We start from the raw sequence: 130,999 nt of genomic DNA, 5'->3' as shown, positions 1-130,999 counted from the left end.
AAAAGGGGGAAAGAGAGAGATATCAATGTGAGAGCAACATCTATCTATCCGTGGCCTCCCATACACTCCCCGACTGGAGATGGAACCCAAGTGTTTTCCTCTTGTAGCAAAACCTCGCTCATCCTAACTGATATACCCCACTGTGGGGTCAGAATAAAGAAACTGGATAGGAGGCTCTTACCAAGTGGGCTGACCTACTTACTACGGACTTTGAGGTCCAGATTCTTACACAGCTCAGCCACTTCCCACCTGTGGAACACACCCCTCTTTCTGTGCCCTTCTGGGGCTTCACAATCCCACCTGACCCAGAACCCACTTCCCAATCTCTGTGACAGGCTTCCTGTCCCTTTGACACCCAAGCCGCAACACTGAGATGTGGTTTTCTGAAGAACTGGCTAAGTCCAATCCATCTCAATAAATAGATCCTCTCAGCTACTGTTTTGAGGTCACTGTGGGCAAATGCTGATTTTCATAAATGCTACTGGCCTTCTAAGAAAAGGCTTATGGTGTTAACAACAACAAACACACGCTTCGTTGGAAAATGTTGCACACTGGACACTGTGAGAGTACCCTTGTGAAATGAACCAGAAGTTCTATTGGAAAATGGTGATGCAGAGCAGAGGGCACTGGGTTGGCAGTGCTCCTAGAACAACATTTATCGAGCACCTACTGTGCCTGGCCGTCAGGACTCTGTGGTCCCTGTGTCAGGGAAATCAGGTGGTTGTGGAGGCAGATGACTGAGTGAGCAGTGGGTGAGAGTACAGTGTGATAAATGAGGTTGGTTAATTCAGTCATTCATTCAGCTGATGCATATTTGTTGAGCTCTCCTGATAAGCTAGGGACTGGAAGTAGAGTGTCACAAGGCAGGAACACAAGATGCTATGCAGGCATTTAGCAGGGGCACATCACTTAATCTGGGGTGGAGGGGCATGGGGTTTTGGGTTACCTTTATAAAGACGTGACTCCAGAACTGAGTCCTGGAAGGGTGAGCAGGAGGGAAACAGCAAAGAAGAAGGGGGAGGGGGTATTCCAGGCAGAGGAAATAGTTTAAGCGACCGTCTGGAAGCATGATGAGCTGGGTGCATTTGGTAAGTGCAAGCAGTTTGGTAGGACTAAAGCATGGAGTTTAAATGACAGAGGGACAAGAGACCAGGTTGACAGGGCTAAATCTTAAAGAGTCTTAGGTACTGAGTTTAGGTGCTTTGACTTAATTGAAGACAGTAGGAGCCATTGAAAGAGTTTGGAGTTATAGTATTTATTAGTTAGAAAACACGTTCAACTACTGTAACAAAGACTCCAAAATAACAATGGCTTAAACATGATAGAAGTCTCCATCTCCAAGCTGGAGTGGGCGTGGCAGCTCCACATTCATCAGGAACCCTGGGTCCTTCTGGCATGTTGCTGTGACATCCTCAATATATCACTTCCTTCTTGTGGTCCAGGAGGGCGGCTGCAGCTTCTTTCATCACTTCTGCATTCCAGCCAGCAAGGAGGAGGAAAGGGGTCATGGAAAACACACCTCTACCCTTTAAAGGCATAACCTAGAACTTGCACGCATCACTTTCATTAACATTGCACTGTCCAGAATTTAGTCACATGGCCATCACTAGCAGCCAGGCTGCTGGAAAGGGTAATTTTTATTCTGGACAGACATATGCTTAAGTGTAGAGGCTCTATTACTAAAGGAAAGATGGATGCTGGGGGACAACTAGTCATCTTCAGCAGGAAGTGACCATACTGCTTGCATTTCGGAAAGCTCCTTCTTGGAAAGGTTGGAGAATGGACTGGTAAGAGATCAGAGCCAAGGAAATCATTCAAATGAGAGATACCGAGGCCTGAACCAAGGCAGAGACGTTTGGAATGGGGGAAGTGGGCAAAGGCTTAGGACATATTTGGAAGGTGAATGGCCAGGACATGATGACTAATTGACTGTTCTTCTAATTACTGTACTTATCAAAATACTGTGCTTAGCAGAGTGCCTGGCATACAGGAAGTGCTTATGAGTAAGTGAGTGCGTGATTTGAAAGAGGAATGAATGAGTGGGTGAATGAATGAGGTGAAAGAGGAGTCCAGGATAATACTAATAATGGCTCCTGGAACTAGTTTGATTGAGAAATATCAACGCTCAAAGGTAGATCAAATATTCTTTAAAAACATAACTTCTACCGACTGTAATCTGTCATTCTCCCTCTGGTCCCCTTGATGACACCTCCACCTTGTTCCAAAACTGAGTCACTTTTAGTTATTAATGAAGTCTCTTGTTTTGGGCATTTACTTGGCCTTTCCCTTTTTATATTTTAAAAGATTTTATGTATTAATTTTTAGAGGGGAAGGGAGGGGGAAAGAAAGGGAGAGAAAAATTAATGTGTGGTTGCCTCTCCTGCGCCCCCTACTGGCAACCTGGCCTGCAACCCAGGCATTTGCCCTGACTGGGAATCGAACTGGCGACTCTTTGGTTTGCAGGCCACACTTGGTCCACTGAACCACACCAGCCAGGGCTTCCCTTTTCAAAGGTCAGTTGCTATTGGATTCAAAGTCCCAGCAGGCGGACTTGTGGCAGAGAAAATGGACGTGGTCTGCTTTCCTCTCGCTAGTGGGGAGGAACAAAGAGGAAAAAAAGGACTTGCTTCCTTAGGAAGCCCCTGCTGGCCCTTGGCTGACCCCCTTTTTACTGCTTATAATGTGGCCATGCTCCTGTCCTCTTGTCATGGAGGCTGTTCGGCTCATTATCTATAGACGTGGTGTGTGTGGGCAACGGGTCCTACAGGCCATGCTGATGAAGGGCTTTGTGGTGAAGAGCTCTCCTCTGTTGGCGGCGGTGGGCTCACCTTTCACGGCTCATATCTGTGCCCCCAGCAGGCCTGCTGCCTTCATCACTTCTACCCTCTGCAGCCCCATTCCCAGGGCCTGTGGACATGGGCAGGCTCTGTCTTTCTTCTTCTTCTTTCTCCCTCGTCACCTGGTCACATCCTTGGCCTTCTCTCTCCAGTGCCCTTCCCCTTATATCAGTAGCACCTGGGTGGGCCGGCAGGTGCAGTCAGTGGCTCAGCTGACATCCACCAGGAATGAGAGGTCAGACGGCCTCTGGTGGCAAACTGGGTGAACTATTCCCTTGGCTCTGTTGCAGTTATCCATGTCTGTGAAGCAGATCACCCCAAATTAAACCACCTAAAACAACCACCATTTTATCATGCTCACGGACTCCGTGGATCAGGAATTTGACAGGGCACAGGGGGCATGGCTGGGCTCTGCTTGCGGTGGGCAGCCTCCAAGACAGTGTCCAATGACCCGAGCCTCCCACCACTCATGCCCTTGTGCAGTCCCTTCCTGCTTTGTATCAGGGTTGGTCTGAGTGGCCAATAGAATATGGTAGAAGCGATAGTATGTAATTCCAAGTAGGTTAGAAAAGATGTGCTTTTGCCTTGATGTTTTTGGACCTCCCACTCTGGGGAAAGCCAGCTGCCCTGTCTTGAGGATACTCACGTATGGGGCAGCCCATCTTGAAAGGCACTGAGGCCTCCTTCCAGCAGCCACATGAATGAGCTTTTAAGCTCATTCATGAGCTTCCTCTAGCCCCAGAGTCTTAGATCGCTGCAGCCCTGGCCGACAGCGTGACTACAATTTCATAAGAGACGGACCCTGCGTCAGAATCACCCAGATATGCTGCCCTCGGGTTCCTGACCTTCAGAAGTGGTGTGAGATGATAAACGTTTGTTGATTTAAGTGGTTCTATTTGTTGATTTAAGGAGTAATGTGTTATGCAGCAACAGATAACTAATACACTGCTCCATGACGTCTGCGTGCTTAGCTGGAAAGACTCGAGTGGCTGGGGCTAGAATCACCTGGGAGGCTGCTTCGTTCACATGGCTGGTCCCTGAGCCGGCGCTGTCACCGGCAGCACCTGCACGTGGCCTGTCCGCGTGTGGCTTGGCTTCTCGCAGCAGCTGGGCTCTGAGACGGAGCGCCTCGAGGGACAGTGTCTGTAAAGTGAATTTTTCCGAAGTCACATGGGGTATCTGTTGTTAGACATGAGTCACCAAGACTGGCCCAGGTTCAAGGGGAAGGGATTTGATTGGTCCTCTTTTTTTTTATATTGAGTAGTAATGATATTTTTATTTTTCAAAAGATTTTATTTATTTTTAGAGAAAGGAGAAGGGAGGGAGAAGGAGAGGGAGAGAAACATCAACGTATGGCTGCCTCTCACATGCCCCCCACTGGGGACCTGGCCTGCAACCCAGGCTTATGCCCTGACTGGGAATCAAACCAGCGACCCTGTAGTCTGAAGGCTAGTACTCAATCCACTGAGGCACAGCAGCAAGGGCTGATTGGTCCTCTTGCTGAGGGAGTGATAGGGTCGCACTGGAGAGGAGCAAGTTGGGGGAGGGTGGCTATCTTTGCAAAATACAGTTGGATTCACCTGCCCTGCCTCAGGGAGAGGAAACCATCCATTGCTCCCTGCTCTGCCCCTCAGGGAGAGAGGGACAGGTGGCTCCTTTTCAGCCTCCGGCTCAGGGAGTGACTCTGGTTCTACCGCAATGTCACATCTTGCCCTGAGGGGAGACAGCTGTCCTCTGAGCTCAGAAGGTGAAGCACTTCATGCTTTTTGTCCTCAGCTCCAGATTCTGGTGCTAATTCTGCTTTTCTGGGTAAAAAGGAAAGGCCCAACACCTTGTCCTACCAAGGCACATCACTCTTTCTCTGCCAGCCACTGTACTAAGCACTTGACCTCAGTCAGTCCTGCATTCACCCCAGTAGCTAAAAATTATGATCCCTTTTTACAGGGGAGGAAGTCACCTGACCAAGGTCACACAGCCAGAGGTGGCAGAACAGGGACTCAGCACTCTGACCTCTCAGGTTATGCTCTAGGGGCCCTGGGATTCCAGAAAGCCTCTAGAGGATGCTGGAGCCTAAGCCCTGGTCTTCTCAGAGCCTGCCAAGGCTCTGTGTGAGTGGCAGGGGCTGGGGGGAGGTGCTCACATGAGGCCTGGGCTGCCAACCCCTGCCTGAGGGTCAGGTTAGTTGTCAGGGGTATGGGTGAAAGGGGAGGAGAAACGAGAGAGGGAGAATCCATTTTTACTTTCTTTTCAGCTTGTCCCCAGTCAATGAGTTTTCCAGTGGTGGGGGGTGACCTTCAGGGTAACAGCGCTGGACTCACTGTCCTCGGCGTTTGTCAGAACAAAACCCTGTCTCTGTCCTAGAATGTCTGATTGGAGAGCCCTCTGAGCTCTGAGGACTGTGGACGCTGAGTCTTGGAGTGATTTCCAGCCCCGGTGAACAGGTCCAGCCTGCCCTGCCCAGCCCCCACCTTCCTACCCACCTCTGCTTCCCATCGTGCTGCACTTCCAAGGATCAGATGCGACAGCTCCCAGCACCTGTTGCCTGCCAGGCACCGAGTTCATGTTGGAGACCCAGAAATAAATGAGATACAGCCTCTGTCCTGAAGCAGGTCACAGTCCCGCAGAAGGGGAAACAGGAGGCATTAACCTGGAGATGGCGGGTTAAGGGCACATTGAATGAGGGTCAGAGTTGCATAGAAGTGGGAGGGCCTAACTCAGCAATAACAAGGAATGAACCACTGATACCAGTAACAGCATGGATGGATCTCAGAATCACCATGCAGAGCAAAGAAGCCAGACATAAAAGAACACAGACTGTGCGAACCCATTTTTATGGAGTTATAGACCGGGCTAGACTGTAGATCATGTGTAGATAGAAATAAGCTATGTAGTTGCTTGGGATGAGGGGGATGACCTGGGAAGGGACATGAAGTGATGGGTATTCTGAGGATGAGGAATATTCTGCGGTGATGAAGATGTTCTGAATGCAGGTGGGGGTGTGAGTTATAGGAGAGTATTTGATAGTTAAAACTGACCAGACCGTATATGGAAGATCTGTGACTTTGACCATATGTAAATCACATCTGTGATGGGCAGTATTCAAAATAGCCCTCCGTGCCCTGGCTGGTGTGACTCGGATGGGTGTCGTTCTGTGGAACAAGAGCTTGCAGGTTAGATTCCCGGTCAGGGCACGTGCCTGGGTGGCTGGTTTGGGCCCTGGTTGGGCTGCATGTGAGAGGCAGCTGATCAATATCTCTCTCTCTCTAAAAAAATAAAAATGAAATTAGTCCCCACCTACCTCTGACCCCTGGTGTGCTCACCCTGGTGCAGCACCCCCGCCCCAACCCCCCACATACAGTGTGTCAGGTTGGTCTGCGTGGTAGAAGAATGTGGCAGCAGTGATGGTATGTCACTGCCGAGATTAGGTAGAAAGGGTACTGTTCTGTCTTGGTCTTGCTTTCTCTCCTTCTGTCGGATGGCTTGTTCCGGAAGAGGCCACGTGTTGAACTTCCCTATGGAGAACGGCACACGGCAAGGAACTGGGGCCTCCTGCCAACAGCGACCTGAGTGAGCTTACGGTAAGTGGAGCCTTCAGTTCCAGCGAACGCCTTCAGCGGTCTGCAGCCTTGGCACACTGCTTGACTGCAAACTCACGAGAGACCTTGAGCCAGGCCACCCAGCTGAGCTGCTTCCTGATTCCTGATCTTCAGACACTATGTGAGATGATACATTTGTTGTTTGAAGCCATTAACTCATGGGAGTTATTTCTTTGGCAATTATAAATGAAAAATGCAATATTTCAATAAACTAAAGTTGCGGGGAAAACATCTTCTAAGTGCCCCTGGCCCAGATGGCTTTCCCAGGAACCTTCAAGTGCTTTCTGTGACTCAGACTTCTGGGCTCCATCTCCACGGTGGGAAAAAGAGGGGCCTGGAGCTCTGTCTAAAAGTCAGGAGCTGGGGTCTCCTAAATAGCCACAGCCCCACAACAGCCACACACAGCGCCCAGGCCCATACCTACTGTGCAGAGGGGACTCCAGAAATGCCCCCCTCCCCACCCCTGTGTACCTGCAAGCACCCACCCAGGGCTCAGAACTTAATGACTGCTACTATTTTGAGAACACTTTCTGTGTGTCGGGTGATATGCAGAGTGATTTAATTCTTTCCAACAAGCTTCTGAAGAAGATATTACTATACCTATTTTCCAGGGCAGAAAACTGAGACTCAGAACACTGGGGCAAACTGCCAAGATCATAGAGCTGCCAGGGTGTGGCAGCTTCAGATTCAAATCCAGATTTGTCTGACCCCCAAAGGAAGAGGCAGGCAAGCGGCAATCCCAGACCTGAGAATACTTTTCCCTGTGAGAACAAGCCACACCTTCTGCCATTAGAGAAAAGCCACAGTCTCAACCCGGATTCCCTAGGGTGATGATATGAAGGGACTGGAGGATGATATCCAAGCTACCAAGAGTCTCAGAAATCATGGGAGTCACAGAAGGGGGAACAGACCCAGGAGGGGAAGTGACTTTTCCAAGGACTCCCATCCGGGGGCGACTTTGGCATAAGGCAAGGAGAGAAAAAGGGAATTCGAAGGCAGCAATAATGAACTTGAGATCTCATAATTTGGGTCAACTCCTCAACGGGAGGGTCTCCATAAACCAGTGTCACACAGATGGTCCCGGTGAGAGCCTAGGCAGCCCCAGGGCCATCACAGAAAGGCTCTGAGGGCAGTGCCTGGCCTATGGGAGGGTCTGATGAAAAGCACTGTGCCATTCATTTGCCATGACCTTGGGTTGTCTCATCCATTCATTCATTCATTCTTATTGACCATCTGCTATGTGCTGTTTTAGAAACTTGGGCTATTTCCATGAACACAAGATCCTTATCTTTACAAAGCTTAAAATACACAGATTTCACATATGTAAGTTCTAAAGTATCTTAGAAAGTCAAAGGTACTATAAGATAAGAAAGAGTAAAGTGGGATAGGAGGACCAAGAGTGACAGCAATGAGTGTGAAGGGCGGGGGGTTGAGAATGTTTCCTCTGAAGAAGGCGAGAGGCCCGTGCCCAGAGTGAGCCACACGGATATCCAGAGAAAGACATTCCGGGGCAGATCGCACGCTGATGTATGTTTTAGGAGTGAGGGGGAATTATGTCTGCAACTTACTCTAACAGTTCAAGAAAAATAAATTATATGGACAGATAGAGATAGGGAGATATTATGTATGTGTATATAGACATATGTAAATCCATTGATGAAATCCATATAGACATATGTATAGAGAGAAAATGAGTGATAAAGCAAGTAGTATTTAAATGTTAACATTTGGGGAATCTGGGTGAAGGGCATGTACTATTTTTAAAACTTTTCTGTATGAAATTTCAAAATAAGGTTTTTGAGAGTATTATTATTATTATTATTATTATTATTATTATTGAAGCATTCCAGGCAAATACAGCAGCCTGTGCAAAGATTCTTAGGCAAGAGAGTGCCCGGTGTGTGAGGAAATGTTCAGGGTGCTGGCAAAGAGAATAGAGGACTGCTTTGGTGTTGTTTACCTGCCTACAATGCACGTTCCCCCACTCTTGTTCCATACTGATCCCATTTGGCAGGTAGGGAGTGAGTGGCCAGAGACCCAGGCCTGGCCAATCACAGACATTCACGTCAAGCAACAAGGCCAGGAAGACAACCCCAAGGCTGTCTGAGGAGAAAGCCAACCCCGTGGAATGTAGAGCTAAGACTTGAAGCAAAGTCTGTGTCTGGAGTTTGACTCCTCAGTGACTTCTTTACATGGGGCAATAAATTCCCTTTGCTCTAGAGCCAGTTTGACTGGAATTTTCTCTTACTTTCAGCAAAAAAAGAAAAAAAGAAAAAAAAAAGGAAATGTGTTGACTGATTCAAAGCATCAGGTCAGCCTCTCTGAAAAAAGTACATAAGCAGAGACCTGAAAGATGAACAGAAGTCAGGTCAGGTGAAGAAACCAAGGGACCAGTAAATGGGAAGCTCCCAGGGAAGGAAAGAGTATGGCAGGTTCCAGGAGCTGCTGGGAGGCCTGATGGTGGTGGCAGGGTGAATGTGGAGCCCACAGAGATAAAGCTGGACTGGGGTCCCTGATGGAGGGCCTCACAGGCTTTTTAAAAATCTGGGACTTCTGGTCAAGATGGGGGGCATAGGTAAACATGGCTCACCTCACACAACCACATCAAAACTGCAACTAAAATAGAGAACAACCATCACTTAGAACCATCAGAAATCAAGTTGAATGGAAGTCTGACAAGTCCAGAATTAAAGAAACCACAGCCATTCAGACTGTTAGGAGAGGTGCAGATGCAAAACAGACTGGTCCCTCACCCAGGTGTGATGGATAAAAATTTGAGAGGGATATCTCGGGAGTGAGGAGTCTCAACCCCACACCACAACCCCCAGCCCAAGATTCCAGTGCCAGGAAGATAAGTTCCCACAAATTCTGGCTGCAAAAGCCAGTAGGTATTGAGTCAGTGGAAGAAACTTCTAGAGTCACAAGCAGTTCCTCTTAGAAAACCCTTACACAGACTTACTCAGACTTATTCCCTCTGAGCTCCAGCACTGGGGTAGTAGCTTGAAAGGCACCAGTGTCATACAGCAAGGAACTGAAGTGTCTGGCATCAAGGTGAAAGGTGGGGGACAGCTTTCTCCCAAACACAAAGGTGGGCAAAAGTCGCTGTCCCTTTTCTCAGACCTTCCCCACAGAACCACAGAGCCAGCAGGTGGGTGCCATATCTGAGACTCCATCAACCTGGCTAACATTGCTTACTTTGCCCTGGAGATCCCCAGAGACTCTGTCTCATCCAGCTTACAGGCCCACACAACCTGCTTTTCCATATGAATGACTGGCCTTGGCTCATGCTTCACAACTTCCTAAACTCTCTCAAACAAGCAACAGCCAGCCTCGGTGAGTCCCCAGCCCCTGTACCCCTTGCTAGATTGTCCCAGACCTGACACTAAAAGCAGCTAGCCTAGATTTACAGCTTGGCTTCACCTGAGAATCTCCCAAACCAGCACAAGAAGCAGCCATCTCAGATTGCTTGGTAACTCAGGAGGGCGACCCTTGGTAAAACACAGGTGGGTGCTGATCTTGTTCTGCACCACCTGGGAACCCCAGAGCCTATGCATCCAGTGGATAGCTATAGAGCACATCAGAACACCATCACCCTGCTCCTGAATAGCTGATCCTCCATGGAGGGTGGAGGGTGGTAGTAGTGTTCACAGTTAGACTTTGCAGCTGACTGGCCTGGGTAAATCCCTCCCATTGACCTGCCAGCAGCAATCAAGGATCAGCTACAAGAGGAAGGTGTACTCAGCCCACATGAAGGGTGGGCACCTCATGTACCCAGCTCGGGTGATGGGGAGGCTGTGCCACTGGAACCTATGGGACACCTACTACATTAGGCCATGCTACCAAGACAGGGAATCATAGAAGCTCTCCCTAATACATAGAAACAAACACAGGGAGGCCGCCAAATTGAGAAGACAAAGAAACATGGCCCTAATAAAAGAACATATCAAAACTTGAGAAAAAGAACTAAACAAAATAGAAATAAGCAATCTATCAGATATAGAGTTCAAAATACTGGTTATAAGGATGATCAAGAAACTTAGTGAGACCTTGACAGCATAAAAAGGATTCAGTCAGAAATGAAAGCTAAGTCATTAAAATAAAGAACAATTTACAGGGAAAAAAACAGTGGAGTGAATGAAGTTCAAATCAATGATACGGAACATAAGGAAGCGAAAAACAACCAATCAGAACACAAGAAGAAAAAAGAATTAAAAAAATGAGGATAGTGTAAGCAGCCTCTGGGACAACTTCAAGTGTTCCAATGTTTGCATCGTAGGGGTGACAGAAGGAAAAGAGAAAGAGAACAAAACTGGAAATCTATTTGAAGAAATAATGAAGGAAAACTTTCCCAAATTGGTGAAGAAAATAGACATGCAAGTTTAGGAAGCACAGAGTCCCAAATAAGATGGATGCAGAGAGGCTCACTCCAAGATACAACATAAATAAAATGCCAAAGGTTAAAGATAAAGAGAGACTCTTAAAAGTAGAAAGAGAAAAGCAGTTAGTTAGCTACAGGGGAATTCCTATAAAACTGTCAGCTGATTTCTCAAAAAAAATTTTCAGAGTAGAAGGGATTGGCAAGAAATATTCAAAGTCATGAAAAACAGGGACCCACAGCCAAGATTGCTCTACCCAGCAGAGATATCATTAAGAATCAAAGGGCAGATAAAGAACTTCCTAGACGAGAAAAAGCTAAAGGAGTTCATCATCACCAAACCATTATGATATGAAATGTTAAAGGGATTATTTAAGAAAAAGATCAAAACTATGAACAATGAAATGGCAAAAAATACATATCTATCAACAATTAAATCTAAAAAACAAACTAAGCAAACAAAAACAGGGACAGAATCATGGATACAGAGAATGTTTTGATGGTTGCTAGATGGGAGGGGAGTGTGGGGGATGGATGAAGAGATGAGGAGATTAAGAAGTACAAACAGGTAGTTGCAGAATAGCCATGGGATGTAAAACACAGTACAGGTGACCTAGGGACACGAGCAATGGTGTGGGGAATGCCTGAGGGAGTGGGGGTTGCTGAGGGGCAAAGGGGGAAAAACTGAAATAACTGTAATAGAATAATCAATAAAATATAATTAAACAAAACAAAAGACTCTGGACTTCATCCCAAGGACAATGCGAAGTCATTGCAGGATTTTTAATAGGGATCAACTTAATTTGCATTTAAAAATTATTTACATTTTAATAAGAACAGTGGTGATAGTGCGGGAACTAGATCTTCTAGGAGTAAGGATAGTGGATGGAGACTACTTAGAAGATTATTTCAGACTTCTGGGTTAGAGATAATAATGGTGATTTAGACAGAGTGGGCACAGCGGATGTGTGGAGACTGAATGGATTTTGTGGCAGCTAGTTTCCAATGATGGCCTCCAATGAGCCATGGCTCCCAACGTTCATGCCTTGTGTGGTCACATCTCACATTGAATCTGGGACCGCTCTGTGACTGCTTTAACCAATAGAATTCGGAGGAAGTGATGCTGTGCCTTCCAAAGGCAGGAGGTCTGGTGTCCATGTTATTGAGGATTCTGCTATATGACGATGTGTGAAGGGGTTACCCAAAGGACTTGGGTCTTGCAGACATCAGGAATGGCCAGGAACCTCAGACACAGAGGCAGACACTCTTTGGCTTCCTCTGAGGTGGGTTCCACTCACCCTGGCTCTGACTTATCACCCAAACACAGTCTCTGTGTCTCTGATTGGTCAGCTAACTGGAGGCACATGGTTCAGTCAGCAGTTGGGGACGGGGGTGGGGGAAGGGAGAGGAGAACCCAGAGGTGCAGACATGGCTGTCTGGCTCCGCTTTACCTTGGGGTGAGTGAGCAGTTTTCAACAGGAGAACATGACTACTATAGCAGTCTGGAAACAGGTCCAGCTTAAGTCAGGCTTGAATGACTCTGCTCAGCACACTGGCCTCTGCCCCTGTGAAATCCCACGGGGAAAGGAATGGTATTGCATCACCCAGAGTGTCATGTGTCACTGACCCTCTTTCTGAGCCTCTGACCCCTGCTGGGTGTTCCTCAGCTCCGGTTCCCAAACCTTGTGGGCCTGCTTCTCCCATCCTTCTTCAGCAGTATCCCTGACCTGTTGTTGGGTTTTTCCCACTGGGTCCCTGTACCTCTGGCTTCGGGTAATAATACCAAGAGCTATTACTTAGAATGCATTTATTAGGCACTAGGCAAGAGTTTTTACATGCTCATGAACTCCTTACACCAGTTCTAGAAAGCAGACACTCTTTTATGCCCATCGTACAGATGCATAAAACAAGGCTCACACAAGATAAGTAACTCTGCCAAAGTCACACAGCCAGTGATGGCTGCCCCAGGAGATGACTTGAAGTTCATATAACCCTGAAGTCTGTTCTCTCTTCTTATCCAGAGACAGTACAGCCATCCAGCCCAGGTTGGTTTTTGCCCCACCTTTCCTCCCTGCCAGAGAGGGGCTGGGTGAGAGCCAGATGCTTTCTTTCAAGGGTACATGGCTTTGACCTCTTTGTCTGCTGTGCTTCAAGTTCATTGAGGTTAGGGGTTCTCAAAGTATGGTTCCTGAGCCAGGAACATCTGCATTATCAGGGCATTTGTCAGAAATGTATGTTCTTAGGCTTGCTGAGTCAGAAGCTCTGGGGTGGGGCCCAGAAATCTGTTTTAACTAGCCTTCCTGGTGATTCTGATGCCCACCCAACTGAGAACCATTGGAGAATACAGAAGAGTCAACAGCCTTTTCCATTCTACTCCCAGGTGGCTCTGGAGACAGCAGCTGGAGAAAGTGAGAGTTTCCAGCTGAGGATTTTTTTAATTTGCTGTTGGGGGTCGTAGTCTCATCACATTTGTCAGAAATGACTCAGGTCTGGCTTGAGAAAAAATGTGTGGAATGCTTAATTGTTGCACACCATTATTTTTTCACATTTGCATTCAGCCTAAAAGAGAGTGAAAATAAACATAAAGAAATCCAAACTACCCAATTCAGCAACTTAGCATCTTGTCTGTTTAGGGAAGGGTTGTGACTAAAATTCCACATTCAGTCAACACACTTGAGCTTAGAAAGAGGTCCAGCTTGGGGCCAGGTCCTGGGCTGGGTTTGGAGGCACAGACCAGGCCTCTGACCTGCCTGCCTGTGTGTCAGGGGACAGACAATTCTGGGTTCAAGGGTTGGAGTCTAGAATCTACTCAACATAATCCTGGGCTGCAGCATTTCAAGTTTCTCACCAGTGCACAGCCCTGAGTTTGAGGCCTGGCTCTGTCACTTGCCAGCTGTGTGATCTTGGGCAAATAATTTGGCCTTTCTGGGCCTCAGATTCTTGAATTGTGAAATGAGAGTAATAATTCTGACCTTTCAGGCTAGTTGTGAGGATGGAGGAAATGCGTGCAGCTTAGAGGTGCCATTTACTAGCTGTGTGACCTTGAGCAGGTCGGTTAGCCTCTATAGCTTATTTCCTCCCTTGTAATATTAATAGCACAAACCTTGTAGGATTGTTGTGAGATTAAAGGTTATACAAGTCTTATAAGGTTGCATGACAGTAAGTACTATAAGTACTGTGGTAATGTAACCTATTATTAATGTTAACCATATAATTCAGTGCCTGAGTGTAGTAGATGCTCAATAAATAGCCGCTATTGTTGTTATCAGTTTCCATACTTGAAGACAGCCCTGACCTTACAATGCCTAAGGCCGCTTTCAGCTTCTGGCATTGCTCACTTCAGGGTCTCCATCCCACTCATGCCTTCAGGCAGTTTACTGTACTGACTTCAGGTTGATGCCCTTTCTGCCAGCTCATCTAGTGTCTCCCTCTGAGTATCAGTCTCTCTCAGGTCTCCCACTATTTGCTGTTGGCCTGACCTCAGCATTCTTTGTTCTGGCTCTATGCCCCATTCCCAGGGCCCATCTCACAGGCATAAAGTTTCGGACTACAGTTAAATTCTAGTTCTGTTGCTTACTAGCTGTGTCATCTTGGACAAAAGATTTAACACCACCTTTCTCATCTGTGAAATTGGGCTAATAATGCTTATCTTGCAGGGTTGTATAAAGATTAAATGCAATCATGTATTTGTTAATAATCATTGTGGGGCCTGTCATATGATAGGTGCTTAATGAATGTTTATTTACTTTTCCGTCTACCTCTCCCTATGGCATAAATCCTACAATTATCCTAACTGGTATGCTGATCTGTAAAAAGGGGAAATAACCTTTCCTACTTGTGGCAGAGACTGCCAGTCTTCACACAATATCCAGTCTCCATTTCTTTTTATTATTTGGACTTTATTGGGGGTGCAAGAAAGCATCAGTGTATCCAACTATTGACTACATCTTCCTGCCTCCCTTGCAGCTAGGTGGCACCATGTATCTATGTTTTGGCCAACTATATGAAAGGAAGTTTTGGATGTTGTTAGGGGTTGAATTGTGCCCCCCCAAAGATATGGTAAATTTCTAACTCTAGTACCACAGCATGTGACCTTATTTGAAAACAGGGTTTTTACACAATGAAGTTAAAATTGATCCAAATGGTCTCTACCCAAGGGATCTCTAAGGTCATTTGGGTAGGTTCTAATTCAGAATGACTGGAGTCCTTATTTGAGGGGAAAATTGGACACAGAGACTGACATGTACACAGGGAAGATAATGTGAAGACACAAAGGGAGAAGATACCCCTTTCTTCATGTACTGGAGTGATGCTCCTCCAACCCTGAGCATGCCAAGGAACACCAGGGATTATCAGCAAACACCAGAAGCCAGAAGTGGCAAAGATTTCCCCTAGAACCATCAGAAAGAGCATGGCACTGCTGATACATTGATTTTGGACTTCTAGCTTCCATAACTGTGAGACAATAAATATCTGTTTTGGGGCAACCCAGTTTTTGGTACTTTTTTTTTTTTACAGCTACTGTAGGAAATTAACACAGGTAGAATTTGAGGTTGGCTGCTTAAAGGGAGGCTTCCTAATGCTTGGAATGTATAGGGTTGGTGTTTAAAATATTTAACAATCAGTATGGAGATGGGCACTCATCAATCAAATAGGACATGGACCATGAACAATTTGTCTGGTCATGCTTGTGTATACTGGTTAAATATTAGCCCTGGGAATGTGGCTGGAGCTCCAGCAGCCATTTTGGACCAGGAGGCTAGAAAGGAGGAGCTGAAGATGGCAGAGGTGAGAGGAGGTCCCCTGGTTTTTCTGATGGCTTTGTGGAGCTGACACACCGACTTGGACTGCTTACCTCCAGTGTTATATACTACATACTTCACAGAATAAACCAACATGTGTTTACAGCTTGGTTATTTTTGCCTTTTCTATTTTCCTCCGCCAAAACTAAATTTAGCTGACAGCCAACCCCATGAAGTATTGGGAATCCCAAAATGATCAACAGAAAAGTATTTTGCAAACTTTCTAGCTCTAGGCACACACATAAGACATTTTTCTTTTTGCAGTGTTTATGACTTTCATTATGATTGGTTTAGGGAGAATAGCTTAAAATTGATGGACATGATCCTGGCCAGAGATCAGAGCCTCCTTGTCCCGCTTCAACGACTTATTACAGAGAGCTCTGCACAGCATCCATGGGTAACAGTGGCATGAGAAGCTGGCAGGAGAGGGGCCGCCAACCTTTGGGCTGGCGGCCAGCAGGATGACTGGGTGATTTTTGTTGAGCTGGGGCCAGAACGTTCAGCCACTGGTTGACAGTGAATCATAAAGATTAAGAGTCAGAGACACAAGTTTAAATCTAGTTCCATCCTTACTTGCTGTGTGACCCTTGGCAAGTTACTGAACTCCAGGTCTCAGACTTTTGATTTGTAAAATGGGAACAATGATAGCTCCTGTGACATAGGGTTGTCATGGAGATTTAGTGATATAACACCCAGTAGGGAACAAGATAAATCCAGTTTGTCTGTGTCCTGTCCACTAACTCTTGACAGATAACAAATGAACAGACTAGATTCTGGTTTGTTTCTTCTTACCTTCATTGATTAATTCAGTCGACCTACTGAATGTGCCTACTGTGCGCCTCCTCAGTACCAGGGGATGAAAAGAACTAGCGAGGGGAACTTAGATCATGGCATCCAAATACAGCCAGGTTTAAAAAATGGTTAAAAAAAAAAAACTAGAACCCTGGACAGTGTGGCTCAGTTGGTTGAAGGGTCATCCTATAAACTGAAAGGTCATGGGTTTGTTCCCGGTTGGGGCACATGCCTAGATTGCAGGTTTGGTCCGTAGTTGGGGGTGTATGGAAAGCAGCTGATCAATGTTTCTCTCCCTCCCTTCCCTTCTCTCTGAAATCAATGAACATATCCTCAGGTGAGGATTAAAAAAAATTGATCCAAACTTTGTTTGGGTGCCCCTCCCCTCCTATTACTGTTATCTTTTCTTGAGGGCTCCATTGGACAATGCATTCATGGCTGTTCTGGTCTACCTACTCCCAGTAAGTAGTTCCTTGTTCTCGGGAGGACCACAGTACTAATTCATACTATGGTACACATGATTACAAATCTCTCAGAGAATGGGCCTGAAAATTACCCTTTTCCTGTAAAGCTGACTGCATTCTGAACACTGTTCCTATGCATAGAAAGCAAGAAGGTTCCAGGTAGAAGGGCCCGGAGATATCATTCAGTCTGAGCTCAAGCCAGGGAGAAATGACTCTAAGCAAAATGACTTACCCAAAGACACCAGCAGTCAGACCGAGAGGGGAGCAGAAAATAGCTCTTCCAGAGTCAATGGTGACTGCTCTACATTATCTGATTAGGTTGTGCAGGGTGCCCTAGGCAGATACTAAGGTAGGACTAGAAGTGCCTATGCCTTTCAAGAAGCCTGCAGCCTGACCAGGGACATGAACAAGTATGTTAGACTGAATGCCTTTTCGCCCCACTGATTTGAAGTACTGCCTTTATTATGTACCACATTCTCCAATACGCACGAGACTATTCTAGCCCTGGTGTGGCTCAGTGGGTTTGGCGCCATTCTTCAAATCGAAAGGGCGCTGGTTCAATTCCCAGTCAGGGCATATGCCTGTGTTGAGGGCCAGGTTGATGGCTTCAGGTTGATGGTGTGTGAGAGGCAACTGATGGATGTTTCTTTCTTTCTTTTTAAGATTTTTATCTTTAGAGGGGAAGGAAAGGAGAGAGGGATAGAAACATCAATGTGTGGTTGCCCCTCGAGCGTCCCCTGCTGGGAACTGGCCTGCAACCCAGGTATGTGCCCTGACTGGGAATCGAACCACGGTTGTTTGGTTCACTGGCCCGCACTCAGTCCACTGAGCTACACACCAGCCAGGGCAGGATGTTTCTTTCTCACATTGATGTTTCTCTCTTTCTTTCTCTCTCCCATCCCCCTCTCTCTAAAATAAATAAATCTTAAAAAAAAAAACTATTCTAGTCTGTTCTGTTCTACCACTGTCTCTTCCTGCACCACCACTATGCTGTTTCAAAGATTATAGCTTTATAAAAGCCTTTGCTATCTGGTGGAGAAAGTTCTCTTTCTTCTTTTTTCAGAATGTCTTAGTTGTTCTCATATAATTACTATTCCAGATGAACTTTTAAATGAGCCTTTGAGTAACACAGGTATTGAATCTTCTTCTGGACTCTTGTGTATGCCAGGCACTCAGTTCCTGATCTTGGGAGCTCACAAACTCGCTGAGCAGTGCAACTAAATGAGAAGTGTAAAACAACATCAGGAGTCTCACCTTGTGGGTAACCAGAGCTGAAGGAGCGAGGAGTCGGCATGGCATAGACATGCGTTGAGTTCCATTGCTCCTCCAGACTAGGATAGTCCTTCCCCTGACAGGACTTAGAAGGATGAGCAGGAGTTTCTCAGGTATAGAAAAGAAGAAATGCTGTGAATAGGGAAGTCAGACACATTTCATTTGATAGGTGATAGGTGTTTGTCAGATTCAGAGGATGGAATGAAAGGAGGGATTGCCTGGGGCTGGGAAAATAACAAGAAGGCTCCCTGAAGACATTCCGGCTGGGTTTGAGTTGGAGGAATCAGAGAAGATGTTGGAAGAGGCAATTAGGTGAAAAGGATTTTATTAGGAAATTAATACAAGGTAACTTTTGACCTGGACTTCGAGGGAGGAGCGACACAGGAAAGGAGGTAGTCACAGAAAAGGCAAATAGGAAATCTGGCTTCCTGCCCACTCTTTAAAATTCCAAATCCAGGATCTAAGCGTCTCACCGCGTAGAAGCCGGAGATGCCGAAGTGGCGACTCTGCAGTTCCGATTTCCAAGCGTGGGCAGGGACCAGCCTGGGGAACTAAGGATCAGGTTTGCGGAGCCGGCTGGCAGAGTTGAATGCTTTTTGTCAGAATTGGCCAATGGGGTGGCAGCACCCGGTTGCCGGGGCTACCGGAGGCGGGGCCTGAGCGACATGGGCGGAGTCTGGGCGGGGTTTATATAAGTGGGTGGCGGGAGGAAGGCGGGGCTTGGAGTCCGTGGCTGCTGAGCGGGCGGTCGCTGGCCGCGGGGTCGGATCCCGGGGGAGCGAGCTAGCGGAGGCGCGGTGGATCCAGTTCACTTGCTGGGAAGATCTATGGGAAAAAGCCGTGTAAATGCGTTTTAAGGCGAGTGTGGGAGTGCCTCTCAGAGCCTCGGGATGCCGGAGCCCTTTGCTCCGGTGCTGATATGCCCCTGGCCCCTCTTGCCTCTTTTCAGCAGGGGCCTCGGCTCCTCAACTGCCACTCCTTCTCGGGGTGTTGCACAAGTTTCGAGGTCACCGGCGATCCCCCCTAGCAGCGCGCCTGGCTCTGGCCCCCGCGAAGGAGGACGGGGCTTGGTAAGGGTGTGTGAGTGTGTGTGTGTGTGTGTGTTGTGTAGAGCGGGACCTTGGCCCTGCTTTCCGGAGGGCTCCCCAGGACAGAACCGCTGCTTTTGGTTCTCGCCCTGGAGACCGCCTGGCGCCCCCATGCACGCTTAGAATCCTAGCACTCCTGGATCAGCCAGCCCTCGTTTACAAACGGTGAAACTGAAGCTCTGAGAGGGGGTGGGGTGCACACAGGGTCACTCAACAGAGAGTGGACCCGAACTTAAGCTCTGGCTCTGGCGCGGAGAATCCCGGGGCTGGGGGCGGGGCGGGGAGACACCCAAGGCTTGTGTAGGTGGGCGTGGTCAGGACCAGGGGCACGCCGGAAACTTGGCCACCCGCGGTTCTGGGCTTCCCTGCTCCTTTGCTCTTTCTTTTCTTTTCTTTTCTTTCTTTCTTTCTTTTTTTTTTTTTTACTAAAATCCGAATTCCAGAATTGGAAAGGATCTTCAAAACAACCAATCAATTTAGAGATGGGAATACTGAGGCTCGGGAGGCAGTTACATCTAGGCGTCTAATGCCTTGTCCCAGTCCAGGATTCTCCGTGGAATCCTATCCCAGTGAACCTCAGCTCCCCAGACCTGTGCTAGGGCTGCGGCGCAGTGTGGCAGGACTGGGCTCCCGGGCCTGGGGAAGTGAGGGGACCGGCGGAGGGGGGCCCCCTCCCCCATCCACGCCCGCCCAGCAGCCTCCTCACTCTCCCCCTGGCAGTGTGTTGCATACTTTCTAAGGCGGCGGCGACAGCGGCAGTGCGGCAGCGGCGGCTCCATCCAGCCCGTCGGCCTCTCCTCCTCGGCATGGCTGGCTACCTGAGTGAAACGGACTTTGTGATGGTGGAGGAGGGCTTCAGCACCCGAGACCTACTGGAGGAACTCACTCTGGGGGCCTCACAGGCCACCACGGTGAGGGGCTGCGAGTGGGGGTGGGTCCCCTGTCCCTATGCAGGCCCAGCTGCCTCCTCTGATGGGGTTCTCCTCTTACTCTTTCACTTATTTGGTATTCGGGCCTTGCTATTTTCAAGAGACAGGTTCATTTATCCCAAGTTCCTGGTCCCGGCTCCCAAACCTGCCCCTCCTGTTCCCTGCCTTGATGAGAGCACCACTATCATCTACCTAGCCCTAGATCTAGGTCAGAAACCTGGCAGCCCCTTCTTCCCCCCTCCTCACACCCCTCCCCCCAATCGAGGCATCACCAAGCTCTGTGAATTCAGCCTCCTTAAAATGCCCCTAGTGTGCTTCTCCAGAACCTCTCTATGTAGTCCTGGCCTCATCTCTCAAAAGGCCCCCCAACCTCTTCCCTGCCTCATCCCCCACCCCAACTTGAGCACAGCCCTGCTCAAAATTAGAATTCTTTTCCTGGGTCCCAACTGCTTACAGGGTTAAATCAGAACCCCTCCGCCTTCCTAGCCTAATTTCCAGCTTCTCCCCCGTATATGTCATAGTCTCAATGATGCCATGCGCTCTATTATCACCCCTTTGCTTAGAACACCCTTCTCCTGGCCTTTCTCCCTCTTACCTATTGCTACTCTTTCCTTATTACTCCTCGGAATCCCCTTTCCCTGATTGCCCAGGAAGCTTTTGTATTTTCTTTCTCCATGGCCCCCACTGCATTGCATAAAAACTCCCATGTGGTAATTTCTGTCCCCTAGCATAACGTCCAACATCAAGTGGGCATCAGTTTAAAAAAAAAAGTGTTGCATAAAGGAAAACTGAGTCCCAGGGAAGGTTTCAGTTACGTGGACTCACCCATAGCCTCGTGTTCCATGCTCAGCAAATCCTTTAAGGCCCCTTGTTCACAGGCATGGGTTGCAGTGGCAGTGGAACTACCTCAAGGCTTCACTGGGCACCGATATGTAAAAAGCAGTGGGTTGTAGGCCACCACAGCTTTGACCTTCAAGGAATTGATCTTTTTCTGGAGAAGATAGATGCATACAGAGTTCTGATACTTTGGGAGCAAGAGCAAAATGCAGTGGGAACCTTAAAAGCAGGGTTGCTTTCTTGGTCTGGGGGAGGTGGCGTTGGAGATGAAACCCGAAGGTAGACTAGGAATTTGCCAAACACAAGTTGGGGAAGGGTATTCTCTGTGGAGGGCATGCTGGGAACAGAGACTTGGAGGTGGGAAAATAAAGACTCCAGCCTGCAGCTGGAGTTTGAGCTGCAGCGAGGGGAGGGACAAGGGCTGGATTACAGATCCTCAGATGCCAGGCTGGGGAGTTTGCCTTTTGTCCTGTAGACTTGGAAAGCCCTAGAGAATTTAGAGCAAGGTGCTTTGTGGCCACAGCCAAGCTTGGGGCAGATGCTTGTGAGGATGAGGGATGGCATGCAGGAGGGAGCTGCATAGGGTCTTACATTCACCCGTCTTGTTGTGCAGGGGGAGGTCACTGCCTTCTTCGTGGCTGACCTGGGTGCGGTAGTGAGGAAGCACTTCCGCTTTCTGAAGTGCCTGCCTAGAGTCCGGCCCTTTTACACTGTCAAGTGCAACAGCAGCCTGGGCGTGCTGAAGGTCCTGGCTGAGCTGGGGCTGGGCTTCAGCTGTGCCAACAAGGTGAGCCGCTGCCCCCACCAGCACACTGACCCTCGCTGCCTGCTCAGCACACGCATGGCTGCTGGGCTGCTGTGGGTGGGCCCTGGGGAGGCAGGAGTGACCTGCAGTTGGCCTCTGCCCTCTGGAATGGCCATTGGCTTGGAAGGGGGTTTAAGGGATGAGGGAGGGAGAAAGAAGCATGGCATTTGCCAGCCTTGAAGGTGCAAATCGGAACCATGTGTGTCCCTGGGGTCGCGGGGTCATTTTTTAATTTTTATTTTTGGGTCATCTTTTTAAATAGAGGTTTTCAAACTTCTCAGCATAGAGCTATAAATGACACTATACATATGGCTTTTAACTAAAAGCAAAAACACCCTTCTACTGTTGGTTTTGTTTTCTTTTATAATCTTAATAATAGGTGACTGCATTTTCTTGACCAATCCTTTTAGAGTTTTGTCGTTCGGTGCCAATTCTTCCACCTTTCTAATGTTATTAATGCTGTTGTCTCAATTCTCTACTGCTCAGTTTAGACTTACTTTATTTATTTACTATCATTCTTTATTCATTGAGCTCCTGTGATGCGCTGGTCACAGTGCTGGTCACTATGATAGGCAGGGCTGGCCACAGAGGAAGACAGACTCTGCTGTCCTTTAGTTGAAAGCTGAGCTCACCTATTTTTCATCACCACACTAGCTTATCTATTTTAATTCTGTTCTTACTTGAAAAAAGCCCTTTCAGCTATAAGGCTTCCTCAGAGCCCAGCTTTGGATACATTTGTGAATTCAGCAGACATTTGCCGAGAAGCTAACTGTCTGGATGGGGACTTAGCAAGTGCACAAAACAGCAAAGAAGCCCTTTCTTCCTGGAGCTTCCTTTCTAAAATAAGTTAAATAATTTAAACAGTGAAAATGCATAGTATTGCCCTGGCCGGTGTGGCTCAGTGGGTGGGAGCATCGTCCTATGCACCAGAAGGCTGTGGAGGCTGCAGGTTCAATTCCTGGTCAGGGCATATGCCTAGGTTGGAGGTTCAGTCCAGCCAGGGAGCACAGGAAGGCAACTGATCAATGCTTCTCTCCTGCATCAATGTTTCTCTCTCTCTCCCTTTCTCTCTAACCAATAAACATATATTTTTTTTAAAAAGAAAGTGTATAGTATTTTAGATGGAGAAAATTAAAGTGGGAAAGGGAAGTAAGGCATGTTTGGAGAGAAGATGGCACTTTTAGATAGTTTGGCTAAGGAAGGCTTTGCTGAAATTTGAATACAGACCTGAAGGAAGCAAAGGATCACGGTGGGTGGATAACGAGGGGAAGGACATTCTAGGCAGAGGGAACAACACGTACAAAGGCCCTGAGGTGCCTGGTGGGCACTGGTTTGTGTTATTGTCATTACTGTTATTTTTTGTAATGGCTAGTAATGATTATTTTGAGGGGAATCCTTTAAAAAACCCCTCTTAAAGGCAGCAGTGTGACTGGGTGTTGTGAGGAGGGCTTTAGAAGGGGGTCCTGGGGGGGGAGGGAGAAGGGCTAGCCTGGCCAGGACGACAGGGCTGGTGGGATTCCAGTGGGAGACAGGTGTGCACCAGGGTGGGACTGTCGGGAGTAGCTTGATCTTTTTCAGGGAATAATGGAAATGCTGCTTCTGATAGATGAGTCTCTCTCACCCACAAAGCCCCATTGCATTAGCTCTTGCTTTGCACGCCCAGTTGTGCGTCTGTCACATAAAGCCCTGTGAGGGGCGTGGGAAGAGAGATTGCCATTTTACAGTTGAGCAAACTGGGGGCCAACCAGTAGCAGAGCCAGGACTCTGCCCTGCATACACTGGGCCTCTGCTCTGGGCAAAGAGGAGGGAGATCCATTTCTGGGCCCCTTGGTCTAGGGGTGAAGAACAGGACCGAACCCCACCGACTCAAGTCGTCTGCTTCTGGAAACCCAGAGTGGGCGCTCTTGGCCTGCCAGGCTCAGGGGCTGCCTCCAAAGGGTGTGTTGGGCTTAGAAAGGCCTTGAAGTCAGTGGGGGCTTTAAAAGCATCTACCATTTGCTGAGTGCTTCTGAAGTGCCAGGGGCTTTGCCAGGCATTTTCTGTACATGATCTCATCTTATTCTCGAAACAACCCCATGAGGTAATTACTATTACCATGGCTCTGACAACAGTCCTCTGAGGACACATTTAATGTATAAAGAAAGCGGCAGAGGCTGAGTGACTTGCTGGGAAGCGGCTGCTGGTGTATGGCAATGGGCTCCGATGCTAGAGCGGCTCTTTTCCAGGATCCTAGAGAGGGGAGGGCTGAGCTGGGATGAGGCTGGTGACAGATGCTACTAGGCCTGGGAGAGGCCAAGTACCCCTCCTGGTGGGTGGGATCACGCAGACCTTTGGTTGCATTTGCTAAGAATTGGCTGTGGGACACCCAGGTTTTTTTGGAAGTCCGAGGCTGCCCTCTTCTGGTCAGCCATAGCCGGTGTCTGTGCTTAGCACAGTGATGGAGGGCTTGGCAGTGAGCTGGGGCTGGGTGTAGCAATTGGTGTCAGAGGGCCTGGGGGTCAAGGGCACAGACCACACCCTGCACAGAGCTCTGGTCTACCCACCTTCCCAAAGAGCTCATGTCATCTCCCCTGACCCCATCGCTTGCCGTCTCCTGCTGTCTCCCCTAGTGTGCTTTTATCTTCAAAAGCGTTTCCCCGAACACACCATCGTTTCTCACCCTGATCCCTTGCTCTTTCTTCATAGCCAAAATGAGTTGTCTGCACTCGCGTGTCTGCACTCACTTGTCACTCTCCCTTAGCACCCAATCCTTACACCATTGCTTCCTGGCCTCCACTCTCACTGCTCCAAGGTACCTCCTCTTACAGATGTCCCCAGTGATCTGGATTCAGTGAACACTTTATTTTAAATCTTCATTTTGAGTCATTCAATTAATATATGTGTTTATTCATTCACACACACACGCGTAGGACATCAGCTTTGTGTCTCTGGAGATGATTGCCACTATGAATTTGAGTTTGGTGGGTATACTCATATTTTAAAAATACTTGCAAATGTGATTTATAGAAAACGTATCTTGTGATTTTGTAATAAAATAGAAGAGGTGGTCACGTGGCATGCGTTGTTCGGCGGTAGCCTGCCATTTGGCAGGTGTTGGCGAGCCGCCTATGTTGGTGCTTTTGACCTTGTTGGGGACACTCCTTGATTCTCTTACTGTTTGGCCTCAACAATATTCAACACAGGGGGCTTTTTTTTTTGAAGTCCAGTAGGCACAATGTGGGACAGCAGATCTCTAGAACTACTCATCTTACAGAACTGAGACCTGATGCCCGTTGAGTAGCAACTCCCCCATTAACCACGTAGTCTCTTAAAAAAACACACTCAAGCCTGGCTGGTATAGCTCAGTGGATTGAGCGCAGGCCTGCAAACCAGAGGGTTGCAGGTTCGATTCCCAGTCAGGGCACATGCCTGGGCTGCAGGCCAGGTCCCCAGTGGGGGCCATGTGAGAGGCAACCGCACATTGATGTTTCTCTCCCTCTCTTTCTCCCTCCCTTCCCCTCTCTAAAATAAAAATGAAAAAAAACCCCACACTCAACAATAACAGATGCTCCTACTTTTAAAGACCTCTGACGTGTGTCAGATGAAATCGAATGCTGCTCTGGCCCTGCCCCACCCTCACTGGTGCCTCGATAATGGAGACACCACCTTCCATACGGACGCAACTTGTAGGACAGGCTTTGCTTGGACAGAAATGGCACTGGAATCTCTGTAGCGTTCTGCCTCTTGTGGAGGCGTTCTCTCTCCTTTCATTTCTATGCAGGTCCTGGGAGCCAGCTTTCCTCATTCTCTTCTGCTCTGTCAGTGGGAGGGTTCCTGTGGATTCTGGCTCAGGCTCCCTTCTCTTGTAAACTCCCTCTCTGCTTAGGGAATTTCATCTCTTCCTGTGGCTTTAAATGCCATTGATATGCCGCTTCCCATGTTTTGATTCTACTCCCCAGACCTATATAACAAGCTGCTGGCTCGATAATGTACCAGGGTGCCTGGCATCCAGTGTTTTCAAATGTACTCATGATCCTCCCATCCGGAAGCCTCGCTTGGTCTGCTGTGCATGGAGTCCACTGAGACGTCCTCACCCTGCTTCCCCACACGTACTCCACCACCAGGCTCACCAGCCCTGCCTTCCTAGTGCAGACTCTGTTATCTCTGCCATGGTGACTGTGATAGTCTCCCCACAGTGCCCTCGGGACCTTCTGGGTGGCCAGAGTGACATGCATTTAAGGTTATTTTTACATTTTACTTATTTATTTTCAGAGGGAGGGAAGGGAGGGAGAAAGAGAAAGAGTGAGACATTGATGTGAGACAGAAACATCAATCAACTGCCTCTCGTGCACGCCCTGACCAGGGACTGAACCAGCAACCCAGGCATGTACTTTGATTGGGAATCAAACCAGTGACATTTTGCTTTGCAGGATAATGCCCAACCGACTAAGCCACACCAGTCAAGGCCACACAGATGTGCATTTAGACTTGCATTTAAAATGCAGACCTGAGCATGTAATTTCCCTTCCTGAAACCCTTGAAACCGTTTTCATCACTGGCAGGATGGAAATATTATGCTGGTTCAGGTCTATCATACTGTGATTAGACATCAGTGCACCTCTCTCAGTGATGGCCACCACCCAGCAGTCACCACAGAGAGTTACAGTGGTGTTGACTGTATTCTCTGTGCTGGACACTACATTCCCATACTAATGTGTTATATAACTGGAAATTTCATCTCTTACTCCCCTTCACCATTTTTTTCCTCCCTCTACTCCCTTTCTCTCTGGTAATTATCAGTTTGTTCTCCATATCCATGAAGCTGTTTGTATTTTATTTTGTTTGTCTTTTAGATTCCACATATAAGTGAAACGATATGGTATTTGTCTTTCTCAGAATAATTTTATTTAGCATAAATTGCTCTAGGTCCATCCATTGTGTCACAAATGGCAAGATTTCATTCTTTTTGATGGCTGTGTAATATTCCACTGTGTCTGTATGCTGCATCTTTTGCATCCATTCGTCTACCGATGGACCACTAGGTTGCTTCCATATTTTGGCTGTTGCAAATATGCTGCAGTGAACACAGGGGTGCATATATCTTTTTGAATTAATGTTTTTGGTTTCTTCTGATAAACATCCAGAAGAGGGACTCCTGGGTCATATGGCAGTTCTATTTTTAATTTTGTTGGGAAATCTTCGTATTGTTTTCCATAGTGGCCGCGCCAGTTTGCATTCCCTCCAACAGTGTGTGAGGAGTCCCTTTCTGCCACATCCTTGCCTGTGCCTGGTATTTCCAGCGATAGCCATTCTGACACGTGTGCAATCTCATTGTGGTTTTGACTTGCATTTCTCCATGATTGCAGTGATTATTATTTAAATATTTATAAGCAAAGCTAAACGTCAGGCCCCCAAGGTGCTAGCACTGCTTCTCGCCTCACATGCTGAAGCTGGGAGGGGAACCGCTTCGTATCCACCCAGACTCAGGGCGGCTACTCCGGCTCTGCAGCCGGACCTTTGTGTCCTGCCTCACTGACTTCCTGGCTGTGCTGCCACAGGCAGGGGGACCTCTCTGTCCTCAGTAAATATTTCATAGGACAGTTATAGGCATCACCAGAGATAATGCACATAAATACCTTGTGCTGAAAAGTGACTAAATTAAAATTAGAGTCTTATTACAAACTCGGGATGGCCCTGTGCCTCCTTTCCTGTTTCTAAACTGACCTCCCACCCTCAGTCACAGAGAGTCAGGCCTGAGTTTGAAAGCTGGTTCTGCTGCCCACTTGCTGCATGGCCTCTCTGAGCCTCAGCTTCCTGCTCTGTAGAAGGGAGCGAATACCCGTTTGGTGGGGTTATCGTAAGGAGCACGTGACAGAGTTAATGCACAGTAAGGGGTGCCAAACCGCACGGTGAGCCAAATCCAGCCAGTTGCTGCTTTTGTAAAGTTTTATTGGATCCCCATCCAGCTCATCACTTTACAGTGTCTATGGCTAGTTGGGTGCTGCAGTGGCAGCGGAGTAGTTGTGACAGAAGCTGTGTGGCCTACAGAGCCTCCACTATTTACTCTCTGGTCCTGTGTAGAAAGAGTTTGCCGTCACCGGATGTAGGAGGTGTCGCACTGGGTGCCTGCTCGAGGTAGGCGCTCCATGCCCATGGTGGCTGTCATTGTAATCACCAGCAGTGTTCTGTAGGGGTGAGGGGGAGGCAGCCCTGTGGGGGTGGAGCTCACAGGAGTCACCTGCACAGCGCCATGCAGGCAAGCAGGCCTGTGTCATAAAGACTCCTGGTCTTGTGAACTTTCTAACACGTCAGCTAATATCCTCTAAGCATTTACATCTGCCAGGAAAATGTATCAGAAGTCTGTAGTTAGGGCCACCATGAGTCCTTACAATGCCTTTGTGTGGATTAGAAAATGCACCCTTCCCTGGCTGGTTAGCTCAGTGGGTTAGTGTCATCCCTGTATGCCAAGCTTGCAGGTTAGATCTCTGGTCAGGGCACATAAGCAGAATCAACTACATGAATGACTAAATAAGTGGAACAATAAATCAGTGTCTTTCTCTCTAAAGCCATTAAAAAAAATGTACCCCTTCCTTGAAACACTCAACTGTTACAATAAATATACTGATTTTGTAAGAAGGGGGTGCTATATTGTCAGGAGGCTGCACTAAGTACACAAACTTACCACATGTCCTCCGTGAATGGACACCCTGGGCCCGCGCGGTGCCTTGCCTGCGCAGCTGGGCGTGGCAGCCCTGCCTGGCCACGAATGGTGAAGCAACATGACCCTGACTTTTGCATGTGTGTCTGTTGTTTAACAGTGAGGCCCACTTCTTATGGACCTCTGCGTGCATAGCTATGACTTTGCCTCTCATCTGTGTTTCCTTGGCTTCTGCGGGCCCAGCAGGCCCTGCTGCCTCCTCACCTCCACCTTTGGGACCCCACAGACAGAGATGGAGCTGGTCCAGCGTATTGGCATCCCTGCCAGTAAGATCATCTACGCCCATCCCTGTAAGCAAATTGCGCAGATCAAGTATGCTGCCAAGCACGGGGTCCGGCTGCTGAGCTTCGACAATGAGATGGAGCTGGCAAAGGTGGTGAAGAGCCACGCCACTGCCAAGTAAGCTGAGAGCCACTCGTGTGGGGAGGCAGAGAGGGTGGGAGGGGTGGAGCTGGAGCCAGGGACCCTGCCTTGGACCCAGCCAGGGTCACAGGAGGTTGGGGCAAGCACCCTTGGACTGGACCCAGGGTGCCAGGGCCTGACTCTGTCAGAGGCATGGCTGAGAGAACTGGAGAGGGTGGTTGGGAAAGCTTCATGAAAGAGCTTGTGTTGGAGGTGGGCCTTGAGTACTGAACCCAGTTTGGGGAGGGCACAAACAGTGTGTCAGAGAGAGCTGCATAAGCAAATGCATGGAGGTTGACATAGCATGGGCCGTCTGTGGGATAAGCAGAAATCTGGTGAGACTGGAAGACATCATGGGTGAGGGGTGAGAGGTGACGGGGACAGTGAATGATGCTGGTCATGGGGCAGAGACCTGATGCAAATGGGCCTTGCTGGGTGTTTTGCTCAGGCTGAGGCCCTCACACGGTCACTTAGCACCCTGGAGATTCCAGGGAGGGACCTGGGGGCGAAGAGGAGGCCAGGTGGTGGGCGCTCTGCTTCACCCACCGCAGCTTCTGTTTTGTCTGTTACACATGATCTTGGGGTTCTAGATAAGACTGTGTTTGAAAAATAAAATAGTTCTCCTCTTACAAAGAAAGCTGGGAAAGCCTAGCTGGTGTGGTGGCTGGTTTAGAGGAAGTGGAGCTGCCAGGGAGAACAGGTGGTGTCTGACCAGGGCAGGGACTGCAGGAAGGACCCGGGGACATTTACGGACTGGATGGAATGGGGCTCAGAGGCTGATGGGCTGCGTAGGAAGAGAAGGGGGCCCAGGACTCGTGGGGTTGGGCGGCTCTGAGCTGCTGGCTTCACATCTCTTGACTCAGAAAAGTGGTTGGGGTGGGGGAGGTGGGGTCTACCTGGCGGAGGTACGCTGCGTGTCTCCCCAGAATGGTTCTGTGCATCGCCACTGATGACTCCCAGTCCCTGAGCCACCTCAGCCTCAAGTTTGGAGCATTGCTAAAATCCTGCAGACACCTGCTTCAAAAGGCTAAGGAGAGCCATGTGGAGGTGGTAGGTGTGAGGTGAGTGCCTGGAAGCCCCACCCCCTCCACCCACACCAGGCTCATTGCCTCTTTCCTGGGAGTTAATCAACTCTATGAGCACTCCCTGAGGTCCTCCAGGGAGGGCCTGCCCCTGGGCATGGGATTCTGCCATGTGAGAGTTTCCTCTCTCTGGAAAGGTTTGGTGAATCCTGCTGCCCCAACCCCACAGTCCCCAGGTGTCCCAGGAGGTCCCAGGAGGGACCTGGCTTTGCAGGAGTTTTACCAGCCTGTAGGCCACACCTTTGCTCTGCTTCTCTCCTTGGAGGGGCATGGAATAAGTAGTGGCAATGACCTAACAACATAGCTCTCATTTATCTGTACTTACGACATGCCAGGCCCTGTGCTAAACGTTCCATATACATTATCTCACAGCCTTGTGGGGTCTTCTCCCCACTTTACAGATGGGGAAACCGAAGCCCAGGCAGGCCACACTGCTGATGGAGGGGACCCCAGCCTGGGGTCCTGGCCCTCATCCCAGAATTCCCTGCCTTAGTGGCAGAATGCCCATTCCTCACTTGCCACATGGCCCACGGCAACCCATTTAACCTTTTAGGCCCTCAGTCATCACATCTGCCACGTGGGCACTGAGCCTAGTGTGCCTTTCCTGGCTGGGGCTGAGGTGGTGGCACCTGCGGCTCTGCTTGTAAGCCGAGGCTTTTCCTCCTTTCCCAGCTTTCACCTCGGCAGTGGCTGTGCTGACCCTCAGGCCTATGCTCAGTCCATCGCAGACGCCCGAGTTGTGTTTGAAATGGGCGCCCAGCTGGGCCACAGGATGCATATCCTGGACCTTGGTGGTGGCTTTCCTGGAGTGGAGGGGGCCAAAGTGAGATTCGAAGAGGTAACGCTGGGGCTGCAAGCACGTGTTGAGCTCCGTGGGGATGGGGGTGGGGGCGGGGCGGGAAGGTTATAATGAAGATAGGAAGCCTCTGCGAGAGTCCTATGTGCTAAGTGCTGCGCTTGGTGCTTTGCCTGGATCTTATTAACCTTGTGTTACTGCTGAGCAAAGGAGGCTCGTAGGTGTCATGTCACTGCCTGAGTCCACGGTAGAGCTGGCTGCACACGCAGCTCTGCCTGACTCCAGCTCACGCACATATTTGAGGCTCAACCAGGCCATATTTCCATAAGTCATAAAGCTCTCTGAAGGTCTGGGCTGATAAGAAATCAAATGGGAAGAAGGCAGGAAAAGGAAAGCAAACCTGTCCACCTCCCCCATCTACGAGATGAAATGCAGAAAAATGTGTCATCGCAATCTCCACTCCAACCACTAGGGGACGCTTCTCCTTAGTAGTAAGAGCTTCATCTTGGAATATCTACATCAAAGTGCTGTCCCTGAGAAAATAATTCACTATAGACACAAAGAACTAGCCTCACAGATGAGCACTGCAGCCTTGTACGTCACAGAATTCCACTGCACTTCCTTGGTCCATCTAACTCTCGGGGACCGGTGAAATGATGAAACATTCTTATGGTGGAGACATTTACTTACATGTAAAGGCCATTCACAGTCTCCTGAGTAAAACAGGTTATAAAAAACATATGTGTATAGCTCTAGCTTTTTTACTATAAAAAACAGTGTTTGCATGAAAAAAGAATTAAAGGAGCTACTCCAAAAAGTTAACAATGATTAGGTTTATCTGGATAATAGAAGGAGGAGTGATTTTTTTTCTTCTCATCCAAGGACATGCTCATTGATTTTAGAGAGAAGGGAAGGGAGGGAGAGAGAGAGGGAGAGAAACATCCATCAGTTGCCTTTCACACATGCTCTGCCTGGGACCAAACCCACAACCTAGGCATGTGCCCCCAGCTGGGAATTGAACCTGCACTCAACCTTCCCGTTTACAGGACAATGCTCCAGCCAACGGAGCCACACCAGCCAGGGAAGGAGTGATTTTTTTTTTTGAAAAAACTTTAAAGTTTTTTTTCAATTACAGTTTACATTCAACATTATTTTGTATTAGTTTCAGAGTAGTATAAAGTACATGATTATACTTTGCAATGTGTTACCACAATATCATTGACCATATTCTCTGTGCTGTACTTTACATCCTGTGACTGGTTTGTAACTGCCCATCTGTCCTTCTTAATCCCTTTCCCTCCTTCCCAGTCCCCCAGCCCCTTCCCCTCTGGCGACCATCAGTCCGTTTTCTGTGTTTATGAGTCTGTTTCAAGTTTGTTCGTTTGTTTATTTTGTTCTTTAGATTCCACATCTAAGTGAAACCATGCGGTATTTGTCTTTCTCTGATTTATTGCACTTAGCATAATACCCTCTAGGTCCGTCCATGCTGAAATTAGGGGTGGTTTGATCTTCTTTTTTCTTGTCAGTGTTTTCTGTAAAAAATATGGCATTTAACAGATTAGTTTTTTATGAAAGAAAAATCCACACCAGGGCTTCTGGAATCTTAGCACCAAGAGTTATTTGAGAGTACCTCTTCTCACTGGGGGGCATTGAGAAGGGGGAGGGACACAGGGGGAGGGGCCTGAACCCACTCTGCCTCCCACCCACCTTCTTGGCCAGCCGTCCCTGGTTACCAGCTGGGGCCTTAGCGCCTAGCTGCCAAGTCCTTCTTTCTGAAATTCAAGCAGCTCTCAAAAAATAGACTTGGAGTTGTAGTAGGTCTTCGGCATAAACCCCACACTTCAAACATGTAACTGTCCACCCCCTGCCCTCCTACCACCAGATCGCTTCTGTGATCAACTCAGCCTTGGACCTGTACTTCCCGGAGGGCTGTGGTGTGGATATCCTGGCCCAGCTGGGTCGTTACTACGTGAGCTCGGCCTTCACCTTGGCAGTCAGCATCATCGCCAAGAAGGAGGTTCTCCTGGAGCAGCCTGGCAGGGAGGGTAGGTGCCAGGTGGGCAGCGCAGAGCCCCATTCTCCCCTGAAGGTAGGGACTGGCTGGCTGAGCAGGGTCTGGCTTTAGGGAGTAGGGAGTCTAGAAACTGTGTCCTTGCTGTAGGGAAACTTACAATCAAGTTGCCGCACCCTGAGACACTTATTTAACATCATTTTTCCTCTGCATGCTCATATTTTATGAAGATTAAAATAAAAACAACCTTAGGTAGAATGGATACTTTATTAACTGTATTATATGGATGAGGAAACTGAGAACCAAAGCAAATACAAGTGAATTACTTAAAAGCTAGTAGGAAGCAAAGCCTGCACTTGATCCCATGTTTGTCTCTTCTCCTGTGCACCGCCTTGTGCTCACCCCACTGCATCTCATGACATAGGGAAAATAATGAATGACAACGTCTGTTTGTCTAAGCCTACTTTACAGATGACAGATGTAGGCATGGAGAGGTTGAGTCACTTGCCCAAGGTTACACAGCTGATGAGGGGCAGTGCTAGGATGCAAGTTCAGGCTGGTCTGACTCTGATGTCTGTGCCCACACTGCTAAAATCATCACTCTTCCCTGCCCTTCTGGCTAGATCAGTCCTCTCAGCAGTCCCACAAGAGAATCCGTGTGGAGGGGTGGCGGGCTTAAGGTAGAATGTGTGTGTGTGTGTGTGTGTGTGTGTGTGTGTGTGTGTGTGTGTGAATGGCGTTCTTCTGGCCTCCTTTATGGATCTGGGGAATTGTCCTCTCTAGTCCCAGCAGCAGACCTGGCTCCTCATTCATGCTCTGCCCCAGTGTTGGCCTCTGAGTACGTGGCTTAACCTCTGGGGGGAGCCTGAGTTTGGGTGGACTGCTCTTCTGCCTTTACTGGGGTCTCAAGAGGCTCAGTTGCAGGCGAGGCATGTGTCTTGGGCAGGGTTGCTTGGCTACAAGCGTGATTGTCTCCAAGAAGGCAGTGACCCTCGAGTCACAGGAGGGGGCAGACGCCGGCCCATAGCTGAGGCAGAGGCAGCCCTTTCGCTTCAGCAGCCCATTGTCCCCGTGGAGCCCACCATTGCGCCAGCTCCCCACTCTCACCCCTTTGTCTTGCTGCTTGTCACGGGCCCCTTCCTCCCTGCAGATGAGACCGGTTCTGTCCCCAAGACCATCGTGTACCACCTGGATGAGGGAATCTACGGGCTCTTCAACTCAGTGCTGTTTGAGAACACCTGCCCCACCCCCACCCTGCCAAAGGTGAGCCACCGGGGCCTGTGTTCCATCCCGTGGGCGTGTTTAAATAACATCTCTTGGTGTGCGGTAGTCTAACATTTATTTGTTTGTTTGTTTATTTATTATTAAGCCTTACCCAAGGACATGCTTATTGATTTGAGAGAGAGAGAAAGGGAGGGTGAGAAAGAGGGAGAGAAGCAGCCATGTGAGAGGGAAACATTCATTGGTTGCCTCTTGTACGTGGCCCCACTGGGGACCGAACCCACGGCCTAGGCCAGTGCCCCAACCGGAAGTTCAACCCGAGACCTTTTGGTTAATGGACCGATGCTCCATCCAACGCAGCCACATCGTCCAGGGCTGCTATCTAATTGCTGAAGAGTAAAGCATATTCACTGTAGAAAATAGACAACAAGGACAAAGGTTATCACCCATAATCCCAGTCCATACAGAGTTCTTGAACATTAGATTTCTTTTTCAGTCTTCAGAAAATATGTTTTGCTTTTTTCCCATAAGGTTGGGGTCATATTGTTTTGTAACCTGCTCTTCCTCACTTAATGTGGGTGTGGTTCTCCCCATGCCGTTCACTGACCTCCGACAGCCTGCTCCTGACCACTGCAGAGTGGTCACCGACCCAGCTGCGGTGGTCGGCCATTAGCTTCCTGTCTGTGAGCCCTGTGAGTGCATCTTGACATCCGTCTCTGATCGTTGCTCGGACGGAGATTCCTAAAAGTAAAGGAAACAGTTCCTCTTTAATGGGTTTTCCCATGTGAATAAGGGAACAGGAATTGACGAACCTTCTTCCTTGTCGGTGGATCCGGCCCAGGGTCTCCCACGGCGCCAGTGGGCATTTCTAAGGGGAAAGAAAGTCAGACACACCCTTGTATTTTCACATCTCTGGGGCTTTGTGTGGTCCCTCTTCTGGAAGGACACTTAAGTGCCTAGCCAGCACCTAGACCATTGCGAGCTTTCAATATGCATGTGTTTTTTTCTTTTCCTGTCAGATCTGTCTGGTGTTTCAAGGCCCAGTCAAACATTAGCTCCTCTCTGTAGCACTTCCCGCCCCTCATCTGCGGCGGGTCGAGGGAGTCCCTCTCCCTCCTCCAGGCACCCAAACTGGGTGGGCCCTCATTATATAGTTACACTGTATTGTTCAAGGTTGGCTATACTCTTGGGAAACAAAGTAAAGCGAGAGAACGATGAAAACAAAATTCGGGATACTGGCGATCTCTGGAGGGCTCGGGTAAGGGGCGTGTTCACTGGGTGGGCCACACGGGGGTTTCAGAGATACCGGCAATTGTATATTTCTTCAGCTGGGTAGTGAGTACATCAATATTCATTTTATTGTTATTTCCTCTATCTTACCCATGATACTGATGTTCTTTTGTATGGGTTAAATATTTAACAAAAACTTGAATCTGTCATCATTTCTCATTAATATTCTTTGATAGTCCCATTTTTCTCTTATCGCAGTGTTTCTAACATTTAGAAAAATATCTCAGGGATTTTAACTAGCAGTAGTTTATTTCATCTATTTATTAACTTGGAAAGAATTCTCCTTTTTATTTTACTAAGTCCAGCTAGGAGAGGTAGAGGTCTTGTATTTTATTTCTCCCATTAAAGTTTTATTTCCTTTGAATAAGAATTATTGTGGCCCCAGAACATCCAAGGACTCGATAACTTAGTGCTTTCATCACTGTTGTGAGTGGAGATGTTGCCCGTGGTTTGAGCTGAGACTCTGGCACACATGAGGGTGCGGGTTGGTTTCCTCTGACAACCACGCCTCTCACCTTCGAACCTGCCAGAGGGGCAGATGTGTTCTGCAGTGTGACATTGTATTTCTTCATTTTCTATGCATGATACCTTCTTTGTTTCTTTTCCCCCTAATAGCAATTGCCAGAATGTCTCACGATATATAAAATAGTAATGATGACAGAAAGCCTCAGACTTGGAGTTAGAAGACGTGGGTTTGAGTCCTGGCTCTGCCATATGTTAGCTGAATAACATTAGGCAAGTTACTTAATCTCTCTGAGCCTTGTTTCTCTTGTTTCTTCATCTGAAAAATGAGGGAGTCGAATTTTAATTACTAAGGTTGCTTCTGGGTCTGAAATGAGGCCATTCTAGTGTATCTCCATTAAGTTAGCATTATCTCCTTTTAAATACTCTTCATCGGCCCTGGCTGGTGTAGCTCAGTGGATTGAGCACGGGCCTGCGAACCAGACAATCGCGGTTCGATTCCCAGTCAGGGCACATGCCTAGGTTGCAGACCAGTTTCCTGCAGGCTAGTTCCCAGCAGGGGATGCACGAAAGGCAACCATACATTGATGTTTCTCTCCCTCTCTCCTTCCCTTCCCCTCTAAAGACAAATAAATAAAATATTTAAAAAAATACTCTTCATTGTGGGGTTTTGTTTTATGTGTAGTTTTAATCAAGAATAGATGCTACCGGCCAATGAATGCCGTGTTGATATGTACAGAGAAAATTACATTTGAACTGTGAGTCTTTCTTTTCCACATTGTAATGAAGCCAGTGATTGACTTGTTCATCCTGTCCCCGCCTACCACGTGAGGAATACGAGTGTGGACTTGGTTAGCCAGGGACTCATTCTGGACTTTTCCTCTATGTTCACAAGTGAGATTTTGACTATAGATTTCATTCTTTTTTTTTTTTGAGATGGAGATGTTTTTGAGATATCCAAATCAAAATAGCAAATAAGCAATTTGAGAACTCTAGGGTTTAGGAGAGATAAGTTGGAGATACAACTCTGTCTTCGTTAGAGATGGTATTTAAAGCCATAGAATGTAGACGGTCTTCTCAGTGAGGGAATTAGTGTGGAGGATCCATGAACGACTCCTTGGGCAAAGAAGAGGAGGAAGCAGCAAAGACCGAGAAGCAAGGCCTCACTGCAGAAGCTGAGACAGAGGTTCCAGAAGGCAAAGTCAGCCCTGTCAAACGGTTCTGGAGGTCAAGTGGGAAGAGGACTGGACTGCTCACTCAGGTTACCGTGGCTGGCCGTGCCGGGCAGTTTCAGTGGAGTGGCAAGGGCTGCTCAGAGTGCTTTAATTGTAAAAAGTGGAAGAGCTTGCAGAGAGAACTCTGTTGAGGGATTAAAAAAAAAACAAACAAACCAGTAACTGGAGATAGAAGTGACCTGAGATCAACCAGTCCTCAGTCGTGTGAAATACAAGATTTTTAAAAAGTCCATCTAATTCTCTTGCACTGTTTTAGAACAAGCAAGGAAACCCCATAATGTTATCTCTCAGTTGTATCTACCTACCAGCATTTATTTGGCAGCCGAAGAATTTCAGCTGATTAAGGGTCCTGGGGTGTTTAGTTGTTAAGTGCTAAGAAGTTCCTGCAGGAATTCTTCACGGATCAGCGAAGCAGGAAAGAAACATGCCCAAAGCTGCCTCAGTACAGGGTGCTCTAGAGAAAAAGCAAACTTCAGACTTACTAGTTGCTTGCTGTTTTCTTTCCTTTTTATGTGCTGCCTTTATTCATCTCATTTTTCCATTTTAAATATTTTTGTATGCTTTATGTAGTCCAGGAATAAGAATCAACTTCTTCTTTAAAAGTTGGCAAATTACATCAGGGCCCCGGGCCATTTCAAATGTTTGACCTTGTTTCTTCCATGGATTCACCCAGATACTGGCAGCCAGTGGGGTGCAGGTAGCAGGCCCTGTGTCTGGGATTCCTCAGTGTTCTGTTCCTAACTCCCTCCAGGACCTAGAGGGGTCCTTCCCTCTCTCTGACTTGTTTCATCTGTAAAAGGGGAATTGCAAAAGGCTTCCAGAGGAAGTGTGAAGTAGTGGTGGGCGTGGTTTGTAAACTAGAAAACCCCCCTGCCCTCTCAGTAGTTGACTAGGTGTCTTGTATTTTTACAGGTATTTGTTCATTTCCATTCAGTTTCCGGACTCATAAAGGGAGTGGAGATTTTCAAGCTTTTTGTCACTGTGTCTTTCATGTACTCACAACTGTAAAACAAACAAACAAAAAAAAGGCTTTAAATAGCAAGAGGGTAGCTTTGCATTATTTCTTGTAAAGTTGTAAAATCTTTTCCCCACTTATTTAAAAAATTTATGCCACTAGTAAGAAGTGAGAGAACTCTAACATAACTCAAAGTTGTTGTTTTTTTAATACTTTATTGTAGAAGAGCCTTTGAAATCTCTTTTTTCAAGGATTCTTGTTGGTGCATTTATGTAGCATTCCTCCCAGTTCCCAATGCCATCTTTAAAAGCTAGCTTAACATTTTTTATTCATTAGAGCTAAGGGAAATAATTCAGAGAAACCAAGATTAATTTTACTTATTATCAGAAAGTTTATAAACAAGAATATTAAGTTACATGAACAAGGCTATATGTTTGTCTTTCTAGCGTGTGAGCTTCCTGAGCATGGGAACTTGTGTGTGTGTGTGTGTGTGTTTACTGCTACATCCCTGACTCCGAATCAGAGCCTGGCACATAGTAGTTGCTCAATAAGTATTTGTTGAATGAATGAATATAGGATAACTCTCATCCTTTTTTAAAAAACTATTTTTAGGGAGGGGGAGGGGAGGGAGAAAGAGAGGAAGAGAAACATCAATTGGTTGCCTCTCTCATGTGCCCCAAGCTGGGACTGTGCTTGCAACCCAGCCATGTGCGGTGACTGGGAGTTGAACCAGTAACCTTTAGCTTTGTGGGATGATCCTGAACCACCTGAGCCATGCTGGGCAGGGTCTCATTCTTGATGTTAATAAGATGTACATTTTTTTAAATTAATGAGACTAGGGCTTTTTAATTTTTTGGGCAAGTATGTGACACTTGCTTATGGAACCTGTGGCTTTTCTTTCTCAATTTTACCCATCTCTGCTGCTGGCTAAGGTATCAAAATGCCTTTCCATTTTCCTCTGTTCATCTTCTCCGCTGCTTCCTTCTGGGCTCTTTGGATGGCTTCTGTTCATGTCTTTTTTCTTTTTCTTGCTCTTTGTCTTTTTTTTTTTACTCACGCATTTCCCATTCATACATTTAAAAGGTATTATTCAAAAAGCCCGTGCTGTGTGCCAAACTGCAGGGCATGGAAAGGATGGGGGAACGAGACTGTCAGGATCCCTGGGCTCATGGATTTGTAGTCTGCAAGCTGAGCAGACACGTTTCACAAATGCCTAATTATAAATTGAGGTTAATGCTATGGAGGCAAAGCCTGGGGGTGCATAACGTTTTAGGAAAGGCTTCCATGAGGCTGTGTTAACTCAGATCTAAAGCAGGGGTCCCCAACCTTCCTCCTCCCCATCCGTGGACGCTGCTTGCATTACCACCTAAGCTCCGCCTCCTGCCTCCCACCCCAATCCCAGGCCTGAGCTCTACCTCCTTTCCGTTCCCCGCCCACGCCACCCTGGCCACGTCCCCCACCCCTTACCAACCGTGGAAAAATTGTCTTCCAGGAAACCAAAACTGGTCCCTGGTGCCACAAATGTTGAGGACTGCTGCTCCAAAGGGAAATTGGGGATTGGCGGGTTTGGGGCCTTGGGGAATAGCAAGGGGAAGGCTGGGGTTGGGGAAGAGAAGCAGGGTTCACTTGGGGAGTCCAGAGTAACCAGAATGACTAGAACAGTGAGTGCAGTGGAAAGCGGTGTGAGGGCCGTGAAGGGCACGGTCAGGATTCCCTCAAGTCCATCTTTCAGTCACGACTCCTCCTGTGGGACCTTCCCGGCAGGGTCCCCCACACGGAGACGAATGGCTTTGGCATCCTGCTTGTCTGCAGGTGCTCTGTGTAACCACATTTCTTTTCTGGATTTGGAATTAATTTAAGAAATATATGAAAATTTAATGTGACTGGTCGTTGTGTCTTTGGGCAAGTCACTTAACCTCTCAGAGCCTCAGTTTCCCTGAAATGGGAATAATTACGTCCACCCACGGGCCCTCCGTGACCTCTGCCAGGCCACTCTGTGACCAGACTGAGGGCCCGAGGGAGGCTGGGTGTCACTCACATGATGAGTCTTACTCACATGGGTACTTCCGGCTCTTGTGACCGGGCCTGGTACGGAATGAGGGGTTCTGGGAGGCCTCATGGAACAGGATGCCCCAGGGTGGGGCCCAGGGGACAAGCTGGATTTGAGCAACAGGAGAGGCTGCAGAGGTGCGGACGCACCTAGGGTCTGGAAAGTGGCAGATTTGCCGGGAAAGATTGAGGCAGAGAGGAGGTAGCAATAACAATGATAGCACTATCTTGCTGGTCCTTACAGTGCATCAGACACTGTTCTAAATGCTTTATGTATGCTGATATATCCTTCCACTAACCTATGAGGTGATACCATTATCATTCCCATTTTACAAATGAGCAAACTGAGGCACAGATGGATGAAGAATCTTGCCAAAGGTCACACAGCTAGTAAGTGTTGGAGCCTGGATTTAAGAGGCATTGTGGCTTCAGAGGCTAAGAGGCCACAGCAGCAGAGAAGTGGGAAGGCTTTAAATGTTAGGTTAAGAGGCCCGTCCAGTTCTTATCCTATTGGCTGTGGGAGCCACTGGAGGCTCGGGAGGGCGGTAGTGATAAGCTGTGAAACAGTGTGCCCAGGAGAGTGAATGTGGTCACCCCTCTATCTTGCAGAAACCATCCACGGAGCAGCCCCTGCACAGCAGCAGCCTGTGGGGCCCGGCGCTCGATGGCTGCGACTGCGTAGCTGAGGGCCTGTGGCTGCCGCAACTACACGTAGGGGACTGGCTGGTCTTTGAGAACATGGGCGCCTACACCGTGGGCATGGGTTCCCTCTTTGGAGGGTCCCAGACCTGCCGCATCACCTATGCCATGTCCCGGTTGGCCTGGTAAGGGGGCCCTGCTGGGACATGGAGTGAGGGGAGGAGCAGGAGCAGGCGGGACAGAAGCTATGAGGAAAACCTGACATTTGAGACCCTGCTTCTGTGACATCCACCTTGAAAGTAGCTCTTGGCTGCTGATTCCAAGAGAGGCCTGTGCTTGGCACTGGGCTGTGGCCATGAATGAGGCCGAACTTCTCTCGAGGAGCTCAAAGCCAGTGAGAGACACAGAGAAACAGGCAGGACTCCTAATTCTGTGCTGGGTGGCGAGGGCAGGTTGTAGAAGCTTAGATTCCTTCCTGGGGCCCGGATCTGCATTCCCGAGGAAGTAAAGCCTGGGAGACGAGGGGGTTGGGCAGCAGGAGGCAGAAGGGGGTTCCAGGGAGAGGGAACGAGGAGCGGGCGTTCTGCCTTCTTGATACTATGTGAGGCGGTCGTGGCTGGGGAAGGGGCAGGGCTGGGTCTGAGAAGGGCCTTGGAGACTGATGGAGGGTTTTCAGCAGTGAGCGGAAGCACGGACTGGCTTGAAGCAGGGGAGTGGCATGGTCTGACTTGGGTTTTAGAGAGGCCGCTCTAGCTACCCATGTGGATTCAGGGTGAGTGCGCATGGAGCTGCCCAGTGGAGTGGCTGCTCTGTGGCCCCGGGAAGATGTGTGCTCGCTCAGCCTCCGTCTTCCCACCTAGAAAATGAGCCTGACGCTGGCCCTGCTTGCCTCACCAGGCCAGCGCTGGGATCTAGTGAGGCAAGAAGGTGAATGAGATGGGAGGAAAGCTGAGTTTGTTAAACAGTTCTATCAGGATTGATAATTATTTCCTTCTAACCACACAAACTCTGTGGGATCAGCGTTATCACAAACAGGTCACTTGGTTGAGGTCACACAGGTGGTGGGCAGTGAGAAGCCCCACAGCCCGCTTCTGGGGCTGGGGAGGTGGCTGTGGAGGGCAGAGGCATCTGCCCTCTCCACGGAGTAAGTGCTCACTCTGTGCCAGCGTTATCGCTGGGGGCCCAGGCACTGACTCCCTGCCCTGCTGTAGTTGAAGGAATGTCACAGGAGCAGGTACTGAACCCTGTTGTTACCAAGGAGAAGTACATTGTGCTATGGGATTCAGCAAAGTCTTCCCTGAGGTTTGTTCAGTTGCTGAAGCTGGGACCTGAAGACTGAGGAGGAATTAGTGAGGGGTGACGATGCAGGCGGAGGCACTACTGTGTGCACAGGCCTGGGGCGCGTGCACGCCTGAAAGGCAGTGCTGTGGTGGCACCCAGCAGGTGAGGATGGGAGTGGGTGGAGGGGCCACTGGGCCAGACCGCATGGGGCCTGAGCGGAGGGAAGCTACTGGCAACTCAAGAGCAGGCATTTGCTGTTTGGAAAGATGGTCCCGGACCAGAAATGTCCGCAGGAGGCAGGAGCAGATCGGGGAGGCTGTGTGTTCCCGGCTAGAGATGGTGGTGGCAGTGGGAATGGAGAGAGGTGTGCGCCCATGAGGATGTTCAGGAGCTGGGCTCCGCAGGGATCATCTGGGTGTGGGGACAAGACTGCCAGCTTGTGGCTGATCAGAGGGTGGAGCTATGTATCAACATGGGTGGGTAGGAGTGGGATTTTTTGAATGGGGAAGGAGATGATTTTTTTTTTTTTTTAAGTTTCAAGCTTAGAGTATAAAGAATGTGGGAGAGAGTTGGGTGGAATCCTAGTTCTACTACCTTGGGCAGGTCTCTGTCTGTCTGAACTTCCTCCTCATCAGTAAAATGGGGATGATAATGCTGCCCTTACAGGTCTGGGGGAGGATGAAATTAGATAGCGTAAGTGAAGTGCCTGGCACATAGTGAGTGCTCAGTAAACATGGGTTCCTTTCCTTTTTGGGGGTTGGACTAGAAGAAGGTTTGGGAAAGAGGGGTCAGCAGGTCTTCCCCTGCCTGAGGCTGGGCTCGGGGGCCCATGTGCAACCCCTACACCTGATGGGGCCAGGTCTTCCAGTGCAGGGTCATCAGGAGTCCCAGCCTGTGGGTCCCACGCTGGTGGCCTTTGGTGCCCATCTCTCACCCACAGGGAAGCACTGCGAGAGCAGCTGCTGCCAGCAGAACAGGACGGGGACGCTGAGGGCGTGTGCAAGCCTCTGTCCTGCGGCTGGGAGATCACAGACACCTTGTGTGTGGCCCCTGTCTTCACGCCGGCGAGCATCATGTGAGAGGGCCCCACTCCCCTGGGAGAACTCCAGCAGGGCCACAAAGATGCCTCTGGGAGAGGTGGGGAAGGTGGCAAGCAGGGCACCCTCTGGCCCGGACTCTGGTGCTCGCTCTGCTGCCCCCTACAGTCCACCTGCAGTGTTTCTGCCCTGTACATAGGACCAGTCTTACACACGCTGTAGTTCAAGTATGCAACATAAATCCTGTTCCTTCCAGCTGTGTCTGCCTCCTCTGCAGTGCAAAGGGCCTGGTCAGCCAGGTGAGGGGTGTTCTTGGGGTCTACCTTGGTCTCCTTCCCACCTTTGTAAATATGAAACAAATAAATATTTAGGTTTTTTAATACTCCAGTGGAATCCGGAAGTTCAATTTAGCCTGGGCTAGGCCAGCAGTGAGATTCCCCACCCTGCACTGAGGACCCCTGGCCTGTGTCTCCGTCCTGACCTGGCTGCAATGTGGGTATCTCCTGCTGGCACCGGTTTCTCGGACTCATCTCTCTCCTCTCCACAGGCCTCTGTGCCTGGCGGCATGAGGAAGGCTGGGCTGTCAGGGGCTGAGGTGGGGTCAGAGTTGCTTCCCTTCAGCCCTGGGGCTCAGCTCATGACTGAGAGGGGCCTCTGGGTGAACCTGGCACCCAACCTATGGGTGCCAGTGGGGGCAATGGAGTATTTGACACAGTTTTGGAAGTTTACACCAAAGATAAAGAGCAAAGAGATGGGTTTTGAGGAGACCCTGCACCCTCACCCTCCTTGCAGGTCTGCAAGGCAGTAAGAGTAATGGCAACATGGGGTGGTTGGTTGGTAACTGACGCAGTCCCTGTTAGAACAGGGCTGGCCACGGATATTGCCACGTCCAGTGCAAGGGCCCTGATGCTGACATCTCCTCAGACTAGAAGTTTTTTGTCAGGACAAAGGCTCCTTCATGCTGCAAGGGTCTCAGGTTAAGCAAAGGAGTTCAGATTTTAGTGTTCCCCCAGCTGCAACAGGAGACCCAGAAGATTTTTCTTCTGTGTTAAAAAAAATTGAGATGTAACTCACATACCTTAGAATTCACCTTTCGAAGTATAAAACTTGGCGGTTTTTAGTATACAGTTTGTACAAACTTTACCACTATTTAATTCTAGATGTTTTATCACCTCAAAAAGAAACTCATCAATAGTCACTCCCCGTTTTCCCTCCCCTAAGCCCCCAGCAACCACTAATCTACTTTCCATCTCTATGGATCTCGAAAGGTAATTCCTTGAGCACCTGTTGATCCCTTACTGAGGCCATGCTCCGTGGTAGGCAAGGTGATGCAGAGAGGAGTTGAGTTCTCAAGAAACTCACACTGCAGAGCACACACCGAGGGCCTTAAATAACAGCCAGGAATCTGGACTAAATTCTGCAGACAGTAGGGAGGCCTATTGCTTCTAGAGCAGAAGCACGACAGAACCCTTGAGGAGATCATTGAGAGTGTATTCCAAATGGGCAGAGGGAGGAGACCTGGGAGGCTGATGGTAGCATGCACTTCCTTCATCCCATTCCTGGTTAGGAAGGGGCTGGCTAGGGAGCCTGACGGGAGTCTGGGGCTCTGAGGGACACAAGTCCTCTCTATCCACCCCTACTCAGGAGGAGGATGGTGGCTCTGTGGCTCAGTGTCCTCCTTCCCCTTGGAAACCCAGCTGCCCAAGTTAGCTCACTCCAGCTTTTATAAAGGGACCATGGAGGAGGCACAAGGACGGCACTTCCCACTCAACCCTTTACTCCATTTTAAACCCTCTTCCTGGCATCTCTGGAATGAGTAGCGAAGCCTGAAAAAATTCAACCAGCAAAATCATCCAGCGCAGCCTCCTAGCAGTCAGAGGAATCTTCATGACACATGAATCCTGTCTTGTCAGTCTTCTGCTGAAGACCCTTAAGCTAATTCCTACTGGGATGCCAATAAAGGCTGAACTGTCTAGGACTTCTGCCCACCTCTCCTGTCTTATCTCGTGCTACCTTTTTGCTCACCGTGCTCCAGCCCATGGCCTCTCTTCAGCTCCTCACACTTAACCAGCTCTTTCCTGTCTCCAGACCTTTGCCCTGGTTGTTCCCTCCGCCTAGGTAGCTCTTCTTCCAGCTTCTCCAGGGGTGGCTCGTTTTCATCATAAAGGCCACAGCTTAAATGTCCCCTTCTTGGGAAGGTCTTTACTGAACACCCTATTCAAAGCGGTTCCCCGCCTAGGTATGTGGAGTTACACTGAACAGGAATGGGATTCTGAAGACAAAGAAACACATTGTCAATGGTATCACTAAACACCCCTTAGAAAGCTATTACATTGGAGTCAGTACATCACTTTCTGCTCCTCTAACAAGCCAGACACATTTCCTTATAACCCCAAATACCCTCATTTCTTCCCCCTACCCTTCAAGTCGGCTCAGGTGTCCTCAGGCTTTCCCCACCACCCTCTTTATGACTGTCCCACTCCCATCCTGGCACTCCATAATCCCCTTAGCAGCCTTAATTCCCCCTCTCAACAGATCAGTACTTGACATACATTTTTAGAATTAAGCTCTTAAGGGTATAAATTTATTTTGTTCTGTGTCCCCCCCGTGTCTAGAACACCACCCTGCACACAGTAAGTAACTGTTGACTAAATCTTTCAGGTCTCAGCTGGGGTATCTCTCCCTTTCCTTTTGGTTAGTATTTATTACTTCTCTGAGCTTTCATAGCATTCTGCATTTACTCACATTAAAGAACTGTTACTACAAAGTATTACAATTTTCCTCTATACTTGCTTTCCTGCAAATCTATTAATTAAAAAAAAGACGGAGTTTCTCCTACTTGCCTGGGTTTGTGCTTGGCACAAAATAAGTACTTATTGTCCTGAATAAACTAGTCTTGGAGGGTGGAGGTGGGGGGAGGGGTACCCCTGAATCCTTGGGAGTGGGTATCTGGCCCCCTCTTAGCTCCTGAACAGCAGCCTAGATAGATCCTGCAGAAGGAAGACCACTGACTTAAAGGGGCTGTGGTCCCTTCAGGCCACCTCAGGATTACACCTAGGAAAAGCACAGGTCTACATACTAGTGAGCCTGAAGTGTGTGTGTGTGGGGGGGCATGGAGGACGTCTCAATACCTCTTTCTGCTCTTCCACTCAGCTGGGTGATCTTGACCTAAAAATGCCATGTAAAATACAGGACGCATATATGAGTTATGCAATATTTGGAATATTCTTATAGTAAACCATTGTTGTTTACTAAATTCAACTTCAACTATTCATCCTGTAGTTGCTAAATCTGGCAACCTTGCCTACCCTGCAAGCCCCTGTCTCCGGGTTTCGGTTTGCCCATCTGTTTACTATGAATATTTCTGACTTCAAAACCCCTCAAGGGGCTGTCCCTCTGCTCCAAGGAGTCGTGTGCAGGCACGCTGGTCTGAGTGAATATGAGCAAACCCCTCTCTCTAGGACCTCAGTTTTCTCATTTGACTATTTGAGAAGGTGAGGGCTGGAAACGGTACTCTCAGCTACCGCTTCCCAGACTTCAGAATCCTCGCTCAGACTCCACAGCGGAGGATTTCCGGTGATGTGACGTCACTTCCGTGGTGTTCGAGTTTCCTGGGTTTCGAGCCACAAGCTCTCGCGCCCTCTGCAGGCCAGGGGGAGGGTCTGACTTTACCAAACAGTGAAAAAAGGCAGCAGAATCCATTGGTTGAAAGACGGAGAAGCAGCTCTCAGACTCCGCCAGTGGAAAACCGGACTTTCGCCGAGGGCGGGACTCCCACGGGAACTAGGAGAACTCACAATGCGGTAGCGTGGGAAAGGGAGCGGCTTCCCGCGGCAACAAGGGCCCCAGTGTAACACCGGAAGTCGGACCCTTGCTCACCAGGTACTTCCGCTTCAATTTAACGTAGCCGGGGGATCCCAGTTTAAAAGCACAGCTGTGAGTTTCTAGGGTGTCTCGTCTCTGGGGTCCCCGTCACCCATCCGTGTCATTCCTGAGAGGAGACACCTGATTTCACGCAAAAAGTCAGGGTCTTTTAGTGAATTCTTTTTACCTGGAGGCCAAGATGTGTTACATTAAAAAATAGAGTACTTGCTGTGCGCCATGCCCTGCAATCGCCCTTCACTCGAATTATGTCACTTAATTCACACGAGTCTGTGAAGGGGATATTATCGCACAAATTCCGATCCCTCCCTGCCCGTGGTGGAATCCTGTGTTTCCTGCTGCAAGACTGTTACACTTTCTGCATTTGTAAAATGGAATAATAGTACCTACCTCATACTGTTGTTCTAAGGATTAAATGAGTTATATTTAGAGAGGTTAGAACAGCATGTGACACATGCTACCCATAGTAACCACTTAAATTGTTTCTATTTAAATATTAGGAAACAGGCTTAAATGTGAAGTGTCTTAACCTAGAACAGACAGTAAACAGTGGAGGCGGGTTGCTTTTTTGGTAGCCCCAGAGGGAGGTGAAGGTTATTTGGAATTGAGTGGTGGGAAGGAGATGTAGGTGGGAAATGGCTTTAGTGTGGCGTGGTGAGGAGCAACAATGGCAATGAGGCATGTTGTTTCTGCCTCAAACATCTCTTGATTTTAAGTGCTTCTCTCCATCCCTGCTGCCACTGGCAAACTCCATCATCATGGTGTCTCATCTTCTGTTTGGGTTATTTCAACTCCTCCTGACTGATCTCCCCATATCTAGTCTCAGCTGTAGTCCAGCCCAATTCTTTAAGTGGAAGTCAGAGTGATCCAACTGCAGTGAAGTTTTTATCATGTTACTTCCTGGAGCGAGTCTGTTCAGGGAACTCCCACATTTTTCAGAATGAAGCCCCGACTTTTTAGCCAGGTCCTGAGTGTCTACACCTGTGCTGTTCATGATATTCACTACAAGCTCATTTGGCTACGGAGCATTTGAAATGTGGCATGATTTGGGATGTGCTAGAAGTGTAAAATCCCTCCAGACTTCAAAGATATGGCCCAAAGAGAAGAATATAAATATCACATTAACAATTTAAAAATATTGATTACATATTGAAGTTATAATATTTTGTATATACTGGGTGAAATAAAATATATTATTAAATTAATTTCACTCATTTCATTTTACTGTTTAAAATGTGGCTACTTACTTGGCCACTAGAAAATGTAAAATTATGCCCTGGCTGGTGTAGATCAGTGGATTGAGCTCGGGCCTGCGAACCAAAGGATCGTAGTTCAATTCCCAGTCAGGGCACATGCCTGGGTTGCAGGCCAGTTCTCAGCAGGGGATGCACAAGAGGCAACTGTACATTGATATTTCTCTCCCTCTCTCCTTCCCTTCCCCTCTAAAGATAAGTAAATAAAATCTTAAAAAAAAAGAAAATGTAGAATTATATATGGTTCACATTATACTTAAATTGGACCATGCTGACTAAACCTATATATTCTGCCAAATTCATCTCCATTCCTTTAAAGTTTTTTCATGAAAAGTAACAGGAAAATGAAAATTAGAAGTTTGGGGGATTGATTGCAAGGGCCTTCTGAATCAAAGGAGTTGTCGATAAACCAGACTGGGGGCCTAAGCAGCAGAGGTTCACAGACACTAATGTGACTTGGCTCCATTTCTGGGCCTTCTGTTCCATATTTCAAATTCCTAAGAAGAAGGAATCTATCAGGTCTGTTTATTTTTATTTTTAAAATATATTTTATTGATTATGCTATTACAGTTGTCCCACTCCCCCCCTTCATTGCTCTCCACCCTGCACACCCACATTCCCCCCTTTAGTTGATGTCCATGTGTCATAAGTTCTTTAGCTTCTACATTTCCCATACCATTCTTGCCCTCCCCCTATTTTCTACCTATCATCTATGCTACTTATTCTCTGTACTCTCTCCCCACCTCTCCTCCTCCCACTCCCCTGTTGCTAATCCTCCATGTGATCTCTTTTTTTGTGGTTCTGTTCCTGTTCTAGTTGTTTGCTTAGTTTGTTTTTGTTTTAGGTGTGGTTGTTAATAATTGTGAGTTTGCTGTCATTTTACTATATATGTTTTTTTATCTTCTTTTTCTTAGATAAGTCCCTTTAACATTTCATATAAGAAGGGCTTGGTGATGAACTCCTTGAACTTGACCTTATCTGAGAAGCACTTTATCTGCCCTTCCATTCTAAATGAAAGCTTTGCTGGATAGAGCAATCTTGGTTGTAGGTCTTTGGATTTCATGACTTGGAATACTTCTTTCCAGCCCCTTCTTGCCTGTAAGGTCTCTTTTGAGAAATCAGGTGACAGTCTGATGGGAACTCCTTTGTAGGTGACTGTCCTGTTATCTCTTGCTGCTTCTAGGATTCTCTCCTTCATTTTAATCTTGGTTAATGTAATTATGATGTGCCTTGGTGTGTTCCTCCTTGGGTCTAACTTCTTTGGGACTCTCTGAGCTTCCTGGATTTCCTGGAAGTCTATTTCCTTTGCCAGATTGGGGAAGTTCTCCTTTATTATTTGTTGAAATAAGTTTTCCACTTGCTGCTGTTCCTCTTCTCCTTCTGGTACCCCTATAATTCAGATGTTGGAATGTTTAAAGATGTCCTGGAGGTTCCTAAGCCTCTCCTCATTTTTTTGAATTCTTGTTTCTTCATCCTTTTCTATTTGGTTGTTTCTTCCTTCTGGTTCACTCCATTGATTTGATTCTCAGTTTCCTTTCCATCACTATTGGTTCCCTGTGCATTTTCCTTCACTTCACTTAGCATAGCCTTCATTTTTTCATCTAATTTACAACCAAATTCAACCAATTCTGTAAGCATCTGGATCACCAGTGCTTTAAACTGTGCATCTGATAGGTTGGCTTCTCTTGGTCGCTTAGTTGCATTATTTCTGGAGCTTTGATCTGTTCTTCTGTTTCGGCCATTTTTTTTTTTTTGTCTTGTGCCTGTTATGTATAAGGGGCAGAGCCTTAGTTGTTCACCAGGACGGGGTAACCCAGTGGCTGAGTTGTGATGCTAAATGTGGGGGCAGGGTCAGAGAGGAAATAATGGCACTTGCTCTGTTCTCTCTTGGATTTCAGTCCCTTCTGCTGCTTCCCCCAAGCAAATCGGGCCCTTCTGGTGTGGATTCCCATATGGGTGGGTTTGTGTACATTCTAGGACCCTGTGCGTCTCTCCAACAAACTCTCCCATGAGGCTGGGAGTCTCTCCCTGTGCCTCAACCCCCATAGGTGTTTTCAGTTGGTATTTTGAGGCTTTATTTCCCCGAGCTGGGACCCTGGGTTGCTCAGTCTTTCTCCCTCTCCAATTTTGCCTGGTTTATCTGCACACAAGTGTGGGACCACCCGGTCAGCCAGCCGCCTTGCGTGCAGTATCCTGCTTCACAATCATCACCTCACTGGCTCTGCCGGTTGCCACCCTGTGCCTGGAGTCTATCAGCCACTACCTGTGCACCCAGGGTCCACCCACTGCTGTCTTGCTCGCCCAAGGTTTGTCAGCTGCTGCCTCACACATCTGGTGTCACTGATTTCTTTGCTGCGACCCTTCTTCTCCCAGCAGCTCGACTCTGCCCCTCCTAATGGTCTGGATGAATGTGTCTATTTTAACTCCTTGGTTGTCCGTCTTCCATAGGGTTCAATTTTCTGTCAGTTCTGGTTGTTATTTTGTTTCTTAATTGTTGTTGGCCTTAGTTTGGTTGTGTGAGGAGGCACAGTCTGTCTACCTATACCTCCATCTTGGCTGGAAGTCCCTCTATCAGGTCTGTTTAAATCAGGTATGTCTAGCCCTTGCTGGTGTGGCTCAGTGGCTTGAGTGCTGGCCTGTGAACCAAAAGGTCACTGGTTCAATTTCTAGTCAGGGCACATGCCTAGATTGTGGGCCAGGTCCCCAGTTGGGAGCCTGTGATAGGCAACCTACTGATGTTTCTCTCCCTCTCTGCCTCCTTCCCTTCCCCTCCTAAAGTAAAGGAGTAAAATGTTCAAATCAGGTATGTCTTCTCCTGGGTTGACCCACTATGGCTGTGGGAAGAAGAGCTCATTGTGAGCTGCCTGCTGCACATTTCCCACTGCTCCAGCCACGGGGATCCTAAAAGGCAGCATAAGCTCTCTAACCTCTAGGAGCCAGCAAACTTTTTCTGTCAAGGGCCAGATAGTAAATATTTTATACTTTGCAAGCCATAGCATTTTTATCAAAATGATTCCACTCTGTTATGTAGAGCAAAAGCTGCCAGAAACAATATATAACTGAATGTAGTGACTTATGTATCGACATGCCTATGTTTCAATAAAACTTTATGAAGCCAGGAACTGGACCAGAGTTTGCCAGCCCCTGTACTGTACTTTTTGTTCTCTCTCACTGGACTGTCTTTCCCACCTTCCTTCGAGCAGGCTCCAAGTCAACTTTCAGGTCTAGGTTTAGATGCCTCTTTTTGAAAGCTTGCCTCAACCCTCCTCTCCTGGCTGTTTAGTGGCCTCTTCATGCTGCACAGACTTCTGTACCCCATCCAAGTGCTTCTTATACTCTGTCATTATTGTGTTTCAACTATTACATTACTAGTCTGGGTCTCATTTGTTGTAAACCCAGCACCTGGCATGCCTGGCTCATGGTACATACTTGGGTGTCGTTGGATGAGTGGAAGGAGGCATGAACCTGTGGCTGGCAGATGGAGCAGATGACCTGAGATCTTAGGGCAGTGGTGAGGATTCTCGGCTTTGTAGTAGCTGTGTGAGACCCACTTTCTCCTTCTGAATCCCAGAGCTCAGGCAGTAGATCAGGGAGAAGGGAGGCTCCAGGCTGGACAGGAGTCCAGGGCCCTGGCAGTTTCCCTATCAGCCGGACTTTGCCTGCCAGGGGCTCTAGGACCATGTTCCCCACAAGAACATGTGCTAAGCTGAAACTCCAGACCTCAGGAATGCACAGGTAATATGAGTGTTTTAAGATATGAGAAGTGGAAAATTCTAAGGACTGTAAGTTCTGGATAATGTGATGAGCCCCGCCTGAACTGGGGTAAAACCAGAAGGGCTCTCATACAGTTCCTGGAGGAGGATGTCTTGCTTCTTAGTAAGATTCCCTGCAGAGGCCCCATCGGGCTGGGGGTGGTGGGCCTAGAGAGGTGGGGGGCAGTGTGTGGCCAAGGACAGCCTTGATCCACGGTCACTCAGGGCCACAATTACAGGGGTGCAGAATGGGCTTCCTTGAAATAAGGGGGTGGTGAGTTTGGTAACTCACCAAACAGAGTTACCAAACTCTGGCTGCTCACTCAGCAGACCCTGGACACGGGTACAGGGGACTCTGAGGTCACACAAGGTGGCTCTTGCCACTGTGAGGCTTTATTCAGGGCAGCATGTCATCTTTTCTTGCCTCAAGAGGGTAAGGAGTTTCTCCTTTTGACTGAGGGGTTATGTGTCACACCTTTGGGCAATACAGACAGAACAGGCCTTTTCTCGAGTGTTGTGCACAAGGACACTAAGAGTAAAACAGAAATGGAACTCTCTGTCCGTGTGGTCCTTGAGTGGCTTACCTGGGCCCCTCATTCGGATTGAGGGCTGGGGCTGGTGACCCGAGCCCGACGGCATGTCTTCCATAAGATGCAGCTGACGACCAGCAGGGTGGACGAGGAGAGCAGGGTTGGAATGATGATCACGGGAGCCTGTAAGCGGCTCACGTCTGGCAAAGGGATGGAGGCGTCAGGGTAGGGGCAGAGGACCATTTCCCTGGGGCAGGCTGTCCCTGTCCTCCACAGACATGGCTCACACAACACTGGGGTCCCAGGTCTGGAGGTGGCATGGTGCAGGGCAAGACCGTGCTTGTAGGCAAAGATCGAGTGATGGTGTTTGGCACTTAGAAGATGCTTGGTACATGGGAGAGGAGTGATATTAGTAACTCCAGGTGCTTTATAGGCCTTGGCTTATCCAGTCTGGCAAGCTGCCATTGCTATTACTATTTATCAGATGGAGAAGCTGCAGTACAGAGGCTGGTTTGTCTGAGGTTAAAGAGTAGGGATATGGACAGGATTTGAACCCAGGTCTGCATGCTGCCAGGATTCATGCTGTCCACGTGCTTCCCAACAAGCATGTTCTAAACACTCACCAATGGCCAGGCAGGTGGCCCAGACCAGTAAGACAACCCATGGCACATAACAGTTCCTCAATAAGTCCTTGGTAAAGGAATAAACAAAGAGATCTGTAAAAGACTGTCCAACGGAAAGGAGGCCAGTCTTGTCTGGGGGTGGGGGGAGAGGAAGACAGAGCTAGGAACGGTGGGACGCAAGGGGACCCATGTAAAGGAAGAGCTCCTAATCATTATTGTCCAGTACTGGGATGGGCCGGGATCCCTGTCACCACAGGTGTTTACCGAGGGATGCTGCGGAGCCTGCAAGAATCAGATTCTGAGGTTCCGCTGCTGCTGGGAACACTGGGGGGCCTCTGGGTCTGGTTCTACAGGGTCGCCAGCTTGCTGCGCCTGTCTTTCCTGACGAAGGGGAGGGTGGCTGAGTGACCCAGCTCTGAAACAGCCCCTAGTGTTCCTAGGAGAATCACTGGGTCCTCAGTTCTGCCCTCTTTCACTTTTCCCATCCATCTTTCACTCCGCCCCATGCTTCAGCCTTACCAGCCTTTCAGCCTTCTCTCTGGACTCCCTACCTCCAGCCTTGCCCTGCCCCGTACAAATACGATCATACCCTATTCCCTGCTTCAGTCCTTGTGGTGAGTCCCCGTCGCCCTCAGAGAGCCCACGGCATGGCATGACCCGCTCCTGCTTTCCTCTCCAGCTTCATCACTCTGCCCCCCTGCCTCCCATTCAACCCTCAGCCCCATGACCTCATTCCTAGCCTCTCTCCCTTGCACGTACTGTTCCCTCTCCCTGGAATACTTTGCCCGACTCTTACTCACCTTGCATGCAGGTCTCAGCTTCTGCCGTATCTCCCCCAGCTGGCCTCTATTCTCTCAGTCCCTGTGACTCCCCTCTTGTCCTAGCCTAGGCCACGGCACATGTGCTGTGGCCGCCTGGTTACTGTCAATTCCTTGATAGAGACCTGGGTGCGCCTGTTATTGCTTATCTAAGTGACTTGTTGGGTAAGTGATTAAATGAGAGAGTAAGCACAGTGGGGCTGTCTCGGAGGAGGCTGGAGAAGAAGGGGGGTATTGCAAAAGAAAAACAAAGGCATGATGCATGGAAGAGACTGACAGCTGTCAGAGGAGACGGGGAGGGGGACGGGGTGAAAGAAGGTGACGGGGTTAGCGGAAGAACACATACGCATGACCGTAGACACAGACCACAGTGTGATGGTGTCCTGAGGGAAGAGGGGGTGGGGCCAGGTGAAAGTGGGCAAGGGGGAGGAATTAGGACATCTATAATAGTGTCAACAGTAAAAATAAAGTTAAAAAAATAAATTCAGGTCATGGTCAGAAAAGGTAGTTCCTTTGGCCCAGCCCTCCCCCATCCTACAGGTCATGTGACCTTTTCTCCCTATAGGACTTGCCCAAAGTCAGCACTTCTCTGGACTGAGCCGGGGGAGGGCGGACCCAGGCTGGGCTGAACAAACACAGCCTTTCCCACTTGACCACCCCACTCCTGTTCAGTTCTGGGCTCTGGAATACAGTTCAAAGGCTGCTTCTGGTTCACAACCTTCTGTCTTTGAAACCTAACCAGCACTGCTCTGCCATGAACTTGCTACGCGGCCTTGAGGAATTTGCCTCTCTTCTCTGTCCTCAGTTTCTTCAACTGTAGCAAGGGAGGAACGATCCCTGCATGGGGATGGGTGGAAAGGAGCAGGGGTTTGGGAGTCACAGCCCTGGGTCGAAATTCGAGCTCTACCACTTAACTGGAAAACCATCTTAACTCTCCAGATTTAGTGTTCTCATCTGGAAAAGGAGGATAAAGGTGGTACCGCCTCTCAGGCTTGCTGGGAGGATTAAATGAGATGATAGCTCATAAGAATAATTATGTTAATAATGCCCAAACAAGGTCTGGTGCACAATTGAAGTCAGCAAATCCCCAAGCTCTTTTTGAAAGAAAGGAGAACATTTGAAAACTTGGGTCCAAATTGGGCTATAGAATTCCAGAGCTTGGGGAGGTGCCTTAGGAACCACTTGGTATTGAGACTCCCGCCCGAGAGAGGAGAAAGGTCCTGTCCAAGATTACACTTAATTCCACACTATTTGACTAGTAAATTCGTGAGGCAGAGCACTGACTTAGACCAAGAAGCTGGGTATTTGCTTTGGGGGCCAGAAAACTTTCAAGTAGCTCAGCCCCCTCCCAGCCACCCCTGGTTCCTCCCTGCCCAGCTCCTTCCTCGGTGCCATCGGTATGAGGCAGAGCTGACAGAAGAGCTGGCTGAAGTACAAGGGCAAGTGGCGTTCTCCACCCCTCAACTCGGGTCACTGAGCCCTCCCTTGCTTCACAGTGAAGACCACCTAAGCAAACACACCTGTCACATTCTGGGCCTTGGGTTGGCCCCGGGGGGGGGGGGCAGAAGAAAGGGCCAGGTGTCTACTTACCGCTCCAGTGGGGAGCAGTGGAGAAGTTGCAGGGGCGCTGGATGCCCATCAGCGGGGTGTTCGGGCCTCAGCTCGGGGGGGGGGGGGGGGTCCAGGCGGCGGGTGCTCAAGGCCTCCCAAGGGCAAGGGCGCTTCCCTTTCTGAAAGGAAGAGGGCAGAGTGAGGTCACACCCTGGGGCAGTGGCATCCAGCCCAGTGTCCTTGCAGGCTCCTTACTCAGAATGGGGGTCAGTCAGGACGAGCAGGCTTCTGGGGGCCCTGAGGTCAGACATTCCTTATCATACTAAATTGATGCCGCAGAAGACATTTAGGAACATGAAAAGAGGCTCATGATGTGTTATTAAGTGACAAAACAATGAGGACAAAAAGCAAGCCCTGGGACAGTAGCAGAGCGTGTTCTGATATTTGTAACTAAACACACTCGAGTGGGGAGAAAAGGCTGTAAAACTTTCCACCAAAGAAATCGCTAGCGGTGGTTTCTCTGGGCAGTGACGACGGTCACTTATCCTTTGTGTGGCTTGACTGTGTTTTCCAAAGTTTGTACAATGAGCATGTTGTGAGAAAAGAAATTTACGAAGGGAAGCAACACATTTTTAAATGACACACCTTTTGGCCAACAATCCCCTTTGTAGAAGTTTATTCCACAGAGCGTGTAGAAAGATGATAAGTGAGCATATTTTTGTAACAGAAAATTCTGTTTATGTTTGTGCATAACGGGCAAACAGGCCCGGAAGGACCTGCACCAGACCGTTAACAGCTGTTGATTTCTGGGAGCCGAATGAGGGGACTCTGAGCTTGATAGTCTTATATTTATTTGAATTTTTAAAACAATGAGCATAAGTTATTTTATAATTTTTAAAAAGGCAAACAGCCGAACGACTTTCCTAGCCATCACCAACTCCCTGGGTCTCCCCGTGCAAAACCGGGCTGGGGCGACCCGCGGGCTCACCCTGGGCACTCAGCAGCCGTCCCAGCATCTTCAGGGGGCACTGTCTCCAGTCTCTAAGAATCCTCCCAACTTGGAAATGGGGGGCTCTTGTGATTCCGGCTTTGACACCAACCAGTAAACATTTTCTGGGGCCCTTTCTGCGCCCATCAGACAGAGCCAGGACATGGTCCCTGCCTCGGTGTGCTCACGTTCTAGTGGTAGGGGGGGTCCCAACGTGCTGCTGGGGCCCAGAGCACTGTGTTCTGCTGGACTGGAATGACGGGGGCAGCTTGGCCTTGAGTAGGATGTGAAGGATGATTACTATTTCAACAGAAGAAAAAGGAGGGCAAGGGCATTCTGGGCAGGGAGTGAGTATTACAAAAGCAGGGGTTCTGAGGGCTAGAATATGGTTAACACTCTCCGTTTGGGGTCCTAATGCTCCTCTTCTTTTTAATCCTTCCCGAAGGACATGCTCATTGATTTTAAAGAGGGGGAAGGGAGGGAGAGAAACATTAATATGAGAGAGAAGCATCAATTGGTTGCCTTTAGACTCACCAGAAAGGGGGCTGAACCTGTAACCTATGCAGTCACCCTGATGGAGAATCAAACCAGTGACTCTTCAGTCTACGGGGTGACGCTCCAACCCACTGACACACACCAGCCAGGGCAGGAGCCTTGTATTTTTGGGTGCTCTGATTCCAGCGTGACGTACAGTCTTTTCTGCCTCCACCAGAAGCCCCTGGGAACAGCGAGGCTGTGTTGTGTCAACACTGGCCTGTGCTGGGCGGGTGCTGGTGAGGGGAGTGAGAGCTAAAGGCTGAGCCAAGAGTAAGGCTTGGATGGGCCAGGTCCACAGAGCCACTGTCATTTCTAGCTGGGTCTGTGCCCACACAGTAACAGCTGCTGTGGTGCTGCCTGTGTGGAGTCATAAGAAGTCCCCTCCCCCTTCCTGTCCCCCTATAATCTTTCCTACATCTGCTTGGTGTGGTGCCTGCAATCCCACCACTAGCCATTCTTTTGGAGTGGCTCCTGTTGTATGTGCTCACAGGTCAGGAAGGGGGTGGCACCTCGAACCGTAAGCCAGTTACCCTGAGGAACACCGGAGGGTAGGTTTGGATGGAGGAATGAAAGGGATGGAGGAGGGCATTTCAGAACTGTGACAGACGGAGGGGTGGGGTGGGGAGTACAGCTGTGCAAACTCTGAGAGACCTCCCCGAGCTAGAACCTTAGAACTGGTGGTTGCCCCAGAGTCCAAGGTCACCATTCTTCTTGCTGAACCAGTGAGGAGTGGACACCCATAAGGGAGAGATCCGGGGCCACTGGAGAGTCAGGGATGGAGCTGGGACCCACCCAGGTTTAGCAGGGTTCGCCCAGGATAGACCCACAGCCTCGCACCTGTGGGAGGCACACACCTTCAGCCAGTCTCTGTTGTTCTTGGGACCTCCCTGGCCTCTGATCTGCATCACCTTCCAGGGGCAGAAACATTGCCGCTGGACCCACTTCCCTGTTCCTGCTTGTAGTCTAGCAGTTCAGCCAGGGAAGGGCTCTAGCATCGGGTTGGCAAGGGGTGGGAGTGAGGAATTGGGCCCGGGGAGTGAGTGGGCAAAAGCCCCTTCTCTGGGAAAAAAAAAAAAAAAAAGATCTCAAAACCCCCAAACCACTCCAGGCCCCAGGGCTGGAATAAGGTGCCATGGAATCAGGTGACCCACTGGGGCCACCGTTCCCTATGCCCTTACTTACCTGTGACTCCCTGTGGCTCCAGTAGCTGCCCTGGTGGCTTTGCCCCTGCTGTGGCTGGCTCTGGCTCTGGGCTCTGCTGCCGGCAACAGAGGCACCAGGTGCGGGCAGGAACCAAAGGGCTCTGACCTGGAGGAGGGGCAGGTGGGGCCCCACCAATTCTCCTTTCTCCTTAGGAGTGAGGATGGAGGAAGGAACCCAGCTCTTGGTACCTGGGGTTGTGGGGGCCCTGGCCACTCCCCTTCTCCTTCTGCTCACGATCAGCATTCCCAGGGGGTGGGAGGAGGCACCAGAATCCACAGTGGGGAGATTAAAGGTTGCGCGAAAAGAGCGGATGGCTCGGAGTTGGGAGCCCTGGGTTGGGCCTGGCTCTGCCCCACAGGCTGGTGTCCTCCCATTTGGGTCTCCATTTTCTTGTCTGTAAAATGACAGAGGTGAGATCCGTGGTCTCTCAGCAGCCCTCCTGGGGGCTGTGATGCTGACCCGAATGCTCAGCTGGTCTGTCTCCACCTTAGAGAGAACTTCCCGGCTCTATGACCTTTGAGCTGCAGCCCTCACAGACCTTCTTAGACCTGCTCAGACCTGCTTCGAGGAGAATGGGGGTTCCCCTCTGAGTACCTCCTTCCTCAACCCTGCCCCTGCCAATCTGCAGCTGCCCCTCTGTGCTCCTTTTCCTTCCCTGGGCAGGGGCCCTCTCCACTGGCCATTCTCCCTCCCCTGTGTGCTAACTGGGAACCAGGAAACCTGGGCTTTTGGCCCTCAGCTCTGCCATGTGCTGTATGACCTTGAGCTAGAAACCAACTCTCTCTGAGCCTCTGAATTGGGCTGGAAGGTCCACCAGGCTTCTCCAGCCTTCAGACGTGATCACATCCAGACTCACAGTTTGGGGGAGCTCATGAGAACCTGGGCTTTGTGCCTCTGGTTCCATCTTTGAAAGGTTCTCTGTTGTCATGACATTGGAGTAGGAAGCCCCTGGGCCTCTGGTCCCAAGTGTCACTTCTTCCTCTACTTCATCTAATTCCTAGGGTGAGTGGAGAACATTTTTTACTAGTAAATATGAGAGAACTGCCAAAATTTTGAAATAAGATAGCTGTATTCAGGGTAAAAAAAAAACCCCACAGAAGTTCATCCAGGTAAAAGGAAAAATAAAGAAAAACGAGCACATTTCAAAATAAAAGTTTTCCTCTTCTCCTGCTATTATTTTGGCGTTTGTGCCTCCTGACCACATTCTCCATGGCCCTACCCTGCCCCTGCTAGGGTTTCTGCTCTACTTCTCATCACTCCCTCTTCCCATCACTCCCTCATCCCTTATGTAGTTCAGATTCCCAGGGAACTGGGGGGAATCATGGGTAAGGAGAAATAACCATATGCCCTGGTGGGCAATGATGATTCAGCACCTTGGCCAGCACCCCCCCCCCCCCCATCCCCAGCCCCCTGTATTTACACCTGTGACATGGCCCTCTGCAACTGATCTCCTGGTGCAGCTTTTGGGGGCAGCAAACAAAGCCTGGACCCGGACAGGAGGGGAGGAAGCTGGGAATGCTGCTCGGGTGTGAGCAGTCAGCCTCCAGGGATGCTCTCTCTGGCAGGAGGGAAGGCTCATCCCCAGAGCCCCTGAGCCAAGCTCTGTGCTGCCAAGAGACCTTATCTCTGTTGTTTTCTGTTCCTGCTCCACCCCAGAGAGAAGGATCCAGGGTTAATGGCCTTGTTAGGTGCTGAGCAGGCCAAGCCCTGAGACAAACATTAGACTCACAGAATCCTGAACCATCAGAGCCAGACTTTGGCTAACATTTACCTAGATCTCTAGCCCCTCCCCAGTAGAGATGGGAAACCTGAGGCCCAGGGAGAGAAGGGACCTGCTCTGCTTCACACAGTGTTTTCATGAGTCCACCCCTGACCCCAGGAGACACGTGAGGCTTGGCTGCAGTTGAGTCTTGACTCACAATCGCACCGTTCCACAATGGTGTGCAGCCTGGGTCAAGCTTCCACTTTGAATCCCAGGGAGATCACAGTTCCGGGGGCCACTTCCTGCCACTGAAACTGTCCTCCAAGTTGAGAAGCGTGCCCAGGGAGGTCCAGTGAAGAGTCTGGCTCTAGCTTTGGATGATACTGGCTGTGGGTCCCCTGGGAAGTAATGTGCCTCCACTCAAACACTGAGATGATAGCAACTTCATGGGCTTGCCTTAAAAAGTACCAGCACTTAAAAAAAAGATTTATTCATTTTTAGAGAGAGGGGAAGGGAGGGAGGAAGGAGAGAGATGTTGATCAGCACGCTCCCAACAACCAGCAACCTGGCCCACAACCCAGGCATGTGCCCTGGCTGGGAACTGAACTGACAGCTTTGCAGTTTACAGGGTGATGCTCGATTCACTGGGCCACACCAGCCAGGACAAAAAGTACTAGTGTTTTGCCTGCTGACCACAAATGGAGATCTGAATGGGGTTCCTGTAGCCTTAGCCATTATCCTGGGTAAGATCTTTGCTGACCCCTTCTTCCTCCCCAAGGTCAGGCTGCCTTTGCCTCTTCTCTTTGTGTGATTAAGTCATGTCTTCATTTTTAACCTCATTTTTCCACTTCTGTAAATGGGCATAATACTATCTACCCAATAAGGTGCTTTGTGGATTACCCATGCTAATGTATGTAGACTGCCTGAGACATACTGGGCAGGCCTTTTTGTCAAAATGAATGAAACTGACCATTGATATCCTATAACCTTAATTTAATATAAATTTATCATAACTCACAAAATGGGCTACATTTAAAATATTGCTGGGGGTGGCCCATATTCCAGGAAATGAAGGGGTGGGGTAAAACTGAGGATTTCTCCTGCCCAAGGTGGGCCCCAGTGGGCAGCATTGTGAGGTTAGAGACCCCCAAGTTCAGCTAGTCTGGCTTCTTTGGGATGGATTTGGTCAGAGATCCCAAGTTCAGAATCTAGGCCCAAAGACTAGAAAGAAAAGCCAAGGCTGGAGACACTTCAGCAGGGCCCTGCAGGCCCATGCTTTGGGCTCCTGCCCCTGGGCAGGGACAGAGCCAGAGCCTGGGAGCAGGAGACCCAGAGGCTCTGCTGCTTCAAAGCCAAGGCCTGGAGGTAGACTCCAGTGGCAAAAACCATGGGTGGATTTGTTCAACATCTATTTGAACTTCCTTCTAGTAGTGTTTTTTTTTTTTTTAAATGGCTGAGGTTGGAAAAAAGAGAACTACATTTCCCAGACTCCCTTGCAACCAAGGTGCTGGATCTGCTTTACAATCCCCCAAACAGAATCCTTCATGAGAGACCTGAGTTTGGGAACTGAATTGAGTGAGAGGCAGGCCTCAGGACATTCATTTGCTGGCATGACGAGTAGCAGAGGGAGCACAATTCCGTAGTCAGCAGCTTCCTGAAGCCATGGCTTCCTGCACACGGAAGCAGTGTTCCTGGTCAGGAGACATGATGAATCTGGCAGCTGGGAGCAATTCCTGGAAATTCAGCAAAGAGTCTGCTCCTCCAGCCCTTGCAATGATTTTGCAAAGCCATCAGGGACCCAGTAATAAATCCTGTCTAATTAAACCAGCTAGAGCAGCTCTTGTTTGCCACAACGGGATCTTAATGGAGATAGAAGCCTGATGAGACTTCCCACCCAACAGCCCTTTCCAGTTCTCAGGTTGTGATTAAAACACCTGCTTTCCGCAGCCTCCCCCACACCCTCCCCTGGTCACAGAGGTCTGGAGGTCTGGAGGTCTGGCCGGACCCGTATCCACGCCTCATCATCCGATGATGCTTGTCCTGTAGCTGCCTTTGGGCTGCTGGGCTCTAATCAGCCTTGAGGTGTGCCACTGTCCCACCATTAGACCCGTGGGCAGGACAGTGGTGGTACAGTAACAAACATGAGCTCAACTACTGGGTGCCTTCCACAGGTCACAGCACCATCTCTACCTGCAGAGGAGGGGGGGAAGCAGGAACACTAAAGTTCTTGGTCCAGAGGTGGAAGGAGAGGGCACTTCTCAGGCCACACTAGGTCCAGATACTGCCTGTGCTCACTGTGGGCTGGGGTCAAGGGTACACTGGGCCATCACTAGCTTGGTCAGGGGCAGTCTTAGGCCTGGGAGCCTAAGGGTTCTGAGTATCTTCTGAGCTGCCAACTGCTGGCAACAACACTCTGACATATCCTGAGGTTAGGGCATGTGGGCAGGAGGGAGATACAGGGAGACAGTCCCTTGCCCCTTGGAGGATGGGGATGAGGGTCAGGCAAGGGCTGCCCTGAGGAGAAGCCATGTAACATTCTTGGACCAAAGGTACATCCCCATCAAGGTCAGAGCTACAGAACATCAGTGCTGGAAGAGGGCTTGGGAATTGTGGAGCACATCCTCTATTTTACAGACAAGGGAGGCTGAAGGGTAAACAACTGGCCTGAGATCTCAGGCTGGAGGAGCTGGGCCACGGAGTCAGGCCTCCCGTCCCCTGGGCAGGGCTCTTCTGGCGGCCATGGCCTTGGTGTTTTCAGTTTCCTTCCAGTGCCGGTTTCCTTCCGGTGCATTAGATGCGGACGGTGTTGATCCTCAAGGGCTGTACATTCTTGCCATTGGCGTGGCTCTGCCCGGGGCTGAAGTAGGAGCAGAGCTTGCCAGGGAACTTCTCACGGAAGGTGTAGAGCCAGGACATGTCGTCGGCGTTGTAGAAGATGAGCAGGCCTTGGTCGTAGTCCAGGAAGACGCCTACCTTGTCAAGCTTATCTCGGACGTTGAGCCGCGTCCAGGGCTCCGTGCAGGCGCTGTACTGGTTGCCGTCGTGCATGACAATGCAGTAGAAACCTCGGCTGGGCTGGATCTGGATGCTGCCCTTGCGGCTTGCGGCCTCGTGTGCCAGCCCGATCACCCACTGGGTCTTCTCTGCCACCACCACCTCCCAGTAGTGGACGCCGCCACTGAAGGCCTCAGAGCCCAGCACTGACACCTCCACATCGAAGCGCTTTGGCGAGTCCTGCAGAGGCTGTGGGTGCAGGTTGCCATAGGCCACGATGGTGCAGTCGTCGGACAAAATCAGGCGCTGGTGGGCGGTGCCTGGGTCCAGGGTCAGGGCAGCTGGCACTACAGGGGATGGAGGAGGGAGACATGAGTGGAGGGAAGGCTGTGGACTCACCCTGTGGAACCTGCCTGAGGGTCGGGTTCTGGTTGGGCCACAGGAGGATGTGTGATGCTGAATACAAGCCTCTCGGGCCTCAGCTTTCTCTTCTTTAAAAGGGCAGAGTGAAGGCTAAGGTCCTTCCAGATTTCAGCTCGGCTCAGCAAGCAGGGGCTCCGGCTGCTTGTTCACTGCTGATGCCTGGGGCACGGCACATAGTGGGCACTTCACAAAAGTTTAGTGAACAAATTCAGAGCTGGGATGGAGCTTAAAGATTATTCGAGGGCTGGATAATCCCCTTTGGGGGTGATTTGGAAATTTGTGTGGGGAGTTTGGACTGTCTCAAAGATACAAGGATACAGGGATGTTAAATGCCCCGAAGGAAACCCACTGGGCAGTCCTGGGCCACCCCACCAATAACTTCCAAATTATGATACTCTTTATACAGTTTTAATATAAACTGAGTATTTTGGAATGCAACTGAGGAAAGACTAATTTGTCCTGTTTGAAACTTCACTGAGAATTGTTCACATCTCTGGAAACTTCATTTCTAAGAACAATGCAGTTGATTGATATAAGCTACCTGTTTTGGGCTGCATTGGGGGTAGGATGGTGTGTTTTACCTGACTACTTCATTGATTTCTAGTGTGGATGTGAGTGAACACCTACACGGCAATGTGCACAGTATTATTACAAACTATTTCTGCTTTTCCTTTACATTATTTTCAGAGGATGTACAAGTACATATGTATGCATATGTGCATATATTATATATATACTTGAAATTGTTAAAAGGTCATTCTATCTTTGAGACATTACAAGTTATTTGTTATGAAGGTAGATAATGAGTCTGAAAAAGCTGAAAGCCACTGATTCTAGGCCAATTCTCCCATTTGACAGATGGGGAGACGGAAACCCAGAGAGGAGACAAGACTGGTCTCAGGTATCTCAGCAAACACCGGCAGAGCCAGGCCCAGTCGTGGCCAGGCGCAGCGCAGCCTGGCCCCCTCTTCCAGTCTGCCTCTCAGTTGCTGTCTCCGTCCCGCTCAGGCCCAAGGCCTTCACTCAGACTGTCCTCTCTGCCACCTCGCCTCTGCTTATTGTAATCTCCCCCTGTACGGCTCGGTTCCAAGGCTGGTCTCTAGGAGGCCTTCCTGGTTATCCAGTAGGTGCGCCCACTCTTTCCTCTGAGATGCTTTACCTTCATTTGTGCCTCTCCCAGTACAGGGTACAGTGTTCTGGGCCCACACTTTCCCAGGAGGGAAGGACTGTGTGCTGTGCAGCCTGCCTCTCCCTCGTGTGCCTAGTGCATGCGGCAGATCTGGAAGGGCTCACAAACCAAACTGACCCAGTCTGTGTTGCTTTCTGAGCAGGCAGCGCGGGCTACGTCACCTGGCCCTGGGCTGGCCACGCTGGCTTAGCAGATTTGCCTCTCAAAGTCCCATGAACTCTTGTCTGTGTACCCTCTGAGGGAGCTGATGCCCAGCAGGGAGATGGGGGAACGTGGAAGCGATCCTCCTCAGTGCCGATGACCATTTCCAGGACAGAGCAAGATGGAGGGGAGGACAGGCAGCAAGAAGAAATCCTGTCACCACTTTTTGGAGTAAAGAAAGGACTTCATCCGGCTTTCTGGCACTTTCCTTACCAGTGAACAGGGCATGGTTACACTTGGCTGGAGCGTGACCCCTACTTCAGCCACTCCTATTGGCTGTGTACGTGCACAGAAATAAAGTGCCTCGGTGATGGCAACTGTCCCCAACAGGGAGCAACAGACGGCCCTGAACCCTGCTCCTGTCCACGTACCCACTAACGAAGCTGCCTGTTTGACACAGCAAGCTCCTCCATGAGCTCTGTCAGCAGTAAATTTTTCTTAAAGATTTTATTTAGTTTTAAAGAGAGGGGAGGGGAGGTAGAAAGAAGGGGAGAGAAACATTGATAGGCTGCCTCTCACACGGTCCCCCACCAGCGATCGAACCTGCAACCCGGGCATGCACCCCACCTGGGAATCAAACCAGCGACCTTCCACTTTGAGGAACATTGCCCAGCCGAGCCACACCAGTCAGGGCTGTCAGGGGTAAATTTGGTTTTGCATTTTACACTTTCCTTTCCTGTTCTTAGAATTCAGAGGGCTGCATGGAAACAATTAGCCCTGTGAACAGAGGGGTCGATGGAAACATGATTCTCTACCCTGGGATATTGAAGAGGGGGGGCCACGGGAAGGAAGACACTGGGTCCGAGTATGAATGTGTCACCCTGTCTGCGGCCTGTCGGGACTAGAAGGCTCCTGTCACGTGGAATGTGGGGATTCCCACAGTGGGGTCAGGAGGTAAGAGGTGGAGAAAGATGGAGAGAGAGAGAGAGAGAGTGTGTGTGTTGAGGGGGAGGAGATAAGGGAAGAAGAATCTAATCAGACACAGATGGGGCCACTTGTACTGGCTGTGGAATGTGGGCCGCACTCAGGTGTCTGCGGCATAGGGTCAGAGCAGGCACAGTGCCCAGCGGCGGGCAGCAGCAGTTCCGAGTGCCCTGCAGGCACCTGGGCCTTTTATCCGAGGTGCACGGGATGATTGGAGGAGACCAGCAAAATTGCAACTTGGGGCAGAAGGACTGGGGGGGGGAGACCAGCACACGGGCAGGAGGGCTCAGCCCCAGACTCTTGAGCTGAGGTAGCAGCGGCCACTTCCAGTGCTGCTGAGAGTTGGGAGGCTCATCTAGGAGGCGGCCAAGTGGGCTGCCAGTCGTTCTGAGATGGGGCCAATACCACTGAGTCCACGAGGAGGAAATCCTGCCCTGAGTGCCAGGTCCTGGGCACAGAAGCCAGGGGGGCTGGATGAGGGCAGGGCCCACCACTCATTAGGTGGGCCTAGGGGCTGGGTCTGCTGGCACTCACTGCATACTGCTGGCAGTGGAGGTGGGACTAGAGGTGGGAGAGGGAGTCCTCATAGCAAGGGCAGGACCCCACATCTTGGGGGCGGGGCTAGGGTGGGGCCTGGTGTTATTGGGCAGAAGGCGTGGCCTGACTCTTGGGAGGCTTTTATACCCCAAAGGGTGAGCTGAGGGCCACCTCTAGGGCCTCCCACTTCATCTTAAACAGAGGGTCCTGTCTTCTGGGCCACCCACTTACCCTCCCTGAGGCTCGGGCTGAGAGCAGTTAACAGCCTTCAGATCAGAGAGAGACTCAGAAGAGGACATGAGGCACTTTTTCTCCCTTTTAGAGGTCAGGGGACCCCTCCACGAATCCTTTATCCTCAGGAGAGGTGATAGCCCCAGGGAAGCAAGTCCAGTCCCCTGGGGTTGACTACTTGACAGGTCAGAGCTCTTTCCTAGGCCCCAAGACACTGTTTTTATAAAACAAAAAGCAGGCAGCCCGTCTGGTCTTCAGGAGGGTTCTTGGTCCATTTAAGCCTCTCTGAGACCTCGAGGTCAAAGGCATTTGGGAAGGAAAGTGGACTGTGGAGGCCCCAGGAATGTCTCCGGGCCATCGTTAAGCACACAACAAGGACTCTCCAGCAGTCCCAGCAGCACAGAAACTGCACAGTCCTCTGTGTTCTCAAGGACTGTGACTTTGAGCATGCTCAGGCCTGTCCTTTAAAAACTCTGTTCCCTCAGGCCTTGCACCCGCTCAGGCCCTCAGCTGCATAGTGCTGGCATTTGAAAAGCATTTTCCTACCCACTAGCTGGCGGGAATACCCCAGAGGCCCCTGGAGCACAAATTACCATACCCATTTTTCAGACTCGGAAACTGAGGCTCCAAGGAGAATTCTCTAAGTTCAGTGCCTTGCTCAAGTTGTCACTGGGGGTGGAAGTAGCACTGGAACATGATTTAAGGTCTTTTCTCGCATGCCTTTTGTGGCCCCAAAAAGCATGTTCAGCAAGACTGACGACCCATCTGACATTCACGGTAATAATGACAAACAGGTATCACGTACCTACTAAGTGCCAAGTTATTATCACAGATAAATGGTTTTAGGTAACTTTCACACGTACCGTGGCGTGGAAGGGAGATCACACTTTCCTGATGCCTGTTCCACAGACAAAGAGACAGGCTCAGAGAGGGCAGCGACTGGCCCTGCTTGCACAGCTAGGGGGGCAGCGAGCACGACGAAACCCAAAATGACTGGATCCAGATAAGCAGGGGTAGTGGAGAACAGGCCGGAGAGGGAGGTGGTAGGAAAAAAGGGAGTAGTGTTTCGTGTCCCTGGGACAATGGCCACCTGGCCTGGCTGGGGAAGAATTTGATGCTTGAGAGCTGGGACAAGCAGGCCAGGCAGTTGGAGGAGGGTTTCCAATGTCGCTGAGGGGTGGGACGAGGGGTGGGTGGTAGGAGAGGTTCCAGAGCAGGGGGTGAGGGTTTGGGGGGAGTGACAGGTGAGCTCTCAGAGGAGCCAACTGGAAGCCTGAGCTGCAAAGGGGGCATGCAGGAAGCTGCTAGAATCCGAGGGCTAGGTCCCTGGGGGCGCCCGCCCCTCCCATCTGGACATAAAGGGCCTTGGTGCCGGCAGAGGGGCCAGAATGACTTCACAGGCCCTACTGACAAAAGAACCAGCCTCACTGACCAGATCACTGTTCTCTGAACTCCCCAGGGGCCTCTGTTCTGGCAGGATGTTCAGGGCACATGTCACTCTGCTCCCTCAGCCCTTCTCCTCACACACTGGGGAGCTTTCCCTGGGGCAGTGGCTCTCAACTGGGGTAATGTGCCTTGCAGGGCACCTCGGGCAGTCTGGGGAGGGGGAGGGTGCGGCATCCAGCTGTGTGAGACCAGAGAAGCTGCCAAATGCCCTACCGTGCACAGAACAGCCCCCTACAACAAGGCCTTATCCAACCCCAAATGTCAGTAGTGCTGAGGCTAAGAAACCCGCTCTGGGGCAAGCAGTGAGTTCCCACATCCACTAGCTCTCTTGTGGGGGAGTCAAGACGGGAACACAAACAAGCATCCCTGTTTCACAGAGGAGGGCAGAGGCTCAAAGGAAGGAAGCAACTTGTTCAAGAAGATGTGGCAAGTTCTTTCAGTCCACTAATATTTATGAAGTCCCTACTTTATGCCAGTTACTGTTCTAACTGCAGAACTGAGACGAGGGCTCATTTTTTTTTTTTTATTCATTCATCAATAGACATTTACTGTGTTGGTTGCTGGGGGTATGTAGTGATGAATCAGACCCAGCTCCTGACCCCTCGGAGCTCACAGTCTAGTGAAGGAGACAGCCACGGGGACACTGATAAACCAGTGAGACCAGGAAAGCCTAGGGCTGCCTGGAGAAATCCAGGAAGGCTTCCCCACAGGGGTGTTTATAAACTAAGATAGGAGATAGGAGTTAGGCATCAATGACTGAGGTTTGTGTAGAGGGTTCCAGGCAAAGGGAGCCGCATGTGTAAGAGTATGGAGGAGGGAGAATGTGCCTCACAGGGCCTCTCGGGCTGAGGTGCCTGGACTGCCTCTGTGAGCTGTGACAGGGATGCAACAGGTGGCACCCAAAGCAAAGAGAGCTCTGAGACCCTCTCCCTGAGGGGCCTCCCTGGGTCAGTGGCTGGGGAGGGACTAGGACCCTTGGATGTGCTGCCTGCCTCCTTGCGTTCTGCTGCATCAGCCACGAGTGGCCCACTGCGAGGTCCCTCCGAGGGTCGGAGCACGCGGAGACCCCAGGCCCAGGAGGATAACCCAGAGTCCCACCCTGTCTGCTGGAAAACGGGCCTTCCCCCAGTTACTGCCCCTTTTCTGAACAAGGGCATAGAGCACTAGGAGGGGTGTCTTCACTTCTGTGAAATCGGTAATGGTGCATCAAATGAGGCCTTCCGTCACCTACGGGGGAGCCCCAACTCTGGCATTTATGTGCTCGGTGATTGGCCTTAGCCCCTCTCCATCCCTACCCAGGAGGCCCAGTTGCAAACACCCTGGGATCATTCATGCCCATGCCCATGCCCTCCCCACCAGGGACTGTCCGAAGATACTTGCAGGCTCCGTCCTCCCCTGAGTGGCACAGCCCTCAGCTTTGGCGCTCAGTTCAAACATTATCTATCCAGTGATGTTCGACGTCCCCTGGCTCCCCTTGCTGCTCCATCAGAGCCCCCCGTTACCTGCTCTGGGCCCCCACAGCGCTGGGTAAGTCCCTTTCTTACATAGTCCTTGTCTTGCTGGACAAGGTTGTGACCATGGAAAAGTTCCTAATAGCTCTGTGCCTCAGTTTCCTCACCTGAAAAAATGAGGATAACAATAGCGCCTGCCTATTCTCAGGGAGAACTCCCTGGTATATCCGTGTCTTGCCTGTAAAGGACATTGCGCCAGACTCAGGAACACACAAGGTTCTCTGCTGTCAAAAGGCTGGAATCTGCGGCCCCTGTGGGTCGTGTGATTTCAGGAAGGCATTGAGCCCCAGGGCCTGCTAACTCTGCTGGAAAACTACGCAGACCTTCTGCCCTCTTGGCAAACCTCTGCTCCCTCCTCGTGCCCATCCTCACTCTGATGAGGCTTCCCTGCCTCCCCGAGGGAGGTGAGGCCTCCAGCGGAGGACTCCCAGAGTCCCACATGGCCGCTCTGCTCAGTGCCCGTCATTCTGCCTTCTCGGGGCTCCCAGCAGGTCCCGCTCCTTGGCTGTCTCTCCAGCCACTGTCTCCCTCCTTCACCTTCAATTCTGCCTTCTCCTCCTGGGTCTTTCCCATCATCCCACAGATACGCTGTTATTTCTTGTGCCTTAAACAAGCAGCTGCTGCCGCACTCCCTCTCCTCCCCCGAAAGAAAACTCCTTGAAAGCGTTGTCTCCACACACTGTCCCCACTTGCTCTCCTCCCGTCTCTCTTGGACCACCTCCAGTCAGCCTCTTTGCTCCTGCTGCTCTCCCGAGATAGATCTTGTTAAAGTCAGCAAAGACCTTCATGTCACTGGACCTGGAGAACAGTCAGTTTCGGGTTTTCCCACCCTTGGACTAGCAGCCTTTGTCACCACGAGCCACTCTCCTGCCGGAACCACTTTCTCCGCTAGGCCTCCAGGACAACCCAGGAGGGGGGTTCCCTCCGACTTCTCTGGCGGCTCCTTCTCTGCTTCCTTGGCTGGTCCTGTTCCTGAATGTCTTGGGGCTCCAGATATTAGAGTGGCCCCCTCTCTCTCCCACCTGCCTTCACTTCCTAGGTGATCTCATCCAGGCTCATTCAACACAGTCTCCATGCTGAGGACGCTGGCCGTGACCTTTCTCCTATACTGCAGATTTGCCATGACAACCACCTCCTCCACATCAGCACTGAGACACCCAACTGGCACTGCGAACCTCAGTCCCATCCTTCCATAACCTCTGCCAAAACTGTCGCCCGCTTCCTTGTCTTCTTTCTCTCACTCGTGAGATCCAGTCCATTAGCAAATCCTGTCCCTCTCCTTTCAAAGTAGGTCCTAAATCTGATCACTCCTCACCACCTCCGCTGTCACCGCCTGGCTCCAGGCTGCCCACATCTCTCATCTGGATTACAGTAGCAGTCTCCTAACCCTTTTCCCAGCCTCCATCCTTTACCCTGTTCAGTCTGTTCTCAACCCCGCAGCCAGAGAAATTCTTTACAAACTCCAGCCAGCTCAAGTCGCTTCACTGCCCCAAACCTTCCAATGGCCCCCCTCTCACTCAGCATAAAATGTAAAGTTCTCAAACTGGCCTACAGGCCCTCGTGGTCTGACCACTAATCCGTCCCTCACCTCCTTGCACCAGCTTTCCTTCTCACTCCTGCCACTCCAGCCACACCAGCCTCTTTACTGTTCTTTGAACACTCCAGGCTTGCTCCCACCTCAGGGCCTTTGCACGTGCTATTTCTGTTGCCAGGAACGCTCCTCCCTGGGACGGCTACACAGGTCACTCTCCTTCCTTCAGGTCTTTACTCCCGTGCCTCGTTCTCAGTGTGGTCTCCTAACTGGATCCCTGACCCAAAATTTCTGTCCTACCTCAGCATCCCCAAGCCCCCTTCCTTATCCTTTATCATTACCTAATCAACTCTGCGTTTTACTTATTTACTTTTTCTTTCTTTGTCTCTCACACCTAGGACATAAGATCTGCAAGGGTAGAGATTTTTGCCTGTTTTGCTTACTGCTGTATCTCTAGTACCTAGAGTAGTGCCTGGTGTGAGGGAGGTGCTTTATATTGTAAACTGCCCAGGGCCTCGGTCTCTTCATCTGGAGAATGGGTATACTAATAGAACTTACCTCCTAGGGTTATATGAAAATTCCTTGAGCTAAGCGATTACATATGTACTCGGCATAGGCTCTAGAACACAGTAGGTATTCAGCAAGGCACTCTTTTTGTCCCTTGGGCCTGCCCCCTTGTTGTGTTTAGAGAGGGGAGCTGGGTGGGGATGTGCCCCATCTAGCCTCAGCCCATGATAATCCTTGCTTCTCCCTGGGCGCTCTTATTGAGAGGCAGGCAGGGCCTTTACCTGGGTGGATGTCTTGAAACAGGGACTTCCAGATGGTGTACTGCAGGGGGCCTGTGTACTTGGAGGTTGGAAAGTCTTCATATGTCAGATTGGTCTCATGGATTTTGCCTTTGAGCCTGGAAGGAGAGCAGGAGAGCAGGTTGCCTTGGGGGCTGGATTCCTGTCCCAACGCTGGGGCCCTACAACCAGCCACCTTCACGGTAGCTAACAGAGGGTGAGGTCACGTGTGTGAAGTCTGCCGGACCCAGATTCAAGTGCCTGCTTGTGGCACCTTCTATCTCTTAGCAATCAGCCTCAGTTTCCTCATCTTTAAAATGGGTCCTGTGATAGCACCTGCCTTCTAGGCTGTACAGATTACACGGCATAACGTATACAGAATGTTTGACACAGCCATGGTCAACACCAAATACGTGATGGTAGTTATCAGTGTAGATCATCAACAAATCCATGAGTAAGTGTTCCTGTCATTAAAGGTGGCTATGGCACCAGAGAGACCTGGGGTGCATCCTGGCTCTCCCGACATACCACGTGAGGAGTCTCAGCCCACTGATGCAGCTTCTCTGTGCCTCAGTGTCCACATGTGTGATGGGGATGATGGTGGTAACTACCTTCGGGGGGGCTATGATACAATATCGATGTTATAAATAGTACATCACTATGTACTGTGACATACATATTGTAATACAAGTAATATATACTATATTGTGTATATATAAATACATAAAGCCTTCAGCATAGTCTCTGGCACACAAAAAATGTCCAATATATTTGATAAAGATTTGAATGAATGAATTCTCTGCTAACTGCCCCATCTGCCCCATGCCCACCACCCCGCATGGGCTAGGGAGGGGATACCCATCTGGGGAAGGTCCCTGACAGGTGGGCAGTTACCTCTCTGACAGTGAGGCCACCCCAGCCAGGAAGGTGTGTCGGTCGGTCTCGGCCAGCCGCTCCTGCAGGATCTGGGCCCCTTCTTGCACCTTGCGCAGCTGCTGGCTGTAGCGCTGGACTTTCTGCTCAATGTCGGTCAGTGTGCGCGCCGTGTCGGCCTCCAGCTCCTCCAGCATGGCCTTCTGCCGCTCCCGCAGCAGCCGGTGCAGCCGCTCGAAGGCCTCGCCGATGGTGGTCCGCAGGCTTTTGGTGGAAGACTGTGGGGACAGCCATTGGGAGTAGGTTAGGGAAAGCAGGTGGGGCGGTCCCTGGGTGAGAGGAGGACACTGAGAGCCTTGGCACGTAGAGAGGAAAGGGGGAGAGGACACCCTTGGTGCGGGGAGTGGCGCAGGAGAAAGTGTCGTGGTACAAAATGACCCACTCAGCCAGGTGCAGCCAATGATTCTGTGCGCCCCATTAGGAAACTAATGGGGTGGTCCAGGTGGGACAATGAGGCATGAACGACGGGATCAGCAAAGGGACATATATGTCTTGAAAGACATTTAGGGTGTCAAAGACATCTTTGGCCCTGGTGGCCAGGTTTCAGGCTGCAGTGAGAAAGGTGTGAGGATGAGGCCAGATTTCTGGCTTAGGGGTCAGAGGGATGGGAAGCTGAAGCTGGGGTGGGGGGGCAGGGAGAAGGTTGTGAGTGTAACCTGGAATACAGTTAAGTCTTTACTTTCTAAGTCTCGGCCAGCGGGGCTCAAAGATGACAAACAGATGGCAGATACCAGATGCTTTAGAAACTGCAATACGCTGGGCACACCTTGGTGGTCACTCGCCCCACCTGTCCCACCACCCCTGAGACCCGCTGGCCGAGGAAGAGCGGGGCAGGGCATGGGTTTCTGCGCTCGTCAGGCTGGGAAGCCCCCAGCTCTGGGCCTGGTATCTGAGCTTTAGTTCTCTTATCCATGAAAGAGGGAGCACGACCACACTGCAGGGTTATGGTGCGGGTTAAGTGAGGGAACATTCGCCACATGCACGGCATTGTTCAGGTTCAGAGAAAGGGCCTACTTATTTAAAAGGCATCAGTTCTAACGCGTCCTAGAAGTCTTCACTGGGAGCTGGCTTCTGAGCTGCAGCCTGGCGGATGAACGGGATGGCAACTGCGGGCCAGGGACACAGGAAGAGGGGCCAGCGAGAGTCAGGATGACACACACAGGGCACGGGCGTGTGGCCCGGCCGCAGCGGTGTGTGGGGCCTGCCTCTGCAATCTCACTTTGTGGGGTTTTGGCTGGGAGTTCACAGAGTCAGGCGTCCTGCCGTGTGCAGTGTCCAGGGCTCTGTGGGAGGCTCCACAAAGGCTCAATTAGGGCCAGTTCCCTCCCTGTCTGGGCCGCCGGCCTGCAGGAAGAACAGCTGGCAGTGGGCCAGCCTCCCTGCGCATGCCCACCCAGAGCGCCAGGCAGACAAAGGGGTGGAGGGGAGGCTGGGGAAGAACAACCAGGCTGCCTGTGGCCTTCCTGAGCCCCTCACTCAGGGAGGGTAGAGGCTTCTGCGGTGGCAGGTCGCAGACAGAGAAGACGGGCCTGCCCTTCCTGCACCATCTGCCGCTGCCCTCCAAAGGTCCCCCAGTCCCATGGCCACCCCTTCTACTTCCTCCTCAACCTCTGTGAAGCAGCCTTTGGCCCACTGGGCCCCCTCTACTAATTGAAAGTTCTGTTTTGCCTCCCACCTCTGTGGCTGCTCCCTCTCTGCCACTCATGTTCCTCAGGGTGGGGTGATGAGCGGCAGAGAACTCCTCCCGTTCTCATCCCATGTGTCCTCTCACCTCCGGCTCTCCGTGCTTTGAGGATGGCTCCCACGTCCTTACCGTTGGCCTTCCACCTCCCCTGAGCACACGTTCATCTTTCCACCTGCCTCTTCCACACGTAACCTGGGATCCCGAGGCCCTCCAGCTCACTCGGTCCAAAGTCAACTCTGTGTGTCAGCCAACAAACTCACTGCCAGAGTGATCCTTCTAATGCGCAAACTGGGCGACAGCCAACTCTGCGTTTGGGGGCCCTTCTTGGCGCCTTGACGACTCGTTACATTCCGAATTCCTTAGCCTGGCATTTAGAGTCCTTCATTAATCCTAGCTTACCTCGCCAGTGCCACAGCATTTGGATTCTACCTGCCTAGAATGGACGCCCCAACAATCATTTATGCAAAAGCTATCTCCTCTGTGATACCTTCCTTTACTTTTTCAAGCAGTTACTTAAAGGTTTCCAGGGCATTTTATAAATGCTTAATGCACTGACCCACAGTTCATGGCTCCCAGCTAGGAGATCAACCCCCCTGCCCTATGGTAATGATGTCTTTCTCAGCTCTACCCCTCAATGACCCCCCGCCCCCCGTCCATCCCAGGGCCTGACACAAGGCTGGTAGCAGTCAGTACCTGCCTGAGAGGTGAAGGAGTGAAGGGTCTCGCTCAAGATTACTCTACAAAGGTGGGTGCAAACTCCATCTCATTTTTAGGGTGGGAACCCAGGGCTTCCTAGAAGAAGAGGGGATGGGTAGGGAAAGTGGCAGAGGCAGCTTAGAACTTGAACATCTGGGTGACAGCCACCCCAGGAGACCCAAGCATGTTCCCTGACCTGCCCGGTTTGCTGATCACAAAGCCAGGGACCTGGCTGAGGGTCTCCCAGCACCAGGCTGGGATAGGTACTAGGTTCTGACAGAATTGGAAAATAAGGCCACCTGATAGCTCTGGGACCTCAGGCCAGTCCCTCGACCTCTCTGTGTCTCAGTCTCCTTGCTGATAGAATGGCCACAATAGTTTCTACCTCAAAGGGTGTTCCCACCTGCCCCCCTTACTCATTTGTTTGACAACTGTTCACTGTGTGGGAAGCACCTGGTGCTGGGTCTGGGGAGTCCTGCTGTCCTGGAGGTGGCATGCGGGGGGGGCTCAGCGAGACAATGAATGGGAAACGGTTTCTAGCAGAGAAAGGTTTATCCTAATGGGTGTGTCCCAGTTACTTTAGTTCTGTCCATGGCAGAGCTATCCCAGCCTCACCCCCAGTCCCTTTGGTGCTGTGGCTGGGAAAGAAGCCCCCGCCCAGCCCACCACCTCCCTGGGAACACAGTGGGGCTTGGAGGAGCTGGGCCACTACAGAAAAACACCCTGCCAAGAATGCATCACTCAGTCAGAGCCGACCAAGGAAAACACTGGGCCTGGGGAGGTCAGACAGACCCTCAGGCTGGGCCGCTGGGGGAGCAGGCGCCGCAGGAAAGCGGAGTCAGGCACCAGGTGAAATATGACCTCCAAAGCATCCATAGCATTTCTTGTATAAACACCCTAGTCCAGACAGGAAGCAGGGCTGGGGGAGCTGGAGGGGAAGGTGGCCCCACAGGACCCCCCAGAGGTAGACAGATGGACAGGAAATCAGAGGAGGAAGAGGTCAGTGGAGAAAAACAATGAGGGGGATGGAGAGAGGAGAATGCCGGGGAGAAGAAACAGACCATAATGTTCCCACCTCATCCAGACAGAGGCTTCCATTTGCTTCTCTTTTCAAGGAAGGTATAGAATCACCAGGCAGATGGGGAAAGAGGCCGTGAGAAGCAGATAGGCCAGAGTCCTGGCACTGTCTCTCACCTGCTGTCTGCAGAGGGTCCCACCCAGGGGTCCCTCTGGAATATTCTCTGGAGAAATGTGTGAGACCCCACAGCAGGTTGCCACGCTGCAATGACAGATCTGGATCTGCAATGGCCTCCCGGTGCCCCAGTGTGGCCTCCCCAGGCCCAGAGCATTCTTAATGCTCCGCTCCAGCCCCTGCTGGCCGAGGCACTCCTGCTGATGACGCGGAGCCACAGTGAAATCACCCGAGAGCTTAGGGTCCCCAGTTCTTGGTCCCAGAAAGCCGGGGCAGAAATCAAAACAAGCCTTGCCCAGTTAGTGAGCTGTCTGTGAGGGGAACTTAGAGGGAGCACCTCAGACCTGCGCCGGGATCCGGAAGTGAGCTGCGAGGAGCCTGGCAGAATCCCCACTGTCCAGATAGGATCCCCAGAAAAGTACGCAGTTTACTGCAAGTCATAAGGTGAGGGAGTGGCTGCCTCAGAACTCACAGCCCCTCTCTTGGGTCAAGAGAAAAGACTTTTTTTTTAAACATGGTAGCCAGAGACTGCAGAGTTTGCTCCCATAAGCCCATGGACAGAGCTTCAAGGGAAGATGTGTTTAATAGTTCAAGAGGGGAAAAGACCCCTGCAGGGAGCCAGGATTTTCCCCAGGGTCCCCGGTCCTACCTCAACTTCTACCCAAAGAAGGGAGAAGAGGACCCACTCTTAACCCAGGCACTAAACCAAATCCTTGTCCTCAGTCACGCTGGAGTGAGACCCATCCCATTAATCTTTGCCGACCCCTCAACCTCGGTTTCACCCCCATAGCCCCTGCCCTTCCACTTGGAGTTTGGCCCCTCAAAGCCCCACAGCATCCCCGAGCCTCTGCCCATCTCATTCCCTGTTGGCTCCGCCCCCACGGGGTCCCGCCCCATCGGGCCGGCTCCACCTCTTTGCCCAGGCCTAGCTCACCTTAGTCTCCGCCAGCTGTCGTTTGAGCAGCTGCAGCGCCTCTGTGTGCTCTCGCTCGCTGTCCTGAAGGGCCTGAAGCTGCTCCTTCAGCTCCCTCTGGGGGGAAAAAAGTCCCAGTTTACAGGGTTTGCCAGTTTCTGTGATGTGAACGATCCCACCCAAGCCGGTTTCAAGCTCTCAATGGGAGAGGTCACAGGACACTGCAGGGCTGCGAGGAGGTTTGCACTGTCACTCTCCGGAACCGGTGCAAACTGGCTCCAGCACACCACTGCCTGGGGTCTTTTCCTTTAGACTTATTATTTTTACATGGAGGAGAAATACACCCCCACCTAATTTCAGCTCCTTTGAGTCAGGATTACTAACAGCTGAAAGTCATTCCTGATTGATTCCCGTGCAGCTGAGCCGTTGGAGCAGGTGGATCTCATAAGAGTGCAGAGTGACTGCTCCTCAGGCCCTGCCAGCTCAGGACAAGGTCTGGCGGAGATAATGTTGGAGGAGGTGGGCCCAGCGCTGCAATCCTCCCCACTGGTGGTCCTCGTGGGTCCACAAAGGACACAGCCCCCCAGGCCGCTCTTCAGAGTCCCTGAGAAAACTGCCCTGGAGGCCATGTTCTGAACAGGGCCCCTGAGGGACTTGGACACATTTCCTTCCTGCTTTCATGCCAGGGAATAGGGACAGCAGGCTTGTCCCTTCCTCTTGGACCCCAGCAGCAATTGAATTGGGCCCCACATGGTGCTGTGTCAGCGGCAGGGAGAATGATGAGGGACAAGTTCCAACCGATGATGCCTCAGGAGGGGTGCAGATGAGTTGGGGGGAGGACAGAGACACAGACATTACCATTGCAGTGAATGCTGGAAGTACAATATTAGGGGACTCCCAACCTACTCCCGCCATGTTCCCCACCTCAGTGAAGGGCACCCCACCCCCCACTGCCAGCGAAGCCAGAAATTGGGGAGTCATCTTTGACACTGTTCACCTACCAATCCAGTCTTCAGTTTGCCCTGAAATGTGTTCCCTCCTCTCCATGCTTCTGCCATCACCACCCCCCACCCCTCAGCCCCCACTCCAGACTCCTGGGCTGTGGTCCCAGGCCCCTCCCTGGCCCTGCACTCTCCAAGTCCCCCCACTCCCCACCCTGCAGCTGCAGTGATTGTTGTAAAGGGCAGGTATGTCCACGTTCCTCCCCCCACGCCTTCTCCAAGATTCCCACATTGTCTGGGAAGAATGGCACAAATCGGAACAAGGTATTCAAGGCCCCTCACCACCGGCCCCAGATTTCTTTTCCAGCCTTAACTCTTGGTCTAGACTTGCACTGTGCAATATGGTAGCCACTAGCCACATGTGTGTGTTTAAGTTAAAATGAAATAAAAACTAAATGAAATTAAAACTTATGTTCCTCAGTTGCACCACTTGCACTGGAGTGCGCTCTTCGAGTGCTCAAAAGTCACACGTAGCTTGTGGCGTCTGTATCAGCACAGACCCACAACACTCCCTTCATTGTAGAAACTCCTGGACGGTGCTGCTTCAGGTGCACTAAGCACCGTGCGTGCTGTCCTCGGGTCTGTGTGTCTGTTGTTCCCTCTGTTTGGAGTGCTCGCCCACATTGTCCTTCACTTATTATACTACATGCCCATCTCTTAAGACCTAGAGTAAACGTCATCTCACACTGTCTACACTGTCCCAGACCCTCCTTCGCTGGCACCACGGTGGCACACATGGCACATCCATTACAGAGTCACCTGTCCATCTCCCCCACGAGACTGTGGGCTCTGGAGGCAGGGACTGCATCTGATGGATTTGCACTCTCAGTACCTAGGACAGGGCCAACCACAGAGTGACTCTGGTGTGAATATGTCCAGGGAAGAGGCTGCCCAGACCTGAGTTCACCTCCTGAAGGGTGGGAGGGGAGAGAGGGCCCCAGGCAGGCAGTTCACCCCAGGAGGACTACCTGGACTGAGGGAATAGATAACTTAGGAAAACCAAACCGTGGAACTCACAGGGCAGGACTAGGAGGCACCCTGAGCTTTGCCTCCCCTGCTCCCCGCCCCCTTCGTCTCCTTCTAGGCCTGGGATCAGACCTGGTCAGGAAGCTGGCTCTGCCACAGGCTCCCTGTGTGACCTTGGGCATGTACCCCAACTCTCTGTGCCCCAGTCCCTCATCTGTGAAGTGGGGATAACAGTACCTCCCAGGGTTGGGAGGGAGAAATGAGATTAATAGTAGGAAGTGTATAGCCTCACAGGCCAGAGCTTGGCTTACACTGAGCACTCGGGAGATGGAGTGGGCACCGTGTCCCATGTGAGGCTTTGAGTCACTTCTCCACGTCCTCACCCCTTGCTGTGTCCAGGTGCCTCCCTGCATCCTCGGGCAGCCAGAACAGGAAGGAGCTCCCAGGACCATCTGGTCCAACCCCCTGGATTTCTAAAACAGGAAATTAAAGTCCAAGAAGAGGGACCGGGTGGCCCACAGCCACACGGACTGACACAGGAGGACCAACCAGGTAATTTACCCCTAGCAGAGGTCAGACAGGAAACATGAAGCTATCGATAAACTCCTAAGTGACAAGGCTAAATGGGAGGATGGATGCTGGCACTGCCAGAGCTGGGGACAAGAAGGGGTGGAGGTGGCGTGATTGGGGTTTGAATTTCACAGGCGTCATGTTGTCTAATTCTCACAAGCTCAGGAGGTTAGTGCCTTATCACCTCCATCTCACAGAGGGAGAAACGGAGGCTCAGAGAGGCCGTGCGGCTGGCCTAAGGTCACTCAGCTATAAGGGGCTCTGAGTGTCTCCAAATCCGTGCTGGAAACCCTTGGCTGCTCTGTCTCCCACCCAATTCAACACAGCATCATGCCTGGTCACCCACAGTCAGGCCTTGGGTCAGCCACTCCGGGAGCTATGGACACAGTCCTTGCCCTTGAGGAGGCTGCGGTTGGTTGGGGAGGCAGAAATGTGAATGTGAGACTCCACAGGGGAACAGAATAAACATGGTGGGACCACCTAGGAACCAACCCAGCTGGCTGCCACCATCCGACACCCTCCCTCCACCTCAGTTGCCAAATCTGTGAAGCGCAGCTAATAACGGCGCAGGCTCCACAGGGTTGTGCGGATTACATGACGACCTAATTCACGACCCGCCACGATGCCCAGGATGTGCTCTGTCGCTCTTAACAGTTGTCATTATCATCACAGTAATTACAATAATATAGAAAGTAGGGACTCAGACCTGGGGAGCTTCCAGGAGAGAGTTTATTTTTGGTGGAAGGATCAGGGAAAAAGGTGGGCAGGGTTCCTTCTAGTCTCCAGGGTGGGGCCCAAGCATTTTGGCAGACAGAACTAGTCAGGCAGGGGCACACCTACCTGGCATGGGGGCAGTAAGGGATGGCTGGAGCCAAGTATGTGGCCAGGGACAGTCACAAGCTGAAAGGTCACCAGGCCGGCTCAGGTGAGCGTTGTGGGTGTGGAGAAGGCCTTGAAGGTCAGCCTGGGGGAGCTGGCCTCCGCAGGGGCCAATCAGAGCTGAGGCGGGGCAGGAGGAGGGGAGAGGAGGAGGCACCGGCAGAGGGCAGAGCCCCGGCTCTCCACCCCTTGCCCTAGAGAGGGGATGGAGTCAGGGCTGGTGCAGACCTGAGCACACAGTTACGCAAAAATGTCAGCTGAGAGGCTCTGGGGCTCCTTTGGAGAGGCCAGGGCTGGGATAGCGGCTGGGGCAGACGGGAAGCCAGACCTCCCCTCCTGAGAGGCCGCCCTCTCCCAGCCCAGAGGACAAGGCTGCCTCAGGAAGCCACCTCCCCTTGACTTCAGGGACTCTGCCCTCTCACCGATCAGTGCAGCCCAGTGGAGACAGCATGCATTCTGGCATCAGAAAAGTCTGGGTTCAAATCCCAGTGGCACTTCTTTCCTTTCTTAGTGTCCACCTCTCAGAGCCTTATCATCAAATGGGGATAAGAGCCACCATGAGGTTGTGATGAAGATTAAACGAGCCGGTACCCATGTAAGGGCCCAGCACGGTGCTGGCACGTTGAAGGTGCTCGAGGCCCTCTCCCGTCCTCTGTGCCCTGGTACTGCTCTCTCTTCCCTTCTCTGACCCAAGGATGCTGAAATCTTAACAGGGCAAACTGAACTTGCGTCTCCTTTTTCCTTTCCTCCCAATCCCTCTTCAAGGTCCAGACTCCTGATGCTCCCGCTCCTCCCAGCAGATACGGACTCTGGTTTATCTTGTCTATCTCTGAGCTTTGCTGCCTCTGGCCACGCATCCTGGCTGCTCCCCCAGCCTCCAGGCTGCTCCCACCAGTCCACCCTGAGCAGATCAGCCCAGGCCACGCACGCCTGCTCAAACCCGTTCCTGGCTGCCCAGCATCTCCAGGATCAAGTCCAAGCTCCTTGGGCTGGCAAAGAGTGTATTCAAGGTCCTTCCTGAGCTGGTCAGACCTCACTCTCCCATTCTCGCCTCCTCCCATACAGCCTCCCTTCCAGACACAACACAGCAGGTGGTGCTCACCTCCACGCCTGTCCCTGGGCAGACTCAGATAACCCGAGTCCGAGTTCCAGCTTCAGTGATGGTAGTTGTACTAAGGCACAGTTTCTGAGCCTCAGTTTCCTCATTTAAAAATGTAGCAATGAGACCCAATTCATAAGGTTGCCATTAAGATTAATCAAGAGAGAGAGGGACAGAGAACCACAGCAAGGCCGGGGCTCATTCATTCTCTCCTCACAGGCCGTGGCCTCAGTACCTGTTAGCAGGGGTGTCAACTGGAGACGTTACTGAATGAATCTGAGTGCAGAGTGGAACCCACCTCCAAGTCCTCTGTACCCCTCCCCCGCCCCAAGTGTCCAAGCAGATCTCAAGGTCCTGAAGGTCAATGATGTTGTGAAAACACCAGTGGATGAGAGTCCACTGAGCTGGGTTCCGGTGTAACTGCGGGTGTCCACTTCCCGTGTGGAAAGTGGGGAGAGGGTGGAACTGGTGGTTTCTGAGCTCCCTCCCCATTCGGATGCTCCCTGAGGCAGTTAGAATATTGGTGGGGAGGCTAAGCTCTAGGCAGACAGACCCTAGTCTGCATCATCCCAGCTCCGCCTCACCCTTGCAGTGTGACCTCAGGCAAGTTACTGAGCCTCTTGGCCTCAGTGTCTTCATCTGTGCAATGGGCTGATCCTAGTCCCACTCAGATTAGGGAAGGGAGGCGGGGCTGCTGTGAGGATTCAATGCCTGTAACAGCACCTGGCACACAGCACGTAGCCAGTAAACTTCGGCCAGTGTCTTTTTTAGAGTTGTTACTACTTCCGTTGTCACTCCCTACCACGTCCTTTTCTCTCTATGAAGTAAACTTCAACTCCAGGTTTCTACACAGTAGCCTGTACTTAGCCAAGGCAGCCTGAATGGACAGGACACCTATGACAAGGGAAGTAAGAGGCCAGCAGCTGGTCCTGGCTTCGACTCACCGCCAGCCTCACCCCCACGGAGGCCGCTGCCTGCACATGAAAGTCACAGCAGAGGCAGCTTCTCAGGACACAGGCAACCTGGCTGCCTCCCTGTTCTTTGTATCTGTCATTTCTTTGAATAGGCAGAAAGTCTCTCTCTCCCTCTTTATACATCAAGTGGACAGTCTTGTTCCTACTTCCATTTCCCAGACTGGGAAAGGGTGCAGAGAAGGCATTACCTTCCATTCAGGTAGGGGAAGCCGGAGGCAGGATTCAAACCCGGTCCCCCTAACCCTTTAAGCTCCTTCCCCATGTGGTTGCCCCGGTGTCCCTGGATCCCTACACCGAGTATTTCAGGCGCACATCCAAGGCTGACACACTGCTGTCTCCTGTGGCATGAAGGAGGCCTTGGGAAAGGCTCCAGCGGTCACATGAGCCCGGAGGGGGTGGCTGGGCCTGAACCCGATCCTTTCCCTGGAGGTCAGGAAGCTGAGCTGGCCACAGAGCCGGATACCCTGCCTGACCAAGACACGACATCCAGCCACCTGCCCCTGGTGCATCAGCGGATACAGACAGTGTCCTTAGCCTGACCCTGTGCTGAGTACTTGAAATACAAAGACAGGCAGGAAGCGGGTGGGGAGGTGGGAAGACAACCGCTCGGCCTTTGGAGGCAGCTCCAAGGCCATACGTGGCCCTGTCAGACTGGCCTCAAATCCCGCCTGTGCCATTTACTAGCTGGGCGACCAAACAAGTCACTGCATTCCTGAGCCTCTGTTTACTTATCTGTAAAAGAATTAAATTACAGTACCCACTGGGTAGGGCGTTATGAAGATTAAATGAGGTAATACCATAAATGCGCTTAGTACAGCCCCAGACATTATTAGGCTAGAGCTCAATAAGTGTTGCCTGAGAAATCCCCAATCCTGCTGAGATGGGGCTCCCTCCCTCCCCTTTGCTCTGTGGTCTAGTGCTCAGCAGTGAAAAAAGGAAAAGAAAAACAATGCATCCCCCTGCCTACACACACACACACACATATTCACGTGTTATTTACACAACAAAAGTTCTGTAGAACTAGAAAGCAATTCTAAGCAAGTTTTCCTATGGGGTGGCACTACTAGGAGACTTTAACTTTTACATCACAAGGCTCTGTTTATTATACTAATCCTATAATCTGAAAAAAAAAGATACTTAAAAATTGTTGTGTGCCAGGTACAGTATCAGGCACTTTTTAAAAACAGATTTTGTTTACTTACTTATTTTAGAGAGAGAAAGGGAGGGAGATAGACAGGGAGAGCAACATTACTGTAAGAGAGAAGTATCAGGTGGTTGCCTCTTTTAAGCACCCCGCCTAGAGACCAAACCTGCAGCTCAGGCATGTCCCCTGACCAGGGATTGAACCGGTGACCCTTGGCTTTGCGAGACAACACCCAACCAACTGAGCCACAGCGGCCAGGGCAGTAGCAGGCACTTCGGAAGCAGCATCCCTCACCTTTACGCTGTCTTTGACCCCTGTTATAGATGGACAGGTGGAACCCTAGAGAAGTGAAGTAACCTGACCAAGGACACACAGCTTCTCATGCTGACACCAGGGTCTGACCCCGTGTTAGAATCTGGAGAGTGTCAGGCAGTTCTGCTTGGCAGGTCAGGAAAGGCTTCGTGGAGCAGGTGACATGTGAGCTGAGCCTGGAAAGCTGAGTAGGTCTTCTTTAGGCCTGGGTTTTCAACCAGGGGTGACTTTGACCCCGGGGCACATGTGGTGAAGTCTAGAGACATTGTGGGTGGTCACAGCTTGGGGGACAGGGGTGCTACTGGCATCTAGTGGGTAGACAGAGGCTGGGGATGCTGCTAAATATACAGGGCACAGGATTGCGTTTGTGCCTTGCACAAAACAAAGCCTTCTTTGGCCTGAAATGTCAATAGACATTTGACATTTGACAGCAGAGTACGATGTGATATCCTAGAGCTGTTATTATTTATTGAGTGCTTACTATGGGCCAAGTACAGTACTAAGTTCTTGCACATGTCCTCTAATTTAATCCGACCCCATCAGTCCATGCTGTCAATGAAGAATGTAAGGCTCACAGAGGATAAGTAACTTTTCTAAGGTCACACAGCCAGAAAATGGCAGTGCCAGGGTTGGAGCTGTCTGAATACACAGCCAGAGAGCTCTCCACCTTTCTGCTCTGCCGCCTCCAGGATTTGTAATAAATGTACAAGCTCCAGGCCAACTGGAAGGGGGGGCACAGGTCTCCGACTGAGCCTGGGTCCAGCTTCCTCCGGCCTCAAGACCTTGGGCAAAGCCCCCATCTGTCAACTGAAGGTTGCACCAGATGATCTCCAAGGCCCTGTTATCTTTAGGAGAGGGGCCCAGTCCCAGGCATCAGGAGCCTGCATCTGGGAGGAGAGGGGTGTGGTGAGTAGACTCAGCCTCATTCCCAGTGCCTAAAGAGCTAACGAGCTGGCTTCCCCACAAGGAGACAGATGCAGGTAGAGGTTGGGAGTGCCTTGAACCTCACCCAGGAGCTTACCTCTCCATTAGGGAGGCATGTTTCTCTGTCACCTTCTTGCCAAGCCCAAAGAGGCACCAACGCCAGGCATTCTCAGGCAAGAGAGGCAGGTCTGGGCATTCCCCCATCTGGGCATGTGAGTTCTCACAGGTGGGAGGAGAAAGAATGGGAGTGCGTGCTGACCTAGCCCCCTGCCATGTGCCAGGTATCCCTAAAAGCAGGTCCATCTCAGATCAGCCTCATGAAAACCCTCATAGGAAAGAATCATCTTGACCCCACTTTACAGACGGGAACATCAAGGCTTACGAGCAGTGGCTTGGCTAAGTTACACAGGTCATGTTGAAGGAAGGTTTGGAAAGCAAGTGTGTCTGACCCCAGGACAATAACCACAAGGTAGTGAGTGGTAGTCCTGCTTGTCGTTTCCCCTAAGAATGAACAGGGTTTCAATAATGTCTGCAGAAAACGTATGTTCAGTCTCTCCTATATTCCCCAGGACACAGAATGGACCAAAACATAGTAATTCTGAGTTTCTGGTTTACAGAAAGGGAAACCAAGGTTCAGGGAGAAGATTTTCCAACTAGAAAGTTGCACAGGGAGAGGAGGGGACTCAGGGATCCGGCCCGGGTCCAGCTGTGATTTCTAGTCCAGAACTCTCGTTGTCTGGTGTGTGGCTTTGGGTATGTCACATCACCTGGCTGGACCTCAGCCTCCACAGCTACATAATGGAGAGGATGGACAGATGGTTTCAGACAGAGTCCCTTCAAACCCTTACAACCTGTGCCCAATTCTGTCAAAGGCTCTTTCCTCCTCTTCCTAGTTTGTGTGCCTGGGACAAGGAAGGTGGAGGGCCAATACTAGCCTTTTACAAGCCCTCAGAGCCCCGAACTTTTGCTCTTTATCCTTAAAGAGCTGGACTGGAAGAGAGCCAGTCACGGTTTGGAGATGAAAGGGACAGAGCGTGGGTAATGGTGAACATGAGGCCATTTCTCCTGGGTTCCACACTCATCTCCACGAGCATCTGCCAGGTGCAGGCTGACTTGTAGGAAGTCATGTAGAAGGGTGGGGGGACGTCCCTACAACATGGGACAAAGTAGTTATTTATCTCCTGAATAAGCATCTTGAGGTTCAGAGAGCTCACTGTCTCCCAAGTTAGCCCACTGCATGTTCATAAAATGTTTGCATCAAAAACCTTCTGCTTCCAAGTCTCCATAAGTCTGGGTCAGCTCTGGCCAAGGTTGGTCATTCATTCATTCGTTCATTCAGCCTTTACTGATATGTGCTGTCGACCAGGCCTTGTGCCAGGCTTTGGGGCCACAGCTAAGATGAATAACAGACTGTGCCTGGTCTTGGGGAACTGTGTGCTGGACTGGTATGCCAAGGCCTGAGACATGAGGGGCTGGATTTAAATGATTTCACTTGAGAAAAAGATTCTAGGCTCCAGGAAGCTTGGGAATAATTTTATTAAATATAGTAAAATGAGTTTCTTGCTGTAAGATTTCTCCAAGCCTTCAATATGAAGATGTACACTGAGAATCCTCCAAGGGGTGATGAATAGAGAATATACTATATTTCCCACACATAGCTTTCTGGAACAGCACTTTTTAAAACATCATACTTATTAACAGAGACTATTAGGGGAAATGCAGCTCTAGTGCAATTTTTTTTTGCCAGTGGATCTTGGGGATGCTTACACAGAGAAAATGTTTGAGCGGGGCTTTTAGAATTCAGTAGGAGTTGGTTAGTGAGGACAGGAAGGTTTAGGGAGAATGTTTACAGTCCTAGGCTGACTGTGCTCAGGTTACTGTGCATGTACTGTTTCGTTCAGTCCTCAAAGGTCCTGATGTGAGTGACAGAGCCAAGGAGGTCATCAAAAGCCCCTGGAGACTCCTGCAGGTCCACACCCTGCCTTCTCAAATCACCTTACCTCAGAGCCTCATTCTCCAAACCCTGAGTCCTCAAGTCCTGACCTTAAACCCCAAACGGTTCCTACAGTGTCCGGACTAGATCCCAGCCTTAACCCCTCACACACCTCGGCCTAGCCGTTGGCACCCGAACCTACCCTCTCAGTGGTTCGCCGAGTCTAAATTGGACTCTTTCAGATTTAATCATTCGAGCACTGTCCCATGCTCCTGACGCACACCTGACTGAGCCTGGCCCCTCTGGGCTCCCACGCCCGCTGCCCAGCTACTCCATATAGTCCTGGCCCATCCTGGGAGGCAGTTCCACCCCATGTCTAGCCTTCACTGTGTTCCCATACCAATCTGTATTTGTCCCAAACTGTCCTGAACAATTCGTCTGTGGCCAGGTCCAGTCCCTCCTGACACTTGACAGTGGCCCTATCCTTGCCCAGCTCTGATTCAGCCCATCCCCAACCCTGTCCCAGCCTGTACCTGGTCCAGTTCTGGTCTTATTTGTCCTTCCCTCACTGCATTGCTGACCTCTCCCCAACCATGGACCTACCCCAACTTCAGGTCTACCTCAGGCCTCACCCCAAGCCCCGCCCCTCACCACAGCCCTGCACCGGCTCCGCCCCGTACGAGTTCTGATAGGGCCAGAACCCTGCCAGGGACCCCGCCCCGTGACAATTCTAACTGGGCCCCGCCTGCGGGCCAGCCCTGACCCCGCCCCCGGGCCGGCCCCGCCCCCCGGCTCCGGGCCTGTTGTGGTGCCCACCTGCAACTCCTCGAAGGCATCGTCTATGCCGGTGACTTGGTGCTGCTCGTGCAGAGCGGGCTCGTCGCAGAAAAAGCAGAGCAGTGCACGATCCGTGAGGCAGAAGAGCTTGACCTTGTCGTGCGCCTGGCAGGGTCGTGCCGCGCGGCGCGCATTGAGGATGGCGTCCAGCGGGAAGGCGCTGTAGCGCTCCACGATGTTGGCCAGCTTGAGGCTGGGGGCGAACGCCGGCTCGGCGAACGTCCGCCGGCACTCGGGGCAGTCGCGGGCGCCCTGCGCCTCCTGCCGCACCCAATGCTCGGTGATGCAGCGGCGGCAGAAGTAGTGCTCGCAGCCCAGACTCACAGGGTCCTGGTAGATGCTCAGACAGATGGAGCAGAGCAGCTCGTCCTTGAGGCTGCAGGCCATGGCTCCGGGGGCGACGGAGATGGGGGCCTGAGATGCAGGGGGTCTGCTGCGAGAGCACGGCGTTGTTGGGGGCAGCAGGGAGTGATGCGTGCGGGAGCAGGCAGGGAGAGAAAGGAGTAGGCGCTACAGGAGGAAGGAGAGTGGTCCGGAAGGCGGGTAACGTGAGGAAGGGGTAAGGAGTAGGGACTACCCGAGATGAGAGCTTAGGAAGGTGGTCTCAAGGCAGTGGATGACCTGGAGCGACGGGTGCTGGAGGGAGGGGGTCTGAGGGAAGGGACTCCTGGCAAGAAGGTTCTAGGGGAAGGGACAGCCCGAAGGAATGGGTGCTGGAGAAGGGAATCCAAGAGGGGGACGGAGGCCTCGAGGGGGGCTGAAATCCCGGGATAGGTGCGATGGGGGGAGGGGAGAAACTGGGGATACGGAATTCTGGGGGAGGGAGAAGCCAAGCGGAACCGCACCGCGGCTGTGCCAGGCAGAGGAAAGAAGGGGTGCAAGCACGCTCAGCAGCCCGATCCCGGGCTCAAGACCCGGCTCGGCGCATATCCTTACCCCCGCCGGCTCAGCAGTCACTGCTCTGGTCCCAGCGCAGCCTCTCAACCCGGAACCAGCCAAGCGGGAGCGCCAAGCAGCTGTGACTCCGTCCCCGCCCCCGGGGGCGGGACCCAACCGACTCCGCCCTCCCAGCAGGCTGGGGATGGAAGGGGCGGGGCCCAGTCTCTAGCTGGTGGACCCCCTCCCCGCCGCAACCATTCTCCAACTCCCGGGGGAGCGAAACCCAGCTGTTCCTTCAGGGTTTGCACTTGGAACAACATCCAAGTCTTGCTGAGGATCCCTGAGGCGGGTGGGGGCGGGGAGCAGCTAATTTGAAAGCCTAACGAGTAAAGGAGGAACATCTTTATGGATCATCAATTTGAAGATTTGGGAAAAATAATATTTTGTATTAAAACAAACAATAATATGCGTGTGATCTGCATAGAATACAACTTTTGCATAACATATAAAGATAAAACTCAAGAAATGCCCTACTTGCTTAAAGCAAGTTCAATACCCTCACATTTCTAAGCCCTGGGGTCCCATTTTCTTTTCCCTTTCTTAAAGAGTGCTAGGAGGAGAAGTTTGGAAAGCCCTGGCCCTGGCTAATGTCTGACCCAAGAAATCGCCTCCATTCAGCAAACATTTCTGGAGTGCCATATTTGTGTAAGCGTGGGGTGGGGGTGGGGTGGGAGGTGGAGCAGGAGAGCAGGAGAAAGAGTAATAGGAGACCTTGTCTTCTATGCCAGATGGAGAGGGGATTTGAGGTAGAAGGGACAACATGTGCAGAAGCATAGAAGCATGAAAGGGGAGGGCACATTAGGGAGAAGTGCAAGTAGTTCTGTAACTATTGGGGGTGGTTTGGGGAGGGGCTTGGGTGAGGTAGAGGGTGTTGAGGGTCACTGTACCAGATTTCCTGAAAGCATGGGGCTTTCGAGTAGGGACATGACCTGGTGTGTTGTGGGTTTCAGGAAGTCAAGGAGATGCTCATCAGAAAGGTGAGAGCTGAGACCCCTTCTGCTGTGTCTGCCTGTCTGTATGCAGTGTTCCTTACACAGTACAGGTATGTGGCTGAATAAATGCAGCAGAGGTGTGGACTGCAGGAAGAGACCTGGACTGGGGCATGGCAGTGGGTAAGGAAAGAAAGTTAGGGTACTGAAAGTGTAGACACTATGGCACTTGTAATAAATTGGATATGGAGGTGAGAGAGAGGGAGGTATGGAGCGTTGCTCCCTGGCTTCTGACTTCTACAGCCAGGCCTTCACTGGAATGCAACTTTGTTAAGTTACAATTTAACAAACAGCTGGAAGCGTATGTCTCTACTGTTCATGTGTCCTCCAGCACACTGTCACCTGGTCCCGTGTCTCTGTCATTGCCAGAAACATTTGGTTGCTCATGCAGCAGTGATGCCTCATCTTTTCCTTGCAGTCGAAGGAAGGCCCAATTCCGTTCAGGTGGTTCCCTTTTCCATGTGGCTAAGGGAAGGCTGACCCCAGCCCATTCCAGGAGTGAGTCCCATTTGGTCCAAGTCCATTGTGAAGGTCACATGCCTCTTGTCAGTGATGCTTTGGGCTTGGACATGAGGCAGGTCTGGCCTGAAAAACCAGAGGGGAAGCCTGTGCTGGGGAAGGAGCTTCTGGAAAGGATCTCTTCACTTTAAAAAAGTCTGTCTACCCCCTTTGCTGCACGTGGATATGGTTGGTGGTGATGCTTGGAACTGCAACAGCCATCTCGCTCCCAGTCTGAGGATGCGGCCACCACGTGACTGAGTCCAAGAGAGCCCTAAGGAGGAGGAGCTGGTGCTCTGATGCGGAGCCTCGACTTTTGGGTCTGTGAGATGGTCCATCTTGTCGCTTAACAAGTTTAATAGCTGTGTGCTGTCACTTAGCAACCACAAGAATTCCAAGTGACATACTGATACGTACCTCCATTTTTTTTGTAAAGAGGGCAGAGTCTAAATTATTGAATTATTTGAAGTGAAATAAAGAGAAAAGGCTTCATTTACCCAACATGTAATCCATCCATCTCTTCTATAGCAACATAGTAGCGGGAAAAATGGCTGGGCAGCTAGGGACTTCACTTTCCAGATGCTCTTGCAGTTGCGTGTGGCTTCCTGACTAAGCCCTTTTCAGTAGAATGTAAATAAAATAGTCCTTAAGGCATTAGGTTTTTGCTTTTCCCTGCTCCATTTCCTCTTCCCTTCAGTTGGAACACAGATCTGCCAGGGGCCTGGTTTCAATACTGCTTCACTGGGGCCGACAGAGCAAAGATATGAAAGGAGTTGGGTTTCCGAGTGACTACATGGTGTGGAGCCACCTACCAGTATGGACTAGAGTGTGAGAAATAAACTTCCATTTTCTACAATGGCTTCCATTGGAGTCATTGTGTTTGAGGTCTTTGTTGCAGCACGTTAGCATTCCTGTGTGTGTTATTCTCTATCTGTTTTGAGAGAGGCTGTGGTACTGTTTAATGGTGTGGTGTAAAAACCTCTCAGTAGCTGAGTTCTTCTTAATATCTAGCTCCAGTCTCCTCCAAGGCGTATGGAATATGGTTTCCTCAGGCTGAAAGTCGCAGCCTATTTGACTTTTCATAATACTTTCCAGCTTTTCGCCTTTCCACCCTTCAAACCGTTCTTCTCCTGACCATCTCAGTTGTGAAAGAAAAACCAAAAAACGACAACAACCAAACAACCACAGGCCCAAAATGGCGTCACTCATGCTAAAAGCCCAGGATACCAGACCTAACTTTAATACCCAGTTTAATTGCAGCTCCAACTGCTCCCAGAAACATAATCAATCAATCCGGAATTTTCTGGTCAAGCACCAGTAAGGCAATGTGCTCCACGGCCCTCTCCATCCCCCCATATAAAGAAGAGGCAATCAACACAACCAAAACCTTTCCCCTCCCTCCCTTCAAAGAAAAGACATCCAGGCCCCCAAATAATCCTCTTTCTTTCACTAATAGAAAAAAATCCCCGTTTTCCTCCGCTCCTTCCTATGAAACCCTCCATTCTGTGCAGCTCCTTCCGGCTGCTCAATGGGATGCTGCCCAGCTCACGAATTGTCTAATGAAGCCAATTAGCTGCTCACAGGTACTCAGCTGAATTTCTATTTTAACCCAATTAAGATGCATAGCACTGCACTCAAACTATTGGCTATAGTTAAGTTTGCCAAGTCATTGCTCTTTCTGGATCTGCCCCCCAGCCCGCGGTTGAGGGGCCTAACACTCGGAGATCCTGCCTGCCGTAAATGTCTCCGCCCCCATTCACATGCTTAAACCGGTAACATCATGGAGGTGTTTTTGGAAAAACAATCCAAGAGATATTGTTGAGTGAAAAAAAAAAAAGGGAAGACCCAAACACACAGATGCGTACTCACACATGAACACACCCAGTCACGCACATGTGCGTTATACATGGAGCCAGAATCTGTAGAACACTAGCAATTTTAAATGTGTTTCTATATGGGCTAGGATTATGGAGGAGGGCTTCAATGTTTACATTGTATATCTCTGTTTATTATGTGATTTTGTATTCAGAAAAAAAGACAGTAGGTTCTTATTATTTATGGATTCTGCATTTGCAAACTCCCTTACTGCTAAAATCTACTTGCAGCCCCCACACCGATGTCTGAGGTGTTTTTGCAGGCATTTGGGGATGTGCGCATGCACAGAGTGGTGAAAATTTACAGTTGCCAAGCACACACGTTCCCAGCTGAGGTCGAGCCAGGTGGCCTCTGCCCTCAGCTCTCAGGCTGTAAACAAGTGTCCTTTCTGTGGTCTATTCAGTGTCATGCTTTTCTCATTTTTGTGCTTTCTTGTGGTGATTTTGCTATTTAAAATGGCCCCCAACTGCAGTGCTGAAACCCTGCCCAGTGTATCTAAGCATGAGAAGGCTGTGAGGTGCCTTGGGGAGAAAAGATATGTTTTGGATAACCTTCATTCAGGCATGAAGTATCGTGCTGTTGGCCACGAATTCAATGTTAATGAATCAACAGTATATATTAAATAAGGTGTTTTTTAAAACAGAAATGTGCATAAAACAAGGTTGTGTATTGATAGGCTGGTGAAAACGTGGCCAGAGGCTCACAGGAACCCTGTCTTTCCTTAAGGGCCAATGATTCAGTATTTGCTATTTCGGTCTTTAGGGCAACTTTATGGAACAGAACTACTGTGAATAATAATGAGGTCCGACTACATTTAAAACTGTCATGCCCAACAGCATCCACAGGTAAAAGGTACCAACGCCCACATCTCTTTCCATCCAGGTCACATTATCTCAGGTCTGCTCAAGGGGAGTGGGGCAGGGAGAACAGTGAGCCACTCCCGTGTGCCAGGCACTGGGCCAGGTGCTTCATGGTGGTCCTTTTGTTTCATCCTCCCAACAGCCCTCTAGACCTTTTTTTTCCTCCCTGTTTGCAGGTGAGGAAACTGCAGCTCAGAGCAATGACTTGACTTGCAAACCGGCACAAGGCTTCTCCCCGCCAAGCTGCTGGAGAAGATTCCACAGTTGTGGGAGGGCCATATCCGGGCCCTCATTTCATCCAGCGGTCTTTGTAAACGGTCCGGCTGGGCTCCCTCTCCTTTGCAGTCCTTTGCCTGTCTCCTGAAGCGCCAGAGGCACACCCTGCTCCTTCCTCCGCGAGGGGCCTTGCCTCCCGCTTCTGGAGACAGCAGAGCTCCTCCAGGGGGAGTTCTCAAGTTCCAGGCCCCTTCAACCTATCAACTTATCCATAGAAACGCCTCCAGTCCTTTGTGAAATGAGGCAGCGTAAAATAAACCTATGCATGAAGTCAGCGCATTTATGCCTTTATCCATCCTCCTCACCCCCTGTCCTCTAGTCTGAAGGTGAAGCGTGCCTTCCGTTCCAAACTCATTCCTCCACCTGGGCACTGGTCTCCTCTGGGACTCGACTTTTACCCCCACCTCTCCTCTGTATTTTCACCTCCTTCGCCAGCAATAGTTACTTTCCCTCCACCTATGAACCTGCTCAAGTTTCTCTGAACACAGCACTCCTTCCAGTGCCTCCATCTTTAGCTACCACCTCATTCCTCCCTTTCTCTAGCCTGGCCTCTCGAAAGAATGGTCTGCACACCCCCCCGCCGTTCATCAGCCACCGCAATCTGGCTCTGTTTCACCGCACTCTCTAATAATCTCCTAATTGCCAATTAAAGATACTGCTAATGCACAGTTGCTGCTGCGGAAAAACAAAATACGGAGAAACATTCAAAGGAAATTTGAAATATTCATGATTCCACTGCCTGGAGAGAACTACTGTTAATACTTGGTTTATATTCTTACAGACCTTTTTTACATATTATACATGTTCGCGCGCGCGCGCGCACACACACACACACACTGACACACACGGGGGACGAGGGGAAGGAGGAAGGGGAGAGGGAGAGGGGAATATTTTCTAAAGGTAGAAATGAGTTCACTCTCTAAATCATTGCTTCTCAAAGCACGGTCCTTGAACCACATGTGTCTTAGCATAGGTTCTTCCAAGGGCTGACCTTGAGATAAGGACTGGGGTTTAAAATAGTTTATTTGGGAGGTGTAAGTAATACTACTAGGCTACTGGGAAGGTGACACAGGGGATTGGAGGCAGCTCCATAAGGCTGCACTAGTGAGCCAGCTAGCCCAGGTGGCACCTGGAGATTTCTCATGCAGGGAAACTCCAGAAAATGGTGCAAAACACGTGCCTCTGAATGATCCCACCCAAACGGTGAGGGAGCTGAGCGTTCATTCACACACCATCTCTGAGTGTTGAGTCTGTCCTGCAGCCCTTATGAATGTGACGCGTACAGTCACGTTTCTGCAGTTCTGGGGAAAAGCCCCCTCAGCCATGATGCAGATACTGGTGGCTGGAAGCACTGGGAGCGCACGACCGGCCTGAGGGACGAGGGCAGGGCAACGGCAGTGTGAGTTACAGTGCATCCCTGGCCGCCACTCAGACCAACTTGCACGCCACTGTAAGTTTTGTATCCTGTCACCACTCCCTCGAGGTGGTGGCCAGTCACAGTTCATTTTTAATAGAAGAGGAAGAAGACAATAGGAGGGGCGGTGGAACAAGCTACAGACCCCACTGCTGTAGTTGGTCCTGAGGCTAACTGATGCTCACCCTCTCTTCTCTACATCCATTCCAGATGCCCCTTGCCTGGGCCAGCTGGCGTCACTTACCCCTGCCAGCTTGGTGACTCCTTCCTTTGCCTCCTGGTCTACTCATATGAAGAAATCAAAATTGTCAGGGGGCGTACATAATTTTAACTTTAGTAAAACTACTACTGTGTCCTCTGGTAGAAGTGTTTTCTCCCTACCCTCTGGGAACGAGTCTCTCTAGTCCAGCAGAGCCTGAGGCTTTGGGGACAAAGAGCATAAATTTACCAGGTGAGTCATGGGGAATAAAGTAAGAGGAACTACTTCCCTGGTTCCCAGACCCGTGTATTTTCCTGATCATGGATATAGTACATATATAATGACTATTTGCTTAAGGTACATAAATACATCTTAAGAAGAGCACCCCAACCTTATCTTCAAGCTGATACTTTAGTTATACCTCCAAGTGATGATTACCACATTTTCTCAGAATGGCAGCTTTTGGTTGATGTGAGACACATAGTTGGACCAGTGGGTAGTATGGTTATGTCCACGTTTTCTCCATGGTCGTGCCATGGGAGAATCCCATGGTAATGAATTAGGTTCTCTGGGAGTCTTCAGCTAGCAATGCTAGCTGAGACAGCGTAGACTGAGAAAGCAATCCTGTATCAATCCCACGATCTCGTGGAGGAATCCTGGCCCCTCTAGGATGGTTGGGTCCATTGTAATCAACCTGTCACCATGTGCCTGGGTGCTCTCCTTGAGGGATGGTACCATGTCCATCGCTCAGCATCAGTCTTTGCTCTGATAGACTGGGCACTGAGTTGTAGTAATACCTAGACCACCTTGGATGAGAGGGAGCCCTGCTGTTGGACATGCATGGCTTCCACCCTTGCATCCATGGCTACTTGGTTCACTGGCCCTTGGTGCGTGCTTAGAGTAGGCTGAGGTAACAGGGTGTCTCCTTTCAGTTGAATGAATCATCCTGTCTGCCTGGTCACTCAGTGCCTTCTCTGCAGTGGGAACTCTCTGGTGGCCATTGAAATGAGACAGAGATCCATCCATTTTATATCTTCTCTCTGAGGTCAATCAACAAGCTTCTTCTCCAGACTTCCTTAACTCTGATTTGTCCGTCCTGCCCTTTGCAAGTTCCTGATTAACCAGCCAGACTATTCTCACTACCCAGGAGCCTTTTCTTAGGCCACTTCTCCTTTTGAACCAATTGAGGTCTTAATGCACTGCTTGCAGCTCCACCTCCTGGGAGAATTTCCCCTTTCCACTGTCATGCAGGACACTCCTATTGTGCTAACCTGTCTATAAACCAGGCCCAAGCTTCTTCCTCTTTGGCAGCCGGTCATAAGGAAGCCCCCATGAGTTCACAGGTGCGAGCTGAGGGAGAGGCTCCAGTGCAAACTGGGTGATAACATGGGGCCTGGCCTGGCTTGGGTAATTTGTCTGTGACCTCTGGTTCTGTTCAGGCCTGATCTTGAAGGTCTCGTTTCTATCCTGTCGCATCTGTCTCACTTTGACTTGGTGGATCTGGTAGTACACGGCTTATGATGGGAAGCTTGTTACACAGTCAGTAGATTTCCTATGGTCAACTACTCAATCTCTGTTAGAACGCAGTAGCTCACCAGGTGTTGGTTTTCAGACACTGAATGCTTTCCTGTCGGAGAAAGCATGCCCTGGCTACAGAATCCTAGAGGTCTGCACCAAAATCCTCCTGTTGGGGCTTGCCAAAGGTTCCATGTGCACCCTTAGCTGGTATGAATACTTCTATCACCAGGGCATCTGAACATTGGATTGGGGCAGGTTCCGCCCATGAGATACGTGCTGTCTCCAAAATCTGGAGGTCTACTGAGTGCCTCTTTCTTGGTGGTAAGAGACACAAGGTACAATTACTTGCCCATTACTTTGGAGGGAGATGTCTTATTTCTTAGACCATGTCCTTAAAATTTTAACTGTTGTGTTAGATCCCAGAATCTTTTTATCTCCCATTCCCTTGTGTGTGTGTCTGAAAGGGGACCCAGACTACTTGCCACTTCCTCTTCCCCAGGTCCGGTTAACATGATATCACCGAGACAGTATTCTGCGAAACCCGTCTGAGGTTCTGAGGGATGGCAGGTGTACGAAGGACATTAGCATAGCTCTGGGGATAGCCCATGAACAAATACTGCTGCTTGTTCCAGGTGAATGCAAACTGCTCCTGATCATTCTTCCTGAAAGTGACTGGGGGAGGGGTGGGGGGTGGCAAATGCATTTGCTAGGACAGTTGCTACATACCGAGTTCCAGAGGTTCTCTTGGTCTGTTTTAGTAAAGACACCACAGCTGGCACAGAAACTGCAATAGAGGCTACTGCTTGGTTAAGTTTAGGGTAGTACATCATCACCTACAATGACCTATCTTTTTAAAACAAATTTTAAGTTTTGTGGTGGCCAGTCTGGTGAATTAAATGAGCATAGCATGGGGACCATCAATCCTGCATTCTCTAGGTCTTTGAGGGCGGTGATGACCTTTGCCACTCACCACGGGGTGCAGTATTACTTCTAACTTACTCTTGTGGGGTATGCGTGCAAGATTTCAGATGCTTCCACGTGGCCTTCCTGCCTTTATGGCTCTTTCTGTGTAGATTAAGAAACCAGTGTGAGGTTTCTACCAGCTGCCAAGTTTATTCATCCCAATTAAGTATTTAGAGATGGAGAAATGATGACAAGAGGGTCTGAAGATCCGATGGATCCACCGTGAGATGGGCTTTGGCCGAGACTCTCTCATCTTGTCCAATGTGATCCTACTTTTACAGGAGGGATCATAGTGACATTTTTTTAAAAGAGATTTTATTTATTTGTTTTAGAGAGATGGGAAGGGAGGGAGAAAAACACCAATGTGCAAGAGACACATCAGTTGGTTGCCTCTCGCACGCCCCCAATTGGGGACCTGGCCGGAAACCCAGGTGTGTGCCCAGGCAAATCGAACCTGTGACGTTTCGGTTTGCAGGCCAGTCCATTGAGCCACAGCAACCAGGACTATAGTGGCATTTTGGATGCCTTGATATTAATGTCAGCCCAGACCCCGAATCCAACAGACATAGAAACATTTGGAGATTCTTCACTCCCCAGTGTCCTGTCCCTTTGGGGAAAGAGTCAGGGAATCGATTCTGCATGTCCTTACTGCCGCGTGGCACAGTCCTTTCCCAAAGGAACCCAGTCTTTCCTTCACACAGTGGGCTCTGGGTCTGAGGACTGGCTTACGCACAGAAAATAGGTGGGGGATAGTGATTTTCCATTGTGACGGCTACGTCAGCCTTCAGACCACGTGCCCTTGATTTGTTTTGATTATATTGGTCAGTAATACCGTTGCTGCTTGCCTGTCAATTTCGCCCCTAAGATCTCCGAGGTCTGCTAGCTATTCCTCGGGTCCCTGTGGGTAAGGGCCATTCGGTTGGCTTTCCATCCACCTTCCTCTGGTGGTTAAGTGCTGCCACCTGGCCTCTGCTGTTCCAGAATTCTCTTGTCACCATTAACAAACGCCAGGGAGTGCAGTCCCACAGCAACCTCCCCTAGTGCCCCTAGCAAGGACAGCCACTGACCCTGCTGTGGCCACCACTTCACAATATATGGATCTCAAGTCACTATGCTGTGCACCGGAACCTTATACAGTGCAGCGTGTCAATTATATCTCAGTAAAACTTGGGGGGGGCAAAAAAGTAAATGAATAAAATTGAAGCAAGTATCTCATAACTCACGCAAAGAGGGTATTTTCCCCCAGATTTATGCTTCACTTTGACCGTGAAGAATAACCTGTGGGGTTCTCTGTGAAATGTAAATTCAGCTGTAAGCCTCGCTTCTCTAGACAGGGAGAATCCTGGTATCATAGCGGAAATTTAGGATGAGATTTAATTGATAGCATTATTTTTATTCATGTTCTCAATGAATAAAAATAGTTTAAAAAAAGGGGAGCTCCTTCTAGTTCCTAGATGGAATGCTCCCTGATTCAATGACCAGCTTGATAAAGCCAGCGAAGTCTTCAAATGTAAAAAAAAAAAATGGTTTTAAAAAATAGCTGCTTCTTCAGGTTTTTAATACCCAATTGAAAAAAGAAAAACAAAAACCAAAAAACAAGAAAGGAAAGGACAGCCACTGCCGAGCTGCTCCGTGGTGCAGGGCCCCCTCCACAAGCCTGTCTCTTACTGCTCCGGTGAAGGGCTGAAGGGAGCATCGCGGGAACACGCTCGCTCCGCTGGAGGCCCCGCTGGTTTTAGGTAACACATTTCTCCTAGCGGGCCCACCTCTCTGAACCTGCCGATTGCTTCCTGCAGTTCATGCATTTCTACATCGTTCATTATAGCCATTCTTTCTATTCGTTATTTTCTCTTAGTGCCAAAGCCACCCCTCCACACGCTGTTGTTTAATTCTAGAGCCAGGACTCAGAAAAATGACCTTTTATCGTTGCTCCTGTTTTGCCGGGCCACTAAGGAGTGCAGGGGAAGCAGGCTGACCGGCTGAAGCAGGAAGGAGGGACTCGCTTCTTCCTATTGGCTCCCCCTGGGCTTCCAGCTCCTGCCAGCGTCCCCCTGGCAGGGCTTCTTCACCCTGGGCAGCAGCCGAATCTGGTTTGCAGTTTTTCTAGCACTTTGGTGCCTGAGTTTTAGTTTGTTGTGATCCCTCCTCTAAGCTTTTCAACTTTGGTCATTCCACCCTTTTACCTTCTTTCGCCAGCCCTGGACATCGCGCCTGCTCCTGCAAGTGTTACCTTGTGACAACTTAGTGCTTTTTTATAAACATTTTCAATTACCTAGTTAATAATGGTATACCTACTTAATGATACATCACATTAGATTTTATTTAAATTAGTGCTATGGTTTCTGTCTCCTGATTGAACCCTGACCATTATTTTTTCTTCAAGTTTCAAGGAGCCATCCGAGCTCCAGGTGCTCTTGCCAGGAGGTAAAACCCAGAGATCGGCACCAGGGGAGTTCCTCCCTATCAAGGAACTCCTCTCTAATCCAGCCTGCTGTTCCATTTCCCGTCCCGGCTCACCTCCCTCGAACCGGTTCCTGGGGATGCTGTCCAGCTTTCTGTTGGCAGCTACTGGCCAGATCCTGCAGTTCTTTCTGTGAAAATCCCATTTCTATAAGCAGAGATAGTACTTCCTCAGTGGGGCCAGGCTGAGACTTGACTGTGGTGATTGGCCTAGAAGACTCAAGCGGAAGCAGGAGCAGGTTTTAAAGAGGGCAAATATCCTCTTGCAAGGTGTCTGCCAAAGGGGAGGGCTGTGCATGGTCTCGCGGTGAGGAGGGGGGCCTACCATGCTCTACAGAGGGGGGTGAGACAGTTCCGCCACCCTCGTCTCTGGGTCCTGGAGCAGATTTTCAGGCCTATCTTCCCTCCAGCTGCGGGAGATCAGCGTTTCAAATGCTGTCACGGGGCTTGTCTGTTTTCATGCCGCGCCCTGGACTGAGTCGGCCAGTTTGAGCATGTCGTCGTCTTTTGCCATCACATCAGTGATACTGAACAACCAACAGACTCCGCAAGTTCTTTTAATTACCATTGTCTATACCTCCGTCAAGTGTTAGAGGCACTGTGCGAACCCCGATATCCTCTTATACTCATACTGTAGCCCCCAATTCACCACAGGAGAGAGTCTGTACAGCGGAGCAGCTACAACAGGTCAAGGACACCGGCGATGGGGTCTTGTTGCCATTGACTAGCAAGCAGTCCAATCCCGGAATTCTGTCCTCAGGATCTGCTTCCTAACACCACCTCTGGACAAGCCGTCTCCGAAGCAGACTCTGAGACAAGGGCTTGAGCTCAATTAGCTTGTTTGGGAAGTATCTGTTACACTGGCAGAGAAGTAGGAATTGATAAACAGAAGACAGGCAGCCAAGAAGAGTGCACTATGAAGCCAGCAAAGCTTAACCCGGAAGGGGAGCTGTCAGAATGGGTACACGACGTGACACATGTCTCAGAAATCACCACGTGAAAGGTGAGGGAGCTGCAGTGTTCACATGACAGCCCAGAGTCACCGGGTAGGGGCGGATGCCAGCATTTGGCAGGCAGGTCCACGGGATGTGGGTGAGGAGCTGATAGCATCTGCAACCGACTCCGCCTGTATCTGAGTCACCTGATTACTTACTTAAAAGGCAGGTTTCTCTTTGGGGGAAACTGCAACTTCCTGACAATCTATAATTATTTTTAAATTAAAAGTCTGATCCAGGAGTGATCAAGGAAACCAAAGGTATGAAGCTGAAGTATGAGTGTGAATATATATATATGTCCACACACTTAACGTAGGTTTTTGGGCTCACTTTCAGTAAGTGTGGGGTACTACGAGAGCTCAGTGGCTCCTCCCATCTCCTGCTCTAAACAAGTATAAATGAGGGTGAAATATAACAAGTGTACTTCTAGTACACAGCTGAGCTCCGAAGTGTAGGTAGGGGAGTCACCGGAGCGGTTGTGACCGCAGCCAGAACCCGTGTGGTGGGTGTGAAGAGGACGTTTGCCTGAACAACACAGTGGGAGTGGTGGCGGCTGGGGGGCATCTTAGCCGAGAAACTGAAGCAGAATTTGTCTTGGAACTTGTTGAAGTAACAGAACTTTCTGTGACACTACCCGTGGCCCCGTCCACAGTCTAGGGCACATGGGACTTCGGGAGAAAACAACTCCCACTAGTAAACACACGACAAAGTGGGAAGAGAAAGACTTCCAAGAGGTAAAGTCAGAGACAACTTGCTTACGTGGACTGGTGGGTCAGCTGGGTGCTCCGGAAACTGAGTGTGAAGATGGAGACGCAGTACAAGGAGAGGGGCGGGAGAGCCCCGGGTCTGAGGCAGATCGGACGGACAAAGTCCTGGCGAACCCAAGGGGAAGGTGCAGCAAATACCGCTGGTCAGAGGGTCTGGTGTGGAGCAGCAATTGCAAGACTGCGGTCGGTACCCATTCATAAGCCCATCGTCGCTTAGGGACCCGCCGAGAAGAGCCCGGCCTCCCCTCGCGCTGGAGAGGCTCCGGGAGGCCCTAACACAGCGGGTGATTGACAGCTAACTGCACTCCTGTGGCTGAATGGCAACTTAAAAAAAAAACTTAAAGGGAGATCTGAGTGGCACATATGCCAAAAATTAGTATAGAACGATATCAAAGATTGTAATGTAACGGTTTTAAAGGCAATACAATTAGGAATAGAAAGCATAAGGCAAGGAGAAGCACTTATGAAAAAAGAACCAAATAGAATGCGTGGAAATGAACTATTTAAAACCCCGTAGATGTTTTGAGGAGTCGACTAGACCCAGGCAGGAGAGGGAATCACTAAACTCACATTGATCCTTAGAAACCACCTGGACCGCAAAACGTGCAGGCGCGGGGAGCTGCGACCGTGGCGGACGGCGCAGGCGCGGGGGCTCGCAGCCGCACACCTGGCGGGGCTCGGGGGCTCGCAGCCGCACACCTGCGGTTCCATTTCAGCTGCGCTTCTTACTAGGCACAAGGCCTCGGGCACGTTTTTGAACTTCTCTGTGCCTCGGTTTTCTCATCTATAAAACGGAGATGTGCTAGGAGCTACCTCGTGATGTTGCGTTAGGGTCAGATGAGTTAACAGTTCTCATCAGTGAGTCGAAGTTCTTACAGCACACAGGAAGAGTGCGGGAAGTATTAGGCAGTATTACAGTGGGAAGGAAGATATCAAAGATAAATAAAAAATTGATAAGGAGAAAATGGGAAGTTCCAACATTAATAGTGGTTCCAGAAGGAGAAAATAGGGAAGAAGTAGCATTGAAAGAAGTAATGGCAGAGAATTTTTAATAAATAAAGAAAAATGAGCCCCTAAAATGAGAAAGCACACTGACTTCTAAGGAGGATAAAAAATTTCCATTCCTAGACATGTTATAGAGAAATTAAAAAACAATAAAGATAAATAAAAAAAATTGAAAAGCTACCAGAGAGGAAACAGATTATCCACAAATGAATGACATTTTGCCTGAAGCCAATTTTTCAGCAGCAACAACAGATGCCAGAGGAATAATAGCTGATGAGAAAAACAATCAGAATCCTACAACGAGCGAACCAACATTTAAGGGTAAATACAAAATAAAGGAATTTTCAGATGCACACAGACAGAGATAAGGCAATCTTAGCTCAGATTTTTTTTGCTGGAAGAATTTATGAAGGATGAAACAACAAGAACCAGATTTAGTTTCCTACCTGGAACAACTAAAAACGGGACAAAATAGATAAAACAGTGGTGCCTCAGGCACTGGGCTTCAGGCAGCAAAGCACAGTAATCTTGAGTGATGGGAAATGAACAAAGGGAGCCCCAGCTTACCACCCAGAGAAGGTTTGCAGGTCACGGGGAAGGCAAGGGGAACCCAGGCGAACACTAGAGAGCTTTCTGAGACAGCAAGACAATGCTGGGAGTCCAAGCAGATGAAAGAAGCTGGAGTTTGCAGGACAGAACACCAGCGAAGGAACAGCTACACTGTACTGAGAACCGATCGATGCATGTGTGTGAGGGAAAGACCCCAAGGCTGGGGAAAGAACCTCTCAAGGTGTTAAACGGGAAAAGTCCCGGAGTTCACATAGAGCCAGGAATAGTGCTGTTCCAACCAGCTAGAATGAAAAATAGAATTCTTGGGGCATTGAATACTCAAAGGGGTTTTACCTCTGTAATAGGGAAAATGATTTTTAGACTAAATGTTATTCTAACACTGCCACAATATTTTAAAAGCAAGACCTGAAAGGATCAAATTATTTTCAAGTAATTTAACCATATCCACAACCAAACTAAAGAATATTTATAGAAACACAAAAATTATCCAGCACCCAACAAAGTAAAATTCATAATGTCTGGCATCCAATAAAAAATTACCAAGCATGTAAGTAAAGAAGAAGGAAAATACTACTTATAAGGAAGAGAAAAATCAATCAATCAAAACTAATTCAGGAATGATACATAGCGGAATTGGGAGATATATTAAAGCACCTATCATTAACTAAATTCCGTATGTTCAAGAAGCTAGTAGAAAGATTAAATATGTTAAGTACGGTCATGGAAGACATTTAAAAAGACCCAAATAAAACTTCTAGAGGTAAAAGTTACAATGTTTGAGCCCTAACCAGTGTGGCTCAGTTGGTTGGGCATCATTCCAACAAAGGGAAAGGTCACTGGTTCAATTCCTGACTAGTGCACATGCCTGGGTTGCTGGTTCCATCCTCAGATGGAGTGCATAAGAGAGGCAACCGACTGATGTTTCTCTCTCAGACTGATGTTTCTCTCCCTTGCTCTCTCCCTCCCTACCCTTCTCTCTAAAAATATAAATAAATAAAATCTGTTTTAAAAAGTTACAATGTTTGAGATAAAAAAATATGCTGGATGGAATTAATGGCAGTTTTGACGATGTAGAAGAAAAGAGTTGTGAACTTGAAGACAGAGCAATAGAACCATCTGAAATAAAGCACTGAAAAAAGTGCCGGAAACAAATGAAAAGAGCATCGCTGAGCCACAGCATAACTCAACACAGCCTAATCTCTATGTGTCTGAAGTCTCTGAAGGAGAGACGAGACAGAGGAACAGAAGGGAATTTGAAAAAGGTTTCCAAATCTGATGAAATGCATTGCTGTGAGATTGTAACATAAGTAGAAACAAAATATATGACGACAATAGTACAAGGACCAGAAAGGGCTAAGTGAAACTATACTCTGCGTAGTAAAGTGGGGTAATACCATCTGAAGGCAGACTGTAGCAAGTTAGAGATGTGTACTATGAATGCTAAAGTAACTACTAAAATAGCACAATACATTGTTATAACAAGGAGACAAACAGAAACCAAATAGCCGTACTTAAACCCAATAGTACTAATAATCACATTAAATGTAAATGGTCCAACTACCCCAACAAAGAAGCAGAGATCTTCAGTTTGAATCAAAAAGCAAGGCATTGCTATACGCTGCCTCTAAGAAACTCACTTTAAATGTTAGGACACAGATTAAAAGCCAAAAGGTGGAAAAACATATACAGACATACCTTATTTCATTGTGCTTCACGGATAATGTGGGCTTTTTTTGTTTTGTTTTTTTTACAAGTTGAAGATTTGTGGCAACCCTGCACCGAGCAGGCCTATCGGTGGCATTGGCTCACTTCATGCCTCCATGTCTCCTCCTGGTGAAGATGCTGTGAAAGCCATTGAAATGACCACAGAGCATTTAGAATATGACACCAACTGAGTTGACAAAGCAGCAGCAGGGTTTGAGAGGACCTGAGATTTCCACTTTTGAAAGACGTTCTCCTGTAGGCAAAATGCTATTGAACAGCACCACGTACCACAGAGAAATTATTCATGAAAGGAGGGATCAGTTCATAAGGCAAACTTCATTGTCTTATTTTAAGAAGCCGCCACAGGCACCCGACCTTCAGCAGCCCCCACCCTGATCAGTCGGCAGCCATCCACCTGGGGCCAGACCTGCCAGCAGCAGAAAGATCACAGCTCACTGAAGGCTCATTTTTTTAGCAATAAGCTATTTTAAATAAAGGTATGTACATTTTTAAAGACATACTGGTATTACACACTTAATAGACTACAGTATAGTGTAAACCTACTTTTATATACACTGGGAAACCCAAATATTCCTGCGGTTCATTTTATTGCACTAGTCATTTATTGCAGTGGTTAGGAACTAAACCACAATGTTCCTGAGATATGCCTGTGCCGTGTTATAGCCAAGCAAAATAAAGTAGGTTTCAGAGTAAGGAATACTACTTGGGATAAGGTGAGTTATTTCATAACGATGAAGGGGTCACTTCATCAGAAGGACATAGCCATCCTAAACATTTCTGCACTTAACAACATTGCTTTGAAATGCATTTTTATGGGATGAGTTGTGTTACCCCAAAATGTATATGTTGAAGGCCTAACCTCCGACCCTCTGACACCCTGATCTTAAACTTCCAGACTCCAAACTACATGGAAGTAAATAGCTGTAGTTTAAGCTATCCAGTCTGTGGTATTTTGTTTTGTCAGCCCTAGCAAACTAACACACTCATGAAGCAAAAACTGCTAGAACTGCAAACAGAAATAGACAAATCTAGAATTATAGCAAGATATTCCAACATAGTTTAATAAAAACTTGACAGAAAAAAGAAACACACATCAGTAAGAATATAGAGGATTTGAACAATACGATCGACTAACTTGACATAATAGGCATTTATATAATACTTCATCCAACATCAGTGGAATGTACACTCTTTTCAGCTTATATAGAACATTTACCAAATTAGATCATAGTCTGGGTTATCTAACAAGTGTCAATAAATTTAAATGGGCCCTGGCTGGTGTGGCTTGGTGGATTGAGCACCAGCCTGTGAACCAAAGGATCGCTGGTTCAATTCCCAGTCAGGGCACATGCCTGGGTTGTGGGTCAGGTCCTCAGTGGGGGGTGTGTGAGAGGTAACCACACATTGATGTTTCTCTCCCTCTTTCTCTCCCTTCCCTTCTCTCTAAAACTTACTAAATAATATCTTTAAAAATAAATTTAAATGGATTTGATTTATATAAAGCATATTTTTGACAATAATAGGACAATAAAAGTCAATAATAGGAAGATCTCTGGAAAAATCTTCAAAATCCAGATGTAGTTTCTAAATCTTAGTTAGAAACCAAGTAACACATTTTTAAACAACCTATAGGCTAAAGAAGAAATCACAAGGCAAGTTGAAAATTATTTTTTAAAATATTTTATTTATTTATTTTTTAGAGAGAGGGGAAGGGAGGGAGAAAGAGAGGGAGCGAAACATCATTGTGTGGTTGCCTCTTATGTGTCCCCCACTGGTGACCTGGCCCAAAACTCAGGCATGTGCCCTGACTGAGAATCGAACCAGCGTGAAAACTATTTTAAATGGAATTAAAAGGATGATACAACATATTAAAATTTGTAGGATGCTGCTAAAGTAGGATAGAAAGGGAAAGTTATAGCACTAAATGCCTACTTTAGACAAGAAAAAAAGACATTGGTCAAATGGCTCAGTTTCTTAAGAAACTAGAAAAAGGGGAAATTAAGCCAAAGTACCCAGAAGAAAGGAAATAATAAAGATGAGAGCAAAATTCAGTGAAATAGAGAAAAATATATAGAAAATTAATGAAACCAGAAACTAGTTCATTGAGAAGATCAATAAAACCAAGAAACTTCTTTCCAGACTGATGGGAGAAAAAAAGAGAGAAGTCACAAATTATCAACTCTAGGAATGATAGAGGTGACATCGGTAATTCTAAATATATTACAGATTCTAAATGTATCAAAAGAATAATAAAGGAATAGTAAAGGAATAAAGGAACAACTTTATGCCAATAACTTTAATAATTTTGATGAAATGGACTAATTTCTTAAAAGATACAAACTACCAAAGTTCACTCAAGAAGAAATAGATAACCTGAACAGTCCTACTGATATTAAATAAATTGAATTTGCAGTTTAAAACCTTTCCACGAAGAAAAAAAGCCCAGGTTCAGATGGCTTTACTGAAAGATTCTTCCAAACATATAAGGAAGATATAATATCAGTTCTACGCAGACATTTTCATAAAATTGAAGAGGAGGAAATACTTACAGATTCATCCTATGAAGCCATCAATGTTAATTCGACATCATGGTCAAAAGGACAACACGCCCCAGGGATGGAATCCATATAATTCTTCATATTAACAGACTGAGGAAGAAAATATGACATCTTAATAGAACAGAATGACATTTTCACAAAAGCCAACACACTAAGAATAGCAGGGCACTTCCTCAACTCAGTGAAAGGCACTTATGAGAAAGCTACACTTCACATCCCACTTCGTGGTGAGAGACAGGATGCTTCCCCCTGGGGTCAGAACCAGCGCAGGGATTCCAGACTCATCCTGCTGATTCGACAGTGCCAGGGCTACTGGGGCTAATATGTGAGTTTAGCACAGTTTCAGGATACAAGATTATATTTGAGAATGTTTTTATCTACTAGCAACAAGTAATCATAAATTAAAATTAAAAACATCATTTACAATAACATGAAATACACGAGGTACTTAGGGATGAATCTGGGGAAAGATGCGTAAGATCTATCCACTGAGCATGACAAAAAAATTGCTGAGAGAAGTTAAAGAATACCTTGATAAATGGGAAGGCAAACCATGTTCTCAGATCAGAAGGTGCAATATTGTGAAGATATTAGTTTTCCCAAAATTCATCTATAGATTCAAGAAAATCCTAATGGTAACCCTGGCAGGCTCTTCTGTGTGTGTGTGTTTGCATGTGTGTGCACATGTGTGTGTGGACATTGACGAGCTAATTTTGAAATGTATATGAAAACGTAGAGAACCTAAAATAGCAAAAACAGCTTCAGAAAAGAAGAAGAAAGTTGAAGGACTTACACTAATTGACTTCAAGACACATGAAGCTACAGTAATCAAGACAGTGTGGTATTCAGATAACTTCACTTGTATGTGAAATCTAAAACAAAATGAACAAACAAAAATGAACAAACAAAACAGAAACCAGCATATAGATACAGAGAACAAATTGATGGTAGCCAAATAGAAAAAGGTTAGAAGGAGGGGTAAAAAAGGAGAAAGAGATTAAGAAGTACAAATTACCAGTTACAAACATAGTCACAGGGATGTAAAGTACAGCATAGGAAATGTAGTCAATAGCATTGTAATAAGTACGTACGATGCCAGATGGGTTCTCGACTAATTGAGGGAATCACCTGTAACACAGGTGGCAAACACAAGGCCCTCGGGCTGAATCCCGCCCTCCACCTTGTTTTATCCGCCCGGCACCTTGTTCCTTCCCAGCAGTGGTGCCAAGCTCTCACTTAACTGTTAAGGAGTAGTTACACTTGTACAGTCCTGAAATTACATCCAGCCCTTTGAAGGCAACCTCAAGGCTGATGTGGCCCCTGGTGACAATGAGTCTGACACCCCTGTCATAGTGGTTTATAAACCACGATGCTGTATACCTGAAACTGATATAACACTGTATGTCAAATGTAACAGAAAAATAAATTTAAAGAAAGATAGTAAGTGTGGTATTGACTTCAAGATAGACTAATAGGTCAACGGATAGACTAATAGGTCAATGGACTTCAAGATAGACTAATAGGCCATGCTTACACAGTCTATTGGTTTTTGACAAAAACATGAAGGCAGTTCAGTTGAGACAGCATGATCTTTTTGAGAAATAGTAGCAGAACAATTAGATCTCCTTAGACAAAAAGCAAAAGCAAGACTCAAAATGGCTTAAACGTACAACCTTAAATGATTAACTTGTAGAAGAAAACAGAGAAGAGATTCTCTGTGGGACTGGGTTAGGCAAAGACTTCTTGGATTCCACAGTACAATTTTAAAATTGGATACAATGCACAAAAAAATTGATAAGCTGAATTTTATCAAAATTAAGAAAAATCTACTCTTTGAAAGACACCGTTACAAAAATGAAAAGTCAAGCCATGGGACTGGGAGAAAATATTTGCAGATTACATGTCCGATAAAAGATTTGTATCCAAAATGTACAGAACCGTGAAAACTCGGAGATGAGACGCAGCTCCCTCCGAAATGGGCAGAGGATCTGCATCGCCACTTCACTGAAGGACGTGTGTGGATGGCAAGTGAGTGTGTGAAAGATATTCAAAATCATTGGTCATCACTTAAAATGCAAACCGAAACTACAGTAAGATATGACCCTGCAAGTCCACACCAAGTCAAGGATGTGAAGCGTCACTAAAGCTTCTTGCATTGCTGGTCAAAGTGTCAAATGTACAACCATGTTGGAAAACAGTCTAGCAGTTTCTGAAAAGTTAAACATACACCCACCACATAACCCAGCCATTCCACTCCCAGGTACCCAACAGAAATGAAAGCATTTAGCCCTGGCTGGTGGTGGCTCAGTGGATTGAGAGCCTGCCTGTGAAGGGTCACCAGTTCGATTCCCGGTCAGGGTACATGCCGGGGTTGTGAGTGAGGTCCCCAGTAGGAGGCGTGTGAGAGGCAATCACACATTGATGTTTCTCTCCCTCTCTTTCTCCCTCCCTTCCCCCTCTCTAAAAATTCATAAATAAAATCTTAAAAAGAAATGTCGTACAAAGAGATTTGTACACCAACGTTCATTGCTGCTTTATTTATAATAGCTCAAACTGGAAATAACCCAAATGTTCCAAATCAACAGGTAAATGAATAAATATAATGTTGTACTACTTAGCAATAAAAGAATGAATAAACTATTTATATATGCGACAACATGGCTGAGTCCAAAAATAACTTTGCTTAGTGAATGAAGACAGACTTGAAAAGAAGACCTATCATAGGATTCCAGTCGTATAAAATTCTAGAAAAGTAATTTGTAGTGAGAGCAGATCGGGGGCTTCCGGGGGGATGGGGTGTGGGAGCAGTGAAGGGAGGGAGGGAGGGAGAAATGACAGAGTCTCAGAGAAGCTCTCGGGGGCCATGTTCATTATCTCTATTGTGGTGATGATTTCGCAGGTGTGTCCATATGTCAAAAATTGTCAAAAGTGTTCCTTTCAACATGTGCAGTTTTTTGTATGCTGATTATAGCTCAGTAAAGCTGTTAGGGAAAAAAATCCCAGAAGAAAAGAGTGAGAAACAAGAGATAATAGTAAACAAACAAACAAAAAAAACCCTGGCAAATGCATTGGTGAGTCTAGATAAGTGGTGGTTATTCACAGTGGTAATAATAATAATTACAGGATGGATGGAAAACATCTGACTTTGTACTGACTGGTGGAGTGGAGGTGAGGGTTTCACTCAATTCTAGATGTTAAATGTGCATTGTGTATTCTTAACCTCCCTCACCTCGGCTTCCTGGTCAGCCTCAGTGACGGGCCAGTCAGCACAAAGCTGTTCTCTGGGAGCTGTGACTTCTGGCTCAGAGATGGGGAGACTGAGTCAGACAGAACTGTTCTCACAACGAATCAGCAGCAGCACCATCTGTGGAAACATGACATGGCGCTGTTTAAAAGCGACCTCCTGACCTTCAGGTCCCCCTCATTAGGAAAAAAGAGCAGTGAGGAAAGAGCCCTGGCCTTGGGTGTGGAGACCCGGGTTCTGGGGCGGCCTCAGCCTTGGCTCAGTGCGCAACCTCAGCCAGGTTCCTCGCCCTCTGAGCCACCACCTCATCGGTCACTCCTGCCTCGTTAGACCAGCAGGCCCTCCCATCTCGGATGGCCCAGGGCTCGCTCCCGGGACCCGACAACTGCACTGTGGGCTAGCCCGGCGATTTTCACCTGGCGCCCTGCAAGAATTTTTAAAACATGCAACACCTGACTATGTAGTCAGGGTCACTGACCTCTTTCCCCTTAGAGTGTCAAATAAAAAAGACAATAGCGAAGACAACAATAGCTGTCTGGTGTGAATGAATCAGAATCATACCTGTATTTTTGTCAGATCAGCAAAAAGTGTCTCTTTTTGTGTGTTGCAGAATTTCAGTAATTAGTTTATGTGTGCCGTGGGATGAAAAAGTTGAAAATCGCTGGGCTAGCAGATCCGACCCCGGTTCTCTGGACCCTCCCCCCAAAAGTCCCAGCCTGCTAGCATGACCTCTGGGTAGGGTCGCCCCTTAATCCCCACCACTGAGCTCCACCACTTGGGGAAACAAGACCTTCTGATTTCTCTCTTTCTTCCAAACGAAAATAGCGCTATTGTTTTCATTATAAACATAATATGAGCTCATTGCTGAAAATGTAAACCATAAGAGAAGTGTAAAAGAAAAAGTAAAATTCAAGTGCCATTCTATTATACAAAGGTCTTCACTGTTAAGATTTTGGCTACAGTCTTCCAGACAACTCCCTACGCTCTTACACACACACACACACACACACACACACACACACGTGCACACACACACGCCAAACCCTCACATACGACTTGTGTAAAGGAAATTGTAGTATTTTAATTGTGTCCCAGTCCAAGTTTTTTACTTAATGATATGTCATGGACATCTGTGTAAAAATATGTACCTTGTTATTTAAAGACAGTTTTATTGCATACTCACAAACTTACCATTTACACAACAGTATAAATGTGGTCAACGTGAACACCAGGGAGCCCTGACCACTGCTTTCTTTTTAATGGCCCCCTATTTTGCTCTGTGAATAAATGAACCATAAACACCACTTCAATGGACATCTTGAAACATACATCCTTTCACATTTTTAGGATAACATTCCAGATGTGGAGTTTTGGGGTCAAGAATGTGAATGTTAACATGTTCTATAGGTACTGCTAACTCTCCTCCAAAAAAGTTAGTGCCAAACTTCACTTCTACCAACAATCTGAGTGCCTATTCTCAACACCGTTTCAAACAGAAAGCAGATCAACTTCTAATCTAAAAGCTAAACGTGTTATTGTCATTTCTTTGGTTGTTAGTGAAGTTGATCATCTGCTTATTGGGTATTGAGATGTTCTCTTTCATGACACGGCCTGTTTATATCCTTTGTCTATTTTTATGTTGAGTATGTTTGCTAGTGTCTTATTGCTTTTTAAGAGCTCTTTGTATATTAGGGATATAACCTCAGACCACCAGGTTTCTCAGGGTCTCTGCAGATGGGCACCTGGTCCTCTGGACATGAGATTCCCAAGAGACTAGAGCAGTTCTGCCTCTGGTCAGTGGAGGGCAGCAGTGGGCAAGATTCACTTTCAGGTAGGAAGCTCAGGCCCACCAGGAGCGGGACACACACACACACACACACCCACACACACACACACACACACACACACACACACACACACACACACACCCCTCCCACAAAGACCCTTCCAGAAAGCCTCTCAGGAAACCAGTTGCTTCCCCACTCTAAGGGCTTCCCAGCACCTATTATTTCCTCATCGTCTCTAGAAAAATCTGTGAACAGTGAAGAGAACCAGGCTCTAAAGTCAGTCTGGATTTCAAAATCCAACTCTGTTACCTCCCAGCTGCTGGTCTGCTGTACCCTTCATGACCACCCTACCTCTCGGTTTTCTCATCTGTAAAATGGGCCCAGTGAAACCCACTTTCACAGGGCGTGGTGAAGGGAAAGGGAGCTGAGGAGGGTCCTAGGCTGGCATGGTAGGTGCTCAGTGATTGTGAGCCCTGGACTGGGCACCCCTCGCGCTGCCCCCCCACCGCATGTGCTCACCCCTGAATGGAGGGAAGCACTGGCTCCTGCTATCACAGCCTGGCTCCTCCCCAGCCTGCCCTGTGTTTGATCAGTTCTGGGTCTAAGCAAGAACCCTTTTGGGCAGGAGAGAGGGAGGGAGCTGATGAAGACCCACACCAGGGTGTGGAGAAAGACTTATGGGCAGGAGGGACCAAGGACAGAGATGTAAAAAAGGCCAGTACCTGGTGACTAATGCGATGCACTGGACAGAGGGGTGGGGAGCTCCCAGGTTTTCTAGCTGAAGGACTGCCCGGACCACCAGGGAGATGCAGTTTGGCCATGGAGGAGACAAATTCTGTTTGCACTGTGCTGAATTTGAGGGGCATTTGGACCCTCCCAGCAGTGGGAAATCGTGGTCCTAGTCCCCTCTCTGCCCTTGTCCCTTCTTCCAGCCCTACAGCTCCTGGGTCCATCACTGTTCAGGGAACAGAGCTGCTATAGACCTAATTCAGGCCAGGAGAGCGGATTCCTTTTGCTTCCTTGAATTTTTCTTGTTTCCTCTCCAATCTTCTCCCTTGCTCCCCCAGCATCCCCTAGGTCCCAGGTTTGGAGAGAGGGACATGGGGAAGACCATTTTTCCCCCAACACTAGGCCCCATTCTATTCCTTTATGCCAGGAGCAGGGCAGAGTACAAGGGGCCCCTGGCTCGGGAGGGGAAACTGGAAAAATGGGTTTCTGATAGGCATGGCTGTGGCCCGGAAGCCGGTGAATCATTAGAGTGAAGCAGGCGGAGAGGGCAAGGAGCAGGAAAGGGAGAGGGCTGGGCCCGGGCTCCAGGCTGTGGGCTTCGGAGGAAGGCGAGGCGGGCAGATGAAAGGGGGCAAGGTCCTGGGATTCCACAATGTGTGTGTATGTGTGTGTATGTGTGTGGGGGGTGTCTCTGGTTTTCCTGCAATCTCCAGCCTGGTTCCAGGGCGAAGGCAGGATTACAGACTTTTATTCCTTTGTTTGTAGTAACGATGAGGGCAATGACAGGTCTGTATAGACTGCTTACTATATGGCCAGGCCTCCTGCTAAACCCTTTACAAGCATTACTTCATCTAAGTCGATCCCCGTCTTATAGATGAGGTCACAAGAGTTCAGAGAGGTTAAGCCACTTGCCCCAGGTCACACTGAGAAGTCAGGGAGTCAGAACAGAGCCTTCCGTTCGTTTGCCTCCAGAACCTGAGGACTCCCCTCCTCGTTCTCCCTGCCCGTCACGCTTGTGGCTGGACTGTGTCCTGCACCCAGTAAGGTCGGCGGTTTCCCCCAGGGGTCCCAGACACACAGAGTCCTTGGAGCTGGAATCAAGGTGCAGATGCGCAGAGGACGACAGGGGCGTTCATTCACGCGCCATCAGGTTACCCTGGCCACCGTTTCCCTGACACCAAAGGATTTTAAGCACTTTATTAAAGAAAGAGTTTATTTATTTATTTTCAGAAAGAGGGGAAGGGAGGGAGAAGGTGAGGAAGAGAAAAGTTGATGTGTGAGAGAAGCATAGTTCAGTTGCCTCTTGCACACAGCTCGCAACCTTTGTATGTGCCCTGACTGGGAATCGAACCAGCAACCTTTCAGTTCACAGGCTGGCACTCAATCCACTGAGCCACACCGGCTGAGGCTATGAACTTCCATTTTAAATAAATTGTGGGCTTCATTCACTCAGGAAAGGAATGACGCTGGTTCTTGCTCAGTGGGGATATGCTGGGCCCCCACCAGATGGGCAGGGCCAGGGTCATTTGAGGGAGGGTGCGGGGGACTGTTCAGAGTTCATTACAGCTGTGCCGTTCGGTGATTCTGTAAGAAGGAACAGGGGTGTGTGTATATGGGGTGGGGCGCTGGCCGTCAGCCCCTGCTGTGTGGAGGGGGAAGGCCTGGTGCTCCCCTCCTATCCAGCCCCAGGTAGGCCCACGGGTGGTAGGCGTGGCCTCTGGAATCTTATCAGTCCCTCAGGAATGTGTCTTTAGCAAACCCCATTGCAGGCAGAGGAGTGGGGTACAGGCCAGGGCCCGTCCTGGCTGTGGGTGCGGACCCTGCGGAGGGCCCCACCAGACAGGCTTGGGCCGAGGCCAGGCTTGGGGTGGGGCCGGGCCAAGGAGACTACACCGCGATCCACGGAGCTGCCCCGAGCCGCTTCCCTCTCGACTGCCAGGCTCCACTCCCGTTTTACGCCTCCCCACCCATTTCTCCCAGAGCAAACCCAGCCTTTGGGACGGCCTCATTTTTCAAAGCAGAGTACCTGAACCACACCAGGCATTTCTCTTCAAGATCTTAGTTAACCCTCATAACGTATTTCTAACCACTCATTTCTAGATGAGGGAGAATAAGTCTCTAGAGGTTCAGTGACTTGTCCAAGGCCACACAGCTACTAAATGTCAGAGCCTGTCAGAATCCAGGTGTCTGACTCCAAAGCCAATTGACTTCATTTCACTAAGCTGGGGGTTCAGAGGGACTGAGATCTGTCCAGTGTGTTCCTAGAAGGACAAACAGATAATCGCACGTGGCATGCGTGATGGGGCAGTAGGAGGCCGTGATAAGAACTCTGGCCGTGGGAGGGCTGCCTTTTCTCTTGCTGTAAATACTTTCCTTGGGGGGGAGGGCAGCCATCCGAATGCTCAAGCCCCCTCTCCCCGCCCCATATCTAATCCAGCGGTAAGCTCTGTCCATCCCACTCCAAAAGGTACCTCAGACCCACCTTTCTTCATCGGCACAGCCCCCCTAGTCCAGGCCACCATCATCTCCCACCTCATCTCTCTACTTCAATTCTTGTGACCCCCAATACATATTTCTTCACAGAGCAGTCAGAGTAATTTTTGAAAACCATCAGAGATCATGTCACTTCCTTGCATAAAAGTCTTCAATAATTTCCCACTGCACTTGGAATGAAAGCTACACTCTTTGCCAGGGTTTCTAATATCCGACTCTCATCTATTTGTAATGCCAGTCTGTCTTCTTTCTTTCTTTTAAAAAAAGATTTTATTTATTTACTTCTAGAGAGGGGGAGGGAGGGAGACAAATATCAATGTGTGGTTGCCTATTGAGCGCCCTGTACCAGGGACCTGGCCTGCAACCCAGACATGTGCCCTGAATGGGAATCCAACCAGCTACCCTTTCGTTCACAGGCTGGCCCTCAATCCACTGAACCACACCAGCCAGGGAAGCCTGTATTCTTTCTATTCTGCAAAGCTGCCAGGCCCATTTCTACCTCAGGGCATTTGCACGTACTGGAAGAATCTACATTTTCACACAGCTGCTGGCTTCTCATCATTCGGGTTGGGCCTTAAAATGCCCTGGGCCATCATTCGCAGGGTCTTCCCTGAGCACCTTAACTAAAGCAGCATCTGCTTGTCGCACTCCCACCCCATATTACTCTCTGTTCTGCCACTCTGTCTCTTTCATAGCGCTTTTCACAGTTTGCAATTTTGAGTGAGTCAGAATTAGACTCGCCATCATAAACACTAAAGAAAAACCAGCTTTGGGTCGGTTTAATCCCTGGTTGCATTAGGATGATCTTCCTGTACTACCTGTCAGAAGGCCAAGTACATCCTTTCTTAAGGACGAGAACACAAGCCAGAGCTTCAAATTATCTCTACGTTTTTCATACACAATGCTAAAATTTAACAAAAAGTTACCAAGCATACAAAAAGACATGAATTGACCAAAAAAACCAAAAAGGAAAAGTACATCGCAAACAGAGAACCCGCGAGAGACCCAGCTGTTGGCATTATCAGGCTTTTCAATGCAGTCATTCATGCGCTCAACAAATTAAATAAAAAGATGGAGAATTTCAACAGAACTGGGAACTATTAAATTATTAAAAATAAATTCTATAATTGAAAAATATGAAAGTTGAAGTTAGAACTCAGTAGGTGAGTTTACGGCAGATGAGATGCAGCTGAACAGAAAATTAGTAGGCTGGACACAGGCCAAAAGAAAACACCCAGACCAAAGTAAGAAAAATTAAAGGATGAAAAAATATAGAAGAGAATGTATGAGCCACAGTGAAAATGTCTAAATTATGTGTAATTGAGTCTCAGAATGAGAGGAAAGCGAAAATAGGGCAGATGCAACATTCAAAGAGTCGATGGTTGAGAATTTCTAAAACCAACGCCATTGTCACAGGAAATACGAAGCATTATGAAGCTGAGACAGAATGAATGCAAAGAAAACCAAATATGGACACAGGGTAGCAAAAACTTCTGAGAACCAGAGACAGAGAAAATATTAAAAGCATCCAGAGGAGAAAAGGTGTATTATCGTCAATGAATATGTAATGGGTCTGGCAGCGGACTCCTGCTCCGGCCCCACGGAAGCCAGAAGACCCGGGCGTGAGTGATCATCTCAAGTCGCTGAAAGAAAATGCTGCAGACCCAGAACGCTCCATCCGTTAACACTTTCACCTCGTCTCCTTCTCTCCCACTCACTCGTCTTGTTCCAGTCACGTCGTTGTCTTTGTCATTCCTTGTACATTTCAGATATGTGCACGCAGTAGGGTCTTTCCGCACTGGTTGGGTCTTCTCCTTGATCCATTCTTCTTGTAGGTGTTCATATGGCTGTTCTCATCCCTTTGAGTCTTTTCCCAAATGTTACCATCTCGGCAAAGTCCACCCTGAGCACCTTGTTTAAAACTGGAATCCCCCGACTCCTCTTCTCCAAATCAGTTTTCCCAGTACATTATCATCCCCTGCTGGCACATTATACATGTTATTTATTATTTTTTGTTTTCCTTGATGCAAATATAAGCTGGTAAGTGTAACTGATTTAAAATATATGTATTTAAAATAACTTCAGCTGTTTTTTTTAGCAGGAAGGTTATTAAGAGTATTTAGTGTGCCAGGATGTCATACTTGTTTATCTTCGATTTTTTTCCCTGTGTAATTTATCGTGGGACCAACCTAATCCTCCCTGGAAGTGTATGGCAGAGAGAGGAACCAATATGTGTTTAAGTATGGACGTTTTCAATTGTACTTTATAGGAGAGCCAACCAAAGTGGCTTCAAGAATCAGGGAATGTATCATCTCACATAGGAAGTCGTCCTGAGGCAGGGCTTCCCCAGCGTTAGCTCAACACTGACATCAATTTGCTTTCCTTTTTCACATTTCATCACACTTAGCTGTGCAGTTTCACAGGAAGACACGAAAATATCTGGCTAAAGAGAGATGTTTTCTTCTTTGCACCTCTTTTTAAGGGCCAAGAAAGAAACTCATTTTCTGTAGTACACCCAGAGGACCTCCTTCCTACCTCATTGACCAGGGTTATATCACTGCGCTGATCCAAAACCCTCCGCAGGAAAGGACAACAGATTCTTGGGATTGGCTCATAGTGATCCTGATTTGTGTGCTGTGGTGGGAGGGGCCCAGACCCACGAAGCACACGCTGCTTGATACCTGACCCAAACCAAGGTTCTGTTACCAAGAAAAGGAATGCTCTTGGGCAGGCAATGCTCAGCGTCTCTTACACGGCGTTTCTCAGCTTTTCTTTTTAAAAGTCACTTATATTCTCGAGCTCACTGATCCTCACTTGTCCACAGGTATTTTACATCCTATTTTGCAGACGAAGCTCCGACACGTTGGGTGACTTGCTGAAGGTCAAAGAGCTAAGGTCCTGTCTGGGATCCACCATCCTTGGGTGTCCTGCCTATAGATCAGCGATGGCTTAAAAAACCAGCCACACAAGTTGTACATGAACGTTCATAGCAATATTATGCATGAGAGTCAAAAGGTAGAAACAACCCAAACAGCCCTCAATTAATAATGGGAAGACAGAATATGGCATATTCACACAATTAAATATTATTAGGCCATATGAAGAAATGAAGTTCTGATTCATGCTTTAACTGGATGAACTTTGAAAGCATTATACTAAGTGAAAGAAGTCAGTCACAGAAGACCACATACATGATTCTAGTTATATAAAATATCTAGAAAAAGCAAATCCAGAGAGATGAGAAGTGGCTTAGTGGTTGCCAGGGGCTGGGTGGAGGGGTGGGGATATTGGGGACGGCAGTAACTGTAGGGTGCAGGGGTTTGTGGGGGAGTGCTCTAAATGTTCTAAAACATATTGCAGTGGTAGGCTGTACAATTCTTTGACTAGAACCATTGAATTGTCTGCTTTAAATGAATCAATTGTATGATATGTACATTACATTTCAATAAAATGTCACCGAATATGACTGCAAATTATTTTAAAAGTCCTCCTGTGGAAAGGTGGCATCTATGTCCCCTTTCATAGATATGAGTGGGCTTGTGACTGCTTTGCCCAACAGAGTGTAATGGAAGTGACACGTTACTTTTGGCACTGTGTCTTTTAGTAGCTTCTGTCTGGCTTTCTCTAGATGCTGGTTCTTGGAACGTTCTCCCTCCGAACCCAACTGCCATGCTGTGAGGAGCCCAAATCACATGGAGAGGCCACGAATAGCCCCTCCAGGGTTAATCCCAGTCAGTGAAGGCCAGGCTTTAGCCATCCCAAGGCCAGGAGCCAGAGATGGGAGTGAAGAGCCCTCCCTATGAGTCCAGTCCCCAGCCTTTGGAGTGTCCCCAGCTGACACATCATGGAGCAGAGGAGATGAACCATTCCCTCGGTGCCCTGTCCAAATTCCTGACCCCAGAATCTATTAGCTTAATAACAATGTTGTTACACTCTACCAAGTTGGGGTGGTTTGTTACACAGCAACAGATAACCAGAGAGCCGTCCTCCCACTCCTGGCTTTTTAGCTCTTCTCTCTGTCCCATCTTGACACCTTCCCAGGTTCTCTCAAAAGTCCCTCCTCCAGGTTCCCCGGAGGTGCAAATGGTGCTCAGAACTGGGGAGGGCAAAGGTCTTTCTTCCCCCCTCACCCTGCTCTTCTCTGAGGGTGTTTCCCTCACGTTAGACAGGATTGGTCCGGAAAAAGTCCAACCACTGTTAGCATAATAAGAACAGTTTGCATGACAACGATAAAACCTGGGAAGCCAAGGAGAGTGGACAGGAATGTGCATGCGTGAACAATGGTGACTTCACTGTACTAGTCAGTAGGGGCGGTAGATGCTGTTGAGCAAGCATGTCTACTGTGTGGCCAACCCATTCAAAATGAGTGAGCGAGTAGAATAGATATGCATTAAATTTCGCATTAAGCTTGAACATTTCTCCTTAGGAATCATTTGCATGATTCAGAAGTCTTTCGGGGATGATGCAATGGGTGCAGAACAAAGGAAAGTGTGGCACAAATGCTTCAAAGAGGGTCAAGAATCTGTTGAAATTGATCTGCATCTGGAAGACCTGCAACAAGCAGAACACTTGAGAATGTTGAACGTGTACAGGCTGCAATCAGCAAAGATTGGCGACTGACAGTGTGGGAACTAGGAGCCGACCTGGGGATTCCAAAAACTACTAGCTTTTCCCAAAACTAAAATCACCTTTGAAAGGGAAGAGATTTCAGACTGTCAATGAGATTCAGGAAAATATGATGGAGCAGCTGATGGCAATTCCAACAAATGACTTTGCAGAGTGTTTTGAACAGTTGAAGAGATGCTGGGAGAACTGTGAAGGGGACTGAAGCATCATTGTCCTATGTACAATGTTTCTTGTGCCTTCTTCGATAAATGCCTCTATTTTTCATATTACATGGATGGATACTTTCTGGACAGACTTGTGTGTAGTTGAATAGCTTACCTGCAGGTTCAAATTCCTGTTTTAATCTGTGGAACACCTGCATTGACACCTGCTTACACTGCCAGCGTCATCTCTCTCCTGGATTGTTGAAAGGGGAGAGGGCTTAGGTTCGTATAGATTTGCGTCTCTTTTACACAAATTCACTGGGACCTCAGTTACCCTGTGTCTCTGTCTGTTCCCCATGTCTCTTCCCCCTTGGGAACCGACTGCCTGCCAGGCCACTCCCTGTCCCCCTGTGATGTACTGCAGCATGTCAAACACAGTGTGTCTGTAAGCAAACCCACCATCTTCCCTTCAAACCCACTCTTCCTCCTCTGCAGAAGGAAAACCATCCTTCCAGTAGCCCAGGCCTGAAACCCAGGACTCTCCCTGCCTTTTCTACACTCATTCCTGGACCTTCTCATCTAGTACATGGGCTGTAAATATCATCTGTACATTGACTACAACAGAATCTTTTTGATTACAGTGGACATTCCAATGTTATTTTATATTAGTTTCAGGTGTCAGCATAGTGGTTAGAAAACAATTATATAATTTACAAATTGACCCCCCAGTAATTCCAACACCCACCTGGCACCACGCATAGTTCTTACAGTATTATTAACTGTATTCCCCTCGCTGTCCTTTACGTCCTTGTGACTATTTTGTTACTACCAACTTTTACTTCTTATCCCCTTACTTTTTTCACCCAGCCCCCCAACTCCCTGTCACCTGGTAACCCTCAGTTTGTGTCTGTGAGATGACTCCTACATTTTTGTCTCCATCCCAGACCTCTCCTGTGAACTTCTTTCCAGTAAGTCCAACCATGAACTTGACATCTCCACATGGGTGTCTAAAATGGATCTCAGACTTAATGTATTCAGCACCAACTCCTGGTGTCCCTTCCACAAGCGTGGCTCTTGGTTAGTCTTCCCTTTCCCAGGGAATGCCAGCTCCATTCTCCCAGTCGTACAAGCCACACATTTGGGACTTAACCTTGACTCCTTTGATGCTGGGTCTATTCCAAGTACATTCAGAACCCAACACTGCTCAGTGTGACTCTACCACGCTGGAAACCATTGTCATCTCTCTCCTGGATTGTTGAAAAGATGTCCTAACTGGTCCTTGGCTTCCAGTTTTGCCTATGTCTATTTGCTTCATACTGGCCTCAGTGATCTTCTTGAAATGAAGGCCGAGCCCCGGCTGGTGTGGCTCAGTGGGTTGAGTGCTGGCCGGCAAACCGAAAATTCACCAGTTCAGTTCTCAGTCAGGGCACACGCCTGGGTGGTAGACCAGATCCCCAGCTGGGGGCGTGTGAGAGGAAGCCAATGGATGTTTCTCTCACATATGGATGTGTCTCTCTCTCTCTTTCTCCCTCCCTTCCCCTCTCTATAAAAAATAAAATTAAAAAAAATCTTTAAAATGAAGGTCAAGCCTGTCCCTCTTATGCTTGAAACCCCCGCTGGCTTCCCATCTCACTCAGGATAAGAGTCCAAGTACTGGCGATGGCCGGCATCACTTGGCACTGCCCCCCTTGCCTCTCTAATTCTATCTCTCTGCTGGGTCCCTCCACCCCCGCTTCAGCCACCCTGGCTTCCTTGCTTGTTCACAAACACCCAGGATGTTTTTGTCACAAAGCCTTGGCGATTGCTCTTCCCTGTGCAAAGAATGGTTTTCTTCAAGATACACGCAGGGCTTCTTCTCCCCTTTCCTTCCATCTCTGCTCGAATGTTTCTCACGGAGAGCCCTTCCGATGCCACCCTCCACTGGGCGGCTGGCACTCTCCGTCCCCCTCACTTGGCTTTGCTTTTCTCTGTAACACGAACACCCAGCTCATCATGCACTGACTTGTTTATTGCCTCCCAGGTGAGTGGAAGCTCCATGAACCTGAGGATCTGCCTGTTTGGTACAACCCTAGCTCCCAGAACAGCTTCTAGAACACAGGAGGTGCCATCATAGTCATCTGTGGAATGAAGAAATGGATCCGAATGGATCCCTCCCTCCGGTCCAATCAGTCACAAGTCATTTCTGTTCTTACTTGTCCCTACTGCCTCCTTCACACCCCTGGGTCAGTGGCCTGGCTCAGACCTCACCATCTCCCTCCTAGACTCTAGCAGTGGTCTGTTCCCAGTGTCCGTCCCTCTGCTCCTCATCTATTTAGGCTCTTGCCACAGACATTGAAAACATCAATTTCGATTGTTTTCCCCAGTATAAGAGTAATGCATGTTGCTAATGAAAAAGGGAAAAACACAGATCAATGGTTAAAAAGGGTGTGAACTCCACCCATACTACCACCGTTTAGATGGAGATAAGCACTATTTACATTTTGAAGTGTTTTCCTGCCAGCTTTTTCCCCTGTGCACAAGCTGTTACGGTTATTGCATGTAGATGTGCTACTGACTCTCCAGATTAATGCTCTACTCTGAAAGAGAAACCTATAATCATAGCAGCTAATGTTTCAATTTACTGTGTAACTTAAAGCATGTCATTCGACTTCTCTGGGCCTTTGCTTCCTCACCTGTAATATGGGGATGCTATTAATACCTACCTCATTAGCAGGCTGTGGGATTAAATCTGAAAGGTGAACGTGGGAAGTGCTCCCTGTGTCAGAGGTCACTGTAATCGCTGCTGTTTCTGAGCGCTTACACTAACCAGGCACCATTCCCAACGCGCTCACGTCCTCACCACCACCCTGCGAAGTAGGTGAGGTTAGAACTAAACGCTATAACCTAAACAGGCTTTAGCGGTTTCACAAAGGGAAGGAAAAGCAGAGCTAGCAGTGGCTCTCTCCCGTTCGCAGGAGTCCGATGCCCCATCCTCTGACAATAGCTGGTCTTCCCCCAAACCCTTCACATCCGTTGGGCCCAGTGCTGAGCGTTTGCATGCGCAGGCATTCCTCCCACGGTGCCAGTTTTCATAACCTGAACCGTGCATAGCTTGATGGATCAATTAGGGAACACAATTTGCATCCTGCGGCTCGCTGATTGGTTAGACACCACTGCAAGCTGGAAGCAGCCGGAAGCGGAGGCTGGGCTGCGGTGTGGCTGCTGGCTGGGTCTTGCTTTGTTTATCCTAACAATGGTTGCTTCTCGAGTTGCGTTACTGATGGTGCTGGAGATGATAGAAATGGGCAGGCCAGTAGTCCAGCCAGAGGAAAATCTGGCTGTAATCAAAACCCAGGACTGCTCAGGGATGTTTAACATTCGTAGCTGTACATATATTGCTCTGACAAACACCTTTATTATCAAAATATCAGCAAGAAAAATGAGTTTGCAACTGGGACACTGAACGTCTGTAAATCCAGCCCTGTTTTCATGTTTGTTTTTATGATTAATTTCAAAACAACAACGCACAATAATAATCCTTGTTAACCTTTATTGAGCTTACTGTGTAGGAGCTTTTTATACGCACGATCTATTTTAATCTTTACAACAACTCTATTTGTTACTGGCTCCATTTTACCGATGTGGAAACTGAGGCATAGAGCGATGAAGCATCTGCTCAGCGTTACACAGCTAGGAGGCAGAGCTGGGCTTCAAACACATATCGTCCAGCTCCAGCCAGAAGCCCTAAAAGCAGAGCTGTGCTGTGCTGCTGGGCTACTGATGGTGTGCCCTGTCCTAGTTCTTGCACAACGGTCAAATGGGCCACTTTATCTCATTTAGGTTGCCTGCTAATCCCAGAGACACTTACTACTGTTTTTGCTGTTTTCCAATGTAGACAGAAATGTCAAGCAAATTGCTTTTGAAAAGTCACATAGGCAGTATTCAAAATGCCAAATGCCAAATCCCAAGTCCTTGACCTCCCTGCCTGGGTCAAGTACCCGTGCTATTTCCCCTTACAGCATCAGGTGCCCACCAGTCCACAACAGCCCACGGTTGTTATTTGACACATACCTTTGTGGTTATTGATTTTCTCCCCAACTATCAGGTAAGCTCCATGAGGTCGGGGTCCATGTTGGGTTTTGTCCATTGTTTGTTTCTGCCAAAAGTGCCCAATTAATATCTGTGGATTGAATGAGTGAAGGATGGATTCTGTCAGAGAAACCGAGCTAGGCCCAGGCGGCACAGGGGACACACTCCAGCTCCCTCAGCTCCATTAAGGTGATTCTTAAGGCTCTGGGCTTTGGGCTCAGCCATTCCTGACCTCCAGGGTCATAGAATGACTTCAGCCCCTGAGCCCAGCAGCAGGTAGGAATAGAATTGCCTTTATTGTCCGAGCTTGAATTCAGGTCCTTGGAGTCACAGATAATGCTAATGGCCTAGACAAATCCATTCCCCCTTCTTCCTTGCTGGGACGACTGGTTTTATTTGGGTCCTGTCCCTTGGAGCCCGGCAATCAGGGGACAAGTCCATCCTTAGCCCTGGGAAATGAATCATGATTGACCTAAGCAAGTCACTGTAAGTATATCCCCTTTGCCAGTATTGGTTGAGTGAAAGGTTTGTTTGTTTTGTTTTGTTTTAGATTTTATTTATTCTTTTAGAGAGGGAAGGAGGGAGAAGGAGAGGGAGAGAAATATCAATGTGCAAGAGAAACGTCCCTGGGCTGCCTCTCACACGCTCCCCAGCTGGGGACCTGGCTCACAGCCCAGCCGTGTGCCCTGACTGGAAATCAAACTGGTGGCCCCTTAGGTCACAGGCTGGTGCTCAACCCACTGAGCCACACCATCCAGGGCTTAGTGAAAGCTTTGCGATCCAATCCTGGTCAATGAGACCTGAGAGGAAATCTGGTTTTCTTCTTTGCAAGATGTATAAGAGGAAATGCCTTCTCCACTGAATGTTGTTGAGTCCATGGATAATGGCAGGCCCTGCTGCATCCATCTCGTGACCATGAGGCGAGCCATTGCCAACATGGGAAGGAGGCTGACGCCTCTTTCAAGATATCATTGAGCCACTGAATTTCCAAATTCTAGAACATCTCGCCTTTGTTTGTAAGAAAATGAAGTCCTTATGGCTTAAGCCATATTTAGTTGGAGTTTCTGTACCCTGTTGCTTTAAGCCTCCTGCTTGGCACGCGGGGAGCCTCTGGCTCCCGCAGCGTTTGCCTAGCTGTTCCTCTGACTTTCTGCACTTTGGTTTCTCATTTTTTGAAAGGATGCCGGAAACTAACATTTGTGAGCTTTCTACTACAAGTGCATTGTCTCATTTCTTCCACAAAATAACAACAGGCATGTAAAGTAGGTTCTTTTACTCCTAATTTACTGATAAGGAAACTGAAGTGCACTTGAGTCAAGTAAAGAGACCTGTCCAGAGGCCCGCATCTAGGCTCCCCAATGTCCACGGGATAAAACCCGAACTTCTAACCATGGCATTCAGTGCCCTTCAGGACCCGTGGTTCCTTCCACCTTCTGCAGCTTCAAGTCTCCCTCCTCAACACTCCTCACCTCACTCCAAGCTCTAGCCAGACAAAAACTTCCTTTAGTTCCCCTGCTCTGCCCTTTGTACGTGTTGCTCCCGCTGCCCGGGGCAGTCCATTTCCTTTCTGCCTGACTCTTTGCTCTCTGAAGCTTTTCCTCACCACTCAAGCTGGCTTTGGCCTGCCCTCTCTGCACCCCTGCAAAGTCCCGGACCTCCCTCACCCGTCACCTGTTGCGTTTTGTTGTGGAGCCCTGCCGTGAGGTTCTGCAGGTTTAACAGGGCAGTGTGGTGCAGTGATCCAGAGCATGTCTCTGGCTCCAGACTGACTGCCGGCTTCATCACCTCCCAGCCACGGGACTACGGCGCACCCTTTCCTCTCTCTGTGCCCCGATTTCACTCCCCATAAGATTGGGGTATTTAATAGTTTCTACCTTGCACGATTGTTGTGAGGGTTAAATGAGCTCATTCAAGAAAAGCTCTTAGAACGGTGCTTGACACAAAGTGAATACTCAATTAATCTTCTCTATTTTTATTATCTCCGTATTCAAAGCCCTCGGCATCTGCATTCGGCAAGTGTTCGTTAGATGGACTAATGGCGCAGCTGTGATGGTTAATTTTGTGTTAACTTGACTGGGCCACCAAATGCCCAGATAACTAGTTAAACATTATTTCTGGGAGTGTCTGCGAGGCCCTACTGGGAAGAGATGAGTAGATTAGGATTTTAATTGTTGGACTCAGTAAAGCACACTCGCCTCTCCAGTGTGAGTATCACCCAGTCCTCGGAGGACCTGAATGGAGCAAAAAGGCAGACATGGGTGAATCCGCTCTGTGCCTCCAGCACTCGGACTGGGACAGACACCACCGGCTGTCCTGGATCTTGGACCTTTGAGCTTGGACTAGCATGACACCATCAGCTTTCTGGGTCTCCAGCAGATCTTGGAACATGTCAGCACCCCCAATCCCATAAAGAGTCTGATTGCTAGCTTATCTTTTATCTCATCTTGTCTTATCTTATGTAGCGGCTACAGGAGAACCCTGACTTGTCCAGCAGTGGGACTCTGGTTCCCCACCACACAACCCTCGGGTACTGAGGTGGCCTGAGGTTCAACACTGATAAGGCTCTTGAGTCAGACACACTTGGGCTCAAATCCTGGCTGTGTGACCTGGAACAAGTTACCTCCTGTGCCTCCATTCCTCATCTGTACACCAAGGAAACCAGTCCCTACCAGGAAAGACTGTTGTGTCTACAAAAGATTCGCCTGGCACAGAGCCCAGCGTATAGTAGGGGCTCAGATACCTTACGTTTCCTTAGCCCCACCCCATGTCATAATTTTTTGCCAAGGGCCACATCTGAAGAAAGGATGTTAGAAAATTGGCTTCAGTCCACTTAAAATCTCAAAGGATAAAGTCGTCTTTGTGATTTAAAGACCCGCTCCCTACACTGTGCTGTCCAGGTCTCCCCCCCCCCCCCCATTCCAGGGCCTTTGAACTTACTGGGCTTTGGCAGGAAATGGATCCCCCACAGCAGAGAAATCGGAAAGAGCAGACCCTCCCTGCTCGCTTCCTACTGAGTGAAGGGAACAGGAGGAGCATTGAGTTGAGGAGTGGAGGGGGCCCTGGGACAGCACTGCTGCCTGGATACTGGTCCTGACTTGCCCACGGGTTCCCTGTCTGACCTTGACCAGGCCCTGTGCCTCTCAGGGCTCCATTGGCCCCATCCGTCCAATGGGGTTGGGCTCTGTGACCTCTGAGGTCCTTCTGGAGCAGGCATTCTGGGATGCAGGAAGTGGGACCCCTGGGCTGCCAGGAAGATCAAAGGGTAGCTTCCCAGAGGAGGCCTTGCAGCTGCCTGCCCTCTGGAGCAGCTCTGGGCTTCCTGCTCTGCATGGAGCCTCCTGTGCAGCTCTGGGAACAGTGGAGCCCCAGCCAAGGTCAGATGCTGGGCCTCCTGGTACCACCCCCTCCCCTCCCGGGTCCTGAGTCATAGGTTTGAGATACTTGACTCCATTTTCCTCTGTTAGCCACCTGGAATGGAGGCCACCTGGGATGAAAGAGCACCATGCTGTGTATTCTTCAAGTTTAATTCACAGGAAATGATTATGCCTTAGGACACTGGGAAACTTCCCACTTGGCCCTTCCCCCGAGGACCTCCCAGGATTCTGCATGGTTAATTGACTCTGTCTGCACTCATTATACAGCCTTTGCAGCTGGTGACACCTGCTTTGCCTTACCTTCCAACCCCTGGTTCTGTCTGCTTGTCCTTGCTCTGCCCAATGCTATCTCTATACCTTTACAGGTGCTGTCTCTGCCCATCCCCTCGCCCATCCCTGGTACTTCCCTACGTCATCTCTCTTCTTTCTGGCAAAACCTGTGAGGGAGACATTACTGCCATCTTTGCTTACCAGGGGCAGGAAACAGACTCAGAAAGGTGAAACGCCCAGTTGAAGGTGTCTGGGCAGCTCCAGGTGGCGCCCAGTCCAAGACTGAGCCCCCTTCCTTTCTTCACATCCCGTGCTCTGTCCGCGCTCTCTGCTCCTGCTTCCATTGACTAGGACTCTTGGGTTTGCACAACACAGAAATCCAACCTGAAGACACTTAAGCCCAAAAGGAAGTGAATAATTTATTAGAGGGACATTAAGATAGATTTTAGGGTGGGACTTAACAGCCAAATCATGGAGGTGCAAGTGCCATCTTCCCAACTGTGCAGCCTACAGGAAGCGAGGTCACTTGCTGGGGCCTCAGTGTCCTTACCTATGGGATGGAGCTTTGAGTAACAATACTGCCTTCAGTGGACTGTTGGGAAGGGTCAGTGAATTAGGACAATGACTGCAGTGAACAGGGCATTTTATATTGTGACACACAGAATATAACACACATAACCTAAAACAAGTCCGTAAAAGAAAATTGGCTCTTATTGTGTGTGATGTACTCTGATGTTTTCTGTTGTAGTTTAGTCTAGTCCTAGTTTAGTCTAGTTTATTTTGTTCATTAAAATATATGGTGCGGCCCTGGTCAGTGTGACTCAGTTATGTCGTCTCATAAACTGAAAGGTTGCTGGTTGGATTTTTGGTCAGGGTACATGACCGGGTTGTGGGTCCAGTCTCTGGTCAGGGCGTGTGTGAGAGGCAACTGATCAACGTTTTTCTCTCACATTGATGTTTTTCTCCTCCCTTCTCATTTTTCTAAAACCAATAAGCATGTCCTTAGGTGAGGGTAAAGATATGTATGTACGTGTGTGTACACACACACACACACACACACACACACACACGGTCTGTCCGGAAAAACTCCAGCCATTGTTAATATAGCAAGAATGGTTTGAACAACATCGGTGTAACCTGGCAGCCAAGGAGAGTGGACTGGAATGCGCGTGTGTGAACAATGATGACTTCACTGTACCAGTCAGTGGGGGCAGTATATGCTGTTGAGTAAGAATGTGTGCTGTGTGGCCATCGCATTGAAAATGATGAGCAAGTAGAGCAACAAATCTGCACCACATTTTACGTTAAACTTGAACATTTATCCATGGAGATTATTCTATGCTTCAGAAGGCTGCAGCTGTGGGCAACTGGTGATTGGAAGCTTCATCACGACCATATGCCCGCTCATACATTACATCCCATGCAGAGGGTTTTTGGCAAAACAGCAAATCACCCAGGTGACTGAGCCCCACTACAGCCCAGATTTGGCACCTTACGACTTCTGGCTTTTCCCAAAACTAAAATCACCTTTGAAAAGGAAGAGATTTCAGACCATCAGTGAGAGTCAGGAAAATATGACAGGGCAGCTGATGGCCACTGAGAGAACTGCGTGAGGTCCCCAAGTGCCTACTTTGAAGGAGACTGGGGTGTCATTGTCCTATGTACAGTGTTTCTTGTATCTTCTACAAGAAATGTTTCTATTTTTCCACACTACATGGCTGGATACCTTCTGGAAAGACTGTGCCCGTGCATGTGAACTTTGTAAGATGATTTTGTGACCCACTCCCCTGCTGTAGTTTAAGGTTTGAGTTTAAAAGTTCTTAATGTCTGCCCTGGCTGGTATGGCTCAGTGGATTGAGCGCCGGCCTGAGAACCAATGGGTTGGTGGTTCGATTCCCAGCCAGGGCACACACCTAAGTTGCAGGCCAGGTCCCCAGTACTGGGCGCATAAGAGGCAACCACGCATTGATGCTTCTCTCCCTCTCTCCCTCCCTTCCCCTCAAAAAATGAATAAATAAAATCTTTAAAAAATAAAAATAAAAATTGTTGATGTCTATTAAGAGCTTAGCAAAGCATCAGCACATAATAAGACCTCAGTGACTGTTAGCTGCCATCACTGTTGTTGCTATTAACTGCAGACCACAGACCGTCCAAGACTAGAGGAAAACAAGTGTGACCCCGGCAGGCACTTTGGTGCAATCGGGGACCTCTCGCTGGCCTCCGCCTTCCACCCAGGCTTCCCTTTCCCTGTGCCAGCGTCTCTTCCTTACGCTGGGCTTTGCCGCTCAGCAGAAGCCATAGCAGCCTGCTGCTCCAAGGTGACGTCGGTGTGGCTTCACGGTCCAAAAGGAAAAGAGCACTTTCCTCTCTCCCCTCCAGCTTCCCTAATAATCACGGCTAAGGTTTATGGGGTGCTGGTGAGGACCAGACACTGTTCTATGTCTTCACAGTTTTTCTCTCACACAGTTCTCATGATAACCTGGAGTCTGTGACAGAGGCTGGCTGGCTGCTCATCAGATCCATTTGCTTCTGGACCCACAAGCGAACTACATTTCCTGGACCCCATGCATCTGGGTTTGGCCGTGTGACTAGTTCTTGCCAATGGAATGTAAGTAGAAGTGACTGATGGTCCAAGGCAGTTAAGAGTGAATACTCCTCTCTTTCTTTGACCCGCCAGTTGGCAGAGGACAGGGCAACCTTGAAGCCATGTGTTAAAGACGGTGAAACCACGTGGTAGAATGAGTGTGGATCTCTGAACGAGCCCACAGAGCAGAGCTGACACCAGCTATGCCGCTCGCCTCTGACAGCCAGGAGTGGAGTGTGACTGAGTAAGAAGTGACTTTGTTGTGCCGAGCCTCTGAGATATTAGGGCTGTTACAGCAGCGAGCATTGCTCGGCATCATTAGCACAAAATTACCTTTTGTCCATATTTTATGGATAAGGAAGCTGAGGCACCAAGATGTTAAATATCATACATTTTATTCTGAAGCTAGCAGGTGATGAAGCCAGGGTTTTAATGGGGAAAGTGACAT

At 49.2% G+C, this 130,999-nt stretch overlaps 2 protein-coding genes across 10 annotated transcripts; one reads left to right on the top strand and one right to left on the bottom strand.

The window, feature by feature from the left end:
• Window positions 1-19,087: 19,087 nt before the first annotated feature.
• AZIN2 (antizyme inhibitor 2) lies at window positions 19,088-64,936 on the top strand. 7 transcript variants are annotated; one of them, XM_053660459.1, is made up of 10 exons: window positions 19,088-19,208; window positions 19,967-20,137; window positions 21,606-21,779; window positions 28,721-28,893; window positions 29,823-29,957; window positions 30,651-30,816; window positions 32,657-32,819; window positions 33,936-34,048; window positions 40,607-40,821; window positions 42,858-43,336. In XM_053660459.1, the coding sequence occupies exons 2-10, from the start codon at window positions 20,033-20,035 to the stop codon at window positions 42,994-42,996; spliced, it is 1,383 nt and encodes a 460-aa protein (XP_053516434.1). In that variant the 5' UTR covers window positions 19,088-19,208; window positions 19,967-20,032; the 3' UTR covers window positions 42,997-43,336. The 7 variants fall into 7 exon arrangements, with proteins under 7 accessions (XP_053516434.1, XP_037005611.2, XP_053516432.1 ...); XM_037149716.2 differs by having other exon boundaries at window positions 19,120-19,208; window positions 19,947-20,137; XM_053660457.1 differs by lacking the exons at window positions 40,607-40,821; window positions 42,858-43,336 and adding an exon at window positions 64,069-64,936 and having other exon boundaries at window positions 19,120-19,208; window positions 19,947-20,137.
• TRIM62 (tripartite motif containing 62) lies at window positions 60,766-88,630 on the bottom strand. Of its 3 annotated transcripts, none has more exons than XM_053660455.1 (7): window positions 88,559-88,630; window positions 87,602-88,055; window positions 79,262-79,423; window positions 77,005-77,100; window positions 72,460-72,716; window positions 71,569-71,684; window positions 60,766-63,134 (listed from the first exon to the last, which is right to left on the bottom strand). In XM_053660455.1, exons 2-7 carry the CDS (start codon window positions 88,007-88,009, stop codon window positions 62,584-62,586), a joined length of 1,590 nt encoding a protein of 529 aa, XP_053516430.1. In that variant the 5' UTR covers window positions 88,010-88,055; window positions 88,559-88,630; the 3' UTR covers window positions 60,766-62,583. The 3 variants fall into 3 exon arrangements, with proteins under 3 accessions (XP_053516430.1, XP_053516431.1, XP_037005392.1); XM_053660456.1 differs by having other exon boundaries at window positions 87,602-88,052; window positions 88,559-88,611; XM_037149497.2 differs by lacking the exon at window positions 79,262-79,423.
• Between the last annotated feature and the right edge of the window lie 42,369 nt (window positions 88,631-130,999).

The sequence above is a fragment of the Artibeus jamaicensis genome, unplaced genomic scaffold (assembly GCF_021234435.1).
Source record: "Artibeus jamaicensis isolate MK-2021 breed Jamaican fruit bat unplaced genomic scaffold, CSHL_Jam_final scaffold_847, whole genome shotgun sequence".
Classification (NCBI taxonomy): domain Eukaryota; kingdom Metazoa; phylum Chordata; class Mammalia; order Chiroptera; family Phyllostomidae; genus Artibeus; species Artibeus jamaicensis.
This window is presented reverse-complemented; position numbering and strand designations above follow the sequence as displayed.

What these genes read in the sequence shown, in the direction of transcription:
- AZIN2 (XM_053660459.1), top strand. Translation starts at nt 20,033, where the DNA reads ATGGCTGGCTACCTGAGTGAAACGGACTTTGTGATGGTGGAGGAGGGC. An exon ending in GTGGAGGTGGTAGGTGTGAG is followed by an intron (nt 29,958 to 30,650) that starts GTGAGTGCCTGG and finishes CTCCTTTCCCAG; the next exon opens with CTTTCACCTCGGCAGTGGCT. An exon ending in GCCATGTCCCGGTTGGCCTG is followed by an intron (nt 40,822 to 42,857) that starts GTAAGGGGGCCC and finishes TCTCACCCACAG; the next exon opens with GGAAGCACTGCGAGAGCAGC.
- TRIM62 (XM_053660455.1), bottom strand. Translation starts at nt 88,009, where the DNA reads ATGGCCTGCAGCCTCAAGGACGAGCTGCTCTGCTCCATCTGTCTGAGC. An exon ending in CCATCTCCCGAGTGCTCAGT is followed by an intron (nt 77,101 to 79,261) that starts GTAAGCCAAGCT and finishes TTTTCCCCCCAG; the next exon opens with AGGGAGCTGAAGGAGCAGCT. An exon ending in GTTTCAAGACATCCACCCAG is followed by an intron (nt 63,135 to 71,568) that starts GTAAAGGCCCTG and finishes CATCCCCTGTAG; the next exon opens with TGCCAGCTGCCCTGACCCTG.